General features: G+C 41.0%; 2 protein-coding genes across 5 annotated transcripts in view; one reads left to right on the top strand and one right to left on the bottom strand.

Moving 5' to 3' along the window:
• The window catches only part of myorg (myogenesis regulating glycosidase), a 25,394-nt gene extending 23,127 nt beyond the window's left edge, over nucleotides 1-2,267 (bottom strand). The window contains exon 1 of one of the 2 annotated variants that reach the window (XM_072572640.1): nucleotides 2,151-2,267. The gene's annotated coding sequence lies outside the window, so the exon portion shown is untranslated. The remainder of the gene's footprint in view (nucleotides 1-2,150) is intronic. The other variant, XM_072572650.1, reaches the window with a different exon arrangement.
• A 31,951-nt stretch (nucleotides 2,268-34,218) lies between these two features.
• On the top strand, nucleotides 34,219-130,446 carry zfr (zinc finger RNA binding protein). Of its 3 annotated transcripts, XM_072572606.1 has the most exons (22): nucleotides 34,226-34,344; nucleotides 34,540-34,707; nucleotides 34,985-35,074; nucleotides 35,311-35,392; nucleotides 55,570-55,861; nucleotides 57,128-57,251; nucleotides 65,988-66,206; nucleotides 69,892-70,115; nucleotides 80,123-80,311; nucleotides 88,224-88,494; nucleotides 88,882-89,066; nucleotides 91,637-91,756; nucleotides 91,841-91,986; nucleotides 96,315-96,453; nucleotides 97,689-97,891; nucleotides 101,982-102,150; nucleotides 102,685-102,826; nucleotides 109,169-109,266; nucleotides 110,188-110,283; nucleotides 112,572-112,683; nucleotides 117,427-117,524; nucleotides 129,396-130,446. In XM_072572606.1, the coding sequence occupies exons 3-22, from the start codon at nucleotides 35,038-35,040 to the stop codon at nucleotides 129,579-129,581; spliced, it is 3,132 nt and encodes a 1,043-aa protein (XP_072428707.1). In that variant the 5' UTR covers nucleotides 34,226-34,344; nucleotides 34,540-34,707; nucleotides 34,985-35,037; the 3' UTR covers nucleotides 129,582-130,446. The 3 variants fall into 3 exon arrangements, with proteins under 3 accessions (XP_072428717.1, XP_072428727.1, XP_072428707.1); XM_072572616.1 differs by having other exon boundaries at nucleotides 34,219-34,707; nucleotides 101,985-102,150; XM_072572626.1 differs by lacking the exons at nucleotides 109,169-109,266; nucleotides 112,572-112,683; nucleotides 117,427-117,524; nucleotides 129,396-130,446 and having other exon boundaries at nucleotides 34,219-34,707.
• The last annotated feature ends 13,733 nt before the right edge of the window (nucleotides 130,447-144,179 follow it).

Here is a 144,179-nt window from a genome sequence, read left to right as displayed (position 1 = left end):
CCCCAACTGAGTAGTTAGAGAATTAGAGAATCCTTACAGTATTTATTTGAAATCCCCATAAATTCAAAACCTGCTTAATAAAAGAGAAGGAACTTCTTCCTTCAGTTGGTAATGAATCTGTGGAACTCTTTACTGCAGAGGCTAGATTCTTAAGAATATTCAAGGCTGAGATTCACAGATTTTTAAATAGTAAGGGAATAAAGGGTCATGGGAAAGAGCAGGATAGTGAATTGTTGTATCAGTCATGATTTCATTGAACAATGCAACAGAGTTAGATTAGATTAGATTACAGTGTGGAAACAGGCCCTTCGGCCGAACAAGTGCACACCGACCCGCTGAAACGCAACCCACCCATACCCCGACATTTACCCCTTACCTAACACTACAGGCAATTTAGCATGGCCAATTCACCTGACCTGCACATCTTTGGATTGTGGGAGGAAACCGGAGCACCCGGAGGAAACCCACGCAGACACGGGGAGAACGTGCAAACTCCACACAGACAGTCGCCCGAGGCTGGAATTGAACCCGGGTCTCTGGCGCTGTGAGGCAGCAGTGCTAACCACTGTGCCACCATGCCGCCCATAAGTTGATGGACCAAATGGCTTACTTCTGCTCCCACATCTTATAGTATTATGGTGTAGGTAGATTCAATCAAGGTATTCAATGGGAAATTGAGCACCAGTGCAGATATAATGGTCCACGACCTCCTCCTATGCTAGTTCCAAGTCAGGTTGTTGGGTGACTTAAGAGGGGCAGCGGTAGTTGGTGATGGTGTCAATTTCTTATATGATGAAGAACTGTACCTACAGAATAATTTAAGCATAAAATATTGCATTATGAAATAATGGAAAGGGATTAACTTAAAATTGGGAACTCCTTCTTTGTCAGTGTACAAGATTGAAGAAATACACTTTTCTGTGGAAATCAAAGGGGCAAAGGTTCTTCCTGCTACTCCATAAACTTGATTTCAGAAGACTAATAAATTAGATCAAGAGTTCTTATAAACTTTTGGATTGCCAAAGTTTTGACCACATGTGTGCACATGCAAGAAAGAGTCAATTTTGAAAAGAGGAGAAAAAAAACAATACTTTTCCTCCTCTTTGTTGCTGCCGCTCTAGCCATGCTTCACTTCTCTCCCAACCATTTCTCATGACTCCTGTTTTTTTTAAATCACCTTTCAGCTATTGACAGTGTCTGCTGGCTGCTTCATTTATTTTAATTGTCAGTGAGATGTGAATAAGGGCTATTTTTATTACTCATCCTTAGTAGCAGAGCTGTTTCTTCCTAATTTAATTGTCCTTCCTATTTTTATACAAAGGGTGGCAAGACAGATTGAGTAGTTACGTTTAGATATTGAGGGCATCGGTCATTAATGAGTCAGTGAAAGTGTGAAGGTGCAACCAATAGAAGACAATAAGACTGGTCCTTGTGATGGAAAGGATATGAAACAGAAGCTCAAGTTGGGAACAAATAAAATGCCAGACTTGCAAACACTGGAAGGTGCCAAAAGTATTGGCTTTGATATATGCGCACAACCAAGAGCCCATAAGACTGGATAACAAAGATGATTTGAGACAAATTAGTGGTCAGCCATGCCAAAGGTGAAAGAGAGGTCGAGGATAGATGGTAGAAAAGTCATAAAGAGAAAGTAGCACAAAGAGCATTAGTATTATAAGTGCATTCAAATTATAATTGTTTTTGGTCTATAACATGATAGAACTATACACAATATAGTGCTGCACCATACTGCAGGAATATTAACGTTCGAACAGTAAAGTTAACATGTTTTGATTTTGGCATTTTTGCGTTATCAACCAACTGCTTAATGTTTAAATATGACAGCAAGTGACTATCAGAAGATTTGACAAATTGAGAAGTCACCTAAGTGAACATCTAATTTTTAACAGTGCTATAGACTGAGTCAGAGATATAAAGAATGGTTACAACTTCTCCCAGCAACTCCTGAAATAATTAAAAACTAAAAAAAGCCGATGTTTTTTTAAGTACCGGAACCACTGTAACATTTCAACTGCCCAGAGTTGGGCAGGATAATTGATGAGAGTAAACTGTTGGAATCTCTGGAAACCACTGCAAATTAAAAAGGGGCAACTCCAAACAAGAGGATACATTGGAAATAAAGAACTTACCGTTGAAAACAGTCGGTTGACCGTCATGTACAATAAGCTAACCCAGTGATACCATGAAGTAAGAGAAATCTGACACTCATGTCCTTGTTTGTGAAATTAAAGCCACTCCGCCCATCCCCCATCCCCAAAACCACAAGACCAACACGGCAAGCCTCACCCCCTCCAGGAACCCCGTCACACAATGGTCAATTGTGTCGTCAATCTTCTGAATTAGCCAATGATCTGCAGGTTGGGTGGGACCTCTGGCGTCCAGCGGCACCGGCTAATTTACGGTCATGATATTTTACGGCAGCCGTCAATGCGGTACAATGCACCCTGGGAACCGGCCTTCAGAGAAGCGACCGTTTGGTTTGTGTCTTTTTAAAGCTGCAACGTTGAGAGTTAAACTTTCCATTTAAAGTTTTCGTTCACAGAGAGAAAGCAAATCATGTTTTTATTGTTTTCAATCAGATGTCGCAAAAACATAAATTACCGGAAAGGTTTAGAGGTCTCACAGCATTTGTGGGGAGAAATCAGAGTAAACGTTTCAAGTTCAATGGTCCTCCTCAGAACTCAGCATGTACAATATACTTTTATTTTTAAGCAAAATTATTTTTTTGGCACAGACCTTTTTGAACCGGCAGAGAGCCGGTTTCTCCTTTATGAAGAGAAGAGAATGTCTTCGCCACAAGTGACACATTTTAATAAAAGGAAACATATAGCTGATGTAAATGTACAATCAGATCAGCTAGTGTCTTACTAAATGGCGGTGCAAGTCGAGGGGGTTGAATGGTCTTCTCTGGTACTTGTCGATATGTTTAAATAGGAAACGTGAACTCTGCTTTTCTCCCCACCTGCAAATTCCCATCTAATGTGGGAATTTGCAGCACTGATTTCTGGGTCTAGTTGCTATTTGTATAAATATTTATGTATTTTCATTTATCAATATTAAAGCTGCTAACCAAATGTGTTGTTAACACGCACTCCAGATCATTGGGAACACAATTTCCATGAGTGATCACTGATGCAAAAGAATCCAGTATAAAACTCAAAAATGTGACAGTTGTTATGACTTGTTTCTACTTTGGGAACATGCTCCATTAATATTTTGCTGAGGACTTGTGTTGATGTCTTGGGAGGGGATAATGGGCCCTAAGGAACTACAGCCATTTTCCTTTATGCTGGATATGTACCAGCCGCCAGAAAGCTTCCTCACCTCTATCTATCTAGCTCCATTCTCATTGATGTCACACCTGATCTCTTTGATGTCACACCTTATGTCATAGCAGTGACTGTCACCTCACCTCTAGAAACAGCTCCATTGTCCATATTTGTGGAGAGCTGGAGTGAATGGTCCTGAGCATTGGTGAGTTGGTTATTGATGAGTAAGTGCCACTTGATCACACTGTCCATTATACCTTTCATTACTGAACTGAAGTTGGAGACTGAACCACTGGAACAGTCATTGTCAGTTTGAATTTATACTTTTTTTGTAACAGAAGGAGAGCATACCAAAAATAGCACCAGACATCTCTTAAAAAAAATGCCAACCTGGCAAAACAATCCCACAAAAAGTGAATCAGATCAAGCTCTACAGTCCTGCCATGGTGACAGACAATTTAACAACTGGAACAGGATGTTTCACAAACTTTCCCATCCTCAATAATGGGATGTTCAGTACATTAGAGCAGAAGACAAGGCTGAAGCGTTTGCAAACATTTTCAGCCAAAAGTGCTAAATCAGTCATTTTAAGGTGAGGTCCCCAGCATGACATGCCAGTCTTCAGACAATTCAACTCACTCCAGATCGGGAAAAAGCTGAAATTGTTGGGAAAACTCATCAGGTCTGACAACATCTGTGGGAAGAAAGCAGAGTTAATGTCTTGATTCTGGTAACTCATCATCAGAAGATTTTATTATCCTGGCTAAATGCATGCTCCTTCACTAGCCATATTCTTTGGAAATTTGTTCCAGTATAGCTACAAAACTAGCATCTACCTAACATATGGAATAAGTACAAGAAGCAGAACAAATCTAATCATTTCAATTACCACCCCCTCACTTCTCACTCATCAGCAAAGTGATGGAAGGCATTATTGTTAGTTTCATTGGGCAGCACATATACAGCACCAATCTGCTCATCAACATCCAGTTATTCTGGGCCTTATTGCAGCTTTGCTCCAAATATAGACAAATTGTAAGCTCAGAGTGGTTGTCCTAGACATGGATGTGGTATTTGATGGACTGTGGCATCAAGGAGCCCTAGTAAAACAGAAGAAACTTGAAAGTGTTCAGAAAAGATTTACAAGGATGTTGCCAGGGTTGTAGGATTTGAGCTATAGGTGAAAGTGAGGACTGCAGTTGCTGGAGATTAGAGTTGAGAGTGTGGTGCTGGAAAAGCACAGCAGGTCAGGCAGCATCCGAGGAGACGCTTCAGGCAAAAGCCCTTCATCAGGTTGGAGGATTTGATCTATAGGGAGAGGCTGAATAGGCTGGGGCTATTTTCCCTGGAGCATTGGAAGCTGAGGGGTGACTTTATAGAGGTTTATAAAATCATGAGGGGCATGGATAGGGTAAAAAGTCAAAGTCTTTTCCCTGAGGTGGGTGAGTCCAGAACTAGAGGCATAGGTTTAGGGCGAGATGGCAAAAATGTGAAAGGGACCTAAGGGGCAACTTTTTCACACAGAGGGTGGTGCATGTATGGAATGAGCTGCCTGAGGAAGTGGAGGCTGGTACAATTACACCATTTTAAAGACATCTGAATGGGTATGTGAATAGGAAGGGTTTAGAAGGATATGGGACAAATGCTGGCAAATGGAACGAGATTAGGTTAGGATATCTGTTTGGCATTGACATCTTTATGAGTCTCTGACTTTCTGACTCTAGTGTAGATGTTCACTGTTGCTTGCACAATGTTCAGTACAGTTAGTGATGCCATAGGTACCAAACAGGTCATTTAGAAAGACTTGGATAACATTCAGCTTGAAGTTTCATACTTCTCAATGCCTGATGAAGGGCTTATGCCCGAAACGTTGATTCTTCTGCTCCTCAGATGCTGCCTGACCTGCTGTGCTTTTCCAGTACTATACTCTTGACTCTGAGCTCCAGCATCTGCAGTCCTTCCCAATGCCTGTCCAGCATCTACAAGGCACAAGTCAGGAGTGTGGTGGAATTTTCTACACTTGCTTGAATGAGGAAAACAATCACTCAGGATACTGGGACTTTGAATTTGTTCATGGCAGAATTAGATAAATAGATTTTTGATAGTCAAAGATATGTGGGGCAGATGCAAAAGTGGAATTGCGACTACGAGCAGATCATCTATGATTTTATTGTATTTTGGACCAGACCAAAATAACTAAATTATCTATGTTTGTTCCAATGCCCTATGTACAACATACCAATGTTTTGATGGCTAGATAGTAATGTACTGGAACAGCATGACAAGAGACATGGCTAGTTCTGGAGCACAAGTCCATTAATACAGTCCTGAAGTTGTTGTCCATACATATTGTTATATATTGCATGCATAACTGTTTCTGATTAAGCGAGTCAAATTAATTGAAGACTGGTCTCCGATGGTGAGGATCTTGAGAAGAGCTGAGATTGAACATACTCTTGACACTTCTGGCTAAAAATTAAAAGATTCTTCAACCTTGTCTTTGGCTCTTGTGTGCTGGACACCCAACCATTGAGGATGTAGATGTTCACGAAGTGTCCTCTTCCCCTTATTTGTTTGTCCACCACTATTCACAACTGGATGGAGCATGATTTTGGAGTTTATCACTAGTTGTGTGATTGCTGAACACTGTTTATCTCATGTAGCCAGACAAGAATGAGGTACCGTTCTGAAACTCTATCGGGTTGGTACCTCATCTTTCAGGTATACCTAACCATTTTCCTGGTATTCTCTTTTACATTCCTCATTGAACCAGGGTTGGTCTCTGGCTGGATAAATGTGGTAGAGTGAGGGCTAAGCCAGACCATGATGTCACAGATTTCAGTGAAATTGACCACAGTACCTCATGGATCCACTCAACGTCTCCTGTATGACTTGTTGAAAGTGGAGGATCAATGACTCATCAGCTAAAGGAGGGTGGTAAGAGGTAATTAGTAGTTTTTATTGTCCACGTTTGACCTAAAGACATGAGAATTGATGAGGTACAGAATCACTGTTGTGATTTTCCCGAGTAAATCCCTTACAATGATACACTGTTCCATCGCCTCTGGTAACTAAATATAATAGAATAGCCTTTATTGTCACATATACTCAATGAATATAGTGAAAAGTTTAGATACCGATTTTAGATACAAAAATACCCACAAGCAGCTTCTTTTGTTCTTTTGTTTCAAGATTTGTTGCAGAAATAAAATTTCCAGTATTACAGAAAAGAGTTCAGTACAGCAGACCACGCTGGCACTTAGCTTCCAGTTCTCACTGGGCCCCGGCTCCACACCATGTTGCAAACACGCCATGCTGGGAGGCCGCTCCTGGAGGCCAGAAAGTTGAGAGAGGAAATTCCTATGAATGCTAAAGGAAGAGTTTGGAGTGTTGGCTGAAGGTCATGATGTTGCGAGTATGATATTGTCAAATTGTTGTTCTAGCGGTCTGTGGGACAGTTCACCCAATTTGGCATACACTGCCAAGTTTAGTGAGGAGGATTTTGCAAGTTTGTCTGAACAGCTGTGTTTTTGTTATTATCAGTGCCAAGTTAATGATCAGTGGTGGATCTGTCTTTTGGTTTTTCAGTGATTTGATAGATCTTTGCATTAGCCACACAATCTGAGGGCAAGTTACGCCAAAGGGTAACATTTTAACCACTACTTCTGACAGCAGTAACTCCTAGAGTTCTTTTCTCATTCATTCACAGGATGTGGGTGTCACTGACAGTATTTGTTGCACAGCCCTAATTGCTCTTCAGAAGGTTGCAGTAAGCTGCATTCTTGAACCACTGCAGTCCATAAAGTGCAGGGTCATCTACAATGCTGTTCAGAAGGGAGTTCAATGACATTGACCCAGCAATAATGAAGAAATGGTGTTAAATTTCCAAGTCAAGATGGTGCGTGGCTCAGAGGGGAAATGTAAGGTGGTGGCATTCCCATGTATCTGCTGCTGCCCTTGCTCTTTTAGATTTGGAGGATGCTGTGTAAGGTGATTTGGTGAGTTATCACAGTTCAGCTTGTAGATGGTAGATGTTGCAGCCACCGTGTGAGCCATGAAGGGAGAGAATGCTGAACACATTAGATGGGTGACAACCAAATGGGCTGCTTTGTCCTGAACAGTGTCAAGGTACCTGTCTGTTATGCAGATGTGCTCATTCAGGGAATTGAGAGAACATTCCATCTTACTCCTGAATTGTGCCTTGTGGATAGTGGACAGACTTTCAAGAATCAGGAGGTGAGTTATTCACTGAACATAGGAAGAGGAGTTCTTCCATTCAATGAGATAATGGCTGATCTGTGGCCTAAATCCTTATGAGTGTCTTTGGTCCATATCCCTTAATACCTTTGTTTAACAAACATTTACCGATCTCAGAATTAAAATTAACAGCTGATCTAGCATCCATTGCCGTTTGTGGAAGAGATTCCAAACATCCACTGCCCCGGGTGTGTAGAAGTGTATACTTACATCTTTTCTGAACAGTCTGACCTGAATTCTCCCAGTTCCAATTAGTGGAAATAGTTTACCTATCGGTCTTTTTTCTATTAATATTTTGAAGACTTCAATCAGATCCTTACCCTTACCGTTTTGAATTCTAGACAACTGAGCCTAATTTAAATTATCTCTCCTCATGACTCAACCCCTGAAGTCCAAGTTACAAAATATTTTTTCTCTATTCATTTTTGGGATGTGAGCATCTCGTTAGAGATGGCGAGGTAAGCATTTTATGCCCATTCCTAGATGCCCTTGGGAAGGTGGTGACAGCTGTCTACTTGAATTGTCTTTGTCATCCATTAGGGAAGAAAGTGAGGACTGCAGATGCTGGAGATCAGAGCTGAAAATGTGTTGCTGGAAAAGCGCAGCAGGTCAGGCAGCATTCAAGGAACAGGAGAATCGACGTTTCGGGCATAAGTCCTGAAGAAGGACTTATGCCTGAAACATCGATTCTCCTGTTCCTTGGATGCTGCCTGACCTGCTATGCTTTTCCAGCAACACATTTTCAGCTTTGTTATCCATTAGGAAAGCAAATCCAGGATTTGACATTGTGACATTGAAGGATATATTTCTAAGTCAGAATGGTGAATGGCTTCGAGGGGGATCTTGCAGGTGGTGGTATTCCCATGTGTTTGCATTCCTTGTCCTTTTGGATGATAATGGTTGTAAGTTTGTGTTTTCTAAGAAGATATGCTGTTTTGGAAAATGTAGGGGTTTATGGATTCTCAGGGGAATGGAGCATGAACAGCCAAGCTTCTGGTATTGAGACTGGCTCTAATGCAACAAGGGGTACGTCGGGTTCCAAGAGATCAATAGTGTTAAGGGATTCTCTAGACCGAGGTACAGACAGACGTTTCTGTGGCCAGCAGCAAAAAATCTGTATGGTGTGTTGCTTCCTTGGTGCCAGGATCAAGGCTATCTCAGAGAGGGTGCAGAATGTTCTCACGGGGGAGTGGGTCCAGCAAGAGGTCATTGTTCACATTGGAATCAACAGCATAGGAAGGGAAAAAAATTGAGATTCTGAAAGGAGATTACAGAGAGTTAGGCAGAAATTTAAAAAGGAGGTCCTCAAGTGTAGTAATATCTGGATTAATCCCGGTGCTAAGAGCTAGTGAGGGCAGGAATAGGAGGATAGAGCAGATGAATGAATGGCTGAGGATCTGGTTTATGGGAGAAGGATTCACATATTTGCACCATTGGAATCTCTTTTGGGTTAGAAGTGACCTGTACAAGAAGGACAGATTGCACCTAAATTGGAAGGGGACTAACATACTGGCAGGGAAATTTGCTAGACCTGCTTGGGAGGATTTAAACTAGTAAGGTGGTGGGGGGGTGAGACCCAGGGAGATAGTGAGGGAAGAGATCAATCTGAGACTGGTACAGCTGAGAACAGAAGTGAATCAAACAGTCAGGGCAGGCAAGGACAAGGTAGGACGAAAAGATTAAACTGCATTTATTTCAATGCAAGGGGACTGCCATAGCATTAAGGGTTTAGATGGAGAGAAATTTGTCAAGTGTCTACAAGACAATTTTCTGATTCAGTATGTGGATGTACCTACTAGAGAAGGTGCAAAACCTGACCTACTCTTGGGAAATAAGGCAGGGCAGGTGACTGATGTGTCAGTGGGGGAGCACTTTGGGGTCAGCAACCATAATTCTATTAGATTTAAAATAATGATGGAAAAGGATAGACTAGATCTAAAAGTTGAAGTTCTAAATTGGAGAAAGGCCAATTTTGAAGGTATTAGGGAAGAACTTTCAAAAGCTGATTGGGGTAAAGGGATGGCTGGAAATGGGAAGCCTTCAGAAATGAGATAACAAGAATCCAGAGAAAGTATATTCCTGTCAGGGTGAAAGGAAAGGCTGGTAGGTATAGGGAATGCTGGATGACTAAAGAAATTGAGGGTTTGGTTAAGAAAAACAAGGAAGCATATGTACGGTACAGACAGGATAGATCGAGTGAATCCTTAGAAGAGTATAAAGAGAGTAGGAGTATACTTAAGAGGGAAATCAGGAGGGCAAAAAGGGGACTTGAGACAGCTTTGGCAAATGGAATTAAGGAGAATCCAAAGAGTTTTTACAAATACATAAAGGACAAAAGGGTAACTAGGGAGAAAATAGGGCCTCTCAAAGATCAGCAAGGCAGCCTTTGTGTGGAGCTGCAGAAAATGGGGGACTTACTAAATGAGTATTTTGCATCAGTATTTACTGTGGAAAAGGATATGGAAGATATAGACTTTAGGGAAATAGATGGTGACATCTTGTAAAGTATCCATATTACAGAGGAGGAAGTACTGGATGTCTTGAAACGGGTAAAGGTGGATAAATCCTCAGGACCTGATCAGGTGTAACCTAGAACTCTGTGGGAAGCTAGAGAAGTGATCGCTGGGCCTCTTGCTGAGATATTTGTATCATCAATAATCACAGGTGAGGTGCCGGAAGACTGGAGGTTGGCTAACGTGGTGCCACTGTTTAAGAAGGGTGGTAAGGACAAGTCAAGGAACTATAGACCAGTGAGCCTGACATCGGTAGTGGGCAAGTTGTTGGAGGGAATCCTGAGGGACAGGATGTACATGTTTTTGGAAAGACAAGGACTGATTAGGGATAGTCAACATGGCTTTGTGTGTGGGAAATCATGTCTCACAAACTTGATTGAGTTTTTTGAAGAAGTAACAAAGAAGATTGATGAGGGCAGAGCAGTAGATATGATCTATATGGACTTCAGTAAGGCGTTTGACAAGGTTTCCCATGGTAGACTGTTTCGCAAGGTTAGATCTCATGGAACACAGGGAGAACTAGCCATTTGGATTCAGAATTGGCTCAAAGGTAGAAGACAGAGGGCGGTGGTGGAGGGTTGTTTTTCAGACTGGGTGCCTGTGACCAGTGGAGTGCCACAAGGATCAGTGCTGGTTTCTCTACTTTCTGTCATTTACATAAATGAGTTGGATGCGAACTTAAGAGGTACAGTTAGTAAATTTGCAGATGACACCAAAATTGGAGGTGTAGTGGACAGCGAAGAGGGTTACCTCAGATTACAACAGGATCTTTACCAAATGTGCCAATGGGCTGAGAAGTGGCAGATGGAGTTTAATTCAGATAAATGTGAGGTGCTGCATTTTGGGAAAGCAAATCTTAGCAGGACTTATGCACTTATTGCTAAGGTCCTAAGGAGTGTTGCTGAACAAAGAGACTTTGGAGTGCAGTTCATAGCTCCTTGAAAGTGGAGTTGCATGTAGATAGGATAGGATAGTGAAGAAGGCGTTTGGTATGCTTTCTTTAATTGGTCAGAGTATTGAGTACTGGGGTTGGGAGGTCATGTTGAGGCTGTACAGGACATTGGTTAGGCCACTATTGGAATATTGCATGCAATTCTGGTCTCCTTCCTAACGGAAAGATGTTGTGAAACTTGAAAAGGTTCAGAAAAGATTTACAAGGATGTTGCCCAGAGTTGGAGGATTTGAGCTATAGGGAGAGGCTGAACGGGCTGGGGCTGTTTTCCCTGGAGCATCGGAGGCTGAGGGGTGACCTTATACAAAATAAATAGGCAAAGTCTTTTCCCTGTGGTGGGGGAATCCAGAACTAGAGCGCATAGATTTAAGGTGAGAGGGGAAAGATACGAAAGAGACCTGAGAGGCAACTTTGTCACAGAGATTGTGTTACATATATGGAATGAGCTGCCATGGGAGGTGGTGGAGGCTGGTACAATTGCAATATTTAAGAGGCAGTTGGATGGGTATATGAATAGGAAGGGTTTGGAGGGATATGGACTAGGTGCTGGCAGGTGGGACTAGATTGGGTTGGGATACCTGGTTGGACTGTAAGAAATTTTGGTGAATTTCTGCAGTGCATCTCGTAGCTGGTACACACTACTGACACTGAGTATTGGTGGTGGAATGAGTGAATGCTGTGAAAGATATGCCAATCAAACAGACTGCTGTGTCCTGGATGGCGACAAACCTACTGGGTGTTGCTTAAGCTACATTCATCCAGGCAAGTGGGAAGTATTCCATCAGATTTCTGCTTTGTACCTTGTAGATGGTGGACAGGCTGTCTTGAAGTGAGTTAATTACTGCAGAATTCCTAGCCTCTGACTTGCTCTTATAATCACTAAATTTACATGGCTAGTCTAGTTCAGTTTTTGTTCAATGATAGCCCTCAGGATGTTGATCATTGGGTTTTCACCAATGATAATGCCATTGAATGTCAAGGGGCAATGGTTAGGTCTTCCCTTATTAGAGGTGGTCATTGCCTGTTACTGGTGTAGGGTGAGTGTTGCTTGCCTTTTCTTGGTCCAAACCTGGATAATGACTATGTCTTACAGCAGTTAGATATAGACTGCTTCAGTATTTGTTTCAAAACATTGCCTAGTAGCAGTGACTCATAAAAATTTTTGCTTTGTAATGTAGAAATAAATTTGTGTGGGCATTCTATGGATGAATAACATTTTTCAAAATCAACAGCGATCATTCACAAGTGACCAGTTGAACCCAAAGAGGAACCTTCAGGCTATTGCTCTTATGTTGTTGCAATGTTTGCTCACACATTTAATTTTATTGCTCTTAAATAGGTATCTTTCTATTGTGCAGTGGAAACAATCTTAAGTCACAACTTTCCATTGAACAGGGGATGTGTTTAATTAGCTTTTATTGCCTTTAATCTTAGTACATTAGTTTCTTCTTTCTGTGAGATTCCTGCAGTAGACCACTGTGGATGTGGAAACTCTCACAGAACAGTTGTTTAGGGGTAGCCTTCAAAACTTCATTGTCAATGGTTGCACAAAACCATTTAAAGCTGCACAGTTTTAACCTGGAAGCTTAGACCTATGTACATAAGAGGTGAGTTTTCATGTTTGTCTTGTTCATTTCTGCAAAGCCATTGTCTTTTCATACAGATATTAATGGAAGTTCAGAACATATTCATACAAAGAACAATAAAAATTCCAGAATTTCTTGTAGGACAAAAGGAATTCAATTTGTTCAGTCACTGTAAACTCATAGATTTAATCATAACTAAATTTCACTTTTAACAATGTCGTAACAGCATTGCCAATTTTTAAATTGTAAATTAGATACATACCCGGCTTGTGCCAAGAAATTCTAAATTTGGCCAAAAGCAACAAGCTGCATTCCTTTCACAAGTCACAGCCTGTCTCTTCTAACCCAAGGTCAGTGTTGATGCAGCTGTTCCAATCACTGTTTTCTCGGCTTATCTTTTCTGTGACCAAGCTACATCTTCAAGTAACCATGAAGTAAAAGTTTCCCAGTAGTGAGGGTTCATCAGCAGGTCTGCCTTGCTCAATTTTGTAACAGTATGGGCAAGCAGTGAAAACAATTCATGAAAAAGAAACTATATTGAACAAATAGCATTTCTGTGAAAGTGCTGCATCATTCGGAGTAATAGAAAAAGAGGTTATAATATGTTTTTTTTCCAATCTTTCTGCTCTTGCTAACATTCTCCATATTCTTTTTCTGTCTATCCTGTCATTTTTTAAAAATTGAATTATATGCTTTTCTTTTTGTCTTTCCAAAAACTGTGACAAAGTCAGGGAAGGCTAAAGAGTAGAGGCTATGACAATATCCATAGAGATCAGACTCTTACATGTATGTTGCACTCAAAGCAGTTGACGTGCAATGATAATGACTTAAAAGGTCAGCAGATATTTGAAGCATGCAAATAAGGCATGCATTTTTCACACTGCAGAAATGCCCAAAATGGAATGAGATAAACGATCCTGATCATTTCAAGGTAAAGTCCTTCAGCTCACCGAGCCGAACTATCCATATTTTTTTTCTGATTTTTATTTTATTTTCTAAATATCATTTGTTGATGAAAACAAGTCTAACCCCTTCCTGATATCCATAATTACTATTTAGGAGGAAGGCATTTACTCTGCTTTGATACCTGCATTAATTAGCAAGCCAGAAAGTCTGAAGTTGATTCACAATCAGTCCTGAGCTAAATGATTTCAGCCAGGGTGTTAATGTAGATTTAGCACACACGGGTTCAGAAAAGAAAATTAGCCTCTGTTTCTACTGCTGGTTATTGTTATGACCAGTGTTATAATTACTTAGAAGTCATGAAAAAGGAAAAGCTCATCATTAATGGCTCCATTCTGAACTGCCTTTTATTGTCCATAACACAATATGGATAATGTATTAGAGGATGACTGCAAATCTGCAACCATTTTAAATTAAAGCATTTTGGAGAGATTTGAAGAAAATTGTAACATTTAAAAAAAGCTATGTTAGAACCACCCCAACAACAACACAATAGCAACAGGAATAAAATAGTTCTCACCAAATAAGTGATTTGAAGTAACATCTTTTTAAAAAGATACCCTTTGGACAACTTGTTCATGAACTTCAAATTTATTTCATATAGTTGCAATAATTATGTTCCATTTATTTATCATCAAATGATAGTAACCCATTAAAACACATATCTTAAGCTTACTGTCTGCATAAAACAAAACAAAAACCAATGTTAGTTATGAGAAAATATAGTTTTTTAAAATTCATTCATGGGACAAGAGCATTGTTAGCCATGCCAAAGAATAGTTAACAGTTAACCACGTTGCTGTGGTTCTGAATCAGGTATAGTTCTAAGCAGGTAAAGATAGCAGTGTTCTTCCCTAAAGGACATTAGTGAACCTGTTGGGTTTGCCCTTGGCAATCAAAAATGGATTCTTGGTCATCATGAGACTCCTAATTCCAGAATTTTTTTTCTTTCTTGTGACAGGATTTGAGCCCACACCCACAGAACATTACCCGAGTTGCTGGATTAACAGTCCAGCAATAATACCACTAGGCCATAGTCTCCCCTTTGCTGGGGCAATTTCAATCAATACTGTCTGCTCAGATTTAGATGATAATTATAAATCACTTCAGCTTTGCACTTGAAGTTTATCAACTAGTCGGACCTCTTGATTAGATTACTGTCCTCTCCCAGGCATTAATTATTTAAAAGATGGAATGCTCATCATATACCTAGTACCTGACACTATTTCATCTTTTATTAACTAATTTACTCAGTTGCCAAGTTCTGTTCCAAATATTTTTTTAAATAAAAGAAACACAATAGCATTGCCTACTAAAATGCAACCTCCCAAAACCCTCACACACAATAGAATTACTTTTCTGATAGAAAGAAAACCATATAAGACCATCACACAAGTCATTTGCCTCAACTCCCATCCCTGCTCATATCATTTACAATCTATTTTATCATGTACGCCTACTGCTACCTCACACTTAAAGCTCTCCTTAAATATTTATGACTCTGAATGGTAACCGAAACTGTAGAAGGTTCTTGCATTCCAGTGTTATGCTTGCCTGCTATCTCCCACCAGCAAAAAGTCCTGCAACTATAGAAATCTGCAATAGAAGTCTGCAACTATAGAAGTCCACCATCTGCAAGGCACAAGATTATAATGGAAAACACTCAACTTCTTTGTTGAGTGTAACTCCAACAGCATCTAAGAAGCTCAACACCATCCATAGCACACTAAAATGTCACCCTGTTCACGCTCTCACTGCCACCCTACATCCTACCCACCTGTCACCCTTAGATTCCCACCATTCTAAAATCACACTTACCTTACGTGTTTTGCAGTTGTTATGTTTGTGGCTGTCAGGACCTTCAAATTTCAGAATACTGCAAGTGACTGCTATAAAAAGGTTGCTTTTGTCAGGCAGTTCTGTAAAATTAAAACACTGTCAGAATTGAAACATTTCTGAAGGGAGCCCTGGTCAGTATCTCACCTCAGTGGAGTTCTCCGCTTTCATATTAAAGAAGGGGCAGTGTGAAAATAGGCATGAGATTGAACTCTTTAGAAAATCAAGTCCGTATTGATTCAGAGGTCAAAATGCAACAAAGAAGTGCAGATGCTGGATTTCAGAAACAAAAACAGAATTTGCTGGAGAAACTCAGCAGGTCTGCCAGAATCTGTGGAGAGAAAACAAAGTTAATGTTTTGAATCTGGTATGCCTTCTTCAGAACTGCTGAGTTAGAATCCATTATTAAGGAAGTAATAACCAGATATTTGAAAAGTCAAAACAAAATCCATTAGAGTCAACATAGTTTAATGAAGGGTAAATCATATTTGACTCATTTGCTTCGAGTCCTTCAAAGATGTAACAAATAAAGTGATAATGGGAATCTTGTAGATGTAATATATTTGGGTTTCAAGGATGCAATTGATCAGGTGCTACTCAAAAGGTTAATACACAAGGTAAGAGCTAGGGGTAATTTATTTGATTGCATAGAGGGTTGGCTAATCAATAGAAAGCAGATAGTCAGGATAAATGGGTCTTTTCTGGTTAGCATGACGTAACAAGTGGGATGCCACAGGGTTTGGTCCTCAGGTGACAACTATTTACAGTCTATATTAATGATTAGGATGCAAGGATTGAAAGTAGTATAGGCAAATTTGCAAATGACATTAACATAACTGGGAAAAGAAATTGTAATAAAAAGAATAAGTAATTTGCAAATGGATATGGATAGGTTAGGCGAATGGGCCAAAATTTGGCAGATGGAGTTTAATGTAGATAAACGTAAGGTCATCTATTTTCATAAGGAGAATAGAAAGGCAGGTTTTTATCGAAATGGACAGAACTTGGAATGAAAGAGTGCTTTGTTGCAGAGAGATCTGGATGACCTCAAGAATGAGTTGCAGAAAACTAGTGTGCAGGTACAGCTGGTAATCAGGAGGACAAATAGAATTTTGGCATTTATTGTGAAAGAAATCGAGTATAAAAGTAGGGAAGTGTTGTTGCAACTGTACAAGGTATTAGCGAGACTGCACCTGGAGTATTGTGTATAGTTTTGGTCCCCTTATTTGAGGAGGGAAGTGTTAACATTGCAAACAGTTCAGAGGAGATTCCCCAGAATGATTCCAGAGGTGAGGGGTTTGTCTTATGAAGATAAATAGAGCAGTTTAGGCATAAACCTTCTAGAGTAGAGAAGAATGAAATGAGATCTAAATAATGATATGTAAGATGCTATAGGGATTGACAAAGCAGATGTAGAGTGCATGTTTCTTTTGTGGGACAATCTATAATAGAGATCATAAATTTTAGGACAAGGGGAAGCAGATTAAAATAAAGAGAAATTATTTCTCTCAAAGGGTTGTGCATATATGGAATTCACACCCCAGAGTGCAGTGGATACCAGGACTTTGAATAAATTTAAGGAGCAGATAAATAGATTTTAAATTTATGGATTGAAAACTTGTAGGGAACAGCCAGGGAAGTGGCTGAGATGAGATTATCCGTGGCTGTATTTAGTGGCAGAGCAACCTTGAAAGGCTGAATTAGGAGAAAGTGAAGTCTGCAGATGCTGGAGATCAGAGTTGAGAGTGTGTTGCTAGAAACGCTCAGCAGGTCAGGCAGCATCTGAGGAGCAGGAGAATCGATGTTTTGGGCCAGAGCCCTTCATCAGGAATAAGGAATTGCCGACTCCTACTCTTAGTTCTAATGTTAATTAGCCTGTACAAACCACTTTGACATAGTAGAACTTATTCCAATGGCTTGTAGCACAATGTGTTTGGAGTTTGTAAGGCAGCAGGATTTTTAAAAACTTGTCCCCTACCCCTACACTCTCTTATCATCAAAGAAAAACAGCTATGCATGTAAGAGCATGTTGTCAAATACCTTTAGTTCAAGATAACATAGACAGGGACTGCCATAGTGTTAAAGGTTTAATTGGAGAGGAATTTGTTAAGTGCATACAAGACAATTTTCTGATTCAGTATGTGGATGTACCAACTAGAGAAGGTGCAAAACTTGACCTACTCTTGGGAAATAAGGCAGTGCAGGTGACTGAGGTGTCAATGGGGGAGCACTTTGGGGCCAGCAACCATAATTCCATTAGATTTAAAATAATGATGGAAAAGGATAGATCAGATCTAAAGTTCTAAATTGGAGAAAGGCCAATTTTGAAGGTATTAGGGAAGAACTTACAAAAGCTGATTGGGGTAAAGGGATGGCTGGAAATGGGAAGCCTTCAGAAATGAGATAACGAGAATCCAGAGAAAGTATATTCCTGTCAGGATGAAAGAAAAGCCTTGTAGGTTTAGGGAATGCTGGATGACTAAAGAAATTGAGGGTTTGGTTAAGAAAAACAAGGAAGCATATTTACGGTATAGACAGGATAGATCGAGTGAATCCTTCGAAGAGTATAAAGGAAATAGGAGTATACTTAAGCAGGAAATCAGGAGGGCAAAAAGGGGACATGAGACAGCTTAGGCAAATACAATTAAGGAGAATCCAAAGAGTTTTTACAAATACATTAAGGACAAAAGGGTAACTAGGGAGAAAATAGGGCCCCTCAAAGATCAGCAAGGCAGCCTTTGTGTGGAGTCACAGAAAATGGGGGAGATACTAAATGAATATTTTGCATCAGTATTTACTGTGGAAAAGGATATGGAAGATATAGACTGTAGGGAAACAGATGGTGACATCTTGCAAAATGTCCATTTTACAGAGGAGGAAGTGCTGGATTTCTTGAAATGGGTAAAGGTGGATAAATCCCCAGGACCTGATCAGGTGTACCCAAGAATGCTGTGGGAAGCTAGAGAAGTGATTGCTGGACTTCTTGCTGAGATATTTGTATCATCGATAGTCACAGGTGAGGTGCCGGAAGACTGGAGGTTGGCTAATGTGGTGCCACTGTTTAAGAAGGGTGGTAAGGCCAAGCCAGGGAACAATAGATCATTGAGCCTGACCTCAGTGGTGGGCAAGTTGTTGGAGGGAATCCTGAGGGACAGGATGTACATGTATTTGGAAAGGCAAGGACTGATTAGGGATAGTCAACATGGTTTTGTGTGTGGGAAATCATGTCTCATTTGGATACAGAACTGGCTCAAAGGTAGAAGACAGAGGGTGGTGGTGGAGGGTTGTTTTTCAGACTGGAGGCCTGTGACCAGTGGAGTGCCATAAGGATCAGTGGTAAGTCTTCTACTTTTTGTCATTTACATAAATAATTTGGATGTGAGCATAAGAGGTACAATTAGTAAGTTTTTAGATGACACCAAAATTGGAGGTGTGGAGGACAGCGAAGAGGGTTACCTCAGATTTCAACAGGATCTTGACCAGATGGGCCAATGGGCTGAGAAGTGGCAGATGGAGTTTAATTCAGATAAATGCGAGGTGCTGCATTTTGGGAAAGCAAATCTTAGCAGGACTTATACACTTAATGGTAAGGTCCTAGGGAGTGTTGCTGAACAAAGAGACCTTGGATTGCGGGTTCATAGCTCCTTGAAAGTGGAGTCGCAGGTAGATAGGATAGTGAAGAAGGCGTTTGGTATGCTTTCCTTTATTGGTCAGAGTATTGAGTACAGGAGTTGGAAGGTCATGTTGCGGCTGTACAGGACATTGGTTAGGCCACTGTTGGAATATTGCGTGCAATTCTGGTCTCCTTCCTATCGGAAAGATGTTGTGAAACTTGAAAGGGATCAGAAAAGATTTACAAGGATGCTGCCAGGGTTGGAGGATTTAAGATATAGGGAGAGGCTGAACAGGCTGGGGCTGTTTTCCCTGGTGCGTCGGAGGCTGAGGGGTGACCTTATAGAGGTTTACAAAATCATGAGTGGCATGGATTGGGTAAATAGGCAAAGTCTTTTCCCTAGGGTTAGGGAGTCCAGAACGAGAGAGCATAGGTTTAGGGTGAGAGGGGAAAGATATAAAAGAGACCTAAGGGGCAGCTTTTTCACACAGAGGGTGGTATGTGGATGGAATGAGCTGGCAGAGGAAGTGGTGGAAGACGGTACAATTGCAACATTTAAGAGGCATTTGGATGGGTATATGAATAGGAAGGGTTTGGAGGGATATGGGCCGGGTGCTGGCAGGTGGGACTAGATTGGGTTGGGATATCTGGTTAGCATGGATGAGTTGGACCGAAGGGTCTGTTTCCATGCTGTACATCTCTATGACTCTATGAAGAGAAATCAACACAGTGACTTGTGCAGCCTCCGAAACCTTTAACTGTCTTTATGAATTGTTGCCCGCAGGTTGCCTGTAATCTCTTCTACTCCATAGAGATGACTATAATCAATTTGTAATGACCAGTGTTACTTAGAGTACATTTCCTGAAATAGTAAAAACGATTTCCTCAGGTTTAATGGCAACCAGTTTTCATTTCAATTGCACATTTGTGATTCAGATGAGATTGGAAAGTAAAAGAAGTTGTGCTTCGTAGAGTAAGTTACAGGCTCAGCCTCATAATCTAGGGACCCTCCCTAAACCCTATCTTCCTTTCTTACCTGTTCTACCCATCATCCCCAAAAGTTCTGAGCTTGGCAACTCCCTGACTAATTTGCAATGACAGCCCTGACTGATGATTGACCAGAACGATATCTGCGCAGTGCTCCAGCTGGATTACTGCCATGCTCCAGACAGATTGCACTGACCTCTGGACTGACCTTGGCCCAATCCCTTGACTGTACTGATGTGGAACCCCTGACTCTGACTGTCCAAGCCACTGACTGTGTTGTCCAAGTGCCTGGACTGAGATTGGAATGAGCCCTTAACTGATTGTGGTGTGATCCTTTGACTGATGATTGTTCTCCTTGACTTCATTGACAACTAGTCCTCTTAAACTTTTGAAGCATGACAATTTGGTTGAAACACATGTAATGTAGTTACAGCATAAGCACTGGCACCATGCTTTAGATGTGAAATTGATGTAACACGGTGCTGTCAAGATAAAAATACTTTGAGGCTATAATGAAGTGACAACATGCTAAAAGGCAAGGTGAGGGAGAGATGCTGTGAGCATCCAGGTAACTGCAAACTGAGTGAGCACTAAGAAAGCAAGCAAAGAGCCATGAGCTGCACCTTGTTGCAGTACATGAGGTGATGCTTGCCCCTGTGTACAAAGTAGCCTTGTAGTACCATTGCAATGATTGATGTTGATGCTCTATTGAAGCAGACTGTGTTGTGGGAGTCAAAGATGTGTCATGATGATGTGATAAAGCCACATTTGCCAATGCCAAACTCCATGGATGAAAAATGTCGGCAGTCACTGTCCATGGAGTGTGCCCTGGGATATTTAGGACTGCTGTCCAAGGTGCTACCTGAAGGAGCAAGCAATAGGCTAGAGCTGCCATCTACTTGCCTACACTTCCTAGAGAATTGTGACCATCTAGTTTCTCCCTGCCATGTAGGCAAATAGAAAATTGCATATAAATGAACTGAAAAATGGTAATAATGAGACATAAACGTATGCAAATAGGCCTCTTGTCGAATCACAAGTAAAATTCTCATCTTGATGTTACAATATCAGGTGGAAAATCAGAGCTTTCTACCTCAACATTGAGAATCTCAATTTTCTTGTCTCACTGTATTTTATCAAGCAACTCTTCATTGTCACTGTACATTACATATACACAGCTGCCTGCTGGTTGACCAATGATAGCAAGTTCATCAGTTTCAATGATGTAACAGATTTTGTACATTAATCTGAAGATACCACATTCACATTGAAGAAGAGTAATGTCAATGCATGGGATGTCAAACCTTCTGCAAGCAGTTAGCTTACTATGTGTGGGCTGCAATACACAATATCCTCCAACCTCATTTATTGCATCCAGTGCTCTCTCTACTTCAGAGGGACCAAGCACAAACTAACGGAACAGGTTCCGGGAGCATCTCTGGTCCATGCACAGCAACCAACTTCATCTTCCTGTGGCCAGCCACTTCAACTGCCCCTCCCATTCCCCTGAGGACATATCCATTCTGGGCCTCCTTCACTGACTACACAAAGCCACCCACACACTGGAACACCTCATCTTTCAGGAGGTTGTAACCACACAGCCTCAACATTGAATTCAGTTTTGAAATGTCCTCTCCCCCCACCCCATCCCAGATCCAACCCTCCAACTCAGATCCACCCTCTTGACCTGACCTACCTGACCATCTTCCTTCCCACCTATCCGCTCCACACCTCCCACCAACCTATTACCGTCACACCTCCTACCTTCGCCCACCTATCGCCATCCCACTTACCTACCCCCGAGACCCATCACCCCATTTAACTCTCAGCCCCCTTTGTGCTCCTCAGTCCCGAAGAAGCCTTAAACGTTATGGCTTCAGCTTTTAAGAATCCGTTCATATGGTGCCTTGGGTTTACCATAAGTACCATCTGATTGGAGCCTGCAAACTTTAGTGCTGTGGTTCCCTCCTGGATTCAGTTGACATATTTGCATGTGTCGTAGACAGAACTTTGGAAGCTTTCTTTGACATTGTTCGTTTGTTGACTTTGCTTCACATGCTGCTATGGACCATTATGCTGCACTTTGGGTTTCTTGGGCAATTGGATTTTCAATACGTTTTAGTTCAATGTCTTCTTGAGGAACATAGCTTGCACATAAAATGAAATTCTTACTTGACAACAGCAACATTACATAATGTTTAGATATTCTGCTGAACCTCTTCACAACCACAAAAATTGTTCCAGAATCAGGCACGTGCAAAACTGTCCTTCTTCTGGTAGAACTTCAATGGTATATTTTTTGGATTTATTCTGATGGATTTGTTGGTGCAGAAGCAATGACCATATTCATGAACCTTTCAGCAAAATCTGTGTTCACATCTGACTGCGTTTGGCCAGCATTTATTGTCCACTCCCATTAGAGGGCAGTTAAGAGTTAGCCACATTGTTTGGTTTGATTTGATTTGATTTATTGTCATGTGTATCTAAATACAGTGAAAAGTTTGTTTGAGAACAGTACAGGCAGATCATAGTAAGCAAGGACGTGCAGATCATAGGATGGAAAATACTTGTACAGAGTGAGGCATACAGGTTACAACGTGTAGGACATGTGCAAGACAAAATTAACATTTTCAAGATCAACATTATTGAAAGTTGTAGAGTCCATTCATCCATCTAATAACAGCAGGTAAGAAGCTGTTCTTGAACCTGCTGGTACATTTATTCAAGCTGCTGTATCTTCTGCCTGACAGAAGAGGTTGTGGGAAAGCATTACTGAGGTGAGAGGGGATTTTGATGATGTTGGCAGCCTTTCCGCAGCAATGAGAGATGGAAATGGAGTCTATGGTTGGAAGCTTGGCTTCCATCTGGGCTGTGTACACAATGTTCTATAGTTTCTTATGGTCCTGGGCAGAGCAGTTGTTGTACCAGGCTATTATGCACCAGACAGTATGCTTTCCAAGATGTATCTGTAAAGGTTGGAGAGGGCCCTTATGGACATGCTAAATTTCCTGAGTTGCCTGAGGAAGAAGATGTGTTGTTGTGCCTTTTTGACCATCACATCCACATTTGATGTCCAGGGCAGGTTGTTAGATATCGTCATTCAAAGAAACTTGACATTCTCAACCCTCTCAACCTCCACTCCATTGATGTAGATGGGGGAGTGTTCTCTTCCTTTCTTTCTGAAGTCAATGATTAGTTTTGCCAACATTGAGAAAGAGATTGCTATCATTGCCCCATGTCACCAAGGCCTCTAACTCACTTCTGTGTTCTGACTCATCGTTGTTTGATATCTGTCTTACCACGGTGGTGTCGTCAGCAAACGTGTAGATGCCATTTGTTCGGAATTTGGCTACACAGTCATAGGTGCACAGGGAGTAGAATTGAGAACACATCCTTGGGGAAATGGGGAAATGGGGAAGGTGCGCCGGAATGCACGTGAGGCTGAAAGAGTGTGGGTTTGAAGTTCCCCCTCCCAGCATATTCTGAGCAAATGTCCAGGCTATCAAAAACAAAATGGATGAACTCAGATCTAAACTTAACTTCCAGAGGGAATTGAGAGACTGCTGTGTGCTTTGTTTCACAGAGACATGGCTCACTCCTACTATACCTAACTATGCCTTACAAGCTGAGGGGTTCCCCACACATCTCATGGACCACACAGCGCCCTTGGGTAAGGCAAAGGGCAGGGGTGTATGCTTCCTAATGAACACATCCTGATGCTCAAACGAGGCAACCCTGGCGAGCCACTACTCCCTGGATCTAGAATACAGTAAAATTACATCCCTACTATCTGCTGTGTAAGTTCAGCTCCACCATCCCGACAGCAGTCCGTATACACCCCAGGTGGATGTGAAGAATGCCCTAGATGAAATTTACACCATCACAAACACTCTGGAGACAAAATTGTGGACCATGACCAGCCTTTCCATTGCTGTGGGTCTGGAGTCATATATAGGACAGTCTGGGTAAGGATGACAGTTTCCTTCCATCAATGACATTCGTGAACCAGATGAATTTTTACAACAAACATTTCAGGACCATCATTGAACTCTTAATTCCAAGTTTTATACTGAATTCAAATTCCATCATCTACCATGGTGGGATTCCAATCCATTTCAATAATTGGGTCTCTGGGTTAATAGTCTAGCAATAATAGCAGTCGACCATTACCTTCCCTGGAGGTTGGATTTGGTCAATCATTTCACCTGACTGTTGTCAATATGACAAGAATTCAATCCTGTGTATCCTCAAATGGACTCAAAATTTATGTTGATCTTCTAAAATTTTGTCAGGATCTATGGAGTCTTAAGCACAAATGTCAGAGGATTTTTTTTTTGTGAAGGAGCAAAAATGGCCTTTGCAGTGATATGTACTTCTTGTCAGATGTGCGAGTTTAAAGAGAGTTTAAGGGTTACTGCGGATTATATCTGCCATAAATGCTGTTGGATGCAAATCTTATTAGATCGAGTGGATCGGTTGGAGAGACAAATAGAAGCATTGAGGAATTTGCAACAGCTACAGTATGTGATGGATGGCAGTTATAGAAAGGGGGAAAGTCTCAGATACAGTCACATAGATTGGTTAACTCCAGGAAGGGTAAGAGAGATAGGCAGCTAGAGCAGGAGTCTTTTGTGGATATACCCATTTCAAACAGGTATGCTGTTTTGGAAAATGTAGGGGGTGATGGATTCTCAGGGGAATGTAGCACAAACAGCCAGCCATTGAGACTGGCTCTAATGCAACGAGGGGTATGTCGGCTTCCAAGAGATCAATTGTGTTGGGGATTCTGTAGTCCGAGGTACTGACAGACGTTTCTGTGGCCAGCAGAGAAAAAGCAGAATGGTGTGTTGCTTCCTTGGTGCCAGGATCAAGGCTATCTCAGAGAGGGTGCAGAATGTTCTCACAGGGGAGTGGGTCCAGCAAGAGGTCATTGTTCACATTGGAATCAACAGCATAGGAAGGGAAAAAAATTGAGATTCTGAAAGGAGATTACAGAGAGTTAGGCAGAAATTTAAAAAGGAGGTCCTCAAGAGTAGTAATATCTGGATTAATCCCGGTGCTAAGAGCTAGTGAGGGCAGGAATAGGAGGATAGAGCAGATGAATGAATGGCTGAGGATCTGGTTTATGGGAGAAGGATTCACATATTTGCACCATTGGAATCTCTTTTGGGTTAGAAGTGACCTGTACAAGAAGGATGGATTGCACCTAAATTGGAAGGGGACTAATATACTGGCAGGGAAATTTGCTAGAACTGCTTGGGAGGATTTAAACTAGTAAGGTGGGGGGGTGGGACCCGGGGAGATACTGAGGAAAGAGATCGATCTGAGACGGGTACAATGAGAACAGAAGTGAGTCAGTCAGGGCAGGCAGGGACAAGGTAGGACTAATAAATTAAACTGCATTTATTTCAATGCAAGGGGCCTCACAGGGAAGGCAGATGAACTCAGGGCATGGTTAGGAATATGGGACTGGGATATCATAGCAATTACGGAAACATGGCTCAGGGATGGGCAGGACTGGTAGCTGAATGTTCCAGGATACAAATGCTACAGGAAGGATAGAAAGGGAGGCAAAAGAGGAGGGGGAGTGGCATTTTTGATAAGGGATAGCATAACAGCTGTGCTAAGGGAGGATATTCCCGGAAATACATCTAGGGAAGTTATTTGGGTGGAACTGAGAAATAAGAAAGGGATGATCACCTTATTGGGATTGTCTTATAGACCCCCCAAAAGTCAGAGGGAAATTGAGAAACAAACTTGTAAGGAGATCTCAGCTTTCTGTTAGAATAATAGGGTGGTTATGGTAGGGGATTTTAACTTTCCAAACATCAACTGGGACTGCCATAGTGTTAAAAGCTTAGATGGAGAGGAATTTCTTAAGTATGTACAAGAACATTTTCTGATTCAGTATGTGGATGTACCGTCAAGAGAAGGTGCAAAGTTTGACCTACTCTTGGGAAATAAGGCAGGGCAGGTGACTGAGGTGTCAGTGGAGGAGCACTTTGGGGCCAGTGACCATAATTCTATTTGTTTTAAAATACTGATGGAAAAGGATAGACCAGATCTAAAAGTTGAAGTTCTAAAGTGGAGAAAGGCCAATTTTGATGGTATTAGGCAAGAACTTTCAAAAGCTGATTGGAGGCAGATGTTCTCAGATAAAGGGAAGGCTGGAAAATGGGAAGCCTTCAGAAATGAGATAACAAGAATCCACAGAAAGTATATTCCTGTCAGGGTGAAAGGGAAGGCTGGTAACTACAGGGAATGCTGGATAACTAAAGAAATTGAGGGTTTGGTTAAGAAAAAGAAGGAAGCGTATGTCAGGTACAGACAGGATAGATCAAGTGAATCCTTAGAAGAGTATAAAGAGAGTAGGAGTATACTTAAGAGGGAAATCAGGAGGGCAAAACGGGGACTTGAGATAGCTTTGGCAAATAGAATTAAGGAGAATCCAAAGGCTTTTTACAAATATATTAACAAAAAGGGTAACTAGGGAGAGAATATGGCCCTTCAAAGATCAGCAAGGCGGCCTTTGTGTGGAGCCACAGAAAGTGGGGGAGATACTAAATGAATGTTTTGCATCAGTATTTACTGTGGAAAAGGATATGGAAGGTATAGACTGTAGGGAAATAGATGGTGACATCTTGCAAAATGTCCAGATTACGAAGGAGGAAGTGCTGGATGTCTTGAAACGGTTAAAGGTGGATAAATCCCCAGGACCTGATCAGGTGTACCTGAGAACTCTGTGTGAAGCTAGAGAAATGATTGCTGGGCCTCTTGCTGATATATTTGTATCACCGATAGTCACAGGTGAGGTGCCGGAAGACTGGAGGTTGGCAAATGTGGTGCCACTGTTTAAGAAGGGTGGTAAGGACAAGCCAGGGAACTATAGACCAGTGAGCCTGATATTGGTGGTGGGCAAGTTGTTGGAGGGAATCCTGAGGGACAGGATGTACATGTATTTGGAAAGACAAGGACTGATTAGGGATAGTCAACATGGCTTTGTGTGTGGGAAATCATGTCTCACAAACTTGATTGAGTTTTTTGATGAAGTAACAAAGAAGATTGATGAGGGCAGAGCGATATATGTGATCTACATGGACTTCAGTAAGGCGTTCAACAAGGTTCCCCATGGGAGACAGATTAGCAAGGTTAGATCACATGGAATACAGGGAGAACTAGCCATTTGGATACAGAACTGGCTCAAAGGTAGAAGACAGAGGGTGGTGGTGGAGGGGTGTTTTTCAGACTGGAGGCCTGTGACCAGTGGAGTGCCACAAGGATCGGTGCTGGGCCCTCTACTTTTGGTCATTAACATAAATGAGTTGGATGCGAGCATAAGAGGTACAGTTAGTAAGTTTGCAGATGACACCAAAATTGGAGGTGTACTGGACAGCGAAGAGGGTTACCTCAGATTACAACAGGATCTTGACCAGATGTGCCAATGGGCTGAAAAGTGGCAGATGGAATTTAATTCAGATAAATGCGAGGTGCTGCATTTTGGGAAAGCAAATCTTAGCAGGACTTATACACTTAATGGTAAGGTCCTAGGGAGTGTAGCTGAACAAAGAGACCTTGGAGTGCAGGTTCATAGCTCCTTGAAAGTGGAGTCGCAGGTAGATAGGATAGTGAAGAAGGCGTTTGGTATGCTTTCCTTTATTGGTCAGAGTATTGAGTACAGGAGTTGGAAGGTCATGTTGCGGCTGTACAGGACATTGGTTAGGCCACTGTTGGAATATTGCGTGCAATTCTGATCTCCTTCCTATCGGAAAGATGTTGTGAAACTTGACAGGGTTCAGAAAAGATTTACAAGGATGTTGCCAGAGTTGGAGGATCTGAACTACAGGGAGAGGCTGAACAGGCTGGGGCTGTTTTCTCTGGTGCATCAGAGACTGAGGGGTGACCTTATAGGGGTTTACAAAATTATGAGGGGCATGGATAGGATAAATAGGCAAAGTCTTTTCCCTGCGATCGGGGAGTCCAGAACTAGAGGGCATAGGTTTGGGGTGAGAGGGGAAAGCTATAAAAGAGTCCTAAGGGGCAACTTTTTCACACAGAGGGTTGTACGTGTATGGAATGAGCTGCCAGAGGAAGTGGTGGAGGCTGGTACAATTGCAACATTTAAGAGGAGTTTGGATGGGTATATGAATAGGAAGGGTTTGGAGGGATATGGGCCGGGTGCTGGCAGGTGGGACTAGATTGGGTTGGGATATCTGGTCGGCATGGACGGGTTGGACCGAAGGGTCTGTTTCCATGCTGTATATCTCTATGACTGTGGGGCCAAATTCAGCTCTAACTCCTCTTACAAACTTCCTGATGACACTACCATCGTGAGTTGGATCTCAAACAACAATGAAACAGAGTACAAGAAAGAGGTAGACAGTTTAGCGGCATGGTGTAAAGATAACAATCTCTCCCTCAATTACAGCAAGATAAAGGAGCTAGTCATCTACTTCAAGAAGCTGAGTGGAGGACACACCCCTGCCTCCAGCAATAGTGCTGAGGTGAAGGTGGTTGAGAGCTTGAAGTTCATCGGAGTCGATTTGTCCTGGTCCATCCATGTTGACACTACAGTTAAAAAGCACACCAATGCCTTTACTTCCTGAGAAGGTTAAGGAAATTCAGCATGTGCACAATGACGCTGACCAATTTTTATAGATGCTCCAAAGAAAGCATCCTATCCAGATGCATCACAGCTTAGTATGGCGACTGTTCTGTCCAAGACTGCAAGAAATTACAGAGAGCTGTGACAACAGTCCAGTTCTTCACGAAAATGTACCTTCCTTCCATTGATTCTGTATAGACTTCCTGTCACCTCAGAAAAGTAGCCAATATAATCAAAGACCCCTCCCACCCCAATTATTCTCTCTTCCAATCTTTTCCAAGTGGCTGAAGATACGAAGGTTTGAAAATATGTCCCAACAGATTTAAAAACAGTTTCTTCCCCACTGTTATCAGACTTGTGAATGAACATCTCATACATCAGAATTGGTCTTTCTTTGCACCTTCTCTGTAGCTGTAACACTATCTTCTGCACTCTGTTCTATTACCCTGATGTACTTATGTAAGATATGATTTGTCTGGTTAGCATGCAAAACAATACTTTTCATTGTATCTGAGTACATAGAGTCATAGAGTCTTAGAGATGTACAACACCAAAACAGATCCTTCGGTCCGACTTGTCCATGCTGGCCAGATAGCCTAAATTAATCTAGTCCCATTTGCCAACACTTGACCCATATTCTTCTCAGCCTTTACTATTTGTATACCCATCCAGATGCCTTTCAAATGTTGCAATTGTACAAGCCTCTACTACTTCCTCTGGCAGCTCATTCCATTTATGCACCACACTCTGCATGAAAAATTTGCCCCTTAGGTCCCTTTTAAATCTTTTCCCTCTCACTCTAAACCCAGTTCTGGATTCCCCCACCCCAGGGAAAAGACCTTGTCTACTTTCTCCGTCCATGCTCCTCATGATTTTATAAACCTCTATAATGTCATGCCTCAGCCTCCGACTCTCCAAGGAAAACAACCCTAGCCTATTCAGCATCTCCCTATCGCTCGAACCCTCCAACCCTGGCAACCTCCTTGTAAATCTTTTCTGAGCCCTTTTAAGTTTAACAACATCCTTCCTATAGCAGGTAGACCAGAACTGCACACAATATTCCAAAAATGGCCTAACCAATGTCCTGTACAGCTGCAGCATGACCTCCCAATTCCTGTACTGCCTGAATTTACCCAGCAACACGGTCACAGTCATCATGGATTGCACTGTGTTAACCTCCAAAAGTATTCTAATTTTCCTCAGCCTTATTTTCTGGGCTCCTAAATGAACTACAAGAACATGTGACAATAATAAATCAATATTATCCAGACACATGGAACAGCCAAGTGGACCACATTTGCACCCCAATATGCCAACGTTTTCATGCGCAAGTTCAAACAAGACTTCTTTGCTGCACAGGACCTCCGACGAACACTATATACCAGAGACACTGGAGTCATGATGAGGAGTTACTGCAATACACAGTGATATCAACAAGTTTCAACCCACCATTAGACATCTTGGGACCGTGACCTGAAAGAAGTTCTAGTATTTACATATTAACCTGCATCCCTATTCGAAGTGATTAAAGACTTAACAGCAATCTAAGTTTGTTTAATACTTCGCATCAGTTGCATAACACTTTGATCTTTTACAATAAATTCTGTGTCCTGCGATCCTGCCTCAGGAGCAGTGGGCTGAAAGTTTGTACTTCCAAGTAAACCTGTTGGGTTATAACCTGGTGTAGTGTGATTTTTAACAGTAACAAATCAAATCGAATCAATTCAAATCAAATTGGTACACTGGGTACATGTGTGGCATAAGAAGTCCAAACCAATACAGTGAAAGATGTATTTTGGTAGTACAATTCCAAAGGAGGTGCAGGAGCAGAGGGATATGTACATTGAAGCTGGCAGGACAAGTGGAAAGAGTAGTTAATAAGCATCCAATATCCTTGACTTTATTAATAGAGGCATAGAATACAAGATCAAAGAGGTGATGTTGAACTTGTATCAGATACTTATTAAGACTTCAGTTGGTGTATTGTGTACAGATATGGACACCACATTATAGGAAAAATGTAAATGCGCTGGAAAAATCGCAGAAATGATTTACGAGAACAGTTCCAGAAATGAGAAACTTCAGCAGCAAGGATAGATTGAAGAAGTTTGGACTGTTTTCCTTGGAGAGAAGAAGGCTGAGATGAGATTTGGTAGAGGTTTCCAAAATGATGAGCAGGCTTGGATATATTAGACGTTGTTCTTGTCCATAAATGGAACAAAAATGAGAGGGCATAGATTTAAAGAGTTTTGCAAAAGAAGCAAGAGTGCTGTGAGAAAAATCTTTTTGTTGTTAGGGTATGGAATGTACCATCTTGAAATGCAATGGAGGCAGGTTCAATTGAGGCAGTTAAAAGAACATTAGATGAATATTTAGATAGAAATAGTGTACATAGCTATGGAGAAAGGGAAGGAGACTGGCACTAAATGATGATGCTTATCTGAAGAGCCAGTGCGCTGTGTGGCCTCCCTTGACAACATAATAACTCTGTGATTCTGAAATTAAAGAAAATGCCATTCGGTTGTAAGGTAGCAAATCTACCTCCTTTATTTGAAAAGGTATGGAGACATAAATCTGTAAACTACAGACTAGTTAGCTTATTGTATGTCACAAGGAAAATGTAAGAAGCAATTCTTAAAGAAGATATGGCAGGGCACTTAGATACATTTATGTTACTCAGGCGGCATCAATATGGCTTTGTGAAAGGGAAGTCATGTTTAACCAGTCTATTAGAGTTCTTTGATGAGGCAACATGTGCTGTGGATAAAGGGGAACCGCTGGATATACTGTACTGAGACATCAAGAAAACGTCTGTTAAGGTACCACATCAAAGACTATTGTAGAAAATAAAAGCTCATGGTGCAGGGTAGCTTGTTGGCATGGATAATGGATGACAAGCTAGCAGGAAGCAGAAAGTAGGTATAAATGGGTCTTTTTCAGGTTGGCAAGGCAGATTGAGTGGTGTGCCACAGGGCTTATGCTTGGACTGCAACCTTCTACAATTTATATAAATAACTCAGATGAAGGGATGTTCCTAAATTGGCTAATGGCACAAAAATTAATTGTGAAGAAGACAAAAGGAGGCTACAAAAGTTGGGAAATGGATTATAATATGGAAACATTTGAAATTGTTCATTTTAGCATAAAGATTAGAAATAGAAGCATGTGATTTAAATGGTGAGAGATTGTAGAGCTCTGAGATACAGAAGAATCGAGGTGTCCCAGTGCATGAATTGCAAATGGCTGATATGTAGGTACAGAAAGTAATTTGTAAACCTTATAGAGTACTATAATTTATTACAAGAAGAACTGAATACAAAAATATGGAGCAAATAAAAGCCAAAAGAACTGCTGATTCTGTAAATCAGAAACAAAAACTGAAATTACTGGATAAGTTCAGCCGATCTGGCAGCACCTATAGAGAGAAATCACAGTAAATGTTTCGGGTCTGGTGACCTTTCCTCAGAACAGATCACTGGACCTGAAATGTTAACTCTGATTTGTCTTCTCAGATGCTGCCAGACCTGCTGAGCTTTTCCTGCAATTTCTGTTTCAGTGTGTGGCAAAAGTAGGAAGGCTATGCTCCAGTTGTAGGGGCACTGGTGAGATCACATCTAGCGTACTGTGCACAGTATTGGGCATGCTTAAAGAAGGGTATAACTGCATTGGAAGCAGTTTGAAGAAGAGGAGTACAGCAGATGGACTTTGAAATATTAGTACAAGGCAGATGTGGATTCAGAGAAGATTTGCCAGACCGATATCTGCAATAGGTGAGTTGTCTTTTGAGGAAAGGTTGGACAGGCTAGTCTTGTATCCATTGGAATTTAGAAGAATAAGAGGTTTTATTTGATTGAAACTTGTAAGATCATGAAGGGTCTTGACAGTGTAGATGTGGAGAAGATATTTCTGCTTCTGAGAGAATCTGTAACTGTGATCACAGTTTAAACATAAGTGGTTAACCATTTTGAAGCAAATAATTTTCTCAATGAATCTTTGGAACTCTCTTCCTGAAAAGGCAGTTGAAGCAGATTCTTTAAATATTTTTAAGGTAGAGCTGGATAGATCATTAGTAAGCAACAGAGTGAAAAGCTATCAGGAATAAGCAGAAATGTGATTTCAGGTTACAATCAGACCAGCCCATGGCCTAGCATATTGCCTCCAAGCCAAGGGAGCCTTGTTAAATGATGACTGTAAAAAAGCACGAGTTGTTAACCTTGTAAAGCTACAAAAACAGGATTACTTGCATGCCAAACACCATAAGCATGATGGATAGGGCAACCACAACCAACAAATCAGATCTAAGTTCTGCAGTCCTGCTACATTCAGTTGTGAATGGTGAATGGACAATTAATCAATCACCAGAAGAGAGCCTCTACAAATATCTCCATCCTCAAAAGATAGGGCTGAGGCATTGGCAACAATCTTCAGCCAGGAATGGTGAGTGAATGTTCTATCTTATTCTCAGTACCGTAAAATCCAATCTTAAACCAATTAAATTCACTCCGTTTGCCCGAATACATGCACCAACCAGTTTCGAAACAGTTTCTACCTTACTGTTGTTAGAATACTGAATGGAATCATAAACTCTTAAGCATTCACCTGTACCTGTGTTTTGGTTTTTGCCACTGTTTTCCTATTATTTACATATCTATGCTGTTTAACTATGTGATCTGCCTGTATTGCTCACAAGACAAAGCTTTTCACTGTGCCTCGGTACATGTGACAATAAATTCAATTCAATTAAATCAAGAAATGGCTGGAAGCAATGCATATTCAAAGACTGTGGGCTGTGACAACATTTGAAACCCAAGCATCCATTGGTTATCCTTTATATACCATAGCAAATACAAGTTTAAAAACTTGAATAAATTTATCAAATATGATGTCCCTTTCATAATATTATGTTGACTTTGTATGATCAATATGTGTACAGTTATGACGACATTAATAATAAATTCCATAATTTTCCCAATAGCTGATATCAGGCTAACCCTATTTTCTCACTGAGAGTCATAGAGATGTACAGCATGGAAACAGACCCTTCGGTCCAACTCTGGATTAGTGGTGCTGGAAAAGCACAGCAGTTCAGGCAACATCCGAGCGGTCCAACTCGTCCATGCCAACCAGATATCCCAACCCAATCTAGTCCCACCTGCCAGCACCTGGCCCATATCCCTCCAAACCCTTCCTATTCATATACCCATCCAAATGCCTCTTAAATGTTGCAATTGTATGATGTTATGGCTAACTTTAATTCTGCTGGGGGACATTCTAGAACCCAGTGAATTTTGGCAAATCATATTTATGTGTCCACTATCCCTGTGGCTATGTGTTTGAGAACATAAAAGTGTTGGCTTTCAGGTCCTGGGGATTTGTTGGGCTTTTTGGCCCTTAAGTTTCTCCAATACATTTTCTGCCTACTTTAATTTACTCACTATAATCCTAACTTACACCTCTACTTTATACAATTAGTTGTAGTTCAGTTTACTTTCTCACAACCACCACCGTTATAGTGTACATGCAATTAAAAACTCCTCCATTGGCATTGCCAATAATAAGACCAATGAATGTGGTGCTGGTGTCGTCGTGTTGAACACATTTTACGCAGTGCTTCCCCGTTCAGAGCAGACTTCCAGGGACATCCGTGTAAGGAAACATAGATTGCTGGACTGCTGCAAAAGTATTTATTGGTGCAGTAGGCGCATTGCTACCAGCGAAACTGGGACACAGTACGGTCATCTTCGCGTGAGTGTGTAAGAACAGCTGTAAACGCGTGAGCCTTATGCATTACACTTGACAAGGCTGGATTAAGATTGTTCGATTGCAGACTTGCCAAGGTCAGATCATTGGCAGCCCAGACGACGAGATTAAAAACGTTGAAGCTCATTGCAGATCGTTTGAAATGAATCTAGCAGTTGTTACGTGTTTCTGTTCTTATAGAAAGACACACAGAAACAAGCGGATCTTTACTTTTGTGTAAAAAGAACGGTGAATTGATATTTCCCAAATCTGTGGTGGGGGAAGGGAATCAGACAGTCCAGCACGTCGAATGGGGATCTGAGTCCCGCACCAGCCTTCCTTCCATTTCTCTCTGGACTGGATCTTAAGGTTAGGATTTTTATTTACCTAAATTTTTAATTTGTAGAGAATTCTTACGTGCGTGGCTCGTTTGCGTGAGAACAAAGTGCATCAGACCACCCTGCCAGCCCCCCACACCCGGTATTTCGTCGGTTTTGCCTCGTATTGTTTGGTTTAAATATGGAAATGCAAGTTGTTGTTGTGCAGTGAGAAGTAAAAGACTACATTCTCCAGCGGGCAGCGCGCGGCTCCCGGTGCCGCATGCGCAGTGCTCATCCCGGCTTGACTGTGACGTTTCCCTCCACAGGTTCCAACACTCGAAAGGTGAAAGGTCGCGGTTGGTGGCTCAAAGAAACCCCCATGATTCCTATATGTCCAGTAGTTTCTTTCACGTACGGTAAGTGGAATTGGCAATATTTATAAAGCAAAGTACCCTTTTTGTTATTTTGTCTAATTGAGAGAGAGGGGAAAAAAGATGGTGGTGCTGCTCGCGGCCCTCGGAGAATGCTGAAGTTAAAGAGGGTTTTTTTTTTTCTCTTGTTTGCTGAAGCTGAACGATGTGATCTGTGATGATGTTTTACTGGTCTCTCCCTTCTCCCTCTTGTTTGTTTGGGCGCTTCGCGTGGTGCTCAGTGCCCGGCCGGCTAGGCGAAGATGCCAAAATGGCTACCAGTAACTACTTTGGATTTGCCCATGGTGGTGCTGCGCAGTACAGGTACGTGTTTATCATCGCGCACGTTCCGCGGCCTCATACACTTTCATTCAAATACACAGTTCTCTCTTCTCCACCACCTCCCTCCCTCCCTCCTTCCCCCTCTCTAGTTCTCTCATCATTTTGTTCTGTTGCTTTCTCAATCTAGTAGGAAAAATATTTTCCCACTTTAACCGAAGTGACCTTCTTCTTCAGCCCTCTTCTTCTCCCTCGGCTCGTGTAGAAATAAAACTCTTCTTTTCTCTATTGAAGTCACAAAATGGCGACACGGTGTGCGGTCTCTGTTAATGTGGCTGGCGATTTTGTCAGTTGCACTTTATCTCATTTCTAATTCATTGGTCGATATTAAACTTTACCCCTTTTTGAAAGAAAATAGTTCCATTCAACTGTTCTGTTTTGACCGCCTCTCTTATTTTAATTAAACATTGTTGTTTGTAACGGTAACCTGTGGTCCTTACAGAAGTCCTTTCAGGGATCATAAAGCAGGTGTCTCTGGAGTCTGGTCCTTTTGGTGCAGTCAAACAGGCACGACCTAAGGATAAATGGGCCATTTGATCTTTTTAAATTATATAGCTAATTTTACATTTCCTTTAATGGTCCATGGAATTTAGTAAAAGCATGTATATAGTATGTTTGATGAACAACTTAATGAATCAAATAGATATGGAATTTTACATTTGAATCTTCCACCCTCTCTCCAGTATTTTCATTAAACATGTCATGATCAGTAACAGGGCTGTATGAGTGCAGCCTGACATGTGATGTCACTTCCTAGATTATTGTCAGATTTCCAGTAGTTTGTGAAATTAGATTAAATTCCTTATGGTGTGAAAACAGGCCCTTCATCCCAACTAGTCCACACTGACCCTTCAAAGAGTAACCCACCCAAACCCATTCCCCATATTTACCCCTGACAAATGCACCTAACTCTCTGGGCAAATTATCATGGTCAATTTGCTTAATCTGCACATTTTTGGACTGTGGGAGGAAACCGGAGCACCCGGAGGAAACCCATACAGAGACTAGGAGAATGTGCAAACTCTGAATTGCCATTTCCAGTTGTAGTGTTCTTCTTTACTAAATATAATATTTTAACTGAAAGGGACATAAATACATAGTGCTGCTAGTTCAATTCCAAGCTAAGTCACCCACAATGTCAGTGAAATCTGCTGTTTATTATTATTGACCTGCTGGAGGATTTATCCATTGGCAATAATCTGGGTGAAAAAAGTAGACTTGAATTTGTTACATTTTGGTGTTATTTTGCAGTTTGAGTATGATATATGATTAGATTCTCTACAGTATGGAAACAGGCCCTTTGGCCCAACAAGTCCACACTGACCCTCCAAAGAGTAACCCACCTAGACCCATACCCCTATCCTATGTTTACCCCTGACCAATGCACCTACACTATGGACAATTTATCATGGCCAATTCACCTGATCTGCAGGTCTTCAGATTGTGGGAGGAAACCCACGCAGACATGGGAATAGTGTGCAAACTCCACACAGACAGTCTCCTGTGGCTGGAATTGAACTCTGGACCCTAGCGCTGTGAGGCAGCAGTGCTAACCACTGAGCCAAGAGGGCTACCCTATCTTCCAAACAAAATATCAGCCACTTTCTAGAACTGAAATCATGCATATTTTAAAATAAGAAAAAACACCTCTTCACTAGGATAGGAAGCATTAACATACGTATCTGGGAATATTATTTCCCAAACAAAATTGCTGAAACATGAAGGTAAAACAAGGAAGTGTGAATGCTGCAAATATGAAACGAAAGTTGCTGGAGAACTCTGCAGATCTAGCAGCATCTTTGGAGAGAGAGCAGAATCAATGCTTTGGGCTCAGTGACCTATTCTGAAGAAGGGTCTCCAGACTTGAAACACTGACTCTACCTTCTCTCCACAGATGCTGCAGACCTGCTGAGTTGTCCAGCAATTTCTGATTTTGAATCAAATGGGTTAGTTTGCTTTCTCTGACCACAACAGCTCTTGGTATTAAGTACTGCAATGTTACTTTTGAGGTGTACAAGCCAGGCTGATTGACTGATAAATAGGTTTCCATTTTTTGGAAATGTATTTGGCATTTCAATCATTCATGAAAAACACATGGAAGAGGGCTTTCGAACCTCTGAGCCCCACCATGTTCAGCCCCACCTTTTCTAGAGCTGTAATAACATCTCTGAACAAGTTAGTAAGAAAGAAAATCTGAAAAACACGTGGAACGGAAACATCAATGCATGAGACTTCCAGTAAGAGGCAATATGGTTCAACTGTCAATTCAACAGTTGTAGATAGCCAAGTGACTTGGAACAATGTCCTGATTATCAAATTTCATTGATCTTGGCAACCTCAATGCATTGGTGGATGAGATCCGGTTACGTCTCCTCACTGATCCCTCTTAAGACTGTAATTGAAATTTTTTTTATCTCCCAGAAAGCAATTGTTGTTGATGGATTATACTTACTCACTGCACTACTAAATCTCAAACCAGAACGTGCACTACACCATTCTCTCCCATTGTTTTCACTAATTGAGCTTGTTTAATACAAACCTTTTTACCTGAACGTATTTGAATAATAAAGGTCAGAAGCTGGCATCAACCTAAGCATTGGAAGCAACAATTGCATGCCCAGGTTTGTTGACAGCTGCCCATTCTCATGGCATCCCACCTTGCAGACAACATCCAAAACTACATCTGAGGAAAGCAAGGAGAGTATTAAATTGAAAGAAAAAGCATATGAGGATGCAAAAGTCAGTGATAGCCCCGAAGACTGGAATAAATTCAAAATCCAGGAAAGGGAGTACTTTAAAAAAAAAGAAATAAACAATGAGGGCACAGTAGAAAGAATATAAAAACTGACCATAAGAGCCTCTTTAAATATCTGAAAAGGAAGACAGATGCTAAAGAAAACATAGGTCCCTGACAAAATTAATGTGGAGAGAACCATCACTATCCCTAGCAAAATAAGACAAGCTAATGGGGCTGAAGGTAAATAAGTTCCCTGGCCCTGATGGCTTGTATCCTGGGATTCTAAAGGAAGTAGTTACAGATATAGTGGATATGCGGAGGAACCTGAAACTCCTCTGTGACACATCTGTTCGAATTGGGAGTGAGACAAGCGGTGAATTATAGGCTGATAAGAATAAAATAAACTAATTCATCTAATAAGTATTTTAATTTTGGAAAAATACTGGGATCATATATTCAGGAAGTAATAGCAACACATTTGGAAAATCAATATCTAATCAAGCAGAGTCAGTGCAGCTTAATGGAAAGGAAATTGTGTCTGTCTAATTTATTAGAGCTTTTTGAAGAAATCTCAACCCAAGTGGGTAGACGCAAACCATTAGATGTAGAAGGTGTTCTACAAGGTGCCTCAGAGTCACAAAATAAAAGCTCATGGTCATGCATGAATAAAAAATTGGCTAGTAGACAGGAATCAGCGAGCTGAGATAAGAGGTTTTTTTTCCAAGTTATTGACCTGTAACCAATGGGGTTCTGCAGGGATCAGTGCTGAGACCACAACTGTTTACAAAATATACTCGAGACATGGAGGAATGAAATAAATGCACTGTAAACAAATTTGCAGATGACGGGCAAGTTGTGAGAAGGATGCAAGGAGCTTCCAGGGAGATATTGATAGGAGTATATGTAGAAATGGAGTAGAATGTAGAAAAATGTGAATTCGTTGATTTTGGAAGAGAGAACAAAAGGATATTGTTAATTATGCAAAACTGCATAAAGCTGCAAGTCAAAGGGATGGGGGTGTGCTATTTGTGCACAAAACACTGAAATCTGGCACACAGGGCTAATGGAACAAAACCAGGAATTGCTGGAGAAACTCAGCAGGTCTGATAGCATCTCTGGAGAGAAAGCTGAGTTAATGTTTCATGTCCAGTGACCCCTTATGGTTCTGGAACTGCTTGCGACAGTGAACTGTTGGGCAGAGTCTTGTGTGTATTTAAGATAAATTCTTTCTCAGTAGTAGAATCAAGAGTTATGGGGAAATGTCATGAAAGTAAGGAATGTTGGATCAGCCATTGGGCAGAGGTGATGGTTGTACTGGGAATCCTCAACATTGCCTCCATACCCTCATAGCATCAAATCAAACATGGGCAAGGAAGCCTTCCTCTTTCAGCTGATGAAATGATACTCCTCCCACCTTGAACACCAATTAGAAGAGCCAATGAGTTTGTCAAGGGCACAGAATTTATTCTCAGCGTCTTCAAAGTCTATCACAAAGTATGGCTGGATAATACATCTACTGTTCTAGCTGGACATACTATGAATAATTGCTAGTTTAGGCCTGTGGGAGGTGATGAAGGAAAAACCCACTTAATCTTGTCCTCACCAGTTTGCCTGCTTCACATATATCTGTTGATGACAGAATGGTCAAAGTGACCACTGCACTTACCTTGTGGAGAGAAAATACAGATTTCATATTGAGGATACCCTCCTTCGTGTAATATGGCATGACTACTTTACCCATTGGATAAATATCAGACAAATCCAGCTACTCCAAAATTGGCATCAGTGACATGGTGTGGCCCATCAGCAGCAGCAAAATTATTTTCAGTCAAGTTTTCTGACATTGTGCTAGTGTATACTGTATTCCCCATTTTTTTGAACTGCTGCAGTTCTTTGGATGTGAGAACACCCAGTCATGTTTGGAAGAGGGTTCCAGGATTTTAACTGTCTTATTCACTGCTGTCTCCATCTGTTTTGCCAGTTATGAATTATGCACAAATATGTCTTTTGCTCCTATGTCTTCTTTTAGAGTGAAACCCTGTAGTTTATACTGTCTCTCTCTATGTTCGTCCTACTAAAATAAATTGCTTCACACTTCCCCACATTGACCTTCATCTGCTCCAATTTCTGTCCATTTCACCAACTTGTCAGTGTCCTTTTGAAGTTCTACACTGACCAGCTCACAGTTGACAATGTTTCCAACTTTCATGTATCCTGAGCACAGAGGTTTAACTAATTAATATACACCATGAAAAGCAAGGGTCAACACATGCTCCGGGCATCTACACTACAAAATTTCCTTTAATCCAAGAATATCCATTAATGATTACTCTGTCTTTCCTATTACCTGGCCAGTTTTGTATTCTTGTTTCCACTGTCCCTTTTATTCCAATACTTTAGTATTGCAGAAATAAAGGCACTGTTTAAGCTTTTTGGTTTATACTTAACTGGACCATTCACTAGAGTAAACAAGAAAAAGGAAAACAATGTTTATGTTATATGGAAGGAGAGTGTTGATTGGATTTTAATTGTTAGAGGTATTGCTGTGGAGAATGTACCAGTGAGATGATGACTGTGTGTTAACTGCCAAAGTTTATTTAATTTGTAAATTGAAACTGGTTAAGTTGGCCTGAGAAATGAACCAGAGAATCCTGTCTAGTGTTTTTGTCGAGTTGAACCAGGTGTAATATGTCTAATGTTCTTTGTCTGTGTGGAACAGAGTTGTGTGTATTAATTTAGTGTGCACAGAATTGGCTGTTGACAGTTTAATTGTCAGTTGGGCTCTGTTTGATGCACTTAAGTGTGATGCTCTTTCGAGTTGAATCACGTTTTATATTAACTGCTGATGAAGATCTTGATAATTGAAACATCAGAAATTGTGTGCCAGTGCAGTTGACAGCCTTGGGACTGAAAGGGAATATACGTTTTTTTAAAAATATACCCATTTTTAAAAAAAGAAAGGAAGTTGTTGTTTTTTTGGAGAATTATTTTCAATGAAAATTTTTTTTGGTTGTGGCTCCACACTCATTAAATGTATGTAAGACTGACATAGACAGATTTTATGTGTCTCAGAGGAACAAACAGTTATGGTGAGTGGATAGGTAAGTGGAATTGTAGGTTGAAACCAAAGATCACCATGACACATTGAGTGGTGGAGCAGATGTAGTGGATAATGTGGTCATCTGTCTCCTATTTACGTTCTGTATGGTCTTATCTTGCTCACAAGTCTCTTATATAGTTGGATTTTCAAAAGATTGCATTTCCTGTACTGACCTTTCCCTTCGCTGTTACTTGCATACTCCTGAGATTATGCTATTAATTTCTTAATTGAAGGCTATTAGTTAACTATTCAGTGACTAAACAGTTGTGGCAGTTTTGTCCGTGTCCTGCTCAGATTCTTAGTTTCAGTAATTTTATTCAAGATATTTTCCAAAACATGATTACTCTAGCCTATCTCTCAACACGAGCCATGTGTAAATGTAAATTTTTTTTCCAACTTGCAATCCCTTACACAGCAATAATGCTTAAGGTATAATTTTTTCTTAAGTGAGATGTAACAATTGTAATCTATAGTAAAACGTGCAATGTTTGTACATAGACATTCAAATCATTACTAAACTGAGTAAATCTACAGCTCCAAACTTAAAACGCTCATCGAACTTTTTGTTGTCAATTTTAGACTTTTGTCATCATGTTATGTCCATTTTAATTTGAAAACAACTGACATGAGACTTGTCCATCATTTGATACATGAAAATTCAACTTGTATTTCTTGATTCATGACATGTGATATCTTAACAGTAGCACGGGCAAGCAGAGTTTTGTTAATGCTGGTCCATACTAAGGTGTTATATAACTTCTAGGATTCAGATCATAGAATTGTCACAAGCAGAAGGAGGCCATCAGCTCTCTGAATGAGCAGTTTAGAGATTTGATAAAAGTTCAATTTGAACCTGCATCTGCCACACACTCTCACAGTGCATTTTTGGACCTTAACCAGTTATTTTTTCACCTTTAAAAAAAAATTTTCCTTTTTTCTTGGAATTTATGCTCTTGTTATTCTCATTCCTTTCACTATATAACAGTTTGTCCATATTGTTATGACACTGGGTAAACCCTCCTGCTTAACTTAAGCCACCTACACAAAAGATTTATCCCGTGCAGTAATCTGTGAAAATTTGACAGGCCAAGATCTATTTAAAGTAAAAATTAACAACTTTATTTCTTAAGCTATAACAGACTGATTAACTAACAACTATTTACAACTCTTTTTCCTCTAATCTATCTTTTACTTTCCCTTCTGTAATACTAGTCCAATAAAACCCCTGGTTTGAGATTTACTGACAAATTCAAATTTCAAAATCAGCCAGTTGTCGAATCTTCTCTTTATATCCTCCTCTGTCGTCTTTTCTTCTTCTTAGGGTTTCTGTTTCATAGGTCACTGATCTATAAAGGTACCTTTTTAAGAGAGCTATTTTTCCGGCAGTCTGTACATGCTGGTGGCTTGGCAGTGCTCCCCCACCTGTTCAATTTTTCCTGGTCTTGTACCCCAAAGCATCAAATTGTTTCATTGGCTTTTAATATTGTCAATATACTAAATTCAAACTTGTTTGGAGGTTGGTATTTTGGGGTATAATTTAAACTGGGAGGAGAAAGTGAGGACTGCAGATGCTGGAGATCAGAACTGAGAATGTGTTGCTGGAAAAGTGCAGCAGGTCAGGCAGCATCCAAGGACGTTTCGGGCATCAGCCCTTCTTCAGGAATGAGGAAAGTGTGTCCAGCAGGCTAAGATAAAAGGTAGGGAGGAGGGACTTGGGGGAGGGATGTTGGAAATGCGATAGGTGGAAGGAGGTCAAGGTGAGGGTGATAGGCCGGAGTGGGGTGGGGGCGGAGAGGTCAGGAAGAAGATTGCAGGTTAGGAAGGCGGTGCTGAGTTCGAGGGATTTGACTGAGACAAGGTGGGGGGAGGGGAAATGAGGAAACTGGAGAAATCTGAGTTCATCCCTTGTGGTTGGAGGGTTCCTAGGCGGAAGATGAGGCGCTCTTCCTCCAACCGTCGTGTTGCTATGGTCTGGCGATGGAGGAGTCCAAGGACCTGCATGTCCTTGGTGGAGTGGGAGGGGGAGTTGAAGTGTTAAGCAACGGGGTGGTTGGGTTGGTTGGTCCGGGTGTCCCAGAGGTGTTCTCTGAAACGTTCCGCAAGTAGGCGGCCTGTCTCCCCAATATAGAGGAGGCCACATCGGGTGCAGCGGATGTAATAGATGATGTGTGTGGAGGTGCAGGTGAATTTGTGGCGGATATGGAAGTATCGGTGCGCCAAACTACTACCGCGCCTCCCTTGTCTGCTGGTTTGATAGTGAGGTTGGGGTTGGAACGGAGGGAGTGGAGGGCTGCATGTTCCGAGGGTGAGAGGTTGGAGTGGGTGAGCAGGGTGGAGATGTTGAGGCGGTTAATGTCACGGCGGCAGTTGGCTATGAAAAACACCGACCTTTACACCGCTGAGGCTAAACGCCAGCTCGCGGACACCTCCTCCTACTGCCCCCTTGACCATGACCCAGCCTCTCACCACCAAACCATCATCTCCCAGACCATCCATAACTTCATTACTTCAGGGGATCTCCCATCCACCGCCTCCAACCTCATAGTCCCACAACCCCGGACCGCCTGTTTCTACCTTCTGCCCAAAATCCACAAACCTGACTGCCCCAGCCGACCCATTGTCTCAGTCTGCTCCTGCACCACCGAACTCATCTCTGCATACCTCGACACGGTCCTGTCCCCACTAGTCCAAGAACTCCCCACCTACGTTCGGGACACCACTCACGCCCTCCACCTCCATGATTTTTGCTTCCCCGCTCCCCAACGCCTTCACCATGGACATCCAGTCCCTGTACACCTCCATCCCCCATCACGAAGGACTCAAAGCCCTCCGCTTCTTCCTTTCTCGCCGTACCAACCAGTACCCTTCCACTGACATCCTCCTTCGACTGACTGATCTGGTCTTCACCTTCACTTCTCTTTCCAATCCTCCCACTTCCTCCAAACCAAAGGAGTAGTCGTGGGCACCCGCATGGGCCCCAGCTATGCCTGCCTCTTCGTAGGATGTGTGGAACAGTCTATCTTCCGCAGCTACGCTGGCACCACCCCCCACCTTTTCCTCCGCTACATCATTGACTGTATCGGCGTTGCCTCATGCTCCCACTTTACCAACACCTTCCACCCCGACATCAAATTCACCTGGACCATCTCAGACTCCTCCCTCCCCTTTCTAGACCTTTCAATTTCTATCTCTGGCGACCGAATCAACACGGACATTTACTATAAACCGACTGACTCCCACAGCTACCTAGACTACACCTCCTCCCACCCTGCCCCCTGCAAAAATGCCATCCCATATTCCCAATTCCTTCGTCTCTGCCGCATCTGCTCCCAGGAGGACCAGTTCCAAAACCGTACAACCCAGATGGCCACCTTCTTCAAGGACCGCAATTTCCCACCAGACGTGGTCGACGATGCCCTCCACCTCATCTCTTCCACTTCCCGCTCCTCCGCCCTTGAGTCCCGTCCCTCCAACCGCCACCAGGACAGAACCCCACTGGTCCTCACCTACCACCCCACCAACCTCCATGTACAACGTATCATCCGCCGTCATTTCCGCCACCTCCAAACGGACCCCACCACCAGGGATATATTTCCTTTCCCTTCCCTCCCCTATCAGCGTTCCGAAAAGACCTCTCCCTCCGTGACTCCCTCGTCAAGTCCACATCCCCCACCAACCCAACCTCCACTCCCGGCACCTTCCCCTGCAACCGCAAGAAATGCAAAACTTGTGCCCACACCTCCCCCCTTACTTCCCTCCAAGGCCCCAAGGGGTACTTCCATATCCGCACCTCCACACACATCTATTGCATCCGCTGCACCCGATGTGGCCTCCTCTATTGGGGAGACAGGTCGCCTACTTGCGGAACGTTTCAGAGAACACCTCTGGGACACCCAGACCAACCACCCCGTTGCTCAACACTTCAACTCCCCCTCCCACCCCACCAAGGACATGCAGGTCCTTGGACTCCTCCATCGCCAGACCATAGGAACACGACGGTTGGAGGAAGAGCGCCTCATCTTCCGCCTAGGAACCCTCCAACCACAAGGGATGAACTCAGATTTCTCCAGTTTCCTCATTCCCCACCACCCCCTCCCCCCACCTTGTCTCAGTCAAATCCCTCGAACTCAGCACCGCCTTCCTAACCTGCAATCATCTTCCTGACCTCTCCACCTCCACCCCTACTACGGCCTATCACCTTCACCTTGAACTCCTTCCACCTATCGCATTTCCAACGCCCCTCCCCCAAGTCCCTCCTCCCTACCTTTTATCTTAGTCTGCTGGACACACTTTCCTCATTCCTGAAGAAGGGCTTATGCCCGAAACATCGATTCTCCTGTCCTTGGATGCTGCCTGACCTGCTGTGCTTTTCCAGCAACACATTTTCAGCTATAATTTAAACTGGCCGAATTCGAATTTGTTTTGGCATCTCCAGGCAACCATCTACACTAGCTGCTGGACCAAAAGGTTACATTATATCTTATTCAGAACACTTTGTGCTGTATCAGCTAGTTCAGCGAGCTTTTAACTCTTAAAGGTACAGTACCTCTTACACCTTCATGACAATATGTACTTTGTCAAGATCTCTCATGATTTTAAATGCTTTTATTAATTTTCCTGTTTTCCACTCTACTATTCAAGAGGAATGAATGTGAACTTGCACCTTAGTTTTAGCACTGCAGTGGATCATTTAGTTTAAAGTGAAGCTGTTTTATTGGATTATCTTCAAATGAACATCTTTATTTGTGAGTTTCAACATGAATATTTCTCAGTTGAAGGAAATGCATTTAAACAAACCCTTTCCAAATCAGCAAAATTTAATAATTGTTTTATGGGTTCAATATGAAAGTAGAACTTTTACCTCCTCCCACTACTCAGTTTTAAATGTTGCATTGTTGGAATGTAAAATGCATTTCTGTTTTCTAGCTTTGGTCAATTAGAAAATTCCTGTCTCAAACTACATAGGAGTATAGAGTTAAATGTGTACTATAGCTTTAAGTGTAATTGTGTTTGGTATAATATTTGTTTTTAGATGTCTGCCTAATGTAACATTATTTTAAGTTGATTGCTGCTCAGCTAGCTTTAAAGATAATTTTGAGTAAGTGTTCTTGGTATGCCTGTCTTTTTCCAGTCATTGAGCATTGCAAATCCAGTTAAGCTAAGAATTAATGTCCAAGTGTTTTCACATAATTTATCAATGTGTTTTTTCTGTACAGGGAGAGATGGACTGCTGATTTTTTTTCTGTTTGGCAATTTCATGTGGGAGACAGAAACACCATTTGGGTTGATTCTGGTGTGTAATCTACAGTTGGTACATTTAGGTTGGTTCTTGTGTATCCAGCTGGTAGTTCACTTTAAAGGGTGTCATTTGACATGTACAGAATAGCTTTATTGATCTATACTCCAGGTTACAGCAAATCAACTTGAGCATGTCACTTTTCTGCTTTGTCTACAAGCAAACCTATTTCCACATTGACTCAAATATACACATTCTCAAATATACAAATAATTTGTACATGCATGAGTGGCTGTCTCACTGTTTTAATTAAGTATGGTGGTCTGTGATAGAAGAGGATTTGCTCTCATGACTTGATAATGCCCCAAATTGCATCATAGTTCTACCGACAATGGTAACATCAGTTGTAGCATTCCTATCTCTGAATCAGGAGTCCCAGGTTGTAGTCCCACCTGTTAGAGGTATGTAATAACATTTCTGAAGAGATTGAGAAAATATGTAGGAAGTGTAGGGAGGTGTTGGCCCACTCGTATTGTTGCAAGACTAGAAATCCAGATACCTGGGTAATTTTGTTGGAACCTGAGTTCAAATCCCACAATAGATATTCAATTGAATAATTTTGATCATGAAGCCATTGTTGACTGTTGTAAAAACCCATTTGGTTTACTAATGATCTCTTTAGGGAAGGAAATTGCCATCTTACCTGATCTAGCCTGCACGTGACTGCAGATGCACAGCAATGTGGTTGACTCTTAGCTGTCGTCTGAAATGGCCTAGCAAATAATTCAGCTGTATTGCCCATTAGAAAGAGGGGGAGAAAAGGAACAAATCTGGACAGGCAGTATAGTATTGACGATGGCACTAGAAACCACATGGTAAACACAGCTCCTATTGATCTCTGCAGACCTCCTTACAGATATCTTGGGCTGGTTCCAAAATTGACAGAGCTGTCTCAGATCAGTCAAGCAACAGCCTGACATCATCATGCTCATGCAATTGTACCTTATAACCATTCACTAGTATAGACCCCCACTATCAACATCCTGGGAAGGTTACCATTGATCAGAAATTAAGCTGGATTGGCTAAATAAATACTGTGTGGCTATACCAGCAGGTTAGAGGTTAGGAATTTTGCAGTGAATAAACTCACCTTTAGAATCCATAAAGTCTGTCCATCATCCTCTTCAAGGCTCAAGTTGAGTACTAATGAAGTACTGCCCACTTGCCTGAATGAGTACACCTTCAACAATATTCAAACATTTGATACCATTTCTGAAAAAGCAACCTGTTTGATTGGCACATAATCCATAAATATTCAATCCCTCCACCACTGGCTTTGAGTAGGAGCAATGTGTGCCGTCAACAAGATGCTCTGCAGAAATTCACCATGGCATCTTAAACAGCACTTTCCAACCCAAGACTAGAACAGCAAGGTCAACAACTAAATGGAAACACTACGATTTGCAAGTTCACTCCAGGCTGGTCCCCATTCTGAATTGGAAATATATAGTCATTTCTTCAGTGTCATTGGTCAAAATCTGAGAGCAACCTCCCTACCTACAACATTAAATTTTAAATTGTCTCACTATAAGAAGGATGCTGTGAAGCTTAAAACTATTCAGAAAAAATGTATAAGGATGCTGCTACGGTTGGAGGTTGGAGGAAGAGGCTGACTAGGCTGGGGCTATTTTCCCTAGAACATCAGAGGCTGAGGGGTGACCTTATTGATGTTTATAAAATGGTGAGGGGTATGGATAGGGTAAAAAGACAAAGTCTTTTCCCCAGGGTGGGGAAACTAGATGGCATGGGTTTAAGGTGAGCAGGGAAAGATTTAAAAGGGATCTTAGGGTCAACCTTTTCATGGAGAGGGTGGTGCATGTGTGGGATAAGCTGCCAGAGGAAGTGGAGGAGTCTGGTACAATTACAACATTTCAAAGGCATCTGGATGGGTATATGAATAGGAAGGGATAAGAGCAATATGGGCCAAGTGTTGGCAAACAGGACCGAATTTAGTTAGGATGTCTGGTCTGCATGGACAAGTTGGACTGAAGGATCTGTTTCTGTTCTGTATATCTCTGACTCTATGAATGAAAAGTAAAAGATTGTCATGTAAAAATTGTTGAAATATTCTTATGTTTATATCCTGATTATATCTTCAAATTCTGCAATGTTGTCTGTGGATGTCATAGAATAGTATGAAAACTGTAATAATTTTACTGTTTTTCCACTTGTTGCTATGAATCCTGAGCCTTGCATGACACTGTTAATGAAGTTTGACCGTGAAAACACTTCTGTATTAGAGCTAGGAAAATTGGTCTGTCGGAGCATTGTAACTGTCTTTCCTGTCACTCCTTCCAAATCAAAGAAGTATGTAGTTACACTCACCCCCACCAATCCAACCTCCACTCCCGGCACCTTCCCCTGCAACCGCAAGAAATGCAAAACTTGCGCCCACACCTCCCCCTTCACTTCCCTCTAAGCCCCCAAGGGATCTTTCCATATCCGTCACAAATTCACCTGCACCTCCACACACATCATTTACTGCATCCACTGCACCCGATGTGGCCTCCTCTATATTGGGGAGACAGGCCGCCTACTTGTGGAACGTTTCAGAAAACACCTCTGGGGCACCCGCACCAACCAACTCAACCGCCCCGTGGCTGAACACTTCAACTCCCCCTTCCACTCTACCAAAGACATGCAGGTCCTTGGCCTCCTCCATCGCCAGACCATGGCAACACGATGCCTGGAGGAAGAGTGCCTAATCTTCCGCCAAGGAACCCTCTAACCACAAGGGATGAATGTAGATTTCTCCAGCTTTCTCATTTCCCTTCCCCCCTCCCACCTTATCGCAGTCCCAACCCTCGGACTCAACACCACCTTCTTGACCTGCAATCTTCTTCCCGACCTCTCCGCCCCCACCCCCACTCCGGCCTATCACCCTCACCTTAACCTCCTTCTACCTATTGCATTCCCAATGCCCCTCCCCCAAGTCCCTCCTTCCTACCTTTTCTCTTAGCCTGCTTGGCACACCTTCCTCATTCCTGAAGAAGGCTTATGCCCGAAACGCCGATTCTCCTGCTCTTTGGATGCTGCCTGACCTGCTGCGCTTCTGCAGCAACACCTTTTTCACCACTTCCCATTATATGACTGATTTTAGGTCGTAGGATTTTTAAAAATCCTTTAATAGTAGATTAGTCATTAGCCAGAGCAACATGTCCTGCCTAATTTGTGCTTAGCTTACTCTGGAAAGGAATTCTGTATGTAGCAAAAACTCTGCAATATTTTATTTCATTTGTTTAATCAGGCAAGAAGGGGTGAATCATCAACTCTCTTTTCAATGTCCTTGATAGGCCACAGTAGAGTTAATTTTCTCTTTTAAAGCACTTCGCTATACCTCACTCAAGTTTAAATGTTAACTGGTTCACTAAAAACACATGAAGTGTTAAAAATCACACAACACCAGGTTATAGTCCAACAGGTTTAATTGGAAGCGCACTAGCTTTTGGAGCGTCGCTCCTTCATCAGGTGATACCTGATGAAGGAGCGACGCTCTGAAAGCTAGTGTGCTTCCAGTTAAACCTGTTGGACTATAACCTGGTGTTGTGTGATTTTTAACTTTTGTACACCCCAGTCCAACACCGGCATCTCCAAATCATGACATGAAGAGTGATAGGGATAGTGTCCAGTACAAAAAGGAAGATAGAAGAACATGTATTTTGAAATTCTTGGAGTGATTTGAACACCTGAGACCATACCTGTAAAGGGATGACCTGATTTTGCAGATCCCTTTGATTCCTTGGTGTTTGGGTGTTTCTCTCCAGTTTGTTTTATTATTGGATACTCTGTTTTTGGAGGCTGACAGAGCAAGAGGGTTCTCGAGTTCATTCTATTCACAAATCCATCTTCTACTGCTTTGCCAAAAGTAGTTCCCTGAAGTATAATTGTTTTGTGTATGTCAAAGTTCCTCATTTTTAAGCTGGACAATTTCAGGCGATTTTTATCTCCAGCATCTGAACTTCTTGTAAAGGTCTAAACAGGAGATACAGATCTAGTTGACTCATTTCAGCCTTGCTTGATAAAAATGTTAATTTAAGTTTAGAGTGATTCTTCTTCTTTGATTTCTTGATGCTTGGCTCAACTTATGGTCAGGCATTATTGCAATTGTATCGAAGTCAAAGGATTTTAGAAAGAAAAAAAACAATCAGTCCGTGAAAGGCCCCAGTATTAAAATCAGAGAATGGAAGTCTAAAAATGATTAGTCATGGTTTCATGGTTATGACAAAGTGACTACTTAAAGATAAATTGTAAGATTTGAGCTACCTTGATTAGTTGAGAAACAGGTTTATGTGCAGACACTTTCATTACAGAAAAATGTGGAAAGTTGGAAATATAAAACTGACGAAAAATAATGAATCAGAATTTGAATATTTGTACATGATTCAGGCTGTTCAAACTCTTGGACTGAAATTTTGTCTGATTTGTCACAAGAGAACTCTTGCATATTCTTTTTTACAGAATGTGGTATTGACTGGATGAAACTTGCAATCAGCTTTAATTTGACTTCAGACTTGTAGTTTTATAGCTGGATTTAGTTGAGAGAAATCGAGAGAGAGAGCACGCTTGGTACTCTCGTGTCGAAATTTAACCTGACCTTAAGGATGCTGAAAAATAACTTGAAAGAGGTGGAGACCTTGGGTACATTGAAGGAATCTTGGAACATTCTGAAACTGTAATTTGTCCCCAGGTGGAGTATTGTGTTCTTTTTTTCATATTTTGGAAAAGGGATGAAAGCTTTTGAAAGCGTACAGAAGAGATTTATAAGAATGGTTTCAGTGATGGGAAATTATTGAGTTTGATTAAACTGATTCCTGAAGAAGGGCTTATGCCCGAAACGTCGATTCTCCTGTGCCTTTGATGCTGCCTGACCTGCTGCGCTTTTCCAGCAACACATTTTTAAGCTCTGATCTGCAGTCCTCACTTTCTCCAAACTGAAGAAGTAGTCTTTTCTTGGGATAAGTAAGGCAGCAAAGATTTGAAATAACTTTAAACTTATGAAGGATTTAAATTGAGTAATTAAGAAATAACCAAACTGTTGAATAATTGATAGCCAGAAAGCACATATTTTAGATCTTTGGCAAAAGAGCCAGGCAGCATTGTTGCCATGAAAGATTAATTATTTGGAAACTTGGGTTCTAAACTGGACAGAACCATGGATAGTTTTAAGTTTGATTTGTATCTCTATATAGTGTTAAGATGAGAAATTTTGGTTTCATTTTAGACTTGTCTGAGTGGTGATGGAATATCTGAAGTTTGTTGATACATACGTTTTTAATGAAGGCTTACACCCTTAGTGAAGAATATTTATACCTTTTTGAGAGGAGCTTGGGATGAACAGTTCAGTGAAACAAATAAGGACAAGGGAAAAACAAAGCTGCTGCTGTTGAGTGACAGTAGCCCAGAAGCTCAGACTGTGTGTTCAGGTATGCTCAAGTTCAGCAGTCTTTGAAGTCGGGACTAGGGTAAAGAGTCCTTTAATGGCTTAAGAGAAAGACATCGAGAAGCAGAAAACTACTGGAAGCTGAGGGTATGGAAAAATCATGTTTTTGCTCTAAAAGTGCTTGGAAGTCAGTAATAGGAACATTCCAGAAACCAGTTACAGCTGTGCCAACTGAGCAAGTCACTTGAAAGTGGAGACAGGGTGACTCTTCAGAGTTTGTTTTCCATGGTAAGTAAGGTTGAATCTTTATTCCTGATCTGTATAATAACACTGTTACAACTAGGTCCTGTATATAGAGTAATATAGCTAGTATTTTTCCCTCTGGTGCGCAGTAAACTTTTTTTATGTTCTTGTGTCAAGAGTATGTTCAGCAATGTTCCCTCTAATTTCTTTTTGGTGTACAGACCTCTGAGATCTGTGCATGGCATTGATTTCCAAAACCAGAAATCTGTGCATAGGCATGTGCAGAACCTCTGAGAAGCATTGCAGTGGCTGCACAGGTTTACAAAACATTCGTGACGACAGTCTCTTGTGAATATGTGCAGTGATCACCACAGTAAGCAAAATAAAACTCTTATCAAGCTAGGTTTCGCCTTTAGGATCTGACTTGTGCAATGATACCATGAGCTGAGATCATAACATTTTGACAATTTTTTAATGCACCTGATTAGGAAGTATAATGTTGTACTGCCTGTAAGGTAGTGAATGAAGATTCAATCGTGACTTTCACTATTGCAGGGATGCTTTGATGGGCTGATTGTCCTTCTGTTGTGCTGCAATCTCTTGGTAAATGGTGCAGATGAGAGAAGAGAAACATTCTTGGAAATTGGCTGTGGTGGAATTAGTAGGAATCATGGAAGAGAATAGGGAGGGAGAAGATATCATGACAATTAATTCAGTTTGCCATTATGTCTCTGATGGTTTTGATGTATGTTAGGGTTTGAAGAGAGAGTTTTGTATTATCGTTGTTGCTGGGAGATGTTGACTTGTTCAAGGATCTTGGATAGGAATGCTAGGATGAGATGATATTTGGACACTGGGTGGGGGTGAGGCAAGGTGACAGTTTGGAGCTACCAGAATTCTTGAAGTGGAGGAGGGGCGAAAATTAAGAGCTTCAATGATGCACCATCCTCTGAAGAAGTTCCTTCTCATCACAGTGTAAATGGCCTCCCCATTAATGAGACCATGTCCCTTGATTCTAAACCAGGACTTACCAAGTTTTGTGACCCTTGGTGAGATCAGAAGCAAAATGTTTGGACTTGCTGGCTCCAACAGAGCAATCTCTAACCAGGTTCTCGCAGCTGTGAAGCTTTTTAAATCCGTTTTTTAATATACTGAGCATGGCCCAAGTGTTCAGTGTTCTTGTCCGGAACCCCTCTTAAAAATGTAGTGGGAGGGCAAGTGCTTTATTTTTCAGTGAGAAACCCTATCTGCTGAAATAGCTTTCCCTCCTATACTTGCAGGTTTTTCTCCAACCAGGCTCCTCGTCACATCTTTCTTCATTTTCTCCATTTCCCTTCCCCACCAAGACATCTGTTCCTGCCTTGCTCTTGCTCTCGCTTCCTCTCCCTATCGTCCACAGGCATAATCCATTCTTAACCATGACACATGTTTCTCCAGCCAAGCACAAACACATACAAAGATGCATTTGCTCCCTGTCCTCTGACGGGCAAGCCACTTTTGGTAGGGAAGTGAGTCAGCCTATATACTAGTGGTTTTGAATGAGATCACCTCTCGTTCTTGGAACACCTTCGTTCTGTCCGAAATTCCAGGTGCCTGCCACTTTTACACCCAAAATTACTAGTGGGTACATCAGTGTATTTTTTTCATTTAAATGAAAAGTCGTCTGATCACCATAAGACAGTCCATATAAAGTGTTGCATTAGGAGTGACCAGGAAAAGCTACCTTCATGGGACAATAATTGCACTTGCATATTTGTTTGTTAACCTTTTCCCTGGACAACACTCTGTCTCCAGCCTGCTGCTGTGCTTCAACAAGGCCTGGCCTAAGCTGGAAGTACAGTTTCTCATTTTCCGCTTGCAGCCTTTAGGACTCCATATAGAGTTCAATAATTTTAGGGCCAGAATATCACCTTCATATCCTTTACTCACCCTAACATCCGAGGCCTTGTCATGACATGGGCTGCCAATGAATTTTCATCACCTTATGGTCCCCATTATCATGTTTTCTTACTCTCCTGGCTTACCATTAGCCATCCTTTTGCCGAACTGCTTTTCTCTCCCTCTCCAACTATCGCTTACTCCTCTCCTCTCCTACCCCGTCTTCATATGTATCACCTTTTTCTAGCTTCTATTAGATCTGAAGAATAATCACTGGATCTGAAATGTTAACTCAGCTTTTCTCCACAGATGTTGCCAAAACTACTGAGTTTCTCCAACAGTTTAGATTTTTGTTTCATTTCCAACATCCGCAGTTTTTTTGTTTATAACTGAATTTTCTGTTGTAACTTGATAACGTGAAATTTGAGCCATGTTGGTGTGTAGTTCAGGCACTGTTCATGATTGACTAGCTAGCTTAGTTTACTAAAGCAACCAAACGGTGTAAATCCATTGCTGAACTAAATTTCTTATATTGCAGATAATCACGAAAACACATTTGCTGACAATTGTGCCATCTGGCTTAAGCATGGTCTTACATCTGCTCTCTGGACTGTTCAAATTTGCCTCAGCCAGTTTATGCAAATCTAAAGAGCTGTGGTATATAATAAAATTTTCGTGAGTGGGATATATTCCAGCAAGGAAGGGTGTAGTTCATTTCAGAGACTAACTGATCTCAATCAGATGCTAACTTAGTTTGTAGATTTCAGATCCTTTATCTCCTCTTACCTGCTTCTCTACAAATCCAACAATACTGATATGAAAAAGTTAACAAACAAATGTGCAAGTGCAACTATTCTCCTATTAAGGTGCCTCTTTCTGGTCACTCCTAATGCAGTAGTTTATGTGGACTGTGTACTCCAGAACTATGCACAAGCACTTACTTTCACCTCTCAGCTCATTTTCATTTAAATGGCAAAAACAGATTGCTATATCCACCATTAATTATCTCTCTCGTCGAAAAGTGCGGCATTGGAAAGGCACAGCAAGTCAGGCAGCATCCAAGGAGCAGGAGAATGAACATTTCGTGCATAAGCTCTTCATCAGCTTATGCCCAAAATGCCTTACCTGCTGTGCTTTCCCAGTGCCACACTTTTTTCAACTCTGATCTACAGCATCTGCAGTCCTCACTTTCTCCTATTAATTATCTCTTGCCTTGAAAGAAACTTCAGTTCTTCATGACCTGGAACAAATGTTGCAGTTGTTTCCCGCATTAACAGCCTAAAATACAGGGGATAGTATTAGCTTTGAGCATATCTTCTAAAGTATGAAGCTCGATGTAATAAATTTTAAAAATAACATCTTGTAAAACAGGTTAAAATAATTTTCTGCACTTAAAATATCATCATCAAACTCTTAATTGCATTTAATAAAAAAAACTGTTTTGACTTTATGAACTTGTTGCTGCACAATTATTTGAAAGATTTTGCGTTTTCCATGCATTGAAAATGTGCTTTTGTTTTTGTGATAGCCAACAGCCGGCCACTGGCATTGCATACTCTCATCCAACCACAGCTGGCAGCTACACAGTCCATCAGGCCCCAGTAGCTGCACATGCTGTGACAGCAGCATATGCTCCTGCAGCTGCTGCTACAGCAGCCAGACCTGTTCCTGCAGCTGCTGCCGCTGCTGCTGCTGCTGCCGCCGCCACAGCAGCATATGGAGGATATCAAACAGCACATACTGCAGCAGATTATGGATACACACAGCGACAACAAGAAGCCCCTCCACCACCACCACCAGTCACATCACAAAATTATCAGGTATGGCTTAACTTTTAAGTATTTAATTCATTGTTTGGAACAGTATTTGTTTGATGCAGAGATATCTTTTGGGTTTTTTTCTGCTATCTTCTTCGCACATCCAGGCAAATGTTGACAGAGAAGCGATGAGCAAAAGTCATTAACAGCATGTAGCAATTTTCAAATAATTAAATGTCTTGTGGGTTTTTTGTAAACCCAAACTCATGACTTATTGATCATGAGCCTACCGATTTATGTTCCAAAAGCTTCATCACAAAGCTACAAAAATATTTCCATCAAAGAGTAATTTAATAGTTTTAAAACTGAATGTTTCTAAACAAACTTGTAATTGGTTGAAGAAATGTTGCAAGGGGACCTAAATTTATCTGAAGAACTTATATACAATAATTTATACAAGGAGTGTCAGAATAAGGTATGGTTTAGCATCAGAATAAGACTATGTATTTAAGAAAACTGGTTAAATGCTTTAAAAAGACAGCTATGCAAAGTAATGAGGAAAGAGTAGGAAGGGTAAATGACTTCAGATGTAGCAGTGGCACTAGCATAGCGATAGTTAGATTAGGCCAAATTAGTTCCTGTGATCAATCTTAATTCCTCATGTTGCCATTACTTTGTCTTTTTAAAAAAAATCTCTCAAATGTAACAGTATTCTGAGTTATAATTATTTTATGCTCCAGATTCAAAACCAGGATCTAATGACCATTAAATACTCATTTGAACAGTAGCCTTTAATGTACAGTGCAGTTAGAGTCATAGTCACAGATGTACAGCATAGAAACAGACCCTTTGCTTCAACTCGTCCATGCCAACCAGATATCCTAACCTAATCTAGTCCCATTTGCTAGAACTTAGCACTTACCCCTCTAATCCCTTCCTATTCATATACCCATCCAGATGCCTTTTAAATGTTGTAACTGTACCAGCATCTACCACTTCCTCTGGCAGCTCATTCCATACATGCACCAATTTGTAAAGTTGTTTTGTAATTTATTTCTGCAGGCAATTAATTAATATCACTTTGTGTATGTTTTAAGTTTGGATCCTGTTTTGGAATGCATAAGTTGATCCTCTGCATTTGAGTTTTGTAATGATGCAATCAAAATTGACCAATAAAAAGAACCTGCACTGGAGAAGGGTACCTGCATGAAAGTAATAAATGCAAATTTAGTTCAGCATATACCTTTCATTTCACTTATCCTCCGTTATCCCAACTATGACTTAATAATCTATCCAGTGATTTCAATTGATCACTTATTTTCAATTTAGGATACCTATACATATGTGCGTTCCACAGCGCCAGCTATCGCCTATGACAGCAAACAATACTACCAACAACCTGCTGCTGCAGCTCAGCCACAACCTACTGCTGCAGAAGCATATTATCAAGCTGGTGAGTCTAATACTGTTGAGGAACTACTAACTAAGATAAATTATGGTGTGGTCTGTAACCCACAAATATCAATGCATTAAATGCAGGACATGACTTGCTTTCTAAGTATTTATGTTACATCTAAATTACTAATTACCAAGTGTGTTAATTTTGATTGTGTCAGCAAAAAAGGTTGTCTAAACTATATAAAAGTGCCATATTGATAAACTGTTTAATGATACAAGTGTTTACTAGAGTGAACAGTAACAATACCATACAGGAGGAATACCTGGAGTGTGTACGAGATGGTTCTCTGGAACCAAGTAGATGATAAGCTGCCCTAGTTTGGGTATTGTGAATAATTGTCAATATAGCTGTTGAAGCCCCATGGGGAAGAGTGACCATAATGTAGTAGAATTCTTCATTTAAGATGGAGAGTGAAGAGACTCTGCAAGATGGCAGCGATTCTGTAGAACTGCCGTGGATGGCTCTGCCTAACAGCCAAGGCACATTGGTGTTTTCTTTGCCATTCCTGGCCAACTTATGTGGAGGAATTATTAGTTTAAACCATTGCAGAACATATATTGTTAATATTTGGGAGTGGGAAGGATGTTGAAAGGAAAAGGTTGCGAACAAACAGCAGCAGGGAGGGGACACGCCTGCAGCACCGGGCACACCAGAGGCCGCAGCAGCAGTCTCTCGTGAACACCCGGGGGGGGGGCCTGACAGACTCTCAGGAATTGGCAGCGGTGATGCTGAGACTTACCTCGAAGGTTGGGGCTGTGATTGAGGAGATCCGTGCACAGGTTCAACCCGTCACGTCCATGCTGAAGAAATATGAACGGGACATCCAGGGCCTTGGGGAGTGGATGGAGGGGTGGAGGGTTGAACCAAGGCCTCAGAAGCGGCGATCAAGTCCAGGTTCTGGAGTGGGAAGTGCGGTCTTACGAGACCAGGTTGACGACCTTGAAAATTGAGGTTGGAGGGCAAATCTTTGGATTGTCGGGCTCCTGGACAGTAAAGAAGGTGGACAGCCAGTCAGCTTCTTTGAAAACTGGCTGCCGCTGTTCCTGAACCTTCAAATCGAGTCCAACTGGCTGCAGTTTAAAAGGGCCTATCGGATCGCAGTGCAAAGGTCTGGGCTGGCACAGCACCCCCGCCCAATCCTTGTGTACTTGTACACATACACGGACAAGCAAAAAGTGACCAAAGCCTTCAGGTCACTGGGAAAAGAGCCACAGGCACTGCTGCACAATGGGCAAAATTGTGTTTTTCGAGGATTTCTTGGCAGATGTAATTTGAAAGAGGAAGTCCTTCAATGAAGTTTAAAAAAAGGCTAAGGAGCCTGTGTATCCAGTACTCCATGAGGTACCCTGCAGTGCTCCGTTTCAGCCTCGAGGACTCCGCTTCATCCACTGAGTCAAACATATAAACTAAGAACTTTGTAGACACTTTAAAATAGGCCGATTGGTCTGAAGAATACGGTTAATGTTCATCCTCTTTTCTTCGTTCCTCCCTGTGTTTTCCCTTTCTCCACCCTTTTTTCTTCTCTTTCCCTAATAATTTTTAAAAAAATCTTGGAACATGTTCCTATTATATTTTTATAACTTGATTTTATCATGGGAAATTTTGTGGGTGTCCTCTGTTGTCTCCTTTTTTGTTTTGTTCTTTTTTTAATCACAAGTAGCCAGGGATGGGCGGAGTGCTTATCCAGACTTTGTCTTTTTTTGTTGACTAAAGGATTACCTCCCTTTTCTAGTTTTTTTTTGCCTAAGGCTGGGGCACAGACTAGGCTTGAAGGAGCTGTGAAGGAGGGGATGGGTAAGGTGACTGCCCCCTATGGGAAGGGGGGGGGTGAGTCTCCCGATCAAGATTTTATAGTTGGTTTTCTTTGTAGGTTTTTGGTAGCAGTAGTTGTTTGTAGTTATGATAGAGTAGTTTTTGTACACAATTCTGCAACTCTGAGTCTTTATTTACTTGTGTTTGGTGCATTGGAAGCAGGGTTCACCCTCCTGGGAGGTCAAGGGCCTCTAAAAGGGGATATGGCTAAGTGTTTTGTTAAATGGAACATCAAGGGAAGTCATTTGTTTGTTAAAAGGAAAAAGTGGTTTCCAGCCTGAAGAGGGGACGTGTTGATATCGCTTTGTTGCAGAAAACCCATCTTGACGATTCGGAACACCTGAAGTTACAACAGGGGGTTTATGAACGGATTTTCTTTTCATCCTTTACTACTAAAACTAGGGGAGTGGTGGTACTTAACTGGAAAAATCTTCCATTCACATTATTAGAGCAGGTGAAACATCAGCAAGGGGTGGCATTGTGATACTTTAGGCCCTGATACATGGGGAGAAATATGGTATTTTAAATGGTATATGGTATTTACTGTCCTCTGGCGCATCCCCTCAAATTTTTGGTTAGTGCCTTTTCTACGTTGAGTGCCTTTGGAACATGGCACATTATTGGGGGGGGGGGGGGATTTCAGTTGCCTTTTGGATCTGATCGTGGGCAGGAAGCCTAGTGGGCCATCAACTATCTCTTCACAGGCCAAGCAGGTTGCTGATGTATGTGAGGAGTTGGGGCTGGTGGATATTTGGAGATGGAATTCTGGTCTCCTTCCTATTGGAAAGATGTTGTGAAACTTGAAAGGGTTCAGAAAAGATTTGCAAGGATGTTGCCAGAGTTGGAGGATTTGAGCAAAAGGGAGAGGTTGAATAGGCTGGGGCTGTTTTCCCTGGAGTGTCAGAGGCTGAGGGGTGACCTTACAGAGGTTTATGAAATCATGAGGGGCATGGATAGGATAAGTGGAAAAAGTATTTTCCCTGGGGTGGGGGAGTCCAGAACTAGAGGGCATAGGTTAAGGGTGAGAGGGGAAAGATATTAGCGAGTTTTGGGAAGATTTGTAGCTCAGGTTGAGGTTGTGGATGTAGATTTGCTCACTGAGCTAGAAGGTTCATTTTCAGACTTTTCATCACCATATTAGGTAACATCATTCGGAGGCTTACTGGAGATGTTACCTAGTATGGAAACAAAATGTCTGAAAATGAATCTTCCAGCTCAGCGAGCAATCCTACATCCAGGGGAACGATATAAAAGAGACCTACAGGGCAGTTTTTTCATGCAGAGGGTGGTAAGCATATGGAATAAGCTGCCAGAGGAAGTGGTGGAGGCTAGTATAATTGTAACATTTAGAAGGTATCTGGATGGGTATATGAATAGGAAGGGTATGGAGGGATATGGGCCAGGTACTGGCAGGTGGGAATAGATTGGTTTGGGATATCTGGTCAGCATAGACGAGTTGGACTAAAGGGTTTGTTTCCATGCTGTACATCTCTATGACTCAATATCTTCACCTTACTGAAAGGGACTTCACCTTTTTTTTTCAAACCCACATAAATATCACATGAGGATTGATTTTTTTTTTCTGGCTCTCTCGACCCTTCTGGATTCAATTATGGGTTGTAAAATTGGGAACATTGATATTTTTGATCACATAGCGGTAAATTTGGGGGTTAAGGCAAAGAGTGAGGGGCTAGGTTTGCGGCACTGGCGTCTGGATCCTTTTTCTCCTTAAAGATTCCAAATTTGTGGAATACGTTTTGAAGGAGTTTCAAGAGTTCTTGACTATCAACTCTGGCATGGCCAGTAATCCGTCTATGATATGGGAGACAGCTAAGGCCTTTTGCTAGAGGATTAGCTATTTCCTACTCGGCTCGCTGGAAACGACAGAAGGGGGAACAACAGCGTCTACTTGAGATGTGATTGGAAGCTGCTGAGCCAGCACATTTTGCACGGCCTTTGGTGACTGAGCTACAGCAGATCACAGCCATCTGGGTTGCCTTGAATTCAATACTTATACAAACTGCAGAGAAAGAATTTGCTTTTGTTCGACAAAGCTTGTTGGAATATGGGAATAGGCCAGGAAAGTATCTAGCGACTAGGAAAAAGCATGCTCACCAATCCATTACTGCAATTAGAGACAGCGCTGGGTTCCTTACATATGTTGCCAAAAGGATTAATGAGGCATTTCGGAGTTTTTATTCTGAATTGTATCGGTTTGAAGGTTGCGAGGACAGGTGGGCTAAAATGGAAGCCCTTTTTAAGAATCCGGACCTCCCAGGGGTAACCTTGGAACAGGCCTGTCTCTTTAATGCCCACTTGACAGTTCAGGAAATACAGGAGGCAGCTAGGCAACTTCGGAGTGGGAAAGCGCCTGGCCCTGATTGTCTCCTGGGTGAGTTTTATAAGGAGTTTATAGGGATTCTGTCAGGGCTGATGTTAGAGATGTACAATTACTCCTATATTCATGAATGCTTGCCCCCGTCTTTGGGAGAAGCTAATTTTTCCCTCATTCTTATGAAGGGGAAGCTTCCTAAGGATTGTGCCTTATACAGGCCCATCTATCTATTAAATTCAGATTTCAAGATTCTGCCTAAGGTCTTGGCACTGAGATTGGAGAAGGTTTGCCTTATATTGTCAAAGAGGACCAGACATGTTGTATAAGGGGCTGTTGGTCTTCTAATAATATTAGAAGGTTGCTGAATATGGTCCAAGTTTGTCAGCAACGATCAATTTCAGGGGTTGGTGATTTCCTTCGATGCAGAGAAAACCTTTAATGGGGTGGAATGACCGTATCTCTTTTATGTCTTAGAGCAGTTTGGGCTGGGTGGAGTCTTTGGTAGGTGGGTGAAGGTTTTATATCACCACCCTCTGTCCGTGGTCATTACCAACAGGGTGAAGTCTGGGAATTTTAGGATTTGTAGGGGTAGTCATCAAGGCTGCCCACTTTCACCATTTATTGTTTATGTTGGTGATAGAGCCGCTGGCGGAGGCCATTTGTCAGAACGTCCACATAACCACTCCGGAAGTGGGATCAAGGGCACACAAGATTACGCTGTGTGCGGATGATGTCCTTTTATTGAACCCAATGACCTCCGTACCCCATCTGACAAAATGCACTAATTCATTTGGGGTTATTTCAGGATATAGGATCAACTTTGTAAAACTGGAGGCAATGCCTTTGGGGAACCTCAAGGAAGTTCCAGAGGCTGAAGGTGGCCCTAGGTTTCCTTTTAAGTGGTCATGGGCAGGGTTCTGATACCTAGTGTTTGATGTGTTATTTCAGACTAACGTTGCTCACTTGGCTCAACAATATTAGGTGGGATCTCCAGAGGTGGGAGGCTTTTCCAATTTCACGGTTTGGCTGAATAGCTCTCATTAAGATGAATGTCCTTCCTCATCTGCTTTATCCCCTGTGTTGGCTCCCTACAATGTTTCCCAGGTCAACACTGCGGAAACTTGAGGGTTGGTTTAGTTCCTTTGTCTGGCATTGTGGGCAGCCCCTCGTCAAACTTAGTAAATTGCAGTTGTTTCAAGGATGGGAAGGAGTTGTATTCCCAGACATCAGGAGGTCTTCATTAAGTTCTCTGCTGTCTTTTGTGTCCGATTGGGCAGGTAACAATCCAGGCTCAACTATCCTGGGTATCGAGGCCTCCCAGGCAAAGTGCCCAATTATTAATCAGTTGTTCATGTGTAAAATGAGGACAGTTATGGAAGCCTATTGTTATTTGTACTGTCAAGGCATGGAAGGCAATGCGTCAGAGTAAGGGTTGCTTATCCAATACTACTTCACTTGTTCCTATCGTTCATATGCTGGGGTTCTGACCAGGGATGATGGACTCCGGGTTCAAACTGTGGGTGGCAAGAGGAGTTTCCAGTTTGGGAGACTTGTTTGAGGGGGAGGTTATGATGTCTTTTGACATCTCTGCCCAGCAGAGATCTTTCCCATTTTTTTCAGGTTAGGGATTTCATCCAGAAGACTATGCTTCTCACTAAGCCCTATATGCCTGATAGAGGTTGTTGCTACATACCACAAGCACCGTCTTGGTTAGTACCCTCTATCGCCTGCTGGGTGGCCAGGCCTGGCAAGATATTAATTGGTTATGTGAAGGTTTAGGAGCAAGAGCTAGGAGTGGAGATCTCTTCTGAAACATGGGAGAACTTGCGAAAGATCTCAGTCTGTAATAGGACATGTGCTATGCAGTTATTTTCTGCACAGGGTTCATCTGGCACCGGACCATCTGGTGAATTTAAAAAAGGGGCATCTTCAATGTGCCCCAAATGTAAAATAAGCGTAGGTACTTTTACCCATTGCTTCTGGATATGCCATAGACTTCATGTTTGTTGGAGTGCTGTGGTAGGCGAAACAGGAAGGGTATTGAGGATCAAAGTTAAAATTGACCCGATATCTCTCCTAGGTCTACCGAATTTATCATCTTTAGATGGGCATAGGAAGAAACTATTTAATATTACTTACTGTGCACGGAAGAGTATTCCGGTGAATTAGGTGTCTGAGAACCTGCCGGGCTTGCTGGGGTGGCAGAAATTAATTATGGAACACGTTCCCTTGGATTCTTTTTACACTGCAGACTTTTTAAAAAAATACGACATGGTAGCCCTTTTTGAGTTATTTGGATACAGATTTGTCCTCTATCTTAACTGGGACATTTAGTTAACCAGGATGGTTAGTTTTGCTGAGCCCTGGGCCCTGGAGGGGGTACTTCTGACTTAATACGGGTATATAAGCAATGCTCCCATTATTTTGTTTGAGAGCTTTGCGCCGAGCATTGCTATTTTGTGTGTTCTTTTGTTTTGTCTTATTAGTTACTTATTTATTGGTGTTTTTTTTGCACAGTGTTAAGTTTTTTGTTTTGTATTATAGGGTAGCTTAGTGATTATATTGCAATTTGTGTTTTTCTTTAATGTACTGGTGTTTGTTATTTGTTATACTTTCAATAACTTTATCTTTTTGTAAAGTCAAAAAAAATCTTGCTAATAAATATATTTACAAAAAAAGATGGAGAGTGACATCATTGATTCGGAGACTAAGGTTTTGGATGTAAATAGAGGATGGTATGAGGAGCAAGCTGGCTATTATGAATTGGGAAGTGTTATTTAAAGGGATGACAATAAATGAATGGGCAATGGCAAACATTTAGAGTGCAAAGATGCATTGCAACAATTGATTATTCCTGGCACAAAAACAAAAGGGGAAGGATGGCTCAACCATGACTAGCAAATGATATTGGAGAAACAGTGAGATCCAAGGAAGGAACCTACAAATTGACCAAAAATAGCAGCAGCCCTGAGGGTTGAGAGTAGTTTAAATTTCAACAAAAGAAGACAAAGGGTGGAATTAAGAAGGGAAGATAAGAGTATGTGAATAAGCTTGTGGGGAATATACAAACATTGTTAAAGTATGTGAAGAGAAAAAGATTAGTGGAGACAAATGGAAGTCCCTTGCAATCAGATGGCACAGTGGCTCGCTCAGTGGTTAGCACTGCTGCCTCACAGCACCAGGGTCCCAGGTTCAATTCCACCCTTGGGTGACAATCTCCCTGTGTCTGTGTGGGTTTCCTCCGGGTGCTCCGGTTTTCTCCCACATTCTAAAGATGTGCAAGTCAGGTGAATTAGCCATGCTAAATTGTCCATAGTGTTATATGCATTAGTCAGAAGCAGATGGATTACTCTTTGAAGAGTCGGTGTGGACTTGTTGGGCCGAAGGGCCTGTTTCCACACTGTTGGGAATCTAAAGAAATGGATGGGGAGTAGAGATGGCAGATTAAATGCATATTTTGCTTCTGCCCTCACAAAGGAGTACACAACTAACATCCCAAAAATATTGAGGAACTCACGATCTAGTGACAGAGAGGAACTGAAGAAAATCAAAATATACAGGGAAATAGTGCTGGGGAAACTGATGGGATTAAAAGCCGATAAATCCGCAGGTCCTGATAATCTGTATCCCAGTTTTAAGGAAGTGGATCTGGAAATATTGGATGTGTTGGTTGTCGTTTTCCAAGCTTCTGTTGACTTTAGAACATTTCCAGTAGATTGGAGGGTAGCTTAGTCCCTATTTTCGTGTTCCGTTTTCTATGTTTCTGTTAATTGGGCTGTTATTGTTACCCTGGTATGTTTTTACAGTACTTTCTCACTATTTTAAAACAGCAATCTTGTTTCTTGTTCCGTATGGATTGATTAAGAAGTAGTAGAAAGGCGAACTGAAGAAATGATTGTGATTGCTGTATGGAAAGATAGAAACATTGGCCTGTTTTTCCTTCTCCGTTGACTGTGTGATCCTCTTCTCACCCACTTTGAGTTTGAGGGATGACATTTGTTGAAGGGTGAACCACATGCAGATTTCTAAGGCTTATTTTGCTGTCATATTTAGGCTTTTCTGATGCCTTCAGCCAGGAGAGAAGCTTCCAAATTGCTGACTTATAATAAATTAGTTAGGTATAAGCGATAGTATATCAAGCTCCTCTTGTTTAACTCTGATACTGCAATACCAAAATACATGTATGCATCTAATTCTGGCATGTTGAGCATCCCTGATTTTAATGGCTTCATCATTGGTGACTGCTTTCAACAACCTTTGCCTCGCTACCTTTCCCTTTTTAGAGGTAAACCTTAAATTCTACCTTTTTGTCTGAGCTTTTGACCATCTGCCCTAATATCATCTTGTGCGATTCTGTGTCTTTGTTTACTTTATGACACTCCTATTGAAGTGCATTGGGAGTTTTGTTTTACATTTGGAATAAATAAATAATTAATGAATAACAAGTTATTAATTGTTGAAGTGCATTGATCAGCAAGATACTATAGATTTGGATATGTAAGGAATACCGACAAGTTGTCTTCTGTTTGTTATTCTTTTAAATCTTTTCTCAAAGCTTTAGTAATTAATATTTTTAATTACAGCTGCAAAAGCAGGATATAGTCAAGCTGCAACACAATACACACAAGCTCAACAGACTCGACAAGTGACAGCGATAAAACCAGCTACACCCAACCCAACTACTACCTTTACTGTTTACCCAGTGTCCACAACAGTGCAACCGGCTGCTGCAGCAGCTGCTACTGTGGTTCCATCCTATACTCAGAGTGGTACATACAGCTCAACTGCTGTGACTTATACTGGTAAGAAGTGAAGTATTCCAATTTTTAGATTTTGAATTTTTTATATGGTACAAATATTCTTGAAAACTTTTCACTCCCCTTTCCCTCTTTTATGGTTACATCTTATCATTTGTTTTCCTAACCTCTTGATTTGTCTACTTTTTATGATTCATGTTAATTTTATTTTCAGTGCATGGGATGTGGGCATTGTAGTCCAGGCCAGCATTCTGTATCCTTAGTTGCTCTTGAGAAAGTGATAGTGAGCCAATTGCTTGAATTACTGTGGTACACTCAGCTTTAAGAAGGGCATTCCAAGGTTTTGACTCTGGGACAGTGAAGGAACAGTGATTATAGTTGGAATTCAAATCTGTGAGACACAAAATTTTATTAAGCAAAGGATATCAAGAATATGAGCTCAAGGCAAGTGTACGGAGTTAAACCACTCATCAGCCATGACCTTATTGAATGGCGGAGCAGGCTTGAGCAACTCTTGTTCCTACTTTCCTCATTCAGGGTGGGTCAGGATGATGTGTGGCTTGGCATGAAATTTAAAGATAGTGATTGTTGCCACATATCTGCTGTTCTTGACCTACCAGCAGAAAGTGAGGACTGCAGATGTTGGAGATCAGAGTTGAAAAGTGTGACGCTGGCAAAGCACAGCTGTTCAGGTAGCATCCGAGGACTAGGAGAGTTGAGTTTCGAGCATAAGCCCTTCATCTTGACCTCCTACCTGGTAACGGTCAGTGGGTTAGATGATGCTGTCGAAGGATCCTTGGTGAAATGCTGCAGGGCATCGTTTAGATATTGCATTTAGCAAAAGTTACTTCAGTAAAATCTGTAGAGCAAGTAATGCTCATACTACACAGGTTCCAGGTTATGATCGTTACCAGGAAGAGGGAATCTAATTATCTCCTCTTGATATTCAATAGTATCAACATTCTAGAATCAGACCTATCAACATCCCAGGGGGGTTACAGTTGATCAGAAACCAATCAGGTGAGCAGTATAAATACTTGTGGCTACAAGAACAGACAAAGGCTTTGAATTCAACAGCAAGTAACTCAACTCTGACAGCATGACCAGCATCTGCAAGGCTGAAGACAGGAATGTGATGAAATCCTTATAAGGCAAGAACACTCGAGAAACCCGACACTGTCCAGGATAATGCAGAACACTGGCCTAGCAGCTTCTGTGGAGAGAGAAAAAGAGAGTTAACAATTTGAGTCTGAGATTCCAATCCTTCAACAATACCATCTGTAAAGGCAGCTAGTGAATGGCATTGAACACTCATAGCCAGCAATCATTACGTCCTAAAAGCAAATCAGCTTGCACAGTACTGCCAGGAGTGGATGGTTAAAGTGGTGGAAATAGTGCAAGTTAAATAGACTGGTTTTTTTTTGACCTGGATGGTATCGAGCTTTGAGTATTGTTGGATTTGCATTCATTCGAAACTACTGGAGAGTATTCTGTTGCACTCCTGACTTGCACTTTTAGACGGTAGAAAGGCTTTGACGATTCAGAAGGTGAGTTACTTGCCACAGTACTCAGACTCTTAACTTTCTCTTCTCGTGACAGTAGTATATGCAGGTGCAGTTCAGGAGTTTGACAATGGGGGATTCAGTAATGGTAATATCAAATGCCAAGAGAAAGTATTTGAATTCTTTCTTTTGGGAGATGGTTATTGCTCTGACCAAATATAAGTTGCCACAACAGACTGACCTGAATATTGTTGAAAAGTGTGGTGCTGGAAAAACACAGCATGCCAGGCAGCATCCAAGGAGCAGGAGAATCGACGTTTCGGGCATAAGCCCTTCTTCATCTGATCTTGACCTGAATATTACCCTGGTCTTGGTGCATGTATCAGTGTACATCCCCAAATCTGGCCTTGTGGAGGGGAAGGTAGTTGATAAAGCAGTTCAAGATGATTGTGCTTGGATAGTGCCTTGAGCATTCATGGGCAGGTGGTGATTTATTTCCAACAACCGTAGTCATTTTCTTTTGTATTATCTTCAACCTGTTGAGTTTTCCCCAAATTGTCTTTGACTCTGCCACGTTTAACTGATTGTAGTACCATGCAACATCATGGAACATTTCCATGGATTCTTCATTGTGAACACAAGGATTTCATTTCCATAAGAACGCTCATACTAATACTCTATAATGAATAGAAGCATTAGATGGCCTCTAGAATAACTGTTGAGAACTCTGTTGACTGCATACCACTGTGCTGCTACCTTTATCAGGTAACTCCTTAAGGTGGGACATGATCTTTCTTGCCTGTACATAATCTTGGAATCACACCTTGTACCCATTGTCAGGTTGTTGGTTGCCTAATCATCTTAATGAGTGAACTCCAACAGTTCACAACTCTGATATGGTGTAAATGTGCAAGAACATAGCAAATGGAGTATAATTTGGAAAAATGTTTTCACTTTGGGAAGAACAGATGTGCAGAGCATCTCTCAAATGATAAGAAAGTGCAGATGCATAAAAGGGACCTAGGTGTCCTAGTCAATTAGTGTCCTTCCCAAGTTATTTTACATCTGCTATGTTCTGGCCCATTCATTACACCTATCCAAATCCTCCTGAAGCCACACTAATATCCTGCTTGCAATATGTTCCCACTTAATTTTGTATTATGTGCAAATTTGGAATTTTTCATTTGATAGCACCTCCAAATCATTGCTAAATATTATGGACATTTGGGACCCAATTACTGATGCATGCAGTATCCTACTAGTTATAACCAGCCAACATGAAAATGATTTGAAAATATTTCTGAGCATGTTCTGTGGGGGCTTAATCAAAGCCTTTCAAAAATCTAAGTAAACATTGACAGTTGGCTCTCCTTTTATTAAGTTTGTTAGTAACATCTTCAAAAAACTTCCAAGTTTGTCAAACACAACTTCCCATTTGCAAATTCATGTTGTCTCTATCCAATCGGATCATTATTATCCATTTTGTCTATCTATCACACCTTTTATAATAGATTCTAGTAAATTCCCTATTGCTGGTATAAGGATAACTGGTTTGTAGTTCCATTTTTCCCTGTGAATGTTTTTTACCCTACTTTGAGAAACTTGTGATGAAAACTTTGTGCATTATTTGTCATAGAGAGAAAACATTTGCAGACTTTAACACAAATTGAGATCCAACATTCACTTTAAAAAATAAGTACTGACCAAATCTTCTCTGTAATCAGTTGCTTTTCCTTGTGTTGCCATTGGTAAGTCTCTCAATTTGTGACTTACTTCCTTTCCCACTTGCTTGTTGCTGTGAAGACTTTTTATTTCTTTCAGTAAACATTAATTAAACCACCAAGTTATCCTCTTTCTAAATTCCCAAATGCTGACTCTCTGACTTGGTCAAAGTCTTTGTTATTCTGACTGTGGCACTTTGAACAAACCATTTTGTAGGGAATTCGGATTTTTGTTTTTTCTTACCTTGCTGCTACAATAATCACCTAATTCAGTTAAAATGTTTGTTACTCAACAGATAACTGCCACTATTGGTCTGTTTTAAATGTATTATTTTAATTAGTTTAAAGGCTGTTTGTTTGATTTGAACCGGCTAATTGAATTTGCTAGAGATTTAACTGTTAAATTCCCACTTTGATCCAAATTCCCAGATACTCAAGCTGTCTTTGTTTCACTTCCTCATTCCAACTATGCAACTTACTCTGTTTTTGCAATTTATTATTTTGTAGGAGCCACGTATGCTGGATATGAAGCTGCAGTGTATTCTGCTGCATCTTCCTATTACCAACAACAACAACAACAGCAGCAGCAACAGAAACAAGCAGCAGCTTGGGCTGGGACCACTTTCACTAAGAAAGTGCCATTTCAGAATAAACAGAAACCAAAGCAGCCACCTAAGCAACCACAGATCCATTATTGTGATGTTTGTAAGATCAGTTGTGCTGGACCACAGGTAAAAATGTATTACATTTGGATTTATTTTATTTTGTAGTTTATTTTTTGATTTTTCTTTCAGGTGGTAATGTTCCCATGTATCTGCTGCCCTTATCCTTTTCGATGGGACTGATCGTGGGTTTGAAAAGTGCTGCCTGAGGACTTTTGGTGAACTTTTGCGGTGCATCTTGATTATAGTACACACTGTTGGTATTGAGCTTTAGGTGGAGGGTATGGATGTAGTGCCAATCAAATGGGCTGCTTTGTCCTAGATGGTGTCAAGCTTTGTGAACGTTACTGGGGTTGCACTCATCCAGGCAAGTAGGGAGTATTCCATCACACACCTGACTTGTGTCTTGTAGATGGTGGACAGGTTTTGGGCAGTCAGTAGGTGTGTTATTCACCACCGTATTCCTGCCCTCTGACCTGCTCTTGTAGCCACTGTGTTCATGTGGTGAATCCAGTTGAATTTCTGGTCAATGGTAACCCCTAGGATGTTAACAGTGGGGGATGCATGATGGTAACACAATTGAGTATCGAGGGGCGGTGGTTAATTGTCTCTTGTTGGTGATGGTCATAGCTTGGCGTTTATGTGCCGCGAATGTTATTTGCCACCTGGATATTGTCCAGAGTTCATTGCATTTGGGCCTAGCCTGCTTCAGTATCTTCAGTGTTGCGAATGGTGCTGAACATTGGGAATGATCAGCGAACTTCCCCACTTCTGACCTTATGATGGAGGGAATGTCATTTAATGAAGCAGCAGAAGATGGTTTGGCCTAGGATGCTACTTTGAAGTACTGCAGCTGAGGTGACTGACCTTCCTATAACCATGGCTGTCTTCCTATGTATCAGGTATGATTGTAACCACTGGAGAGTTTCCCTCTAGATGCCCATTGATTCCAGTTTTGCCAGGGCTCTTTGATGCCACACTTGGTCCAATGCACCCTTGATGTCAGGGGTTGTCACTCTTACTTCGCCTCTGTGTTCGGCTCTTTTGCCCATGTTTGAACCAAGGTTGTAGTGAGATCAGGAGCTGAGTGATCCTGGCAGAACCCAAACTGAATGTGTTATTACTGAGCCATGTGCTGCTTGAAAGCACTATTGCTGACCCTTCAATCACTTGATTGATGATTGAGATGGATTGGTAACTTACTAGGTTGGAATTGTCCTGTCTTTTGTGCACAGCACATTGTTGGGCAATTTTCCACATTGTTGGGTAGCTGCCAGTGTTGTAATTGCACTGGAACAGCTTGGCTAGGAGAGCAGCAAGGTCTGGAGCAAACATCTTCTGTTGCCAGAATGTTGTCAGGGCCTGTAGCCTTTGCAGCATCCAGTATCCAACCTTTTCTTGATATCACATGCAGTGAATCAAATTGGCTGAGAACTGGTATCTGTAATGTTGAGGATCCAGGGGGTGAGGGGAAACTGAGATGTATCATCCACTCAGCACTCCTGGCTGAAGATTACTGCAGAAGCCTCAGTCTTGTCTTTTGCACTGATGTACTGGGCTCTCCTATCATTTCAGGATGGGGATATTTGTGGAGGCGCCTCCACTAGTAAGTTGTTTAATCACCCACCGCCATTCATGACTGGATGTGGCAGGACTGCAGAGCTTACGTCTGATTCATTGGTTGTGGGATTGCTTAGCTCTGTCTATCACTTGCTGCTTATGCAAATAGTCTGATGGCTTCACCAGGTTGACATGTCATCTTCTGGTATATCTGTTATGCCCTCTTGCACTCTCCAATGAACCAGGATTGATCCCCTAGCCTACTGGTAATGGTTGAATGGGGTATATGCAGGGCCATGAGGTTACAGATTGTGCTGGAGTACAATTCTCCTGCTGTTGATTGCCCACAGTGCCTCATGGATGCCTAGTTTTGATTTGCTAGATCTGTTTGAAGTGTGTCCAGTTTAGCACAGTGGTAGTGCCACACAACACTATGAAGGTTATTCTCCGTAAGAAGGCAAGACTTTGTCTCCACAAGGACTCTGGTGATCGCTCTTACCAATACTGTCATGGTATCCTTATCCTTACCAATTCATATGCATTTGGCAGATTGGTAAGGATAAGGTCAAGTATGTTTTTTCCTCTTGTTCGTTGCCTCACCACCTGATTTAGTAGGAATGTCCTAAACTTTAGGACCCGATCGGCTCGATCAGTAGTACTGCTTCCAAGCCACTCTTGGTGACAGACATTGAAATCCCCAGATTGCGTTTTGTGCCCATGCCTTCCTCTATGCTTCCTCTAAGTGTTCAACATGAAGGAGTACCGATTCATAAACTGAGGGACAACAGTAGATGATAGTCAGCAGACAGTTTTGTGGCACATGTTTAACTTGAAGCCATTAAACTTCATGGGGTCTGGGGTCAATGCTGAGGACTTCCAGGGCAACTCCCCCCTGATTATCTACCACTGTGCTGCCACCTCTGCTGGAACTATCCTGCCAGTGACTCAGGACATATCTGATGATGGTGTTGTCTGGATCATAGTTGTACTCATGGAATCATACCTTACAGACAATGTCAGGCTGATGCTTGACTGGTCTGTGAGATCGCTTTCCCAATTTTGGTATTCGCCACCAGATATTAGTAAGGAGGACTTTGCTGGGTCGACATGGCTGTTTCAGCTGTTGTCTTTTCCGGTGCTTCAGTTGAAGGCAAGTGATCTGTTTGGTTTTGTTTCTTTGAGACTCTGTTGCGATCGGTACAATTGCTAGGCCCTTTCAGAGGGCAGTTTAGAGTCTCATGTAGGCCAAACCAGGTGAAGACGGCAGATTTTCTTCCCTGGAGGACATTACTGTTGTTGTGGTTCTGTTCGCCGAGCTGGGAATTTGTGTTGCAGACGTTTCGTCCACTGTCTAGGTGACATCCTGAGTGCTAGGGAGCCTCCTGTGAAGCGCTTCTGTGATGTTTCCTCCGGCATTTATAGTGGTCTGAATCTGCCACTTCCGGTTGTCAGTTCCAGCTGTCCGCTACAGTGGTCGGTATATTGGGTCCAGGTCGATGTGCTTATTGATTGATTGATTGATTGAATCTGTGGATGAGTGCCATGCCTCTCGGAATTCCCTGGCTGGAGGAAACATCACAGAAGCGCTTCACAGGAGGCTCCCAAGCACTGAGGATGTCACCTAGGCAGGGGACGAAACGTCTGCAACACAAATTCCCAGCTCGGCGAACAGAACCACAACAACGAGCACCCGAGCTACAAATCTTCTCACAAACTTTGAACATTAGTGAACCAGATGGGTGTGTCTGACAGTTGACAATGATTTCATGGTCATCAGTGGATTCATAATTCCAGATTTTTAAAAATTGAATTCAAATTCCACCATCTGCTATGGTGAGTTTCAAACCCTGGTCCCCAGATGATTACTAAAGTCTCTGGCTTAATAGTCTAGAGATAATACCACTAGGACATCGCCTTCCCTATATGCCTACGTCTGCTATACTCATCAAAGGATTCACTTCATCCCAACTGTGTGTCTATCTGACTTATGCTACCTGCTTTGTAAAATTTTGCATATGACACAAGATAATTTTGTGTAGATGGGAACAAATTTCCAAAGCAGCATAATGACACAGAATAGGAGGGAGGGATAGTATGTTAAAAAGTGTGAGGTTATTCACTTTGGATTTGAGAAAGACAAACTGCAATCCTTTATTTAATGGTTTGAGTTTCTGAATAATGGAGGAGCCAAGTGTTGTGTGTTTATCTGTGCATATCATTAATACATAGCAGCACATTATAAAAATGAACTTATCTGGCTTCAGTCCCATTGTACCTTGCACAGTGCACATTAGCTTTGGGTACTGCCTCTGGTCAGATTTGTCAGTTGCAGCGAGTTTTCAGCGTGAAAACTAAACCTGGTTTGGATTACCTTTGGTTTTGAATATGATCTAACTTTCGATGCTATTAATGGACAGTCATTTAAAAGAGCAGTTGGGATTTAGGCATTCTTGTGCAAGAGTCACATAAGTTAATATGTAGGTGCAGCAAGATCAATATGGCTAACGGAATGTTATTTTTTTTCTTAAGAGGACATTAGCATCAAGTTAAGAATGTTATGATTCACTTATATAGAGCATTAGTGAGACCATAATTTCAAATTCTGTCTGGACTTCTTATTTAATGAAAGGTCTGTTGGAGGCACTTGGGAGAAGGTTTACTCAATTAATGCGTGGACTGAGTGGGTTGTGGACTTGTTTTCACTAGCGTTTAAAAAAGTGAGGAGTGATTTTTTTATTGAAGCATTCAAGATTCTGAATGCTGTTGACAAGGTAGCAAGGAAAAAGATGTTCAGTCTGGATGTAGGTTTGTTCACTGAGTTGGAAAGTTCAGTTTCCTATGTTCCATCACCATACTAGGTAATTAGCCTCCTGATGAAGGTGGTATGTCTCCTGATGCACTGGTGGTATGGCCTACTTTTTATTTGTATTTAGGTTTCCTTGGGTTGGTGACATAATTTCCTGTGGTGATGGCATTTCCTGTTCTTTTTTGCAGGGGGTGGTAAATGGGATTCAAGTCCATGTGTTTGTTGATTAAACTTCCGGTTGGAATGCCATGCTTCTATGAATTCTCACGTGTGTCTCTGGCTTTTCCCAGGATGGATGTGTTGTCCCTGTCTTTCCTCATCCGTATGTAAAGATACTAGTGAGAGTGGGTCACGTCTTTTTGTGGCTAGGTGATGTTCATGTATCCTGGTGGCTAGTTTTCTGCCTGTTTGTCCATTGTTGTGTTTGTTTCAGTTCTTGCATAGTATTCTATAAATGACATTCGTTTTACTTGGTGTCTGTATACAGTGTTTTAAGTTCATTAGCTGCTGTTTCAGTGTGTTGGTGGGTTTTGGGCTACTGTGCTATTAAGAGGTCTGAGTAGTCTGGTAGTTATTTCCAAGATATCTTTGTAGGGGACAGTGGCTAGAGTTTCTGGACATATTTTGTCTGCATGTTTTGGGTTTGTCGCTGAGAAATCGGCGGACTGTGTTAGTTGGGTACATGTTCGTTTTGAATACACTGGTTTTCCTCTGCTCTTCATAGTTCCTCTGTGCTGCAATGTATGGTGGCTCGTTGAAATAATGTTCTAATGCAGTTTCGTTTGCTGGGATGATTACTCCTTAACACCCCATTAGCCAAAAGAATAGCAGAGCAAAATGGCACAGAATGTTTAGAGAAATTATTAATGACAGCCACAACAGACTCCATAAGTACAACTGGGAAATTTCGCACCAAAAACTTTTACTCACTAATGCAACAGACCATGAATGGACAGACACAGTACAACAATCCATTGACATTAGACAACAACAAACACAGAAAATGAAAAAATTAGAACTGCGGAAAAAACTAGACAAACTTGAACAAAATAACCGACAAGACAGAAGCATGGATTTAAAAAAAACTTATCTGACCGACTCTTAACAGACACTGAAAAAGCTATCTTAGTAAGAGGATTAAGTTACAACTTCCAGGATGCGGACAAAAAAGACATCTTAGCAACATTAGAAGCAACACTGAAAGACAACAAAGTCACAGAAGAAATCCAGGAAATCATCAGACAGGCAGTCACACCAGCCTTAAGCAGTACATAAGAAAGGAAAGCATTAGGACTGAAAAAAGATAAAAACATTGTTATCCTACCTGCAGACAAAGGACACTTGACAGACATTTTAAATCAAAGGGACTGCATTGAGAAAGATAATGTACTGCTTGCAGATACCAACACTTATTAACAAGTGATGATAGACCCGACCCCACAACTGGAGAACCGAATCACCTCTCTACTCAAAAAACCTTCAGAAATTTAGAGAAATAGATAAGACCGACTTCCAAAAAAATGAAACCAGACGGATTCAACAGACCATGCTTCTACAGATTACTCAAAATTCACAAACCAGGGGCCTCCCTCAGACCCATAGGCTCACTACCTGGAACACCAACTTGCAGATTAGCCAAGGAACTATACCAAAGACTAAGTGGAAGACTCACGCCACTCCATCCACTCCTCCCAAGAATTCCTGAGGACTATCAAAGACACCTAGATAGAAGAGGATGAAATAATGGTCTCCTTCAACATCAACCTGGCCAAGGGAACACTGACTGTAGTATTAGAAGAACAAAGACACATACACCAAACACAACCACCAACTTCATCAGCAAGGACAATATTGTCAAGCTAGTGGACCTATGCTTTACCACCCACTTCACCTTCAACAACAAAACTTACGGACAAACCAACGGAAAAGACATGGGATCTCCAATATCAGGGTTCTTAGCAGAGGCAGCAATTCAGAGACTCGAACAAATAGCTCTGCCAACCCATCCAACTCAAACTTTTGGTCTGATATGTGGCTGACACTTTTGTCATCACTAAACAAAACAAATAAGAGGAAACCGTCAAGACCATCAATAATACTCTTGCTGGCATAAAGTTCACAAATGAGGAGGAAAACAACAACAAACTGCCATTTTTAGATGTCACAATAGAGCGAACAGCCAATGGGGAACTTGAAACCAGCATCTGCAGGAAAACAGCATATATGGACCAAATACTGAACTACAGAAGCGATCATTCCACAAACGAAGAACATTATTTCAGCAAATCGCTACACATTGCAGCGCAGAGGAAAATCACCTATACAGTGTCTTCAAAAAGAACAGGTACCCAATGAACACAGTCTGTCGAATTTTCAGCAACAAACCCAATCAAACAGACAAAACACCTCCAGAAACCCGAGCCACTCTCCCCTGCATCAAAGATCTCGAGGAAATAACTGCCAGACTACTCAGACCTCTTGGCATCATGGTAGCCCACAAACCCACCAACACACTAAAACAGCAGCTAATGAACTTGAAAGACCCTATACAGACAACAAGTGAAACTAATGTCATTTACAAAATACCGTGCAAGACCTGTAACAAATACTACATTGGACAAACAGGCAGAAAACTAGCCACCAAGACACATGGATGTCAACTCGCCACATTCTCACTAGTATCTTTACGTACGGATGAGGAAAGACTCCACTTTGACTGGGACAATGCATCCATCCTGGGATGAGCCAGAGACAAGTGAGAATTTGTAGAAGCATGGCATTCCAACTGGAACTCTATCAACAAACACATGGACTTCGATCCCATTTACCACCCCCTAAGAAAAAGAACAGGAAATGACATTACCACAGGAAATTGCATCACCAACACAAGGAAACCTAAACACAAATTAAAAAGTGAGCCATACCACCAGTGCTTCATTGGGAGGCTCACTGATGATGTTACCTAGTATGGTGATGAAACATCTGAAACCGAACATACCAGTTCAACGAGCAAACCTACATCCAGAACCTCAATCTGAGCTAAAAATCTTCTCAAAACTCGCTAAGAATGTTCAGTCTTGTGGGTGAATTAGAACTAGGGGACACTTTTAAAATTAGTCTGTACTTTTATGACAGATGAGGGGAACTATTTCTGAGGATTGTGCGAATTTGGAACATAGTGCCTCAGAAGGTAGTGGAAGTGGTACCATTGACTATTTATCGAGAGAGAGTTGGATCGATTCTTGTTCGGCAATGGCATTAGGGGAATTATTGGGATGGTTGGGAATGTGGAGTTCTGAACTACATTCTTGTTCTTACCAAGAAATTATTTTCCCTAGATTGTTGAATCCAGAGCAACTGGATAGAATCTTAAAGTTTGAACAACTGAAACCATTTTTCTTCCTGTCTTAAAAATAGAAATCTCTGGGGTGTTGGCTTACTTGAGGCTTTCAAGACTGAGGACAATAACTGTTTATTGGATATCAATATTCAAGACATATGAAACAGATTTTTAAAAATGGATTCAAGTTACAGATTAACTGTGATCTGATTGCGATCAGGTTTGAGGGCATGTAAAGAGTTGAACTTAAGAGAGTTAAAACATTTTACTGGACAATCTCTAAATGTTAAGAGTTTGGAAGAATTGGGGATTGCAAAAGAAACTTCCCAAAATGAAGTTTTGAGAAAGGTTGTAGTAAGATGCACTTAAATTTGGATTTTAAACTGTTTTGTTATGTGAAGAATGATTTGCCAAATTAGAAATTTGCCTAAATTCTGCTAATTCCCTTATGTTTTTTTTTAAACCCAGCACTATCCTGTTTCTGTTTATGAGGATGTATATATTTTATGCTGCATCATGTGTTTTGGCCATGTCACCATTATTTGTTTTTTTTTTTCTTTCTTTTTTCTTTTTTTTTCCTTTTTTATCTTTTTCTTTTCTTTTTTTTAGTGCCCATCTCTCCATTTATTTTTTTTATTTTTTTTCTTTCTTTTAATTTAACCCCCACACTACCGCCTAACTGCGGTAGTGCTTATATTTTCCCCAGCACCCATGGTGTGTGTGTGTACAGGTGTGAGACACAGTGAGAGACACAAAGTGCATGAATCTTTATTCAATTTCCACCACCAGGAAGATAGGAGAACACCCGAGCGGCCAGTGACAAGCACTGCCCTTCAAACCAAAGGGCAATGCTGTGTGATCAAAACAGTGAAGGGGAGGGTAGGGACTAAATCAAAATAGAGTTGGAGAGGGAAATAATGCACTCCACTCCCTGCGGCGCCCACCTCTCCCTGAACAACTCCAGGGTGTTGGTTGACACCACGTAATTATTTATCCTTTATTCTATTAACTATCTATTTACTAAATTAGGGCAAAATTATTCTTGTCCTGCTGAGCGTTGTTCAGTATTCTTGATTCTCTGATCCTTTATTATCTTGTTTCTTGTCAATTCTTTGGCTTCCGTCCCAGTGGAGAGGGTGTACAGCATGGGTTCACCAGATGAGTGTCAAGGATGAGCGATTGCAGTCAGGGAAGAGATTTGAGATATTGGAATTACTTCCAGGAGAGCTGGGAAGGTTTAACAAACTATGAAGATGTGAGTGTACCTTTTTAAGAGAGTTAAAAGCAGCACGACCTTACATAGCACCAAATGTTCTCAATAAGGCAACTATGTAACATTGGTCAAGCAACTTGATTAGTTCGTTGCCTGGATACAAAAACAAATTTTAATTTGGCCAATCAGTTTAAATTATACCCCGAAAAAAAAAACAATTTTCAATCAAGTTTGAATTGAGTATATTGACTATCTTAAAAGCCAGTGACACAATTTGATGCTCTGGGGTATAAGACCAGGGGAAAATTGAACTGTTGAAAGGAGAACTGCCAAGTCCTAGCACGCAACAGACTGCTTGAAGAAAAATCTCTTAAAAGAATCTTTTCAATCAATAACCTGTGACGCAGAAATTCCTCACAGGGAGCAAAGAAGACACAGGAAGATCTGAAGATAGGAACTTACAGCTGTCTGGTTTTGAAATAAGTGTTGTTTTGTAAATGTTAATTGGGAGTTTTATCAGACTAGTATTATGGAAGGGAAGGTCAAAGAAAGGTTAGAGAAATAAATTATAAATAGCAGTTAGTTAATTGTTCTCTGTTATACTTTAAGAAATAAAGTTGTTAATTTTTACTTTGCATAGTTCTTGGCCACTCGAACTTTTACAGATTACTGCACGGGATAAATCTTTTCTGTGTTGCTGGTTTTAAAATTAAGCAGGAGAGCTTACCCATGTCATAACACTTGAAGATTGAAAGAATAATCTGAGTTACCTGTATTTGAGCATCTGATAAATCTTCAATTGAAAATTGTCAAACGAGGCTCTTGTTTCAATTTTATTATCCTTTCCATCCACTCTGGGGGAGGAACTGAGGCACAAACATTGTATATTTTAAGGTACAAAATGTGTACTTCAGTTAGAGTATGATGCAGGAATATAGGGAAAGGTTATGGGGTCGTGCCATTAATTTTGGATCGTTGATGCACATAGCACAGCTTCTTTCAGTTTAAAAAATGTTGCTAAATTTGCTAATAGTTCTTAGAGGTCTTTTTCCTCAAAGTAGACAGCAGTCTTGATGTTGAGTTGGCTTGTACCAAATGGAAGAAATTACCAGTGGTTGAATAACCAAGCGAGAAAACTTCTGTTTCTGCTTCACTAGACTTACAGGGAACATTTGGAAGGACAGAAACATAAAAAGAAAGAAGCTGCTCTGAAAACTACTAACCAAAACAGCAATACTGGAACAGCTCGTGGCATTCAAAATCAACTGCGTTGTGAGCTCTGTGATGTTTCTTGCACTGGAGCTGATGCTTATGCAGCTCATATTCGTGGAGCAAAGCACCAGAAGGTATTTGTATAGTTAGCAATTTCAACATCTTTCTGTTTAAATATTTTCAAATCTGAAAATTGTTATTTTTTCAGTATAACTCTAATTGAGCCTGAATTGGTTGTCAACTTTTGAGAACAAAATCCAACCATGTCTTTACTTTAATGATCCACGGTCATTGCTTTGTGAAGGTTGACTGTCAAATTTGGGACTTCAGTTTATGTTTTTGTTTTGTTTTGTCTTTATTGAAAAATAATGTATATTTCCAGAAGTATGCTCTCCCAGTTTTCCCTTGTTATCACCTTTGACAACACCCTCTAGTGTCTGAATGCTGTAACTGCTTGTCTCCCAGGGAGTTTGGGATGAGCAAAAGCAATAATTTGCCACCCAAATTATTAAGATAAATAGAGCCATATCTTCTATTCCCATTACAAATTCTATGTTTTAGCCCCCAAACCCATCCCTCTCCTGGCAAGTGTGCTTATACTTGTACTTCAATCAAAATGAGTTTCTCATCACATATTGGTGCTCAAGGAGAAGGCCTTTTTCTTATTATTCATTTGTGGGGTGTGGGTGTTGCAGGCTGGCTGGCTAGTATTTTTATTGCTCATCCCTGGGTGTCCCATGCGAAGGTGCTGGTGAGCTGTCTTCTTGAACCATTGCAGTCCACATGCTGTAGATTGACCTACAATGGCCTTGGGGAGGAAATTCCAGGATTTTGACTGAGGAACAGTGATATTTTTCCACGTCAGATGGTGAGTAGCTTAGAGGGGAACTTGCATTGTAATTTACCCACATATCAGTTGCCCTTATCCTCGATGGATGTAGTTGTGTGTTTGGAAGGTGCTGTCTGAGAATCTTAAGTGAATGTCTGCTGTACGGATTGCTGTTACTGAGCGTTGGTGATGGAGAAAGTGGATATTTGTGGATGTGGTGCCAGTCAACCTGGCTGCTTTGTCTTGGATGGTGTCAAGCTTTTTGAGTGTCAATTTGAGGTCATCTGAAACTTTTCTTGTGTTTAATTATTTCTGCCTTTCATTCCTGAGCTTGGTGACTTACATTGGCTCCGATTTCATTATTTTTTAGAAAGATTTTAATTGTAAATTTAAGGTTTTTTTTGTCCAGTTATTATAGTGACAATGGTTAGCAATGCTGCCTCACAGTACTAGGGAGCTGGGTTCAATTCCAGTCCTGGGCTGTTTGTGTGGAATTTGCGCATTCTCCCTGTGTCTGCATGGGTTTCCTCAGTGTGTTCCAGTTTCCTCCCACTGTTCAGACATGTGCAGGTTAAGTGGCTGAGCCATGCGAAATTGTCCATAGTGTCCAGGGATGTGTAGGTTAGGTGCATTAGCCATTGGATGGTCTTCTGAGTTGGAGTGGACTTGTTGAGCTGATGGGCCTCTTGCCACACTGTAGGGATTCTATAACTCAATTACTTGTCATTGACCACCCCTCACATCTATTACCTCATACAGCACCCAGGTATCAATACTCTTGCAATTCTGGTAGTCATGCATATTCCCCAACTGTAATCCTCCCATTGCTGACACTTGTGTCTTCATCTGCTCATGTCTTCATTCCTAGAATTTTTTCTTAAGTCGATGTATTGTCACCCTTTTTCCCCCCCCCCCTTTAATTTGCCCCATAATACTTGCTTCTTTGGTAAAATCCCGTACATCAGTCAGGATCCAATCATGTTGGTTCTTTTAGTGGAGAGCAGTTAATCGTTTTACTTCTATAAACGCACATGTGGTTTGGACTTGTTGTGAAGACTGGATAACCGAATTCTTTAAAAACTGTATTTGCAATCACCAAACTTGCACAGGCTTACCTTTGCAGTAAGTGTTGTGACTGATAACGTGATACACTGAGGTGCAACCAGACGTTTGCAGTGTTATTATTAGCATGTATCTGTTGAGCATGGGATGTTGTGATCTGGGCTGAGTTCGTAAGATTTTTAACAGCACTTTATCAATTTGAACAAAACTACTGAGCAAAATGAACAGAATATTTGCATCCAGGGTTTTGGGTGTGATGGTTTCCATTTATTATCATTGCACAGATGACAATATGCCATTTTGTACATTTATGTTATGCGTTTTGATTCATTGCCTTATGTCAACAAATCAAACCTGTGAAGTCCTTTTGAATTTTTAAATTATTAAATTCTGTTGAAGCTGTGATTGCTAGAAATAAGTTGTTGACAAACGTAAAGCACTTAAGAAGTAAATTTAGGAATGAATAAGTTTATGAAATCTCAGAATTTGTACAGAGTAGGATGCCATTCAGCAATCACATCTGCACTGGCTCTAAATGAGCAATTCCTCTGTCTTCTGTGTGTAGCATTCTTCCTTTTCAGTCTAATTCCCTTTTTAACAACATTTGGATTGGGGGGAATGAGTGAAAGCAAAAAGTAGGTTGCATTCTAGTGAATTAGACCATAAAGGACCATTAGGCCCATTGAGACTGCATCACCATTCGATCATGGTTGATTTATTTTTTTAACCCTATTCTCCTGCTTTCTGTCTATAACCTTTTGATTCCCTCACTAATCAAGAACTTATCTATCTCGGTCTTAAAAGCACTCAAGACACACTTTTCTACAGAAGACAGTGGAGGCCATGAGTTCCATAGATTCACCACCTCCTGAAAAAAATTCCCCAGTTCTAAAGGTTTGTCCCTTCACTGTGAGGCTGTGCACTTGGGTTGTAGTCTCTCCTGCTGATGGAGACATATTCTCCATGACACTCTAGATAGGCCTCTTAATATTCTGTAAGTTCAGTGAGATTCTCCCCTCATCTTTCTAAATTCCCACCAAGTACAGATCCGGAGTCCTTGCCTGCATCTCATATGACAAGCCTTTCATTATTCTTGCAAATGTTATTGGCCTCCAAGGCCAGCACATCCTTAGATATGGGGCCCAAACTGCTCACAGTATTCTAAACGTGGCCTGACCAGAGCCTTATAACAGCCTTAGCAGTACATCCCTGCTCTGTGTTGTGGCCTTCTTGAAATAAATGGTAACATTACATTTGCCTTCCTAACTGCCAATTGAATCAGCATGTTAACCTTTAAAAGAATCCTGATCTAGGACTCCCAAGTCCTTTTTTGCTTCAGATTTCTGAAGTCTTTCCCCATTTAGCAAATCGTCTGTGCCTTTATTCTTTTCTTAAAAGTGCATACCTCACATTGTGCCACATTGCATTTCATCAGCCACCTCTTTACTCCCTCTCCTAGCCTACCCAGGTCCTTCTACAGCCTCCCCACTTCCTCAGCAATATGTATCTGCATTTATCTTTGTGTCATCTGTAAACTTAGCAACAATGCCCTCAGTTCCTTCTTCCAGATCATTAATGTATAACGTGAACAGTAATGATCCTAACACTGGAATTTCACTGGCTGTAATCCTGAAAAAACCCTTCTGTCAGTCAATCAATCCTTTTATCCATGGGGAGAAAGTGAGGACTGCAGATGCTGGAGATCAGAGTAGAGAGTGTGGTGCTGAAAAAGTACAGCAGGTCAGGCAGCATCCGAGGAGCCAGAGGCTCTATATTTTGGGCAAGAGCCCTTCATCAGGAATGAGGCTTGTGAGCAGCGCGGGTAGAGAGTTAAATGGGAGGTGGGGGGGGGGGGGGGGGGGGCTTGGGGGAAGGTAGCTGAGAATGTGATAGGTAGATGGAGGTGGAAGTTAATGATAGGTCGGAGAGGATAGATTAGTTTACTTAGTGTGGAAACAGGCCCTTCGGCCCAACAAGTCCAAACCGAGCCTCCGAGGAGCAACCCACCCAGACCCATTCCCCTATATTTACCCCTTCACCTAACACTACGGGCAATTTAGCATGGCCAGTTCGCCTAACCAGCACGTTTTTGGAGTCTGGGAGGAAACCGGAGCACCTGGAGGAAACTCACGCAGACACTGGGAGAATGTGCAAACTCCAAACAGGCAGTTGTCTGAGGTGGGAATCGAACCTGGGTCTCTGGCACTGTGAGGAAGCAGTGCTAACCACTGTGCCACCGTGCCGCCCATTAGGTGGGAAGGAAGATGGACAGGTTATGAGGGCGGTGCTGAGTTAGAAGGTTGGAACTGAGGTAAAGTGGGGGGAGGGGCAATGAGGAAACTAATGAAGTCCACATTAATGCCATGTAGTTGGAGGGTCCCAAGGCGTAAGATGAGGTGTTCTTCCTCCAGGTGTCAGGTGGCTAGAGTGTGGCGATGGAGGAGGCCCAGGATCTGCATGTCCTTGGTGGAGTGGGTGGGGGAATTGAAGTTTTCGGCCACATGGCGGTGTGGTTAGTTGGTCCATCTTCTGCAATTACACCAGCACCACTCCACCTTTTCCTCCGCTACGTTGATAACTGTATTGGCGTCACCTCATGTTCCCACGAGGAGGTTGAATATTTTGTCATCTTCGCTAACACATTCCACCCACACCCTTAAGTTCACCTGGACCATCTCCGACACCTCCCTCCCCTTCCTGGACTCCTCTAACTCCATCAATGGTGACCAACTCAACATCTTCTACAAACCCACTGACTCCGACAGCTACCTGGACTCGGCCTTCTCCCATCCTACCTCCTGTAAAAATGCTATCCCTTATTCTCAATTTCTCGCCATCTGCTTCCAGGAGGACCAGTTTCATCACAGAACACACCAGATGGCCTCCTTCAAAGGCTGCAATTTCCTCACCCACATGGTCGTTGATGCCTTCCAACGCATATCTCATCCATTTCCTGCACCTCTGCCCTCGAACCTATACCTCCAACAGCAAACCTGCCCCCCAACTTTCCACCTCACCAACCTCCGTATACATCGCATCGTCCTCCGCCATTTCTGACACCTAAAAACATATTTCCCTCCCACTGTTATCCGCTTTTAGTAAAGACTGTTCCCTCCACATCTACCTTGTCAGGTCCACGCCCTAACAACTCACCCTCCCCTCCTGGCACATTCCCCTGCCACCGCAGGAATTGCAAAACCTGCGCCCACACCCCCCCCCCCCCCCCCCCCCCCCCCCCCCCCCCCCCCCCCACCCCCCCCCACCCATCCCCCATCCAAGGCACTAAAGCAGCCTTCCACATACATCAGAGTTTCACTGCACTTCCACACACGTCATTTACTGTGTCATTCGCTCCAGATGCGGCCTCTTCTACATTGGGGAGATAGGATGCCCACTCGCAGAGTGCTTCAGAGAACATCTCCAGGACACCTGCACCAACTAACCCCACCGCCCTGTGGCCGAACACTTAAACTCCCCTCCCACTCCGCCAAGAACGTGCAGCTCCTGGGCCGCCTCAATCGCCACACCCTAACCAACCAATGCCTGGAGGAAGAACGCCTCATCTTCTGCCTTGTGACCCTACAACCTCATGGCATTAATGTGGACTTACCCCCCAATCCCCCAATTTATCTCTCTACCCCCTCGGCTCACAAGCCTCATTGTTGGTGAAGGGCTCTTGCTCGAAACATGAATTCTCATGCTCCTCGGATGATACCTGACCTGCTGTACTTTTTTAGCACCACGCTGTCAACTCAATCCTTTATCAATGCCTGTACTTTGCCGCCAGCACAAGGGGCTCTCATTTTATTTAGTGTCCTCCTGTGCAACACCTTGTCATAGTTCTTCTGGAAATCCAAATAGATTGTATTGACTGGCTCTCCTTTGTCTCACTTGATTACCTCCTCAAAGAGATCTAGCAGTTGTCAGGCATGTACTTCTGTTGACGAAACCATGCTGACTAAACTCTATTATACTGTGCACTTGCAAGTAAAATGCAATGTCATCCTTAATAATGGACTTTAACAATCTTACCAACAGCCAAGGTTAGGCTAACAGGACGATGGTTTCCTGTCTCCTGTATTCTGTCTCCTTCTCAAATAGTTGTGTTAGCCAACTTCCAATCCTCTCAGACCCTTCCTGAAAGATCACTACCAATGCCTTCAATTTCCTCAGCTATCTCTTTCAGATCCTTGAAGTGTAGTCCATCTGGTCCAGGTGACTTAACTACCTCAGATCTTTCAGCTTCCCCAGCATCATCGCCTTAGTAGTGATGGCTGCTACACTCACCTGTGCCCCTGATTCTCTTAAGTTCGGGTAAGCTATTGATGTCTTCGCCATGAAAACCTCATTCCAAGTACTTATTCAACTGTAACACTATCCCTTTGTTCCCCATTACTACAACTACTTCAGCCTCATTTTCCTGCTGTCCAATGTCCACTCCTGCCTCTCTTAGTCTTTTTTATATATCTAAAGCAACTCTTACAATTTTCTTTTATTTTACTAGCTAGCTTACCCTCATTTCATCATCTTCACCCTTTATTGCTTTGTTGGTTATCTTCCCTGATAAAGGCTTCCCACTAATCTTCACCATTTTGTTTGCTTGCTTCTATAGCTTTAATGCTGTCCCTCACTTCCTTGGTCATCCATGGTTGCTGTCCTCCCCTTAATTTATAAAATAATTTGATAATTGAAAGTGTTGACAGATATATTTAAGAAGTAATTCTTGGGATGAATTTCTCTTGTGCTTCCTGAATTAGCCCTAGAAACCCCTGGTCCATCATCTACCCACTAGGCTCCCCTTCCAATCTGACCAGCTCCTCCCTCATGTCTTTGTTGTTATCATTACTCAGTTGTAATACTGTTACTTCTCCCTTTCAAACTGCAGTGCGAATCCTATCATATTACGGTTACTAACCCCAGGGGTTTCATCATCTTAAGCTCCCTAACCAACTTACCTCATTACACACCACTACATCCAGAATTATCTGTTCCCTAGTGGGCTTTACTACAAGTTGCTCAAAAAACCCATTTTGTAGACCTTTTCCAAATTACTTGAGATTCACTACCAAACTGGGTTTCCCAGTTCACTTGCATGTTGAAGTCTCCAATGATTATTGTGAGAATGTCTTTGTTATATGTCTTTTCTAGCTCCTGTTTATTTTCTCCTGACTACTGTAAGCGGGCATATACCTACATAATTGAAGGGCTTTTGCCCAAAACATCGATTTTGCTGCTCCTCGGATGCTGCCTGAACTGCTGTGCTCTTCCAGCACCACTAATCCAAAATCTGGTTTCCAGCATCCGCAGTCATTGTTTTTACCTATACATGTAACTCCCATTAGTGTCTTTTTTCCTTTGCATTTCTTTAACTTTACCCATGCAGATTCTACACCTTCTGTTCCTATGTCGCTATCAATCTGAATTTCATTTCTTACTAAGTTGGCAACTCTGTCCCCTCTGCCCCACTACCTGTCCTTTCAATAGGATGTTCTTTTCACTGAAGCCGATAAAGTCAAACAGCAAATGAGACATGACGTTTATCTAGTCTAAAGCTGGTTATTGTTATAAAGAAATGAGAGCTGGAGTAGCAATGATAAAGAAGACCTTTGCAAATGTGAATAATTGCTCAGCATAGGAATGAGTATAGATCTTAAAGAAGAGTTACCAAGACTTGTTTTAGAGTGTCTTGTGTGGGACTGAAATATGCCAAGACGAGTCACAACTAGGAAGTTGTGAAATATAATTTTGGAGAAGGATGGAGTGGGTCAGCTGGAGAAAACAAGCCATGAAGCTGTCTATTGAAATTGCAGAGGGAGGAGTAGAGGCTTATAGACCCAAGGGATGAAAAAGATTCTTGACACTTGGGAATTGAAAAATGGGAAACTCCTGTGAGCAGCAGAAGTTGGAAATGCAGAACTGCGCGTTGTGGAGAAATGAGCAAAAGATGTGGCATGACATCATTACTATCTACAGTAACTTATTTATGTCAGAGTTTCTAATTAATGGTAGAAATCGGAAATAATTCCCTGTTTTATTTCAAGTAGTATTTTGAGTTTGAGTTTATTGGATTTTTCAAATCATAGTAGTTCCCTCCAATCCCTCAATATAATTTTATTGTCACTGTTGAACAGCAATTTTTTTTTGATCTAACCTAGGTAGTCAAGTTACATACCAAACTTGGCAAGCCCATTCCATCAACCGAACCTAGCATGGTAAGCCAGACTACGACTACAACTACAGCCGGAACCTCTGTCAAGCCAGCTCCCCCAAACCCGCCCACAGGATCCAATAGTGGTACGGCTCCTGCAACTGCTACAATTTCTCCCACTGTAAAGCCTAATCCAGTTGCTGCTGTATCTGTGAATAATGTTGCTAACAAGCTGCTTGTTGCAAAAAAGACGCCAACCCCAAAGATAACTTTTGTTGGTAAGTACTGGGATTAAATTATTTTTGTTCATAAATCAATGAGCTGGCTCTATAGAAGGTGTAGTTCTGATTGCTAACATTTTGGATACTACTAAGAAATAGTAAATAAAGTATGGTATTGAAAGTTCAGTTAATACATTTGAGATTGAAAGGAATGGAGGAGAAAAGAGCAGATAAAAAATAGTTTTGCTGAGGATGCTTAATATGTTGCTTTTGCACCGAATGTAATTACTCTGAGATTTACCCAAAAAAATTCAATTTAAAAAAAACTTGAGGTGACCAACGTCTGTATTGTTGACATAATAACTATTAAAAATATTATATGTCATTAGTTGCTGTATGAATCGCTCAACTTGTTTGGTAGTTCAAGTATTGAATTGTTCGCAGGTGGTAACAAGTTGCAGAGTACAGGAACTACTACTGCTGTAATTGAGGAAGTCAAAGCCCCTGAGGTTAAAGTGGCAACACCACCTGTTCAGGAGAGTAAAACAGAGGCAGTAGCGGAACCAATGACAACACTTGCTGCATTGCAGAGTGATGTTCAACCCGTTGGTCATGATTATGTGGAAGAGGTAATTTTATGGAAACTTATTGGTCCCATATTTATACATTTACATGCGCTACAGATGGGAGCATGCAAGGTAGTTTTCCATTTTGATCAGATCCTTGTCCACTGTTATGCAGAATAATAAAACTCAATGCCTTTCAATGTGAAAGTATTAACTGGGAAAATATGTGTATCGAAAGCCATGTCTTGTTCATACTTTATGCATATGTATGGGGTAAACTGAGAGAGCTGAACTCTATTACGTTTCTGAAATCTTGATTCCAAAGAAAATTCCACTGAACCGCAGTAACGTTAGTTTCCTATTATGCAAGGGAATCTACCATTTCCTTTAAGTGTTCAATGACCCTCACTTCCTCCACTTTCTGAGGCAAAGTTTCTTAAGTTGCACAATCCTCAGGAAAATTAATCTTCGTTTAGAAGAATGAGGGGGATAATCACTGAATACTGAGAAGCCTGTATAGTATAAATGGAGAAGATGTTTCCACTAGTAGAAGAGATTAAGACTTGAGAACACAGCCTCAGGAGTGAAGGGGCAACCCTTTAAAACTGAGATATGAAGCATTTCTTCAACCAGAGGGCAGCAAATCTGTGGAATTCATTGTCACAGAAAGCATTGGAGGTGCGTTCAAGATGGACAAAAATAGGTTCTTGATTAACAATGGGATCAGGATTATGGGAGAAGGTAGGAGAAAAAGGGTAAAGAAACATATTAACCATGATAGACTGGCAAAGCAGAATTGATGGGTCAAATGGCAAATTCTGCTCCTATATCCTATGGTTATTAGAATCCGACAGCACTCTTATTATTCCTGCACCAGTCAAAAACCACCAAATACCTATTCTAAGCCTATTTTCCAGCATTTGGCCCATAGCCCGATTTGCATTACAAGTGCACATCTAATTACTTTTTACATGTTATGAAAATTTCTGCCTATGCCACTCTTTCAGGCAGTGAGTTCCAGATTCTTGCCATATTCTGGGTGAAAAGATTTTGCCTCTCATCGCCTCTAAACCCTCTGCTCCTTACCTTAAATCTATGCCCTCTTGTCATTGATTCCTCTACCAAGGGAAGCAATTTAAGCCCCTCAATTTATACAACTCATCATGGCCTCTCAATCTCCTGTGTTCTAAGAAAAGCAACCCCAGTCTGCCCAGTCTTTTTATAACTGAAACACTGGAGCCCAGACCTCCTCCTGGTAAATCTCCACTGCATCTTCTGTAGTGCACTCACACCCCTTCATAATGTAGATTGTAGAATTGCACACGATACTCTAGATATGGTCTAACCAACATTTTGTATAGCTCCAGGATAACCACCTTGCTATTAAATTGTGTATGCCTCAACTAATAAAGGCAACTTGGTGTGTATCTTTTCAACCACCTATATCCACCCATTTTGATACCTTGAGGGACTGGTTTGCATGCACACCAGGCTCCCTTTGATCTCTTTGCTTTGCAGGGTCTAACTGTTCAGCCTGTGTTCTCTTGCCTTGTTTGTCCAATTTATTACCTCATATTTATCTTGACTGAATTTCATTTGCCATTCCAGCCCATCTGTGTCCTCTTCTAATCTCAGACTATCCTCATCACTATCATCACCCCTTCAATTTTTATATTGTCTGCAAGTTTAGTGATCAACCCTCCTACAATCACTTATATAAACAAAAAACAGCAAGGGCCCAACAATGACCACTGTGGGATCCCACTGGACACATACTTCCATATGGAAAATCACCCTTGACCGTTGCTGTCTTATCAATAGCCTTGCTGAAGTCCAAGTAGAGTGCATCAAAAGCTGTGTACAGTCAATTTGGTCAGTCATAACTTCCCCTTAACAATGACTGAGCATAGCTTTCAATGTACTCTGTTTAGCCATTGTTGTTGATTTATTCCCTGTCTCTCAAGAAGACTGAGGTAGACAGACAGACCGATTCTTGATTAGTAGGAGGAATCAAGAGTTATGGAGAAAGAATGGGAAAATAGACGTGAAGAGTCAAATCAGCCATAATCCTATTGAATGGCAGAGCAGGCTCAAGGGGTTGAACAGCCTAATCCTATTCCGATTTCTTATGGTCTTGTATCTGTGTCATTTTGTTGTTGATGGGATATGGTCTGCCACTGGCCAGGCCAGTATTAATTGCTCTGGGGAAGATGGTGGTAAGCTGGAGGTTAAACTGCTGTAGTCAACCATGCTTTATTAATTTAAAATTTACTGAGAGGTACTTTGTCCTGTGTTTCTTCAAGGTGGTGTGATCGAAGTGCAATCCCCTTTTGTACTTTTGTGCAAGTGAGTTGCTAACTGCTTTGAGTTATTGGCACATTATATGTACATATGCATTTGAAATAAAACCAAATCAAACCAAACCAAAGGTTCTTCCTGTCCAGCACATCTGGGTAAATTTAGAAATAGGCAATAGGTTGTTAACTGCACTGTGTTGTGGCAGAGACACTATGAACTTTAGCACTATATCATGTCTGTCTTAATCTTGACCCTCCTCTAGCTGGAGCTGCTTCTAACAAAAACACCAAGGAGATTTCTTTTGTAAATTAATAAATATTCATCTTTTTTGCAAGGTTCGAAATGATGAAGGCAAAGTGATTCGTTTCCATTGTAAGTTGTGTGAGTGTAGTTTCAATGACCCAAACGCAAAAGAAATGCATTTGAAGGGGAGAAGACACAGACTGCAGTATAAAGTGAGTGCCAAATTAATAAAATGATTAACAGTCAACTATGTTTCAACAATGGTGTGAAATATTTCTTCCTTCCTGTTAAATAAGAAAAAAGTAAATCCTGAATTACAAGTCGAAGTAAAACCAAGCATTAGAGCAAGAAAAATCCAAGAAGAAAAAATGAGAAAACAAATGCAGAAGGAAGAGTATTGGAGACGGAGGGAAGAAGAGGAGCGATGGCGTATGGAAATGAGGTAATCAGATCATTTGTGTTTATTTAAAAGGAGATTACTTTGTTGCAATTAATTTTCATGTTTATAATCAGAAATTCTAAATGTTGTAATTCTTAAATCTTCACAACTTTTATGTAATTCTGAAACATACTAAAATTCTACGAAGGCATGTATGTTTTCCTGTTTGTTTGTTTGTTTGTTTATTTAAATATTAATATGTTCATGAATTGACTGCAGTTATGGGGACCGCATACATGTGTGCAATATGTTATGGTTCAAATATCTAAGTCAAAATCCCAAACAGGCAATTTAAATTTGGGAATTGATAGATGTGGAATAAAAGACTGGTATTACTTTTGGTAATCATGACACTGTTAGATTGTCCTGAAAACCTACCTGGTTTGATTAGATTAGATTAGATTAGATTACTTACAGTGTGGAAACAGGCCCTTCGGCCCAACAAGTCCACACCGCCCTGCCGAAGCACAACCCACCCATACCCCTACATTTACCCCTTACCTAACACTACGGACAATTTAGCATGGCCAATTCACCTGACCTGCACATCTTTGGACTGTGGGAGGAAACCGGAGCACCAGGAGGAAACCCACGCAGACACGGGGAGAACGTGCAAACTCCACACAGTCAGTCGCCTGAGGCGGGAATTGAACCCGGGTCTCTGGCGCTGTGAGGCAGCAGTGCTAACCACTGTGCCACCGTGCCGCTGGTTTCATGTTGCTTTTCAGGTGAGGAAGTGAAAAATGTTTGCTTGGTCGTTGCTGCACATTATTCTAAAACCAGAGTGATAAGTCCATGAGATGTAGGAGTAGATGTGGAACAATTATCCTTTTAATGGATGTTAAATAATACTCAGCTGTTCTATTCTTCCTTCCAAATTAGCTATCCTCACATTTTCCAACATTATATCCCATCTGCCAAACTTATGTCCATTAATGTGTGAATGAGGATGTGAATGATTAGTAAGTTTGCACATGACACCAAAATTGGTGGTGTAGTGGACAGTGAAGAAGGTTATCTGAGTGCAGTGCGACCTTGAACAATGGGCCGAGGAGTGACAGATGGAGTTTAATTTAGATAAATGTGGGGTGTTGCATTTTGGCAAATTAGGGCAGGACTTGTACATTTAATTATTGGGTCTTGGGGAATGTTACCAAACAAAGAGACTTTGGAGTGCAGGTTCATAGTTCCTTGTAGGTGGAGTCACAGGTAGACAAAGGTAGTGTAGAAGACTTTTTGTACACTTGCCATCATTGGTCAGTGCATTGAGTAGAGTAGTTGGGAGGTCGTTTTGCAACTGTACAGGATATTGGGTGGGCCACTTCTGGAATACTATATTCATTTCTGGTCTCCCTGCTACAGGAGAGATGTTGTTAAACTTGAAAGGGTGCAGAAAAGATTGGTGCTTGGGTTGGAGTTTTTGAGCTATAGAGAGAAGCTGAATCATGAGGTACGTGGATAAGGTGAATAGCCAAGGCCTTTTTCCCAGGGTCAAGGGGTCCAAAGCTAGAGGGCATAGGTTTCAAGTAAGATGGGAAAGATATAAAAGAGACGTAAAGGCTAATTTTTTCGCAAAGTGTATTGAATGAGCTGCCAGAGGAAGTGTTGGAGGCTGGTGCAATTGCAACATTTTAAAAGGCACCTGGGTACATGAATAAGAAGGGTTTAGAGGGGTATGGGTCAAAAATGTTAGCAAATGAGACTAGATTAATTTAGGATATCTGGTTGACATGTATGTGTTGGATCAAAGTCTGTTTCTATGCTGTACAACTCTATTACTGTAAGTTAACCTGTTTGTGTCACAGTGTTATCCTCTCTACTTCCTTCCCGCTTATTTTGCTGTCATCAGCAAATGTGACATAATTACTTGAAAATATATGTACTAAATATGTTGTAAATAGTTGTGACACCAGCACTAGTTACAGGTATAATAAGAATAAAATTGGACAGACCACCTCACATCACTCTGGGCATCAACTTCTTGCACAATGAAGACATTGTGCAGAACCAACAGGACTGACTATGTTGCATCAACAACTTGAAATCAGTGATGCAAGTTGTGAATAGTCATGGTGTCAGTGCAGATATTTATGGAACACAGTTTCCACCTCTGTCATTGTGAATAACTACTCTTTACTCCGTGTCTCTCTCTCTCTCTCTCTGTCTTGAATTCAATCGGAAATGCATTTTGTCACTTGGCCCCTGATTCTGGAATTTCATACACCACTTTAAACTTAAAGTCCTTCAACTGCCAGCAAACCATTGCTGCAGCATGCATTATAGACTGTGATATCACCAAAGCTTCCTCCATAATAACTCAAATTTGCAAATTCTCCACAATCTTGGAGTATTGTGAATCTTGGGAATTCTCTACCCCAGAGGAAGCTCAGTCTTTGTGTATATTTAGAATAGAGGTTGATAGATTTCTGATTACAAATTTTGTAAATGCTTTTTTGGATGTGGGTTAAAAATATTTGATCAGCTGAGATCCTATTAAATAGGGGAGCAGCTCGACTGGATGAATGGTCTACTCCTGTAGCTATCCTATGGCAGATGGACTATAATTTATGGAAGTGTAAGATTATTCACTTTGACAGGAAGAACAGAGGGGCTGTTATTATATAAATAAGGAAAGACTGAAGAAGACAGAGTTTGTGAGTCTTGAAACATAAATCACAAAAAAGCTAGCTTACAAGTTCCATAGGTAATAAGGAATGTAAGTAAAGTTTTTGACTTTCTTACAAAGTTAATGGAATATAACAGAAGAGAGATCTTGCTAAACCTATACAAGGCATTCATCAGACTGCACCTAGAATACTGTGAACTGTTTTGGTCCTCTTACCTGAAAGAAGATATGCTGTCATTGGAGGCAATCCAAAGAGGTTCGTTCAGTGGGTAGGTGCATAAGGACTTTTCTGTGGAATGCTTTTATGGCAGAAGAATATAAGAGGCTGTGCCACTAAATATATTCAAGGCTGAGATTCTCAATTGGTAGGGGAATTATTATGGGGAGAGATGGGAGTTAAGGTTATCTCTCTGTGACAGATACATTCTTTCTCAGGTAAGTGGACCAAAATAATACATAATACTCAAGGTATGGTCTGAAAGGCTTTGTGCAGCTTTAGGAAGACTTCTTTACAAGTGTATTTATATTGTCTTGTTTTAAGACAATTTGCCTTCCAATTACTTGCTGCATGTTAGCTTTCAGTGACTTATGAGCCAGAGCACCAGGTCCTTTTGCCTATTCACACTTCACAAATTTCTCATGACTTGAGAAATACTGTGCGTTTCTTTCTTTGCTACCAAAGTGACTGACATCATATTATTCCACGTTATGTTCCATCTGTTACTCTCCTGCCTATTCAGCCAGTCTAAATTTATTTAAAGCCTCTGTGCACCCTCCTTATCAACTCTCATTCCCACCCTGTTTTGTGTCATCAGGAAATGTGGAAATATAATATTTGATCTTCAAATCTAACTTACTGATACAGATGCTGAATAGCTGGGGCCTTGTATTACTCTGCCAAGCTGACAATGATCCATTTATTTCTCAGTTTTGATTTCTTTTTATGTGAACCACTCCTAGAAATCCAGAGCTACAGGTTAATATTCTGAGCATGATCTTAAATCCCGCAGTGGCAAGTAGAGAAATTTTGAATTAACTAGCAATCTGAGATAAAAATTAGCCAATGGTGACCACTGATCATCAGGTTCTTTAATATCATTTAAAGAAATCTACTGTCTAACCGACGTATGACTCCAGATCCTTAGCAATGTGGCTGGTTCTTAAGTGGGGATTAGAAATGGATAATAAATGCTGGCCGAGCCGCAATGCCCACATACTGTGAATGAATAAAAAGTGCTCTAATATTGGTGTTCTAAGTTTGTTTATCAACCTCCCGTGTGGAAGATTGTCAGAATATCTAAAAATTGCCATGTCGACTGAGTCTCATTTATCTATGCAAGGTAACTTTCTCAATTAAGTTCCAGTAGATTTGTTAAACATTTCTCTTTACTAAATCTAACTGTGCCCAATCTATAATTTAAGTGTATAATTATTGCAATCCTTTAAATTCTGACCATTTTCTTCTGACTGATGTGGGGCTAACAGGTATGTAGTTTTCTGTTTTTTCTCTCTCCTCCTCAAGTAGTGAAGTCACATTTATAAAACCTGAGAATGCATTAATTATTCTCAACTGTCATGTAGCATTTTAACTAACTTTGGTCTCAGTAAAATCCATTTAATGCAATGTTTAGGATGAAAAATGTCGATTGCGGGTTTTGTATTTTTTTTGCAAGGTAACTAAAGTGCAAGGATTTTATATCTTCAGGCGATATGAGGAGGACATCTACTGGAGGAGAATGGAAGAGGAACACCATTATTGGGATGACCGTCGCAGAATGGCTGATGGGTATCCACCAGGCCTCCTTGGTGTCCGACCAGGAATGATGCAACCCCATGGACCATTAGTATGTTGCTTTTTGTGAGGTTGAAGTCCATTTGTTAAAATAAGTCTAAATAGAAGTATTCACACAACACTAAAATGATTTGGAAGTCTTTGAATCGAAAGGACTTGAATTCATTGCTCAGAGGTTGGAATGTCATATTGAGGTTGTATAGTCTGTTCTGATATAACGTGATAGTTCCATTCCCATGCGATCCTGTGTTATAAGAAAATTGTGTAATAGCAGCACCATTTAAAGCAAAGGGACTGGAATCGTGTTATAGCTAATACAGGTAAGGGAAGTTCGCGTTCCACAGATAATGGTCTAAAGTCTTCAGTTGTGTTATAGCCAATTTTCATTGAAGAAACACGTGTTATAGCAGAACCAACTGTCCAAGACGTTGGTGAGGCCTCTTCTGGAGTATTGTGTCCAGTTGTGATTCCCCTGTTGTAGGAATAATATTATTAATTTGGAAAAGGTTCAGAAGAGATTTAGTAAAATGTAGCCGGGAATGGAGGGTTTGAGGTATAAAGAGAGGTTGGATACTTAGAGAGATTATAAAATCGAGGAGTATAGATAGGTGAATGGCAGGTGTCTTTTACCTAGGGTGAGGGATTTCAAGACTAGGAGACATATGTTTAAGATGAGAGAAGAAAGATTTTAAAAGACGTGAGGGAGAGTTTTTTTAATGGAGTGTTTTGTATGTGCAATGAACATCCAGGGGAAATGATGGATGGAGTTACAGTTAAAACATTTGAAAGCTGTTTAGATAAATACACGAATAAAAAATGTTTGGAGGGATATGGGTCAAGTGCAGGCAGGTGGAATTAGTTTAGTTTGGGATTATGATTGGCATGGTCTGGTTAAACTGAAGGATCTGTTTCCATACTGTTTGCCTCTGTGACTGATTTCTTAACCTGTGCTATTTGGGTCTGGTTTTGATGATTTTAATCAAATTGAAACGTACCATTCCTATTTGTACATGGCAAGTTTTAAAATTCACATGTACTTTTCCATTGAGTTGATGGAAAATCAATTATTTAGTTGTTGCAGAAACAAAGATGATGATTTGCAAATAGACCTTGTGACTTAGATGCTTAAGAGAGAGAAAATTAAATGTTAAACATTTTTTGATCATTAGCTGATGAAATCTGGCTGCAGGTAGTTTTTTTCCCTTGTTGTAGTTGAATAAGTGTAATAAATTGACTTAAGCAGCAAAGGAAATACATTATTTTGGCACTAAATTTCAATCTGTTTAGCCTCCCAGGCGCCCAGACTCATCGGATGATCGCTATGTAATGACAAAGCATGCTGCTATATATCCAACTGAAGAGGAGCTGCAAGCTGTCCAGAAAATTGTTTCCAATACTGAACGTGCTCTTAAACTTGTGTCTGACTGCATCACTGAACAAGATAAACCAAAAAACAAAGAGGATGAAAAGAAAGATGCAATCAAAGATAGGTATGACACTTCAGAGTATAATTTTGGACAGACCTTAAACATTGCTAAAATGAGACATAAAATCATTAGGAATGAAATGTTTTTTAGAAAAGCGATTTTCGAAAAGAAACTGCAATTAAAGTGAGAAGAGGATGTTGATTGGTTGGCATATGGGTGGCATTGATCTGCCTCTGATGCTATAAATCATCCTGACTGCAATGAAAAGCTTCAACTTTTATCTCCTCTAGCAATGCTTAATTTCTTTGTATTGTGAGAGATTTGATATATTTTAAATATTCATTTATACACGTAGAATACTTTTACCTTGAATAACCATTTGTGAGAATGCACTATTTTCCAAATTTAGTGTAGTCGACCAGATTTATTTTGAATTGTTATTCTTCGACCAAGGATGATTTTTATCACACCCAAATGCTGTCCTTCATTGTCACTAATTTAAGATAGAGTCATAGAGGTGTACAGCAGGAGAACAGACCCTTTGGTACAACTCGTCCATGCCAACCAGATATCTGAAATTAATCTAGTCGCATTTGCCAGCACTTTAGCCCATGTCCCTCTCTAAACCCTTCCTATTCATGTACCCATCCAGATTCTTTTAAATATTGCAATTGTACCATCACTTCCTCTGACAGCTCATTCCCATACCCTTTTTGTGAAAAAGTTGTCCCTTAGGCCCCTTTTTAAATCGTTCCCCCCTCATTTAAACTTATGCCCTGTAGTTCTGGAATCCCCCACCCCAGGGAACAGACCTTGTCTATTTACCCTATCCATGTTCCTCATGATTTTCTAAACCTCTATAAGGTCACCCCTCAGCCTCCACCACTCCAGGGAAAACAGCTCCAGCCTATTCAGCCTCTCCCTATAGCTCAAACCCTCCAACCCTGGCAACATCCTTCTAAATCTTTTCTGAACCCATGGAAGTTTTACAACATTTTTCCTATAGCTGTTAGGTTCTTTTTCTTGAGATTCTTACACACTTTATGCAACTGCAATATGCCAATTTCTGTGAACAACCAAAATTTGAGGCAACTGCAAGCTTTGGAGGGTCACTTAACACTCTTCGCAATACTTGTGAAGCATGTCAAGAGAAGTCCTCTGAACAAAGGGACCAATTCTTTCTTCCTTACAAAATTTTTACATCACAGTCAGAAATGCCCATAAGACAACTCCCAGCCACTCCCCGATAATCACGTGCCACTCTAGACACAATGCGGTGACTTGACTGTTTCCAGAAACAATGTAATTCAGATTTTTCCTTAATGGCAAAATCTGTTGTTGTACATTTGTTTTTAAACTGCAGGGCCTGGTCAGAATTTCAATTTGTGTTCTTATTGATTCTGAATAGGAGATGATAATGTAAATCTACTCTGAATAGTAGGAGATGACAATGTTTTTTTATATATTGTATCTGCAAGTCAGAGAAACCTACATCTTTTATCCCCAGGGCATCCAATTTCTCACAGGTCAGCAGAGCAAATTAATCCCTTAATATCTCTTAGCAGGTGACCAGAATTGAATGCAGTATTCCAAAAGTGGCAGAAGTGGGTACTGCAGATGCTGGAGATTAGAGTCAAGATTAGTGTGGTGCTGGAAAAGCACAGCAGGTCAGGCAGCATCCAAGGAGCAGGAAAAATCAATGTTGCGGGCAAAAGCCCTTCAGGCTTCCTGATGAAGGGCTTTTGCCCGAAACGACTATTTTTTTGTATTCCAAAAGTGGCCTAACTAATGTTCTGTACAGTTGCAACATGACCTCCCAACTCCTGTACTCAATACACTGACCAATAAAGGCAAGTACTAAATGCCTCCTTCACTATCCTATCTACCTGCAGCTCCACTTTCAAGGATCAAGAATCTGCACTCCAAGGTCTGTTGGTTTAGCACCACTCCCCAGGGTCTTACCATTTAAACGTGCAAGTCCTGCCCTGATTTGCTTTTCCAAAATGCAGCACTTTACATTTATCAAAATTAAACTCCAACTGCCACTCCTTGGCGATCCGAGAACGTAACAGCGTTCTGGATGTACTTGCGCAACACAGTGGCTCAAGAAGGTGGTTCATGCCACATGTCCTGTGAACAACAGAAAAATGTTTACAGAAATGTTTAATGTCTCCAGGGTTATAGATGATCAACATTTCCTTTTATTGCTTTATTTTTTAATTCAGAATTTTGTAGAATTTTTTTTGCGAATTGTGACTGCCTGACCTGAGCTGCCAGAGGAAGTGGTGGAGGCTGGTACAATTGCAACATTTAAAAGGCATTTGGTATATGAATAGGAAGGGTTTGGAGGGATATGGGCCGGGTGCTGGCAGGTGGGACTAGATTGGGTTGAGATATCTGGCCGTCATGGATGGGTTGGACTGAAGGGTCTGTTTCAATGCTGTACAACTCGATGACTCTGACTTTTCTGTACTAATTTTACTCTGATCTGATTACGTTACAAATAATGTACATGGTTGTTACACATAATGGCTTTGAAGATGAATGTTTAGAACTGAGATCTACATTTAAAATAATGCTATCTTTACTACTCAAAGTAAAAAATGATCTCAAGAAACTGACGTAGCTTTATGGCAACAATGTGGTTGACTCATAATTGTCCTCTTCAGTGGTCTAGGAAGCCAGTTCACTTGAGGACAATTGCCTATCCCATACCATGAAGAAAATAGGACAAAGTTTTCTGGTCCCAATGAAAATCTACATCCTAAGACTGAAAGACATAGGAGCAGAATTGCCATTCAGCCCATTGAGCCTGCTTTGCAATTCAGTGAAATGACGGTTGATCTGATGGTCCTCAACTCCAATTTCTTGCCTTTTCCCCATAACTCTTCGTTCCCTTATTGATTAAAAATTTGTCTATCTCAACCTTGAATATACTTATTGTCCCAGCTTCCACAGATCTCTGCAGTAAAGAATTCCACACATTCACTTTCCTCAGAAGAAATTCATCCCTACTTGCCTTAACTATGTGATATCTTAAACTGAGATAATGCTGGCTGATCTTCATCTCTCCCACAAGGGGAAGTGACCTTCCGCATCTACTGTTAGAACCTTGAATGCCTCTCATCCTTGTGTTTTTCAGTGAGTACAGGCACAATCTAGTCCACCTCTCCTCATAAGACAGTTCCTCCATTCACCTGGTGAACCTTACTTGGACAGCCTCCAATGTCAGCATTTCTTTTATTAGATAATGAGCCCGAAACAGTTTACAGTATTCCAGCTGTAGCCTGCCTAGTGCCTTGTATATTTTTAGCAAAATCTCCCTATTTTTATACTCCATTCCCTTTTGAAATAAAGGCCAACATTCCATTTGCTTTCCCTATTACCTACTGAACTTGGATGCTAGCCTTTCATGATTCATGGATTAGGATTCCCAAATCTTTCTGTTATGTAGCTTAATGTAGTTTTTTCTCATTTAAATAATATTCTGCCCGTCTAATCTTCCGACCAAGGTGCATAAGCTTCTTTCTTTATATTCTGTCTGCCAAAACTTTGCCCAGATGCTTACTTTGTCTATATCCCTGTGCAGAAAATGTGTTGCTGGAAAAGCACAGCAGGTCAGGCAGCATCCAAGGAGCAGGAGAATTGACGTTTCGGGCATGAGCCCTTCTTCAGGAATGAGCTCATGCCCAAAACGTCGATTCTCCTGCTCCTTGGATGCTGCCTGACGTGCTGTACTTTTCCAGCAACACATTTTCAGCTCTGATCTCCAGCATCTGCAGTCCTCACTTTCTCCTCTATATCCCTGTGCAGATTGTCATCCTCACTGCTTGATTTCTCACCTCTTCTGGTGTCATTGATAAAGTTGGGTGTATTACATTTGCTTACCTCATCCAAATCATTTACATATTGTAAATAATTATGGCCTCTGCTTCTCACCAGATTTTGATGGAAAGGGATATAAATTGGTACAAAGAAACTTTTAAGTAAAAGAGATATGCAAAAAGGGGCAGAATTATTTGAGTCGTGGGAAAAGTAGAGTTTGACACTTGGTCTTGAAATCAACTAATGTTTTTACTATTTTACAAATAGCTACAGTAGGTACAGAAACTTGATTTGCATCTTTTATCTCTCCTACCCAAACTTGCTACAGAAGAGACGATAGCCAGAGAGCTTTGAAAGGTGTCATGCGAGTTGGTGTGCTTGCCAAAGGGTTGCTGTTACGTGGGGACAAAAATGTGAACCTTGTTCTGCTCTGTGCAGAGAAACCAACCGGAACACTGCTAAATCGCATTGCAGAGAACTTGCCAAAGCAGCTTGCGGTATGGTACTTTTGCTCAAAACAAAACTCTGGTGACTGATTTTAAAACATGTCTTTAGCATAATTTTGCTTACTAAACCCAGAATGACTTGGATTGGTAGATTAACAGAACTTTTTTTTGCTATTATTACATTTGGCAGGCACCTGTGGCTTACAGGCAATTATTATGAGCACAGGACATAAGACCATTTTGTAGAGTTTCGGTGTTGATATCCTGACATTTTCATGAAATGGGATCTAGAAACGTGTTAACTTTTTTCAACCAAAGATAGAAAGTGCCACTGCTGTGAAAGTTCAGTATTTATTTTTGTCTCCTTTTGTATCAAAAGAAGTGATGGAAAAACTACAGATGTTGGGAATGTAAAACTAAAACTTCATAGATGGTGAAATTTACAAATTACTGTAAAAAGGAAAACATAAAATTTATTTCTGTTTACAAATTTTGACTGTTTTCCAATTTCTGTTTTGATGTTTGTAATGCTGAACTGTGTATTGGTCAGCTTTTACGAATTAATTTTTAAAAATCTAACTACAGGTAACCACTCCTGAGAAATATGAAGTGAAGTGCTGCATACCTGACTCTGCCATACTACTCAATTCATATACGGAACCAAAAATGCAAGTCACCATCACACTTACATCCCCGGTCATTAGAGAGGAGAACATGAGGGATGGAGGTTGGCTGTCTAAGATTCTTTACTTGTCTGCTTCTCTGTTCTGTTTTTTTTTTCCTGCTATCTTCAGATGCCAATGGGCCCTAGGAGTTACTCTATGACACTTTTCAGTATATAAGAGACTTGAAAGAAAGTGGAATTCAAAGCATGTTATTGTGTGCAATATGTGAAGTTGACTGTGATCGTAAAGGAAAGTGTTGTAGAACTCACTATTCTGAGGTCCCTTGGTATTCAACACATGGCTCCCCTGAGTGCAAGCTGAACCCTGTATTCTTAAGAATATTTTTGTAATATAACTTCCAAGTGTGTTGGTGTTCATATTTTTAAACATTTTTCACATAATTCATGGGATTCCTTATAACAGAACAGGGCTCTTAAATTCAGATTTGTTGTCTGGAAACTCTTATTAGATGTGACAGGCACTTGATATCCTAAAAAATTAAAAACCACAATATGAAATAACTGGTAACATGGCCTGAGGAATGCTAATTAACTTGAGTTGTCTGCTGAAGCATCTTGTTTGAGTTGCTGACATATAACTGTAAAGCTGATTTTTTTGTCTCCAGAAAACAAGCTAAAGCTTTAACAGTAATGGATAATTTTTTTCAAAAATATGGATTTAATTGCGGGGGTGGGGGGGGAGATAAATCCCAGGCACCAAAGTAATTGAATATCTTTTGAGTAAAAACATTGTACAGTTTAAAAATGAGCAAACTTTTTGTCACTTCTGACCTGAGGAACAGCACAATATTCTTACATTTCATTGAATTTTAGAGCCCTGGTAATGTAAAATGCCAGATTTTATTGTAGGCTTTCAGAAAATCCTTAGGGGAGTTACTAAACTACTACTAATGAAGGCTTTGCGAGAGGAATCTCTGATGGATAAGGGACGGGTATAAGGAAAAAATTCCCTTAATTGTTAGACTGCCGCCAAGTTGAGTCTGCGTGTTTTGCTGGTTTTGACTCTGCAATAACTTATTTGTGACCTTTGTTGGGATGTGGATTTCCAGCAAGATGGTTGTTTTTATCTATCCATAGCTCATGGATTCAGTCCAAAGCCTTCTAGCATCAACAGCAAGAATCGAATCCTCTCAGGGGCTGCTGCCACGTCATCGGAAGGATTTTTGACCAAGGTTTTTGTAAGAGCTTAGCCACACCTGCCACACAGTTGTTGGATGGACTGGGGCCACTCCAGCCTTGCTTATATATAAAATGTATCTAGAGATCGAACAATGCCACTTAGTGTTGGTATCAGATATTTTTACTTTCTTTAAAATTAAGTAAATTGTCTTTCACAATCCCCTTTTATACAAAAATTACATTTAATTGAAGTTCAATTTCTAAAATTGTGTAGTTCCAAACTAAACACATTCAAATTGCTTTGGTGGTTTGTTTACAAGGAAATGTCTGGTATGTTATGCCAGCATTACATATACTACCAGATATGTGGTATCGGTCTATCTCTTAAGTGTTCTTGCAGAATTCCATTTCCTTTCCTGCTTTCTTTGACTTAGTTTGATGCTGCTGAAATATAGGTGATAATTATTTCTATGAAACTTTAGCAGGGCCACAAAAATTCATTTATTTTCAAAGCAGTCCAACAATCATTTACACACCAGCTCACAACAACATTTGTGAACAAATCATAGCTGAATAGCATATTGAAATTGCTGAAGTAAAATCACTGCCCTTTCATTTGTACCAAAAATCAAAGTCATCTCAGGTTAGAATAAAACTACCATAATTTCCCTCAGGGCTTTAAGAATCCTTGGTTACTGACACAGATTGCAGTATTCATTAACAATTACTGAAATTTCCTAATTAGTGATTTTTGACCAGATATTTTAAATAATAAGGCATAGACAATTTAATAAATAATCACACCATCATCCAAACTTTGGAGATTAAGTTTTCAGTAATTCAAGTGAAGTTTATTTAAATGAAGTAAACTGTGCTGCCTAAATGTTACTGTGAAAATTACCTAAATGGATAACACGTTCTACTGGTGACTTTGTCACTCCTAAGTACACTGCTTAAACTAAAACTTCTAATTTTCAAATCAATCGTCAAAAACATTTGGTTAACCTTAAGAGTTAAAACCATTTTTTGGATCTGAGGTCTTAAATCATAGAAAAAATTAGTTTGGAAACTAAGCTATGCTGGCCTGGTAGTTCTTTTTCAATGTCAGTGTATTAATATTTGAGGTTTAATATCAGGATGCCTCTGCATTATATCCAATAATGACAGTACATACCTCCAGATAAACTGCAATATTTGTGGATGTAATTTAAAAACTTCTATCACTTGTATCCTTCACATTTATCTAAATAAAAGATATTTTAGGGAACCTTTAAAACAAGGGTACAGTTGAGGTAATGTTTTTTCACTTTGGAATTTAAAAAATAATGTATCTTGTGTATCATGAGAAAGCTAGCTAGAAATATAATTGCAGATGGTAAGAGTTTTTGCAAATTCATAAATAGAATGCCTGAAGTGAGCGTTGGTTTTTTAAAAGGTGAGACTGAGGAGTTGATGAGAAGCAAGCAAAGAGTGAAAGTATTAAGTAAGCATTTTATATCTGTTTTTATTGTAGGAAACGTAAGTTTCCCGAGAATAGCTTAAAATTAAGATGGCAATAGAAAGGAGGAACTTTAAAGCATTTTCTATGCGAAATGCACTTCGAAAACTATTGGAACTAAAGGCTGACAGTTCCCTTGGACCTGATGGACTACATTTAGGAGTCTTAGATGAAGTGGCTGCAGAGGGATGCATTGGTTGTCATCTTTGAAATTTCTATAGATTCTGGAACTGTCCCAGTCGATTTGAAAACCACAAATGAAAAACCTCTTGCTACTGTTGTTCGGGGGGGGGGGGGTTTAAACTAATGCAGCAGGGGAATGGGAACCTAAACTGTAGTTCCAGTGTACAGGAGGTTGAGGGTAATGAGGTCAGGGATAGGTTTACAAGGTCATCAGAGGGCACAGGCAATCGGGATGTTGGTTTGAAATGTGTATAATGGGGTTTCGATGTTGTGGCCATTTCAGAGACAGGCTAGAGGAGGGATAGGAATGGTTCTTGCAGATTCTGGGATTTCGATGTTTCAGTAAGAACAGAGAAGATGGTAAAAGAGGAGGGAGTGTGGCATTGTTAACCAAGGGTAGTGTTCAAGCACCTGAGATAACATTTGAGGATTCACCCACTGAGGTTGTTTGGGCTGTGGTTAGAAACAGGAAAGGAGAGGTTGGCTTGTTGGGAGTTTTCTATACGTCTCCAAATTGTTCCAGGGATATAGAGGAAAGGATAGCAAAGGTGATTCTCGATAGGAGCAAGAGTAACAGAGTACTTGTTATGGAGAACTTTAACTTCTCCAATATTGACTAGGAATACAATAGTTCAAGTAATTTGGATAGGTCACTTTTTGTTCAATGTGTACAGGAGGGTATTTTGACACAGCAGGTGGACAGGCCAACAAGGCTTTGGTACTGGGGGATGAACCCAGCTAGGTTTTAGATTTGGAGGTAGGTGAGCACTTTGGCGATAGCGACCGTAATTCAGTTATGTTTACAATAGCAATGGACAGGGATAAGTATATACCACAGGGAAAGGGGTATAACTGGAGGAAAGGCAATTATGATGCGATTAGGCAATATTTAGGAAGCATAGAATGGGGAAGGAAACTGCGGGAGATGGACGATCTTGAAATGTGGAGCTTATCAAGGACACTCAGTAGCTGTTCCTTGAATAAATATATACTTATCAGGCAGGGAGGTAGTTGTCGAGCCATGGTTTACTGAAAAAGTTGAATCTCTTGTCAAGAGGAAGGCTTATGTGAGGATGAGGTGTGAAGGCTCAGTTCGGGGCCTTGAGAGTTGTACGTTAGCCAGAAACGATCTAAAGAGATGGCTAAGAAGAGCCAGGAGGGGACATGATAAGGTCAAGGAAAATCCTAAGGCCTTTTATAGGTATATCAGGAAGAAAAAATGACTAGAGTAAGATTAGGGCCAATCAAAGGTAGTAGTGGGAAGTTGTGTGTGGAATCTGAGCAGGGGGAAGGGCTTAATGAATACTTTTGTCAGTATTCACATTCTAAAATGGTAATGTTAGTGAGAAAACGGAGATACAAGTTACTAGATTAGATTAGATTAGATGAGATTGAGGTTGACAAAGCAGGTTTTAGCAATTTTGGAAGATCTGAAAATAGATAAGACCCCAGGGCTGGATGGGATTTATTCTCTGATTCTCTTGGAAGTCGTGGAGAAGAATGCAAAGCTTTTGGCTTCGGCCTTTGTCATCATTGTCGACAGGAGTAGTGCCAGAAGACTGGAGAATAGCAAATGTTATTCTCTTGTTTAAGAACAGGAGTCGGGACAACCCTAGTAATTATAGGCCAGTGAGCCTTCCTTCGGTTGCGGGTAAAATGTCAGAGGGTTATCAGGCAGAGGATTTATAATCATCTGGAAAGGAATAATTTGATTAGGAATAGTCAACATGGTTTTGTGAAGGGTGGGTGGTGCCTCACTAACCTTATTAAGTTCTATGAGAAGGTAACAAAACAGATGGATAAGGTTAAGGCTGTTGATGTGATGTGTATGGACTTAGAGTAAGGTGTGACTTAATTGAGATGTGCAAGATAATCAGAGGGTTAGATAGGGTGGACAGTGAGACCCTTTTTCCTATGGTGAGGGCTAATGCGAGGGGACATAGCTTTAAATTGAGGTGTGATGGATTTAGGACAGATATTGGGGTAGTTCCTTTACTCAGTAGTAGGGGCGTGGAACGGCCTGGCTGCAATAATAGTAGACTCGTAATGTTAAGGGCATTTAACTGGGCATTGGACATACATATGGATAATAATAGAATGGTGTAGGTTAGGTGGGCATCAGATTAATTTCTCAGGTCAGCACAACATCGAGGGCCAAAGGGTCTGTACTGTGCTGTAACGTTGTATGTTCTATGGATCAGTGCTGGGACATCACGACAATTTACATTATTGACCAAGATTAAGGCACTGTTTACATCAAAGTTAAATTTGCTCAACACAAAAATAAAGCAAGTTGTAAAGATATTAGGTGTCTGTAAAGGCACATAGGTTAAGAGAATAAGCAACATTTTGGCAGATGGGGTACAGTATGAGAAAATGTGAGCTTTTTCAGTTTGCAAGAAGAACAAAAATCTAGAATGTTATTCAAATAGAGATTGCAAAATATATGGTAGAGGAATTCGGTGTGCCCATGTATGAATCACAAAACTGGCTAATGGGTATAGTAAATTGAGTGTTTGCCTTCATTTCAAGACAAAAGGACAGTAAACACAGAAGTCTTGCTATAGCTGTTTGGGCTTTAATGAAGCTTCATCAGAAATGGTGTTGATAATGTTGATCTCCTTGCTTCAGAAAGGATGTAATTCTGTTTGGAAGCTATCAAAGAAGATTCACAGCTGATTCCTTGGAGGAAAGGGTTGTATAATGAGAAGAGGGTTGAGCAGGTTATGCTCTTTGAAATTTAGAAGAAAGAGAGGTGTTATTGAAACATGAGAATCTGAGAGTACTTAAGAGTTCTCTATCTCAGACAGCAGTCAAAAGCTATATCATGCAATATATTCAAAGCAGTGTTGGATTGATTGTTGATTGACAAGGAAATTTGATGAATTGGGATTGGTGGGCAAGCAGGAAAGTGAGTTAAGGTTACAGTTTGGCCATGATCTTATTAAATGGAGTTGCTGCTCCAGCTGAATGGATTTCTATTTAATTATGACTGTAGTTATTTTTCTAGATCACTATGTACTGCAAAATTATTGTAATGCCTCGTATCTGGCATTGAATGGAAACTCCAGGTTAGATAAAATTTTAAACACTAATGTACAGTGGATTTAAGAGACATTCCTTCTGCATAAACAAAATGAAATACCAGTGAACTAATTAAAATATGTACCGTACCAATTGACAATTTCATGTTTACAAGATTCTTCTAAATTCTCTACATGGATTTCTGGAGGCCCTTCTATAATATGTTCTGAATTGGCTGGTGAAGTGTGGCTACTAGTCCTCCTTGTACTTTAGGACAAACTAATAATTGAAGCAGAGTCTGTATTTATACGATTAGACTGAGTGTTTTTAAAAGTGTCAACAAAACCTCATGTTCATTGAGTCACTTGAGACATCAAAAAACCTCAAGTATTATAATACATTTAATTGGAACTTATTGGATATTTTACAAAAAAGTATTCATTTAAGAAATGTCAGTTTTGCGTAGTATGTGTGGCAGTATGGCTATGTTTCTGAAATGACATGCCTACCTGGTCAAACACCCATTCCTCACTGCACTTTGCCAATTCGATCCATTTTAGATGTAACCTCGGTTATGGTGAAAGATCCACCGGACGTCTTGGACAGGCAAAAATGCCTTGACGCTCTGGCTGCTCTACGCCACGCTAAGTGGTTCCAGGTTCGGAACATCATTTTACTTTCTTCTTGTAGCCTTATGAGAGATAATTGAGTTTATGACTTTTCCATGAAAATGAGCTATCACATTGTAAACCTAATATTCCCAAGGCTGCCTACATTGATCGTGCCTTTGCCTAAAAGTGACCAGGAAAAATATTTTTGATTTACCCCTTTTTGTTTGTTGTTTTTTTTTTCTTTCGGTTCCCTTTTTCTATTGTTTAAAACATTTAAATTGTTCATTAACTTTTTTTCTGGTCATTGACTGTAGCATGAGGCATCCTTGTGTCGCTTTACATAATGTTTGCACTTTATCAGTATTGTGTTGATGTAATTGTTCCATAAGGCTGCAGTTTTAACCGGCTTTTAGAAGGGAATTTTAAATGCTTTATGCTTAGCTTTTGTAAACTTTTCTTCACCTGCTCCATTTATAATTTTATTTTGAAATTTAACGTTTGTATGATAACACGGGAGACCGAGAAGTTGCCCTAACTTACTGTGAGTTTGCAGTGTGTTAAATATGCAGTAAGAAAAGGCAGTCTACTCTGTGTTCCGTGACTTTTTTATTGATTCTTTCAATTTATCTTCTGTGAAATTGTAGACTTTTCAGTGTAAATTCCATGTTCTTTTGATATACGATAAAGGAAGAACGTGCGGGACAAGAAGTTCTCAAGAGGCCAGGAAGATGAGCTAGGCCAGCTTCTTCCTGTTTCTGCTGTGTACTTTGACCCCCATTTCTTCCACAGAACAGAAAAATTCTGCTGTAGACTGTACACTCATGAGTAAAGTGCTGGATATATATTTTTAATTAATCCACCATCTTTACAAGTTTTTGTTTTGAAGCAGCAGTGTTTTTCCCATTATCTAGTCTCGAGCTTGGAGACTGGTTAACGTCACATGATTTAAATTTTTATTTCTACTTTAGGCTAGAGCCAATGGTTTGCAGTCTTGTGTGATTATTATTCGTATCCTTCGTGATCTTTGCCAGCGTGTGCCTACCTGGGGAGCATTGCCAAGCTGGGTGAGTGTGGCTGTCATTTACTCAGTGAGATGCATAAAACCTACTTGTTGAGCATGCTTGACTTTACCAGCGTTAAGGGAACAGACTGATTGATTGCACAGAATAATATCCATTTGCGATGTAGTATTAAAAGATGACCATTAAATGGGTATCAGAATTCAAAACCCACCATCTGCCATAATGGGTTTTGAAAGTTTGTCACCCAGAACATTATCTGTGTCACTGGATTTAACAGTCCAGTGATAATACCAGTAGGCTGTCACCTCCCTTTTTTTGATAAATATGTAAGAGAATAAGTTCTGGTAAACCCTCATAACAGTCATGAAGTATTGAAATGTGCACTTGCCATGTCAAGTCATACAGGCTTTGGACCAGCTATTGGGACTGGAATAGTTAAGTGCCTATTTTTGATTGGTTCAAACTTGATGGGTTGAAGGGTCTTTTTGCTGACCTGTAGATTGCTTTGACTCCTAACTTCTTTGTGTGACTGTTTATTCTAATGCAAGAACGTCTATCTGGACGTTGTAATATTTTGTAAATCTAAATGTGACACCTATTTAAAATAAATATTTCTACCTAATTACCTCCTCAGCACTTGATTGCAGAAATGCTTTCAAATAATGACACCTGGCAGTGCCAATACTCAATGGAAGAACAGCACTTAAAAAGTGGAACAGGGCTATTTAACGAACTGACCTTTAAATTATAACTACTTTGACCATGCAATGTGATAAACATCTTCAGTCTTTTTCAGGTTGGCCAGAATTATTTCTGTTCAGGATGATAGAAACTAGCTACATAATAAGTAGAGAAACATTGCCTTCAGTATGAAGAGAGTTAGGATCATTAGGGCTAAAAGAAATAGCACTTTAACAAAAGCAAAGGCGGATGCTAAAAATCTGACAGAAATAGAAAATGCTGCAGAAATTCAGCTGGTCTGACAGCATCTGTGGAGAGAGAGAGAGAGAGAGAGAGAGTGAGAGAAACAGATTTTATGTTTTGAGTCCGATACAACTTCTTCAGGCCTGAAAGGGACTGGAAAATAGTGATTTTTGAAACTGATGTCAGAGGTGGTCTCTCCCTCTCTCCCTCTCTCCCTCTCTCCCTCTCTCCCTCTCTCCCTCTCTCCCTCTCTCCCTCTCTCCCTCTCTCCCTCTCTCCCTCTCTCCCTCTCTCCCTCTCTCCCTCTCTCCCTCTCTCCCTCTCTCCCTCTGTCTATCTGTCTGTCTCTCTTCCCTAATTACTATATCGTAGTGAATTCCCTTTGAATTTCCAATATTTTTAGATATTTCCACAACCTCATCCTATTCAGAAAGCTTATCTAGATGTATGCCTCAAGGACATTTAAGCAAGATATCATCAGAGACAAAGCTACCACCTTTATTGTTACCATGTACACAAATATTCACTTCCTCCAACTCTGATGTACTGTGGCACAGTGGTGTCCTTACCTCTGGGCCAGGAGACCCAGGTCGAAGTCCCACCTGTTGCAGGGTGTGTAATAACATCTGCGCAGGTAGATTAGAAAATGCTTATTCCATCTGCATGATGCACTCGAAATTCACCAAGGCTCCTTGGACAACACCCTTCAAACCCATGATCATACCACCTGGGACAAGGACAGCAGAGATGGGAACGCCACCATCTCTATGTTCCTGTCCAAGCCACTCAGCGATCCTGACTTGGTAATATATTGTCATTCCTTCAGTGCTGCTGGATCAACATTAAGGCAGCATTGTGGGTGACCCTAAACTCCGTGAACTCGAAAAAGTAGCTCAACACCAACTTGAAGGTAAATTTGGTATGGGCAATAATTGCTGGCACAGCCAGTGAAGCACACATCATTTGGATGAATTGAGAATAAATCTGTGCTCATCTGTTCCTTAGATTTCTTGTCTGTTTTGTTTTCCTGAGGCTGTTCTTGTAGCTGCTGGTCTTCTTTTAGAACTTTCTAAAATAAGAGCATAATACTGTGGATACAGGAAATCTGAATTAAGAAAGTGCAAGAAATACTCAATATCTTGAGATCAGAAGAGGAGTTGTATTTGACTTGAAACCTTAACTCCATTTCTCCAAAGATGCTGCAAAACCTGATAATTCCACACTTTGATCTTTCACTCTCGAGGTTGTCTCTTTAAAACCCATCTTTTAACAAATCTTCGATTCCTTCTTTTGTCTCAATCTTTTGCTTCATCCACTACCATGACTCATCTCTTCCTTCACCCATCAATGCCATTTTTCATGTTAGTAGGCCACGTGTCTTAATTTTTTTTGTGCACTCTACATAGGCCATGGAATTGCTGGTGGAAAAGGTAATCAGCAGTGCTTCTGGACCACTTAGCCCTGGTGATGCCATGAGGAGAGTTTTTGAATGTGTCGCTTCCGGAATTCTTTTACCAGGTGAGATCTTTGTTTTGTTTTTAAATGAACAAACTTCAAATGCAAGTGTTAGTTATTAGATGGTTCAATAAATGCCAAGCCAAACAAGTTCAACCTGTGTCTGTGTTGTCAATCCCATTACCCTGCTATTTATTAAAACCTTTAGTTTACATCCATATATATTTTTCTGTTCACAATTGGTGATGATTACCATCTCAATTACATGTTGTGGCATAATATTCCATACTCACCAACCTTTTGGGTAAAGACATTTAAATCAAGAACATTTAATTCTGATATGTTCCAAATCTAAGCAGAGCATGGAGGTGTAGGAGCAAGGTGGGGAAAAGGGTTTGTCAGAAGTCCGAATCGATCAATACATGACCAAATTCAATTGAAACCAGTTTCTCATCTTGATTGGATGACCAAGTGCAGCAATGCATATTTTTTCCCTAATTTTCATCCTAACTGTCAAAAGTTCTTCCTGAGATGGAATGCTGCTGTGGAATTTGGAATTAAATCCTGTTTACACTAATTGGCTGAACCTATACACTCTGAATTCAGTATTTGAGGATTCTGGAAACATGGGAACTGAAAATTATTTAAAAAACCATCTAATTTTCTTTCAATTATCTTGATGGCCCTGATTATGCATCAACTACTATTTTAACACGTGGCTGTCAATTAGTTTGCAGTAGACAAAGGATATGTGCAATATCTTGGTGCAGAGCTTTTGGAATCATAGGTCTAAAGCCTCTCCAAACATGACTAAATCTACTATTTATGATGTTGCAAATCATTAATTTGCTGTATTTCAAAAATTATTCAATTTTTCTGGCACAATTTAATCTAATGTGTATTTAAGTTAGCCAAAACTATCTGCTTCTACCATCTCCTAAATGGCCTTTTGTTCTTTCACCATTCCAACTAGGTGGGGGGATGTAATAACTAAATTAAGTGTTCAGGCAAGTGTTCAGGAGTATGTGGAACTCTAGTTGATGATACCAGACTCTGTTTTTATACAGCTAAAAGGTGGCTTTTGTGATGCTATGTTACACCAAGTGCTGTAGGTTTGCTAATTGCTCATAAAAATGTTCTTAATCAGGAGTAGTATCTCTTATTCATTTCAAACATCTTAAGAAATGGGGCTGGGAATAAATCATTCACCCCCTCAAACCAGCTCTGTCATTCAGTGAGATCATAACAATTCTGGAAGTGGCCTAAACTTCACTTCCTGTTTGAATCTCTTGTAGGCCAAAAATCTGTTCATCTGAGCCTTAAACAAATTCAGTGACCCAGCCTCAACTGCTTTCTAGAGTAAAGAATCAAACAATTGACAATCTTCAGAAAGGAGACTCCTTATTTTAAACTAATGTTTCCTTGTAGGAGAAACCAAACTACATCACCTGCTCTATCAAGCTTCCTCAGAATTTTGTATTTTAATGTGAATAAATCTCATTCTTCCAAAAACCAGTAGATCTAACCAGCTCAGTTTTTCCTCATTTGAAAACTCATTCATTCCTCGAATCAATAGTCAGCCTTCTCATGAACTGCTTCCGTGTCTCTTCTTACGTAAGGAGCCCAAAAGTGTAAACTGTTGTTCTTGAAATTTCAACAGCTCCCTGCATCGTTGTAGCAAGACTTCTCTACTTTTATTCTCCATTCTCCTTGCAATAAAGATGACCATTCCATTTATCTTGTACCTGCATTCTAACGTTGAGATTCTTGTGCAAGGAGACTCTTGATCCCTCGTGTACTGCAACATTGTGCAGTCTCTCTCCTTTTAATAACATGCTGCTTTTCTACTCTCACCACCAAATTGAATAACTTCAGTTGTAAAATTATTGGCCTTCAGTTAACTTACCATATCTATTTGCAGACATTATTGTCTCTTGTCTAGTTTTCTTACCTATTATTTTGTTCAATGTATTTATCCATTCCAATTTGCTGTTCTCTGTCACTTCAAGGTTATCAACATGAATTCTAAATAGTTGGAGCCCCAACGCTGATTCTTGAGGTACCCCTCCAGTTAGTTTGCCATTGTTGCAACACCTGTACTTAGCATCTAGCATTGATTCAAAGAAATGAAGAAAATAGGGGCAGCGGCAGCAGGCCATTTGGCCCTCAGCATGCTTCGCTCTTCAATATGATCAATACTGTGAAAATCAGTACCCTGCTCCCCTCTTTCTCCCCTCTTTCATCCCTTTAGCCCTAAGAATTATATGTAATTCTTTGAAACAATCAGTGTTTTGGCCTCAATCGCTTTCTGTGGCAGAGAATTCCACAGGCCGATCGCTCTTTAGATGAAATAATTTCATAGAACATAGAACAGCATAGTACAGGTCCTTCTGCCCTTGATGTTGTGCCGACCTTTCATCCTATTGTAAGATCAAACTAACCCACATACCCTCCACAGTACAATCTTCCATGTACCTCTCCAAGAGTCATTTAAATGTCCCTGATGTATCTGACTCTACAACTACTGATGGTAGTGCATTCCACACATCCACCACTCTGTAAAGAACCTACCTCCGACATTTCTCCTAAACCTTCCTCCAGTCACCTTTTAAATTATGCCCCTTCGTGATAGCCATTTCCACCTGGGAAAATGTCTCTGGCTATCCACGGTATCTATGCCTCTCATCGTGTTGTACACCTCTAACAAGTGATCTCATAGAAGTGTACAGCATGGAAACAGACCCTTCGGTCCAACCCGTCCATGCTGACCAGATATCCCAACCCAATCTAGTCCCACCTGCCAGCGCCCGGCCCATATCTCTTCAAACCCTTCCTATTCATATACCCATCCAAATGCCTCTTAAATGTTGCAATTGTACCAGCCTCCACCACATTCTCTGGCAGCCTTCTTTGCTCCAATGAGAAAAGCCCCTAGCTCCCTTAACTTTTCTCCATATGACATGCCCTCCAGTCAGGCAGCATCCTGGTAAATATCCTCTGCACCCTCTGTAACGTTTCTATGTCCTTCCTATAATGAGGCAACCAGAACTGAACACAATATTCCAAGTGTGGTCTAACCAGGGCTCTATAGAGCTACCACATAATCTCGCAGCTCTTAAACTCAATCCCCCTACAAATGAAAGCCAACACACCATACACCACCTTTTCAACTCTGTCAACTTGGGTGGCAACTTTGAGGGATCTATGTACATGGACCCCAAGATCCTTCTGTTCTTCCACACTGCCAAGAATCCTGCATTTAACCCTGCATTCTGCATTCAATTTCGTCCTTCCAAAATGAATCACTTCACACTTTTCCAGGTTGAACTCCATCTGACACTTCAGGCTAGCTCTGCATCCTGTCAGTCTTGTTTCAACCGACAATAGCCTTCTACACCACCCACAACTCCACAACCATTGTGTCATTACCAAACTTAGGAATCCACCCTTCCATTTCCTCATCCAAGTCATTTATAAAAATCACAAAGAGCAAAGTCCCAGAACTGATCCCTGTGGAACATCACTGGTCACAAATTCCAGGCTGAATGCTTTCCATCTACTACCACCCTCTGTCTGCTGTAGACCAGCCAATTCTATATCTAGACAGCCAAATTTCCCTGTATCCTATGCCTCCTTACTTCCTAAAGAAGAGCAACAAATGCCATGCTAAAATCCATGTATGCCACATCCACTGCTCTGCCTTCTTCTTTTGTGTTTTATCACATCCTTAAAGAATTCAGTAAGCTTTGAGGTATGACCTGCCACCCCTCAAATCCATTCTGACTATTTCTAATGAAGCTATAATTTTCCAAGTAATCATAAATCAGTGTCTCAGAATCCTCTCAAATATTTGCTCACAACAGATGAAAGACTGACTGACTGAAGTATCCCTATTCCCTTTCTTGAACACCCCTACAATTTACCACACTCCAATCATCTGGCACTAGATGACGAGGATGCAAAGATCATCGGTAAAGACGCAGAAATCTTTTCCCACACTTCCTGTAGTAACTTTGGGTATATATCCCGTCTGGCCCAGGGGACTTGCTATCCTTATGTTTTTCAAAATTTTCTGCACATCCTCCTTCAAGCAGATCAGTCTGTTTCATGTGTCCTCAGAAACGTCAAGGTCCCTTTCTGTAGTGAATACAGAAGCAAAGTATTCATTGAGGACCTCCCCTACCACCTCTAACTCCAAGCACCAGTTTCTTTCATTATCCCTAATCGGCCCTATCCTCAATCTGGCCATCCTCTTGTTCCTCGCAAGTGTAGAATGCCCTAGGGTTTTCCTTTAATCCTACCTGCTAAAGCTTTTTCATGCCCCCTTCAGGCTCTCCTAAGTCTATTCTTCAGTTCCTTTCTGGCTACCTTCTAACCCTCTAGAGCCATGCGTGATCCTGCCTCCTCAACCTGAAGTAAGCTTTCATCTTCTCTTGACAAGATGTTCCACATCCCTTGTCGTCCTTGGTCCTTTGAACCTACCATACCTTGCTTGCCTCAGTGGGACAAACCTGTCTAGCACTATCAGCATGTGCTTCCTAAACTACCTCATGCATTTCCCTGACAACATCTGTTCCCAATTTAAGCTCCCCAATTCCTGAATAATAGCATTGTGATTTCACTTACCCCAATTAAATACTTTCCCATACAGTCTGCTCCTGTCCCTCTCCATGAGTGCTGTAAAAGTTAGGGGAGTTGTGATTTCAGTTTAGTAAATGCTTGTCTTTGTAAAGTAATGAAACAGTGAAGGATATTTGGAAATAGTTCTAAAAGTTAGAAAGATACTATTTTTATTAACTATTTCAGGCGGTCCTGGACTTTATGATCCTTGTGAAAAGAACCCTAGTGATACACTAAATTCAGTGACCGTACAACAACGGGAAGATATCACGGCTAGTGCACAGGTAAGGTTCCCATAACCAGATCAGTTATGTTGTATGATAAGTTAAAAATGGAAAAGAATTTGCTATTGGAACTTGTGGAAACCTGTCCTTAACTGTAAGTAATTAAATTGTGTTTTCTTGTCTGCCCTGTGTAATGAGGGTATTTGTTTCAGCCTACAGTTGATTTTAAGAAATATGTTCTCAATTGAATGATCACAAACCTTTATACCATTTAGTGCAGATTTTACCAGAGGGAAAGTCTTTTGAAGTTTTTTTAAAAAGTCTTGTGTTCAAGGATCAGAATGAGGTGTGAGATATCAAGGGTTCCAGGAAGAAGGCAGGAGAATGGGGTTGAGAAACATATCAACCATGATCAAGTAATGGAGCTGACTTGAGCTGAATGTCCTAATCATGCTCCTATATGTTATGGTCTTATGGTATATTTGTCATGCATATGTTTCAGTCATCAAGATGGGGAAATTCATAAGTTATTGCCCCTTTAACATGTAATGGATATTAAAAATTACATGTCCTCAGCATTCTTGATTTTCATGGTTTTACTTCCTTTGCTGCCTGTAGCCTCTAATCAGATTGACTGGTAGCTGTCTAGGATGGAACTTTCCCTCAGATGGAGACAGAAGCCCACTCTAAATCAGTTGAGGGACAGCCGGTTTGAGTGAGCACCACTGTCAATTCCTGATCCTTAATTTCCCAGGTCTTGGAGCATCCAGTGGATTATGAGGTTAAGGGTGGAAAGAGAAAACCGAGGAAATGCAGGCCAGTTAATGTGACGTCATTCATTGGCAAAATTCTGGAATCTATTAAGAATATCTTAAGAATCCACTTAGTAAATCATAGTGCAATCAGACAGAATCAGAGTTTTTTTTCCAAAAGAAGAGTCCTGCTTGAGCTTTTTTTATTTGAAGCTAGTAGGGACTAGTGGGGTATATAGATGAGAGGCTTTAGATGTGTGCTGAGACATCCAGTAGTTAATTAATAAGGTATCTTGTAAGTGTTTAACACAGGAAAATGCCCCAACTTTGAGTCTAATTTTTGAGCATGCGTGGAGCATTGTTTTTAACAGCCAGGAAATAGGGATAAAGTGGGTGCAGGTTATACCTCCTTAATCTGACAGCCTCAGGCTTTTGCTGAACCAGAGAATTTGCCAGACTGTTGGAAGGAGAGTCTGGCTCAGGTGGGAGTTTTTAAATTAACCTTTCCTCTACTCCCACCCTCATTTAATAACCTTAAGGCAGTAACTTGTGAAAAGGCATTTCCCTTCTGTACAGTTCTGATGGTAACCATTGATAGACTGCCCTATCATAGAATTACCAAATTTGTATGGTTACTTGGGTATGGCTGGTGCCCACATCCCCTGACTATCTCCTTAAACCAATCTTGCAAATTTGCCTATCTTATGTATTTTGATTCCCCTCAGGTACACAGACCTGATCTCTTGATTTGATATGAAATAAATCCAGCTGTAACATCTGTGATTGAATGTACTTATTGATGAAAATTCTTTCTGCAGCTTCAATTTCACCATCATCTTCAGACAACTTCTTGAGTTTTATATGACTGTGCAGTACTATTTGCCCAAACTCTTGATCAGTCAGTTGTTTCACAATTAGTACATCTTTGTGAATATCCAAAATGTTAAACCAATGCCTGAGCTCACAATCTAAAACAGTACTCTTTTCTTCCTTTTAATACCTTACTGACTGCTATAATTCTCTAGGAGTTCCCTGGCTGTTCTCTGTTTGGCTTGTTCTATAATAGTAGTGTTGTCCCAGTCGAACTCATGTTGCTTCTCTTATCCACATCAAATGTATTTACATCCTTCCTTAAATAAGCAAACTAACCCTACACACAATACTTAAGAGGTGGCCTCAGCCTGTTTAAGTGAAGCATAATGTCCTAATCTTTACGTTTAATCCCTCTTATAATAAAGGATTGCATTCCATTAGATGTCTTAATTATTTGCTTTACTTGCATACTACTACCATTTGTGGCTTGTGGACTAGAACACCAGAATTCTGCAGTTATTCTCTGTTTAAGTAATGGAAGTGATGGTAGAGGTAATCAGCAGTGCTATCAAATGTTGCAGATCACACTTGCCTTCCAATAATCTGTTCTCTGCTCAGTTTGGGTTCTGCTAGGACCAATCAGCTCCTCACTTCATTTTATAACCTTGGTTCAAACATGAACTAAAGAGCTGAATTCCAGAGGTGAAATGAGAGTGACGCACATCCACCCTGAATTTGACAGTGTGATGTCAAGGAGCTCCAACAAAACTGGAGTAAATCGGAATTGGGGACATTTCATATTTGCATGAATTATACAGAGGAAGACAATTATGGATGTGTTTATTGGTGGACACTTATCTCAGCTCCATGCCATCTCTGCTGGAGTCACTCGGGGTCGTGTTCAAGGCCCAACCATTTTCTGTTGCTCCGTCAGTAACATTCCCTCTAACACAAGCTCTGAAGTGGGGATGTTCAGCACTGTTCACGACTGCTCAAGTACTGAAGCAGTCAATGTCCAAATGCAGCAATAGCTCGGTAGTATCAAGAGTTTGGGCTGACAGATGCTTTTCCCAGGCAATGACCATCCCCAGCGAGAGAATGTAACTATCTTCAATAAGATAGAATATAACCCATCATACATTTACTGTTGCTGAGTTGCCCTATTATCCACATCTTGGAGGTTACCATTGACCTTCCTCTGAACTGGATCAGCTATAGAAATATTATGGCTACAAGTGGAGCTCCTACAGCATGTAGCTCACCTGATTCCACACAACCTATCCACAAGCTATAAATAAGGTCTAGAGTTGAATGCCCCTATTTTCCTGAATGAGTAATAACACCCAAAGCTTCACATCGTCCAGGACAAAGCAATCCTTTAGGTTGGCAACACACCCACAAACATTCTCCACCGATGCTCAGTAGCAGCAGTGTGTATACTTTGCAAGATGGAATGCAGACGTTCACCAAAGCACCTTAGACAATACCTTCCAAACCCAAGACAATTTCCATCTAGAAGGACTAGGAGAGCAGATTCTTGGGAACACCATCACCCTGTAAGTTATCCTCCAAGTCACTCACCATTCTGACTTTTAAATATATCGCTGTTCCTTCAATATAAGTTGGTCAAAACCATGGAACTTCCTCTCTAAGAATGCTCTCGGTCACCTGCACAACATGGACTGCAGTGGCTCAAGAAGGAAGCTTAACATGATCCATTTTGAGGGTAACTAGAAATGGGCCAGTAATATTGGCCCAACCCACGGTGCCCATATTCAATAAATGAATAAAGTGTGTGAGCCTTTTGAACTGCTGCAGTCCTTGGGCATCAGTGTACTCATGATGCTGTCCAGAAGCAAGTTCCAGGATTTTGATTCAGTAAGAGGGTTACCTCTGATTACAGCAGGATATTGACCAGATGGTCCAATGGGCTGAGAAGTGGCAGATGGAGTTTAATTCAGATAAATACGAGGTGCTGCGTTTTGGGAAAGCAAATCTTAGCAGGACTTATACACTTAATGGTAAGGTCCTAGGGAGTGTTGCTGAACAAAGAGATCTTGGAGTGCAGGATCATAGCTCCATGAAAGTGGAGTCACAGGTAGATAGGGTAGTGAAGAAGGCATTTGGTATGCTTTCCTTTATTGGTCAGAGTATTGAGTACAGGAGTTGGGAGGTTCATGTTGCGGCTGTACATGTCATTGGTTAGGCCACTGTTGGAATATTGCATGCAATTCTGGTCTCCTTCCTATCAGAAAGATGTTGTGAAATGGTTCAGAAAAGATTTACAAGGATGTTGTTGTGGTTGGAGGATCTGAGCTACAGGAAGAGGCTGAACAGGCTGGGGCTGGTTTCCCTGGAGCATCGGAGGCCGAAGGGTGACCTTATAGAGGTTTACAAAATTATGAGGGGCATGGATAAGATGAATAGACAAAGTCTCTTCCTTGGGTTCATGGAGTCCAAAACCATAGGGTATAGGTTTAGGGTGGGAGGGAAAAGATATAAAAGAGACCTCCGGGGCAACCTTTTCACAAAGAGGGTGGTACATGTATGGAATAAGCTGCCAGAGGAAGTGGTGGAGGTTGGTACAATTGCAACATTTAAGAGGCATTTGGATGGGTATATGAATAGGAAGGGTTTGGAGGGATATGGGCTGGGTGCTGGCAGGTGGGACTAGATTGGCTTGGGATATCTGGTCGGCATGGAAGGGTTGGGCCGAAGGGTCTGTTTCCATGCTGTACATCTCTATGACTCTATAACAGTTAAGAAAGTGCAATACACTCCCAATTCTGGCTGATATTTGGCTTGGACGAGTACCTGTATTGTTCTCATGGAGGGTGAGGCTTTGTAAAATGCTGTCAAGGGATCCTTGGGGACGTACTGCAGTGCATTTTGTAGATGATGTATACTGTTACCGCTGTGTAATGGTGATGAAGAAAGTGAACGTTGGAGATAGTATAGTGGTGCCATTCATCTGGGCTGCCATTTCAAGGTTTGGAGCCTTGGATTGTGAAAACAGATGAGGTTAAAAGGGCAAGTGTCAGATCTCCATTTGCATGGAAAGATACCATTAGAAAGGACAGGTGATGAGTGTAACTGAACTGTAGGCCAGATTATCACATCATGCTCAAGCCCATGAGAACACAAGAAGTACGATCAGGCAATTTAGCCCCTCAAGCCTCCTCTGCCACTTGATACAATCATAGCTGATCTCGTCTTTTTGGATTGTGGGAGGAAACCGGAGCACCCGGAGGAAACCCATGCAGACGCTGGGAGAATGTGCAAATTCCACACAGAGTCGCCTGAGGTGGGAATTGTACCCGGGTCTCTGGTGCTGTGAGGCAGCAGTGCTAACCACCGTGCCACCCAATGCCACCTTAGCCTGAACTCAACTTTGCTGCCCATTTCCATAGCCCTTCAGCCCAATACTAGTTAAAAATCTATCTTAGTTCCTCCTTTTAAATTTACTCACTCTTCCAGCATTAAGTGCTTTCACAAGTAGTGAATTGCAAAGATTCACGATCCTTTAGTAGAAATAATATCTCCTCTTCTATATTTTAAATCTGGTACCCCTTCTGCTAAAACTTGACCCCTCGTTCTAGATTGCCTCCTGTGAGGAAGCATCCTTTCCATGTCTACTTTGCTAATTATGTAATTTTGAGCATATTATGTATATAGCTCAACTAGATCTCCTGTCATTCTTGTAAGGTACAGACCTAAACTGCTCAATCTCTCTTCATAAGATAAACCCCGCATCTTTAGATTCAATCTAGTCAACCTGCTCTGAACTGCCTGTAATCCAACTTCATTCGTTATCACATCTTGCTCAAGCCCATGAGAACGTAAGTGGGAGTACGCAATTCAGCTGTCCTTTCAGTGAGGAATGCAAAAGTCCTGTGAAATTTTTTTTTCAACCAAACCTCCTGACCCAGAGTCCATATCATGACGGAGAAATTGTAGCTGGAGGAAACTAATCCATCATCTAATAAGTGTCCTCTTCACTGAAGCTGGGTCCTTACTAATTTTTAATTTAGGGGACCAAAATAAATTGTATGCAGTACTCTGGGTGCGGTCTCGCTAATGTCTTGTGCAGTTGCAGCAACACTTTCCCTTATTTTATTAATAAATACCAAAATTCTGCTGGCCTTCCTTATTGCCTGCTGTATCTGCATGCTAGCTTTTGTGTAATTCCAAATGTCTTGTTATTACTTCCTTTAGTAACAGATTCTAATAATCTCCCAATGACGCAATGAAAGTTCCTTACTTTCTGCCTCCTCCCCTTTTGAATATTAGCATTTTCCAAACTGCTGGAGCCATTTGCCCATCCAAGGAAGTTTGGAATATGATAACCAATAGATCCATGATCTCTTCTGCCACTTACTTTAATGTAGAATGTAGGCTTTCCTTCAATCCTAATAGTTTGTTCAATACTTTTTTGATAATGGTAGGAATGCTGAGGGAGATGAGAATTCACTCATTCCACTGGATTGGTGGAAATGTAACTTGTGATCCTTTGAGCATTGAGTCTGATGGAGTACGAAGGAGAGGACAAGAGAACCTTAACTGTAGTTACGAGAGAGAGGTTTAAAGCAAAATACTGGAAATGAAATGGTCAACAACACTACAAAGGTGCTGTCAGTCTGTGAGTGGAAATTCTTAGTTCAGGGCATAGCAAGATATATTGAGAGTGCTAGTATGGTGATTCCTTTTTTTTTAATCAGTGAAGGTTGGTGCCAGGCTCGAGCACAAGATTTATTTTTGTAGTCACTCTGTCCAAAAAAAATCTCTAAGCATTTTCAGCAGTCACTTTGCTGTTGTGCAATTCGAATGTACAGATGCAAGATTCTATTTACAGCTTCTGAACTTGATAGTGTCAGCTGTCCTTTCAGTGAGGAATGCAAAAGTCCTGTGAAATTTTTTTTCAACCAAACCTCATTACCCAGAGTCCATATCATGATGGAGAAATTGGACCTGGAGCTGGAGGAAACTAATCCATCATCTAATAAGTGTCCTCTTCACTGAAGTTGGGTCCTTACTAATTTTTAATTTAGTATAAAGGATAATATTGCCATGCTCTAACTTTTCTTATATCCACATCAATGGATATAAATTGTGTTGCATTAATATATAATTGAGAGCTGCATCTCTTGTTGCAAAGTTACCCAATTTACTAACCTGTTAAAGATTTTTTTCCAATTGGCAATTCCAATGAACACTATTTCATCATCTATTAATGATTATTTTCATTTGCAGTCCATGTGTTTTATTTATACCGTGGTTGATGAGTCACTTTTGGACCAGTTTACTTTTTAATGGCAGAGATCATTCACCCGCCTCATTTTTACCAGTATCGTTTTAAACTTACTAGCATGCCTTTATTGAACAAATGTTTATTCTTTTGTTTGCTAAATCGTTGTCTCATTTTCTTTGTGCTATTCAGTGAAGTAGTAAGAATCTTTTTTATTCTTAAAATACAGTTTATCCACCTTTTTATTTTAATCAATGTTATATGGGGCGGCACGGTGGTTAGCACTGCTGCCTCACAGCACCAGTGTTCCAGGTTCGATTCCAGCCTTGGGTGACTGTCTGTGTGGAGTTTACACATTCTCCCTGTGTCTGCGTGGGTTTGCTCCAGTTTCCTCCCACAGTCCAAAGATGTGCGGGTTAGGTGACTTGGCCACGCCAAATTGCCCATAGCGTTAGGTGCATTAGTCAGAGGGAAATGTGACTGTGTGGGTTACTCTTTGGAGGGTCGGTATGGACTTGTTGGGCCAAAGGACCTGTTTCCACACAGTAGGTAATCTAATCTTAACTTTTAAGGACAAAATCAAAGGTTTCATCTGTTAAAGCTCAGTTGGAATTTGCACTTTTCTATCTTGAAGTTCAATTCCTCTCATTTGGAACACTGGTATGTGATCTTAGCTACCCATAAAGCATAAGTATGTCCAAGAATGGTCTACAGCTTCCACATTTGGAAGAGCTTCCAAGTTCTGAACAGGCTACTAAAAAGGGACCTTCCATTTTCTTTTCAGTTAAATATTTGGAAGACCACATCTCTCATTTGTCTGTCACCACTTGGTTTTATTTTGTATCCGCGATGACTGCAATAAGCTAAATCTGACTATACATATATCATCTCTATCTACTCTGCAATTGAGCAACTTCTCCATATGTCATCTTCATCCCATAAATTCAGTATTTCAGTTGTAACATTGCTCCAGGTCTTCTGTTATCGAAACCCTAGTCAATGGTTTAGTTGTCTCCCAGACCTGTGTTCTAGTCTAATATCTCCTATGCTGCAATCTCTTGAATTCAATTCATTGAAAACTCAATATTTCAAAAAAACTAAAGAACTACAGATGCTGTGAGTCCGAAACAAAACAAAGGAAGGGTCACCGGACTCTACGCTAACTTTGATTTCTCTTCATAGATGCTCCAGACCTGCTGAACTTTGTCGGCAACTTCTGTTTTTGTCATTGAGAATTCTGCTGTTCTTATCTTTTGATTTTGACCTTTCCTCTGTTTGCTAAAGTCTTTAAAGATATGTATATGAATATTTATTTCTTCACATGTATTCTTCAGATTTGTGAAATTCAAATTTTGTCAATTCTCTATTTTCTTGAGCGACTTATTTGTAAGACCATAAGACATAGAGTTGAAGTAAGGCCATTTAGCCCATCGAGTTCACTGCGTCATTCAATCATGGCTGATGGGCATTTCAACTCCACTTACCCGCATTCTCCCCATAGCCCTTAATTCCTCGAGACAACAAGAATCTATCAATCTCTGCCTTGAAGACATTTAGCATCCTGGCCTCCACTGCACTCTGAGGCAATGAATTCCACAGGCCCACCACTCTCTGGCTGAAGAAATATCTCCACATTTCTGTACTGAATTTACCCCCTCTAATTCTAAGGCTGTGTCCACGGGTCCTAGTCTCCTCACCTCACGGAAACAATTTCCTAGCGTCCACCCTTTCCAAGCCATGTATTATCTTGTACATCTCTAAGTCTCCCCTTAATCTTCTCAACTCCAATGAATATAATCCCAGGATCCTCAGCTGTTTCTCATATGTTAGACCTACCATTCCAGGGATCATCCGTGTGAATCTCCGCTGGACACGTTCCAGTGCCAGTATGTCCTTCCTGAGGTGTGGGGACCAAAACTGGACACAGTACTCCAAATGGGGCCTAACCAGAGCTTTATAAAGTCTCTGTAGCACAACGGTGCTTTTATATTCCAACCCTCTTGAGATAAGTGACAACATTGCATTCGCTTTCTTAATCACGGACTCAACCTGCATGTTGACCTTTAGAGAATCCTCGACTAGCACTCCCAGATCCCTTTGTACTTTGGCTTTACGAATTTTCTCACCGTTTAGAAAGTAGTCTGTGCTTTTATTCTTTTTGCCAAAGTGCAAGACCTCGCATTTGTTCATGTTGAATTCCATCAGCCATTTCCTGGACCACTCTCCCAAACTGTCTAGATCCTTCTGCAGCCTCCCCACTTCCTCAGTACTACCTGCCTGTCCACCTAACTTCGTATCATCTGCAAACTTCACTAGAATGCCCCCAGCCCCTTCATCCAGATCATTAATATATAATGCGAAAAGCTGTGGCCCCAACACTGAACCCTGCAGGACAGCGCTCGTCACTGGCTGCCATTCCGAAAAAGAACCTTTTATCCCAACTCTCTGCCTTCTGTCGGACAGCCAATCCTCAATCCATCCCAGTAGCTCACCTCGAACACCATGGGCGCACACCTCGAACACCATGGGCCCCTCACCTTGCTCAGCAGCCTCCCATGTGGCACCTTATCAAAGGCCTTTTGGAAGTCTAGATAGACCACATCCACTGGGTTTCCCTGGTCTAACCTACTTGTCACTCTTCAAAGAATACCAGCAGGTTTGTCAGACATGACCTCCCCTTAGTAAATCCATGTTGACTTGTTCTAATCAGACTCTGCTCTTCTAAGAATTTAGAAACCTCATCCTTAATGATGGTTGTTGGTAAAATTCTAGAATCCGAGGTTAGGCTAATTGGCCTATCATTTTCCATCTTTTGTCTTGATCCTTTCTTAAACAATGGGGTTACAACAGCAATCTTCCAATCATCTGGGACTTTCCCTGACTCCAGTGACTCTTGAAAGATCTCAACTAATGCCTCCGCTATTTCCTCAGCCACCTCCCTCCGAACTCTAGGATGTATCCCATCGGGGCCAGGAGATTTATCAATTTTAAGACTTTTTAGCTTTTCTAGCACTATCTCTTTTGTAATGGCAACCATACTCCACTCAGCCCCCTGACTCCCTTTAATTGTTGGGATATTACTCATGTCTTTCACTGTGAAAACTGACGCAAAGTACTTGTTAAGTTCTCCTGCTATTTCCTTATCTCCCATCACTAGGCTTCCAGCATCAGTTTGAAGTGGCCCAATGTCTACTTTTGCCTGTCGTTTGTTTCTTATGCATTGAAAGAAACTTTTACTATCATGTCTAATATTACTGGCTAGCCTACCTTCATATTTGATCCTCTCCTTTCTTATTACTCTCTTTGTTATCCTCTGTTTGTTTTTGTAGCCTTCCCAATCTTCTGGTTTCCCACTGCTCTTGGCCACTTTATAGGATCTCTCTTTTTCTTTAATACATTTCCCGACTTCCTTTGTTAGCCATGGCTGTCTAATCCCTCCCTGGATAATCTTTCTTTTCTTGGGGATGAACGTCTGTACAGTGTCCTCAATTATACCCACAAACTCCTGCCATTTTTGCTGTACTGTCTTCCCTGCGAGCCTCTGCTTCCAGACTATTTTTGTCAGTTCCTCTCTCATGCCCTCATAATTACCTTTATTTAACTGTAACACCATTACATCTGATTTTGCCTTCTCTTTTTCAAACTCCAGACTGAACTCTACCATATTATGATCGCTGCTTCCTAAGGGTTCCCTTACTTAAAGATCTTTTATAAGAGTCTGGTTCATTGCAAAGCACTAGGTCCAGAATAGCCTGCTCCCTTGTGGGCTCCATGACAAGCTGTTCCAAAAAGCCATCCTGTAAGCATTCCATGAATTCCCTTTCTTTGGATCCACTGGCAACATTATTTACCCAGTCCACCTGCATATTGAAGTCTCCCATGATAACTGTGACCTTGCCTTTCTGACATGCCTTCTCTACTTCCCAGGACATGTTGCGTCCCTGGTCCTGACCACTGTTAGGAGGTCTGTACATAACTCCAATTATGGTTTTTTTGCCTTTGTGGTTCCTCAATTCCACCCACACAGACTCCACATCATCTGACGCTATGCCATTCAGTGCCATAGATTTAATTTTGTTCTTAACTAATAAGGCAACCCCATCCCCTCTGCCGACCTCCCTGTCTTTTCGATAAGTTGAAAATCCTTGGAGGTTTAACTGCCAGTCCTGACCCCCCTGTAACCAAGTCCCTGTGATGCCTACCACATCATAATCATTCACTATGATCTGTGCCATCTTCTGTGCTATGTCATTGTTGCTTTTTTGTTTCCATTGATTTCTCAAAGTATAATTTCACAGTTCTCCACAATGTCAGAATGTATTAGGCGAACGTTAAACATAAAGTAGCTGTCTACAGAATTTGTGGACTTCTCAGCTGCATTATTGAATCCATCTCTGGGTTATAATGACATCGAACAAGAGAACAAAAGAGAGAATGTTTAAATATTCTTAGACTTAATCTAGATTTCTGTATTTGTTCCAGAACTGCAAACAGGAAAGGAAAAAAACTTCAAGCTTTATAGTTTTAAACATTTTCATTGATTATTTGGGGAAATCTGTAGATGGTTGGTAAACAATTTATTGCCATTGTCTGAGATAAATACTTTTGAACCGATTTATGTATACTAAATTATGTCAATTATTGTCTTTGAATCTTCTGCATCAGCTATGTTGAGAAGCCATGTGGTCAATGGCTTCCTTGCTCATTCAGTAAATAAGACCAAAGACACCACCTCCTATATCCAAATTCTTCATGGTGAGGAAGTACTTGTTTATTTTGTGGATTAGTGCTCAAGGTAGAGTTCAGTGCAGCGTTGGGTGCACCATCATTCCTGCAACTCCCAAGTTGCTTTGCTGAGGTATCATGTACCTGCTTGACAAAATGTAATATTTTTCAGCTCTAAACCAATTTGTATGTTTCATGAATTTCACTCTTGATATCTCTATTTTGTCTTGCTTTAAATTTTGACATTTTTATGCCTGGGATGTTTTCTGCATTAAAAGCATTATGTAAATACAAGTTGATTTTATATCTTGTTCAGCACATCATTTGTTCTTGAGAATGGACATAAAGCTTAACCCATTTAGTGAGTAGATTAAAGCCATAATTTTTTTTCTACAGTTTGCACTGAGATTAGTAGCATTCCGTCAGATTCACAAAGTCCTTGGAATGGATCCATTACCTCAGATTAATCCACGTTTCAATGTACGTAACCGAAAGAGGAGGAGGGACAATAGTGATGGCACTGATGGATTGGAAGCAGAAGGAAAGAAGGATAAAAAAGATTTTGACAGTGGAGAATTTTAAATCATTATACATAGTACTCCAGGTTGTTAATACAATGTTGACTTTCGGTGAACTTGGCAGAAAGCAGTGTCTGATTTCTAAGTTTCGATTTATTTTAAAAAAAAGTTATGGTAAATGTAAATAAAGTACTCATCTGCTTTACACTCAAATGGCATGTTGTTTAAGCATATTTAAACCGATTGTTAATGGTCCTATTTGTGACATTTATCCAGAACTACTTAACCTTTACATCATTTCTCTAATCCTTAGCACAAAACCAATTTTATACACTTAGAGGTTCTAATGTAAACAGACTTTCAACTTGAATCTCGTTTAACATATTAAAAATGGGATGGAGGGCCATGTTAATTCTGCAGTATACCATAGATAGCGGTGCTTCTAAGCACTTGCAACTCAAATACTGCAACTTCAGTTCAACTAAATGTGTGCTTTTGCAGAACCTGTGACTTCTCTATCAAGCAAAAAGATGAATGTGAATAAGAATCAATTTCTTTGGTTTATATAAAGTTCGTTTCTTGTCAGCTGTGCATCAGCATAAAAAAAGCAGTTCTGTGTATGGGCTTGTCAGCGATTTTAATGCATTTTACAGTCATTCCTAGTAAATCTTGCATGACTGAGCTATAGCCTTGGAGGTTTGTGTTGTAGCAATGCTTTTATAAAACTTAACAGTTTACTTGTTTGTTTTTGTTTTTGTTTTCAGTGGTAAGAATAATGTGTAGTTGTTTTATATGGTTTAAGTATGTAGTAACTATACGCTTGTATGCAGTTGATGTGATGAACAGTTCTGTTGTAATTGAAGTTGAACTGTCCCCCTGATGTATACTTTGTCACTTCTTACCACATCAATAAAACTTAGAGGACATTATATTTCCATGTTTTGTGTTGCTTAAGTTTTCATCTTTAAATTTCCTGCACTTTGGACAGTCCAGCAGTACCATCAGTACATCGAATGTGAAAAATCTAGGTAGCTTTTGTGTTCAAATTAAAAATTCCAAATGAAGTGCTGTAGAATAAAGATATATTTTTGGGTTAAGGTAAGGTAATTAACTAATTGTCAGCGTAAGGTGTCATACACAAAACTTTAAATGTCAATAGCCTTTTCAGCAGTTCCTATCCTTAGAAGATAAACATAATTTTGGAGTAACTTCTGTATGTTATTACAGGAGATATACCAACAATGATTGTTTACTTTGTGAAACTTAAATTGGCCTAAGTACATCACAGCTGACAACAGGATTGACAAAATGTGTGCTGAATACTGTTGTGATGTAACATTTGGCATTGTGCATCCTACTTAAAGCAATAGTTTTCTCAAGTTGCACAGAATTCTGATTTAGAAATTCAATTGTTAAAGCTGGAATTAAAGGACTAACCATGAAATTGTAGAAAGTAATCAGGTTTACTAATCTCTTGTTGGAAAGGAAATCTACCAAGTCTGATGTACCTTGCGTGTGACTCTAGCAACATAGTTGACTCCAAAATATCCTCAAACGGCCTGTCATATCAAGCCATTCTGTTGTATTTAGCTGCAGCAAAGTCAAAAACAAATTAAAGTAGGCAGACCACTAAGCATAAACCTAGATGTGCACACCCCAGTCACCCCTCCAAAGTCTTCATTACTGATATGTGGAGGCTTGTTGCAAAATTGGGACACGACTACTTGTCACTGGACATAGCAGGACTTCACAGCCAAAATATGATCTATTTGTTGTGGGATCATGCTACTTCCACTTTTTTTTTTAATAGCACGCATTTTTGTGTGGGTCTTGGCTTCAGTAGATTAACACCTAATTATTAGGTATTCCTATGCTGCTGGTCCTGCACACTTCAATTGTACGTTATGATTCCGTGAGTATGATTATGTTCCAAAAATGGCTATCACCATTTCTGTGTATGTTCTGACACATCAGCAGTACACACTTATCAGGGATGATTTTGCAATGGGAGTCCTCAATATTGAATCTGACCCCATGAGATCTCATGTCATCAGCTTCAACATGGAGGTTGGACCAAAAGGTCTGTTTCCATGCTGTACATCTCTCTGACTCTATGGACATGGAAAGGTCTTACTGGTTATTGCTGAATGTCCTCAGCTGATGAATCGTACTGCTCCTCCTTGAACAAAACATGGAGAATAGTAAGGATGCATAATGATACATCAATATCCATCACCAAGAGTGGTTCAGTAGAATGACTACTAGGCAATTTGGCTAAGTTCTAAAGGATGTAGCTGATGGACTGAGTCTATTCTGCTGGTGGAGGAGAAAAGTAGCAAAAGCTTACTTGAACTCATCTTTATCAATACTTTTACATATGTCTATTCATGACAGTGTTAAATGGATTGATGCACACAGACCTGACTTGATGTTGAGGATACCTTCCATCACATGTGGCACCTACACTCTGCTAAATGGGATAGATTTCAAACAGATCTAACAACTCAAGTTGGGCATTCTAGAAGGCATTATGGGCCTTCAGCAAGAGCCGAATATGATTTAATCTTGTGATCTGTAACCCATGACCACCACTCTACCTTGATCATCAAGCTGGGGATTAAATCTGGTTGAATGAAGTGTGCAGGACCAGCAGCATAGGAATACCTAATAATGAGGTGTTAATCTACTGAAGCCAAGACCCACACAAAAATGCGTGCTATTAAAAAAAAAAAGTGGAAGTAGCATGATCCCACAACAAATAGATCATATTTTGGCTGTGAAGTCCTGCTATGTCCAGTGACAAGTAGTCGTGGATAGTTAACCAATGGAAGGAGGTGGCCTCACAAAAATTGCCTTCCTGAATAATGGAGAGTCCAGCACATCAGTGCAAAAAACTTAGCTGAAGCTTTTGGAAATATCATCAATCAGACGTACCAATATGCCTTGGCTTCCTGAGGTCCCTAGCATCACAGGTAGATGCCAATCCCCAGTCAACTTGATTCATTCCAGTCTTATGCTTGAGAACTGGCTATGTCCTAAGATCAACATTCCAATACATCTACAACACTGGCATTTAGACAACAATCTGATGGTTTATTTGTATTGTTGGCTAAGCTAGCATTTATTTCTCTAACTTAATTAATTACTCTGGAGAAGCTAGCTGCTTTGAACTTCAGTCCTTCAGGTGGAGGCACACCCACAATACTGTCAAGAAGGGCATTCCAAGATTTTGATCTAGTAACAGGGAGGGAATGTTGATATGATTCCAAGTCAGGATGGTTTTTGGATTGATGGGGAACTTGCAGGTCGTAGTGTTCCCATGCAGCTCCTTCCCTTGTCCTCTCGGTAAAGGTTGTGGATTCAGAAAGTGCTGTTCGAGGAGCCTTACTGCAGTGCAGCCTATAGATGATATACACTGTGATAGCGGTAAATAGTGTGTATGTTGAAGATGATGGAATGGGTTCTGTTGAAGTGACCTGCATTGTTCTGGATGGTGTTAAGCTTATTTAGTGTTGTTGCAGTTTTTAGTGTAATGGGCAGTTAAACACAAGCCAACTAATTCCCACACCAGCCCTCTCCATCATCAGCAATGTTATGGAAGGTATCATCAACAGGGGGGGGTTCTATTTCAAAATTAAGGATTGCGCTTTTAGAATAGATGAGTGGTTTGACTTTGCAACACTGCTTCAGAAGGCAATGGAAGCAGTGTCAGTTTAATATTTGTAAGGCAGAGGTGGATAGATTATTGTGAGACTGGGTATGGAGGGTTATAGAATCATAGAGATGTACAGCATGAAAACAGACCCTCAGTCCAACTTGTCTATGCTGACCAGATATCCTAAACTAATGTAGTCCCATTTGCTAGCACTTGGTCCATATCTCTTGAAACCCTTCTTATTCAAATACCCACCCAAATGCCTTAGAACATAGAAAAGTACAGCACAGAACAGGCCCTTAGGCCCATGATGTTGTGCCAAGACTTAATCCTAATGTATAATATAGAAACTTAACCTACGCACCCTTCAACTCACTGCTGTCCATGTGCATGTCCAGCAGTCGCTTCAATGGCCCCAATAACTTCGCTTCCACCACCTCAACTGGCAACACATTCCATGCATTCACAACTCTCTGCGTAAAGAGGTAAAAACAATGACTGCAGATGCTGGAAACCAGATTCTGGACTGTGCTCTCTGCGTAAAGAACCTACCTCTGATGTCTCCTTTATACCTTCCTCCTAGTATTTTCAAGCTATGACTTCTCGTACCAGTCAATCCTGTCCTGGGGAAAAAGTCTCTGGCTATTGACTCTATCTATTCCTCTTACTTTGTACAACTCAATCAGGTCTCCTCTCTCTCCAGAGAGAAAAGTCTGAGCTTATTCAACTTTTCTTCATAAGGCAAGCCCTCCAGTCCAGGCAGCATCCTGGTAAACCTTCTTTCCACCCTCTCCAAAGCCTCTGTATCTTTCCTATAGTAGGGCGACCAGAACTGGACACACTATTCCAAGTGTGGTCTCACCAGGGACTTGTAGAGCTGCAGCAAAACCTCGCGGCCCTTAAACTTAATACCCCTATTAATGAAAGCCAAAACACCATATGCTTTCTTAACAACCCTGTGCACTTGGTGGCAATTTTGAGGGATCTATGTGCTTGCACACCCGGATCCCTCTGTTCCTCCACAGTGCCAAGAATCCTGTCTTTAATCCTATATTCAGCATTCGAGTTTGACATTCCAAAATGCATCACTTCGCATTTATCCAGGTTGAATTCCATCTGCCATTTCTCAGCCCACCTCTGAATCCTGTCTATGTCACACTGCAGCAGCCCTCTTTTCTATCGATGACACCTCCAACCTTAGTGTCATCTGCAAACTTACTAACCCACCCCTCAACCTTCTCATCCAAGTCACTTATAAAAACTGCAAAAAGCAGAGGCCTAAGATCAGACCCCTGCGGGACCCCACTCAACACGGTCTCCCAGGCAGAATACTTTCCAATTACAACCACTCTGCCTTCTGTCAGTCAGCCAATTCTGAATTCAGATAGCCAAATCTCCTTGTATCCCATACTTCCTGACTTTATGAATGAGCCTACCATGGGGAACCCTATCAAATGAAATCCATATACACCACATCCACTGCTCAACCATCATCATCCTGTCTTGACACCACCTCAAAGAACTCAATAAGTTTTGAGGCATGACCTGCCCCTCACAAAGCTATGCTGACTGCCTTTAATCACACTATGGTTTGCCAAATAATCATAAATCCCATCCCTAAGAATTCTTTCCACAACTTTGCTGACCACAGACGTGAGATTGACTGGTCTGTCATTGCCAGGGATTTCTCTATTACCCTTCTTGAAAAGTGGAACAACATTCGCCTCCTTCCAATCCTCTGGTATGGTTACCATGGAGAGTGAGGAGGCAAAGATCCTCGCCAGCGGCTTAGCAACCTCCTTTCTCGCTTCCCGGAGCAGCCTAGGATAAATCTGGTCTGGCCCTGGGGATTTATCAATCTTAATGTTTTCTAAAATTTCTATCACATCAACTTCATTAATCTTGATCTGGTCAAGACTGTATCCCAGCTCCTCTAAGTTTTCATTTACAACAAGTTTCCTTTCCTTGGTGAAAACCGAAGCAAAAAACTCATTTAGGGCTTCCCCTGTCTGCTCAGACTCCATGCACAAGTTCCCTCTGCTATCCCTGATCGGCCCTACCTTCTCCCTGATCATTTTCTTATTCCTCACGTATGAGTAAAACGCCTTTGGGTTCTCCCTAATCCTTGCTAAGCCTTTTTCGTGCCCCCTCCTGGCTGTCCTCGGTCCATTTCCGAGCTCCTTTCTAGCAAGCCTGTCATCCTCTAAAGCTGTGCTAGATCCTTGCTTCCTCACCTTACGTAAGCTGCCTTCTTCCTTTTGACGAGAAGCTCCCCTGTTCTCATCATCCAAAGTTCCTTAATCTTACCCCTTCTTACCTGTCTCAGAGGAATAAATTTGTGCATCACTTGCAACAACTGCTCCTTAAATAGTCTCCTCATGTATGCTGTGTCCTTTCTGTGGAACAATTGCTCCCAGTCTGTACTTCCCAACTCCTGTCTGATAGCATCATAATTTCCTTTCCCCCAATTAAATATCTTCCCTTAGCAACTGCTCCTTTCACTCTCCAAGGCTATGCTAAATGTGAGGCAGTTGTGATCACTTTCACCAAAGTGCTCTCCTACTGCGAGATCTGACACCCGTCCTGGCTTATTGCCAAGCACCAAATGCAAAATGACCTCTCCCCTCTTCGGTCTGTCTACATACTGAGTAAGGAAACCCTCCTGAACACCTAACAAAAACGGCTCCATCCAAACCATCTGCACTTAGGAGGTTCCAGTTGATATTGGGAAGGTTGAAATCACCCATAACAACAATGCTGCTACTTTTGCATTTTTCCAGAATCTGCCCACCTATGAGATCTTCAATCTCTCTACTGCTATTAGGTGGTCTATAGAAAACCCCCAATGCAGTGGCTGGTCCCTTGCTGTTCATAACTTCCACCCATACTGACTCAGTAGACATACCTTCCTCAACAACCTTCCTTTCTGTAGCTGTGATGCACTCTCTGATTAGCAATGCTACACCCCCTCCTCTTTTTCCACCCTCCTTGTTCTTTTTAAATGTTCTAAACCCTGGAACATCAAGAGACCATTCCTGTCCCTGTGAAACCCACGTCTCCGTTATGGCCACAACATTGTTGCCCCAGGTACTGATCCATGCTCTAAGTTCGTCACTCTTATTCGGACACTCCTTGCATTAAAGCAGACACACTTTAACCGATCCCTTTGTTTCTTCGTGTGAGAAACCTTTCTGATAGATTCAATATATCCTGTCACTGTCCTGTCTGCAACTGACCTTCTCTCAGACACGTGGCTCTGATTCCCACCCCCCTGCCTTTTAAATGTTGTAATTGTACCCGACTCCACCACTTACTCTGGCAGCTTATTTCTTATGGTGGGGATAAATGAGAATGTGGAATTCTAAAGCAGATAACCACAATCTTATTGAATGGAAGAGTAGGCTTGAGAGGCTGAATGCCTCTATTTTGTATGTTCTCACAGAGCTAAGTTACTGGCAACACAGTAACCAACTCAATGATACTTACTTTGGGTCTGTCCAATACCTAGTCTGGGCTCATTATGTCTTGGGCAAATATGGACAAGAGCTGAGTTCCAGAGGTGAAATAAAAGTGGCATCAAGACAGCATTCAATGGAGTATGGGATCAAAAAACCCTAGCAAAATCATGGAAAGCTCTACTGGTTGAAGTCGTACCTAGCAGGAAAAAAGAATAGTCTGGTTAATCACCTCAGTGTAGGAGATTGCTATAGGAATTACTGTGGATAGACTTGTTTAAAAAAATCAACTGTTCAAGTATATTGTGACACACTTTTGGAGTAGATGGGACATGAACTCAGGCCTTCTGGCTCAGAGAGAGGAACACTACCACTTAACCATAAAAGCCGTCAAGTTCCTGAGGACAATGTCCTAGATCTAACCATATTTAGCTGCTTTGTGCATGACCTTCCTTGTATCATAGAAAATTGGAAGTGGAGATGTTTATCATGTTTGGTACTGGACATTGCTTCAGAATCCAAGGAATCATGAGTATGAAATCTGTGTTCATATGCAGCAAATCCTAGAAACATTCAGGCCTAAGTTGATTAGTATAAACAACATTTATTCCACAAATTCGAGCCAATGTCTGTCTACTACAAATGGGAATCTAACCTCCTGCTTGGATATTCAGTGGCATTAAAAAGAAAATAGGAGGAGCATTTGGCCCTTTGAGACTGCTCCACCATTCAACGTGATCATGGTTGATCATCCAACTAAGTATCCTGTTCGCATTTCTCCCCATACTCTTTGATAACATTATTGCGAAGAAGTATCCTAAATTCTTCTTGGAAGCATTCAATGTTTTGGCCTGAATTGCTTTCTGCCGCAGAGAATTCCACAGGCTCACCACTGTCTGGGTGAAGAAATTTCTCCTCATCTCAATCCTTCATGGCCTACCTCATACATTTGAACTATGTCTCCTTGATCATTGGGATCAGCCTTTCTGTGTTTACCCTGTCTCCTTTTGTTAAAGTTTCACAGGTTTCTATGAGATTTACCCCCTGCCACCACCTCATTCTTCTGAACTCCAGTGAATATAGTCAATATGTTACCATTGCTGAAGCCTCCTACTATCAACATGGAGGTTATTATTTACGAGAAACTGAATAGAGCCGGCCATATAAATACTGTGGCTACAAGAGCAGGTTTGTATTCTGTAATAATTTGTTGACTGAATTCGGTAAGAATTGGAGAATGTCGATTGGTTGCAGCTGTTTGAGGGTAAATCCAAATCTGACATGTGGGAGTCTTTTAACGACTAGCATGTTGATTAGCATGCAGGACAAGCATGTTTCTGTGAAAATGAAGGATAGGAATAGCAGGATTCAGGAATCCTGGATGAAAGGGAAAAATATCAACTTAGTCAAAAAGAAAGAAGCATACCTCGGCAATTAAAAACAGACAAAGTCCTTGAAGAATATAGAGAAAGTAGGAAGGAGCTCAAATGGGCAGTTGGGAGGGCTAAAGGGGCTTTGAAATGTCCTTGGCCAGCAGGGTTAAAGAGACTCAAGACAGTTTATACATATATTAGAAACAGGAGGGTAGCCAGGGAAAGAGTAGGCCCACTCAAAGACAAAGGAAACGTGCAAACTCCTCTCAGTTCCAAGGCTGGAATTCAACCCAGACCCCTGGCATTGTGAGGGAGCAGTGCTAACTACTGAGTCACCATTTGATAGGGTACCAAATGGCAAGCTGGTACAGAAGGTAGAGTCTCATGGGATTTGGTGTGTGCTGGATGGAGTATATAAAACTGGTTTAGTCATAGAAGACTTAGGCTAGCAGTGGAAGGGTTCTTTCAAAATGGAGTTCAGTAACTAGTGGTTTTTGGCAGGGATCGGTGCTGGGACCTTTGTTGTTTGTAATATATATAAATAATCTGGAGAAAAATGTAGGTTGTCAGATGTAACTTTGCAGAGTTGTAGATTGTGATGATGATTGTCAAAGGATTCAGCGGGATATAGATGGATTGCAGATTTGACCAAAGAAATAGTGGATGGAATTTAATCCAGACAAATGTGAGGTGACGCATTTTGGAAGATCAAATTCAGATGCGAATTATACAGTAGATGGCAGAACCCTTCGGAACATTGACATACAGAGGAATCTGGGTGTACAGGTCCATAGATCCCTGAAAGTGACAACACAGGTGGGTAAGGTGGTCAAGAAAGCACACTACATGTTTGCCTTCATTGGTTGGGGCAACAAATATAAAACTTGGTAAGTTATATTTCAGCTACACAAAACTTTAGTTCGGCCACATTTGGAATATTGCATGCCACTCTACCAGAAGGACCTGTATATTTTGGAGAGGGTGCAGAGAAGGTTTACCAAGATGTTGTCTGGTCTGGAGGGTTTTAGTTATGAGGAGAGGTTGGATAAACTCGCATTGTTTTCACTGGAAAGATGAAGGCTGGGGGGTGGGGGAAGGTGCGACCTGATAGAGGTTTACAAAATTATGAGAGGCATAAACTACAAGAGAGCACAGGTTCAAGGTGAAAAGGAGAAAGTTTAGGGGAGACGTATGGGCAAAACATTTCAAACATAGAGTGTTGGATGCCTGGACTGCACTTCCATGGAGGTGATGGGAGCACGCACGTCAATAATGTTTAAGGCGTATCTTGATGCACACATGAACAGGAGGTGAACAGAGGAATATTGCACTAAGTAATGTGTCTAAATAAGGATTATGAATTGGCACAGGCTTGATGGGCCGAAGGGCCTGTTCCTGTTCTGTATATATAAGTGTCAGGCAATGACCATATCTATCAAGAGTGAATCTAAACACCACCCCTTGACATTTAATGGCATTACCACCACTGAAGCAATTCTGGAAATTTATTAGATTAACCAGCTGGTTACAAAGCCATTTCAGAGAACAAAGCTATTCGCATATGGTTTAAGTTCCACCATGACAAATTATGACATTTGAATTCAATTGGTATGATAGTTTTTGGGCGAGCACCAAAAAGAATTATAAAAGATGAATTTATGGCATTCTGATTTGTTGTACCTGATATGTTAAAGTTGGCTATTTCCCGAAAGCACTAACATGTAAAATGCATTGGGCATCCTGACATTCTGATAAGTTGAGTAATTTTGGAAAAACAACCTACAGGTTGTTCCAGCATAACAGGTGTTCTGTCAACATGAATTGGCTATAACGCAGTTGACGAACTGTGGACACTGTTTGGAGAATACGAACTTTCTAACTGAACGGGTATAGCAATTTTCTATAGCAATTTTCCAAAGCACAATTTTCTGTAGCATGAAGTTGCAGAGGAACGCAGCCATTGTGTTATACCAGAACACCCTGTACAATCTATATGCAAACAGAAAAACAAACTGCAGACGCAGGAATGTAGAAATTAGACCTGCTGAGTTTTTCCAACAATTTTTGTTTTTGTTACAGCCCTGAAGAGTTTATGCTCAAAACATCGATTCTCCTGCTCCTCAGATGCTGCTTGACAGGCATGCTGTATGCTCACAAGTGCACTGCCTGATCACAAGCTACTGTGTGATTAATGATATTTTGCCTGATTGCAGGATCATGAGCATGGTGCCTGATCACAGGTATGCGGCATCCACACTCTTGACTCCAGCTGTGAACATTTTGAATGTTTTTTGTTTTGACATATCCACACAATCCCTGAGTACCATCCACAATAATGAGATGGACTGAGTGAGGCGGAAAAAAATCAAGAAATAGAAGCAGGAGTACATCATATGATCTGTCTTCAAATGCTTCTCCATTCAATATGATTCTGTTCCTGGTTTCAACTCCAGTTCCACCTGGTTACCTATATCCCTGATTCCAAGAGGAATCAATAATCTGTCTCACAGAACCTTAGACGTATTGCAACGGAACATCCACAGCCCTCCAAGGTCCGAAAGTCCCAAAGGCTTACAGTTCACAACCCTTTGAGTGAAGTAATTTTTCCTCATTTCAGTCATAAATTATGTATCCCTTTTCCTGAGACTCTACCATGCTTTCGATTGCCAACCAGCAGGAATTATTTCTCAGCATTTACCCTATCAAGCCCCTTCAGAATGTGATATGTTACAATGTAATCATCTCCTATTCTTCCAAAATACAGAGAATATAGATTCAGCGTGTTATCACATACATAACAGCAGTTTGTAATGTATTTTTATGATTTAGGGCATTGGGTTCTAAACCAGAGATTTTTTAGTTTTTAATTCTGTAAAGGTAATTTTTTTTAAAGGGTGAGAAACTCATATTTAACATTGGAACAAAATAGCATTTCCAATAAATCATGTACCTTAAACTATATGACAAGATAAGCCACCCAGTGAGATAATTGCTGAAGCATTTATTAAGTTGATCTTTTAAGACCCAGAGAAAATGAGTCCAAATGCAGCTGCAGTTAAATGAAAAAAAAATCCATACTGGCGGGTGTGCTGTTTGGCAGCCATAGAATAGTGAAGTAACTTGAAAAGCTTGACTGTTTTTCCTTCGCATGTGGCAGTTATAAGAAGGGGGGAAAGTCACATAGATGGGCTAACTCCAGGAAAGGTAGGAGAGGTAGGCACCTAGGGCAGGAGTCTTTTGTGGGTATACCCATTTCAAACAGGTATGCTGTTTTGGAAAATGTAGGGGGTGATGGATTATCAGGGGAACGTAGCATGAACAGCCAAATTTCTGGTATTGACACTGGCTCAACTGCAACAAGGGGTACATCGGCTTCCAAGAGATCGATTGTGTTAGGGGATTCTGTAGTCTGAGGTACAGACAGACGTTTCTGTGGCCAGCAGCAAAAAAGCAGACTGGTGTGTGGCTTCCCTGGTGCCAGGATCAAGGGTGTCTCAGAGAAGGTGCAGAATGTTCTCACGGGGGAGAGGGGCCAGCAAGAGGTAATTGTCCACATTGGAACCAACGATAAAGGAAGGGAAAGGGTTGAGATTCTGAAGGGAGATTACAGCGAGTTAGGCAGAAATTTAAAAAGGAGGTCCTCGAGAGTAGTAATATGTCGATAACTCCCAGTGCGACGAGCTAGTGAGGGCAGGAATAGGAGGATAGAGCAGATGAATGCATGGCTGAGGAGCTGGTGTTTGGGAGAAGGATTCACATTTTTGGATCATTGGAATCTCTTTTGGGGTATAAGTGACTTGTACAAGAAGGACGGGTTGCACCTAAATTGGAAGGGGACTAAAATGCTGGCAGGGAAATTTGCTAGAGCTGCTCGGGAGGGTTTAAACTAGTAAGGTGGGGGGGTGGGACCCAGGGAGACAGTGAGGAAAGAGATCAATCTGAGACTGGTACAGTTGAGAACAGAAGCGAGTCAAACAGGCAGGGCAGGCAGGGACAAGGGAGGACTAATAAATTAAACTGCATTTATTTCAATGCAAGGGGCCTAACAGGGAAGGCAGATTAACTCAGGACATGGTTAGGAACATGGGACTGGGATATCATAGCAATTACAAAAACATGGCTCAGGGATGGGCAGGATTGGCAGCTTAATGTTCCAGGATACAAATGCTACAGGAAGGGTAGAAAGGGAGGCAACAGAGGAGGGGAGTGGCGTTTTTGATAAGGGATAGCATTACAGCTGTGCTGAGGGAGGATATTCCCGGAAATACATATAGGGAAGCAACACTCTCCAGACCTTACCATTAAGTGTATAAGTCCTATCCTGATTTGCCTTTCCAAAATGCAGCACCTTAAGTTTATCTAAATTAAACTCCATCTGCCATTCCTTGGCCCCTTGGTCCAACTGATGAAGGTCCTGTTGTACTCTGAGGTAACCTTCATCGCTGTCCACCACACCTCCAATTTTGGTGTCATTTGCAAACTTACTATCCATGCCTCCTATGCTCACATTCAAGTCACTTATATAAATGACAAAAAGCAGTGGACCCAGTACTGATCCTTATGGTCCACCGCTAGTCACAGGCCTCCAGTCTGACAAGCAACCCTTCACCATTAGCAAATCTAGATACATTTCTCTCTGTACCTTCACCTAAATTATAAATAGCTGAGACCCAGCTCTGATCCTCGTCATAAGAAACCAATGTGAAAATGCCACTCACTGCCTCTTGTCTACCAACATATCCTCTTTCAAATCCATGTCATCATAATTAATCATGGCATATGAAGGGTGGGATGGGCTGAATGGCCTCCTTCTGCTCCTATATCTTATGATCTTATGAAGGTGACCTCATTTGTCACTTTAGTGGTCCTGATTAGCTATCCAACATTAATGGGCTGGTAGCTGTCACCTCAGAAACTAGCACAGTCAAAATGAGATAGAGGTGATAGACTGGCATATTTGTTGGTAGCGGGAAATTCTCTATACATCCACATCCACACAAGGGTCTATTTTGGAATAGAAAATCAGCCCATTGTATCTATTATGTAATGAAGTTGCTGAGTGGGTCGCAACATTTCATTTTAAAATGCTTTCTAAACTTCTAGGGTATGCCCTGTCTACGGAGACATCCTGTCTAAACCTCCCAATATATATCACTTGTTATCTTACAGGAAATATTAACATTTCTCTGTTACGTGCCAGAGGTTCAAAAACAAAGGCTAATCCTGCATGATTATCTGTAACTCATGTTGTTCCAAATCCTGCCATTCAGATGGCTCTGTAGTAGTAGTTCAGTCCTTCCAACAACTGCCTGAAATATTTACCTGTTGAAATATGAGTGAGTGATGTTCACTGCTGACCTCAGACAAAGATGCCCAGAGATCAATTGATCTTTAGAATGTACAAGGCCTACAACCTCTAAAGGTTATTCTGACGGAATACAAACTATCCTTGTGAAATCAGATTTTTACGGCCAGCCAGGTTACTCTGTAATCATAATTTAGTATGCTTTTAAACTCTCAGCTACTCACAGAGAGTGATGCAAAGATTCACAGCAATGGCTCCAGGAAATGGGAATTTGGTTACGCGGAGAAGTTGGGATTGTTTTCTTTGGAGAAAAGAATGTTGGGGGAGATTTGAGACTTTTAAAATCACATTGGGTCTGCATAGAGTCAATAGGGGTTAGCTATTCCCATTGGTGGAATGATCAAAAACCATTGGTTAAAAAACAAGGAATCACAATATGAGGAATTTTTTTTCACACTTTGAGTTGTTAAGATCTGCTGGGGATTATGGCAGAGGCACAGTCAATCTTGGTGATCAAGAAGGGATTGGATCATGATTACAAAAGGAAGAGTGTGCAGGGCTATGAGAGGGAAAGCAGGTAGAGGGACTCAGTAGATTTTTTTCTTAAACTGTCAGCACAGATATGATGGGCTGAATGGCATCCTTCTAATAGACTCAATTTTTACAAAAAGAGATCCTTCAGCCTATCATGTCTGTACTGGTCATCAAACATTAATCTATTCTGAGCTCTTGCCATTCTATGCCTGAACAAGATTGAATGTTTTCATCAGTTTTCCAGGTGAATTTTGAATCGTGTGATATTCAAAACCAATCAATGATTTAATCAATCCATGGGTATCGAAGGTCCAATCCAATATTTCATCAATATTCCATA

The sequence above is a fragment of the Chiloscyllium punctatum genome, chromosome 1, assembly GCF_047496795.1.
Source record: "Chiloscyllium punctatum isolate Juve2018m chromosome 1, sChiPun1.3, whole genome shotgun sequence".
Taxonomy (NCBI): Eukaryota; Metazoa; Chordata; class Chondrichthyes; order Orectolobiformes; family Hemiscylliidae; genus Chiloscyllium; species Chiloscyllium punctatum.
The sequence above is the reverse complement of the archived record's forward strand: the minus strand, read 5'-3'. Positions and strand labels throughout refer to the sequence as shown.

Coding starts and splice junctions, on each gene's coding strand:
- zfr (XM_072572606.1), top strand. CDS start 35,038: ATGATTCCTATATGTCCAGTAGTTTCTTTCACGTACG. Junction 80,312..88,223: donor GTGGAGCAAAGCACCAGAAG/GTATTTGTATAG, acceptor GATCTAACCTAG/GTAGTCAAGTTACATACCAA. Junction 112,684..117,426: donor TTCCGGAATTCTTTTACCAG/GTGAGATCTTTG, acceptor TAACTATTTCAG/GCGGTCCTGGACTTTATGAT.